The 143718-nt window shown below is 40.5% G+C and overlaps 5 protein-coding genes and 2 non-coding genes across 7 annotated transcripts; 5 read left to right on the top strand and 2 right to left on the bottom strand.

Moving 5' to 3' along the window:
* The first annotated feature begins 14118 nt into the window (after positions 1–14118).
* LOC124137017 (heat shock protein HSP 90-beta-like) lies at positions 14119–19710 on the top strand. The gene is made up of 9 exons (XM_046503093.2): positions 14119–14271; positions 15272–15791; positions 16105–16325; positions 16447–16671; positions 16949–17305; positions 17481–17628; positions 17909–18177; positions 18564–18897; positions 19294–19710. Exons 2-9 carry the CDS (start codon positions 15272–15274, stop codon positions 19404–19406), a joined length of 2187 nt encoding a protein of 728 aa, XP_046359049.1. The 5' UTR covers positions 14119–14271; the 3' UTR covers positions 19407–19710.
* A 9219-nt stretch (positions 19711–28929) lies between these two features.
* On the bottom strand, positions 28930–33948 carry LOC124137085 (kunitz-type serine protease inhibitor B-like). Its single transcript, XM_046503238.2, has 3 exons — positions 33826–33948; positions 30543–30704; positions 28930–29126 (listed from the first exon to the last, which is right to left on the bottom strand). Exons 1-3 carry the CDS (start codon positions 33902–33904, stop codon positions 28960–28962), a joined length of 408 nt encoding a protein of 135 aa, XP_046359194.2. The 5' UTR covers positions 33905–33948; the 3' UTR covers positions 28930–28959.
* A 25040-nt stretch (positions 33949–58988) lies between these two features.
* Positions 58989–68417, top strand: LOC124121405 (heat shock protein HSP 90-beta-like). The gene is made up of 9 exons (XM_046484404.2): positions 58989–59145; positions 61105–61648; positions 61889–62112; positions 62266–62490; positions 62768–63124; positions 63298–63445; positions 63726–63994; positions 64637–64970; positions 66636–68417. The coding sequence occupies exons 2-9, from the start codon at positions 61105–61107 to the stop codon at positions 66746–66748; spliced, it is 2214 nt and encodes a 737-aa protein (XP_046340360.2). The 5' UTR covers positions 58989–59145; the 3' UTR covers positions 66749–68417.
* Positions 68418–69816: 1399 nt separating this feature from the next.
* On the bottom strand, positions 69817–91557 carry LOC124121398 (uncharacterized protein T27F2.1-like). Its single transcript, XM_046484396.2, has 8 exons — positions 91465–91557; positions 86648–86886; positions 80609–80685; positions 78400–78483; positions 77940–78047; positions 77535–77642; positions 77313–77388; positions 69817–76243 (listed from the first exon to the last, which is right to left on the bottom strand). The coding sequence occupies exons 2-8, from the start codon at positions 86847–86849 to the stop codon at positions 76062–76064; spliced, it is 837 nt and encodes a 278-aa protein (XP_046340352.2). The 5' UTR covers positions 86850–86886; positions 91465–91557; the 3' UTR covers positions 69817–76061.
* A 469-nt stretch (positions 91558–92026) lies between these two features.
* LOC124121409 lies at positions 92027–92155 on the top strand. Its single transcript, XR_006859021.2, has one exon. It is a non-coding gene; the product is annotated as a U4atac minor spliceosomal RNA (small nuclear RNA).
* Positions 92156–92969: 814 nt separating this feature from the next.
* Positions 92970–93098, top strand: LOC124121406. Its single transcript, XR_006859019.2, has one exon. It is a non-coding gene; the product is annotated as a U4atac minor spliceosomal RNA (small nuclear RNA).
* A 1045-nt stretch (positions 93099–94143) lies between these two features.
* Positions 94144–130670, top strand: LOC124121402 (N-acetylated-alpha-linked acidic dipeptidase 2-like). Its single transcript, XM_048403358.1, has 25 exons — positions 94144–94452; positions 95087–95375; positions 96592–96717; positions 97498–97684; positions 98595–98685; positions 99721–99813; positions 100965–101050; positions 101695–101814; positions 102550–102635; positions 102792–102966; positions 103661–103751; positions 104787–104879; positions 106031–106116; positions 106761–106880; positions 107616–107701; positions 107858–107921; positions 108749–108816; positions 108968–109056; positions 109860–109941; positions 110512–110592; positions 111284–111378; positions 127260–127330; positions 127876–127957; positions 129645–129737; positions 130237–130670. Exons 1-25 carry the CDS (start codon positions 94223–94225, stop codon positions 130439–130441), a joined length of 2889 nt encoding a protein of 962 aa, XP_048259315.1. The 5' UTR covers positions 94144–94222; the 3' UTR covers positions 130442–130670.
* The last annotated feature ends 13048 nt before the right edge of the window (positions 130671–143718 follow it).

Genomic DNA, 143718 nt, shown 5'->3' with positions numbered 1-143718 from the left:
ATTCGAAGAACTCAGTCAATCTGTCTCCTGGTAGTGGTGGCTGACTGTGTTCATATGCATGCCTAGCTTGAGTTGGAGGAAACTATTGGAATTTTGAGGTTATTGGAGATGAGTGTACAACTCCAGAACAGTTATGATCTCTCCTTTGTGGGAACTTCTTGGGCCATAAACTTTCTTTGTTGTATCACAGATCTTCTGATCCTATTTGAAAATGGGAATTTTTTTATTTTTTTCTAGTACACTTTTGTTTCTTCTCTGGAGAGGTCACACTATTTTGTGATTGCTCAGTGATATAAGAAAAATCAACAACACAAATGATGCTCATTTTGACATTAATATTTCACCAGATCGATCAGTCTTCCTCTCAGCTGATAATGTGCCTGGTGTATGTAGAGTTATGTCCCTTGTCCTTGATACACATGATTTGATGAAGTTAACATTTTGCTTGCTTTACAATGCTCGGAATCAAAGCTCCTTGATTGACTGTCTTTTTTCTTCCCTCTGACATCTGACTTCAACAGAAATATTCCTTGACTCAACAAATATAAAAATAATGGCCTTATGTTGTGTTTGTTGGAGCAGGACTTGAAGGAAAGTTAGATGTGTCTGTCTAGACTGGGACAACTTGACAGACATTAGATATTTACAGCGTTTCAGTTGCTGTGATAACTGTACAAAGAAGTGAGCAATCACTCTTGGGTCGGGGTGACGGGTGGCCCAGTCGTCTATGGCGCCGCGATTCGCTGTGCAGAGTTGCGTCCCTTGGGCACGCCAGAAACCTATGATTCTGGTTTCGCTCCGATTATGTTTCTAGGTTTGTCAGCACCATACCCGTGCTCGTGGGTTTCACCGAAGTGGTAAACATCTGAGACCTGCATCACTTCAGGCTTTCCTCCGACTTTAAGCCGTGATATAACTTGAATACTGTTACAGATGGGGTTAAACCCAACTGTCTCACTTACTCTTGAGTCATTCAGTTGAGCTGATGGAAGATCTGAATTGCAAGTGGGCTTTCAGATTGGGAGTTTATGTGAAATGTATAATGTCATCATGAATATTAATGAGTGCTATTGCTATGAAATATTTGAAATTTGACGTGACGGTCATATTCGATACTTTATGATGAGGTTTCATGTGAACAACATTGTGATATTACCAGTTTTAGACATTTGAATTGTAATAGTTTGAGATCAATTAACAAGCACATCAGTAGACATCTTTATGCACATTTCCATATTTTACCTCCTGTGAGATGCAATGTGACTATTTTAAGGTAAACTGGATTGCTTTTCATCCCCCTGCATGTTCTTGAGACCGGAAATGTTCCAGAAACACTGACAATCATGTGTATATAAATATGACATCAGTATGCACCAATAAACAGAACTTACAACGTTTTTGGTCATTTCGCACCAAAACATGATGCATGCTTGCTGAATCAATGAAACTATAACTTATGTGATTGATTGAAGCGGAAAGGTGCGGTTTTTGTAAAAGGATTTATTACCAATAACAATTACTCATGTACGTTGATCAAGAGCTGGAAATGTGTACTCCAGGGATAATATTACTTTTCTTATGGGTTATCTCCCTTGACCTGTTGTACCACCACCACCATGCTGACACAATCTTGCCTCTGTAAATTCATTTCCATTTATCAAAGTGAGGAAGTAGATATTGTACAAGACCGTTTTCATCATTTAAATATTTCCATGTCAATCTTTCATCCAATTGAACAATTTGCTTCAGTGTTATTTTTGCTTATTATCCACTTGTGTACGGTTATAAAGACAATGAAGCAGTACTGTATCATGATTGCCTGATATCATTCAACACTGAACAAAACAATTTTGTGTGTTTCAAGTGGTCGTCTTGTTTGGAAATTGAATTTCAGTAAGGAAAAAATTGTTTCGATAAACTAGCAAAAGACACATGATCTGATATCCTGGCAGTTATATAAAGCAAATTATATTAATAATAATAAAATGTTTTTCAATTCCTTTGCAGTCAAGGGTTTTCATTTTAAGATACTTTTTGGAAACAATTTGGAGACAATTGAGCCTCAAAATGTTTTTCTTTTTCTGTTTCTTATTGATGACAATTGAGCCTTAAACATATTTCTGTTTCCCCATTGGTTTATCATTTAGTAGGACAATTTTAATTATTGGAACTTGTATCTAATTGTTTCACAACATGTATCGTATCCAAACCCCACATATTCTCCAAGGTAGATTCAGAGTGAGTTCCATATGAAATATTAATTAGGCATTGATGGCATACAAGTATGCGTTCCTAGGACTGGAAACATTCTTCGTGAAATTATGGGTGTTTTTACATTTTCTTAAGTCATGTTTACTGTGCATGGCTAACTATATTTTCATGCAAAATTTTATTCACATGCCATACTAATTAAGATAAAAATTGAGATAAGATCAAGAAACTAAGCAACATATTTTAGACTTTTGTCACAGGGTGGGTTCACATGTTACTTTTAAAGTGTCCTAACAGGTGGTTGTGTTTGCTCATCAAGCAGAACACCAAACTTTTACACATGTGTCTACTGGTGGACTGGTACCTTTGGATAGTTTGGAGCAAAAATATTATTACCTCAGTAAGAGGTAATGTCCACCATTTGAGTCTCAAAACTTACTGGCATCGTCGTCCCATGGAAGCAATCAGATCCTGAATTGTGGCCTGCGGAACGTTCACCCAATCTGCCTGCAGTGCTTGTGCCAACTGTTGGTGGTTCTTGCTGACGTGCTCGCAGTTGTTGATCCAGTGCATCCCATAAATGTCCGATTGGGTTTAAATCTGGAGACCTGGAGGGCCATGGCGGGACCTGGATGTCTGATAACGGTTCCATGGTCTTTTAATGCGGCTTTGTGCCAGGAGGTGAAACCAGGCTACAGCTGCACATGATTCTTGCGCTGGGCTTCTCAGTCGTATGTTTTCGCTGTTCACTTGCTGAAAGATTGTCATGACATGCAAATGAAAAACAAACTTTTTATAGCCCAACAAGTGATGTTGCACATGATTGTCATGTTGGTGTGCTTAGGCAACAGGTTCTCACGTGTTTGTGTTTTTGCAATTTTCCAATCTTTTCACCAAATTTCTGCAGAACCTCATTCTTTCCGCACAAATCAATCACAATCCATGCAGAAATGACCGATTCATTTTTGGTATAAATTTTGTATGGATGATCAGCAACACTGTCAGATATGTACGATTTTACTACTTTAGCGGTTCTTTTTTGCTGAGTATAGTTGTAAGAAAACAGGGAACAATCTTGGTCTTTGGAAAACTTAAAACTTAGTCTCTTATGAGACTATTTATTAATGGAGATCTCAGTATGGCTTAATGCATAGTTTCAAGATCATTTCTCCATGATTCTTGGTAAGTGGGTGAAACAATTTCCTTGATGTCATATCTCAGTTCTGTGGGGTTACGATGAGATACATGTTCATTAATAACAGGAACCAGAATCAATGTTTAGTTATATTTGGTTTATTATGCCAGTGTTTCTTTGCAATGAAGAACAGGATGGTATTTAGATATGCAGAAAAAGTCCCGAAAATAAAAGTAATTTGAGTCAGAAATTAAGAATAAAAAATTTGTTTGAAGATTTGACATAACCGAAATATTTTCATACATTTTTTAATTTGGTGAAACAGTCCATAAGACTTATAAATAGATATTATTATTAGAATATTAAAGATTATTTGTTTGCAGAACATCCAGCATTTCGGGTTTAGGACATTTAAAAAATTTTTTTATATAACTTGTGGAAAAGATCCACCCCTCATATTGGTGTTTATCTGAATTAATTTGAAACTAAAATTGAATAACTATTGATGAATGAATGAGTACACTGCATCAGCAGCCTTGAATCCTCGTTATGTTATACATAGTGGTGAACCACCTTTGCACTGTACAGATACCAATATTGTTGTGTTAAGGAAGGGCTGTGTGTGATGACAGCTGTGATCATTATGCATGATTATTGTAGCATAATATGTAGGGTAATTATGCAGGTTTATGTTACATAAATATGTCTTCTATTCAGATCTGCCATTAAGAAGACCAGATGTGGACACAAGTGGAGTGTATTTTGTACAACTTTTCCTGGTTTGAGAACAACCCGTTACATTTGTATGGCAATGCATAACATCCACTGAAAATATGGAGTTTCTAACATTCACAGTGAAATAACTGGGATATAAAAAAGACAAAATTAGAAAGTAATATGGTGTTTTGTTGTCTGTGTTTTTCTATAACATGCTCATGGCTGATTACAGGGCAATTTGCCTGCAGAGTTAGAATTTGGCAAGCCAGAAACCTAAAATTATGGATTCGATTCCATGTTTGCCCAAATTATGGTTCTAGGTTTGTTATCACCATTCCAGTGCTGGTAAAACATCTGCGACCTGCATCTCTTCAGGCTTTCCTCCAACATGATGACACCCTGATATAACTGTTAAACCAAACTCGCTCTAAAACTCTAAAGGGGGCACCGGTGGCCCAGTCGTGTAAGGTGCCGCGATTCGCTGTGCAGAGTTGCGTCCCTTGGGCACGTCAGAAACCTGTGATTGTGGGTTCGAATCCCGGTTCGCTCCGATTATGTTTCTAGGTTTGTCAGCACCGAAGTGGCAAACGTCTGAGACCTGCATCACTTCGGCCTTTCCTCCCACATTAAGCTGACACGCCCTGATATGCCTGGAATACTGTAAAAAGCGGGCGTTAAACCCCACTCACTCACTCACTCACTAAAACTCTAAAAGGAGGGGTGACCAACTGTTTTCTTGGACCAACCAGACAGGACATCCAGTACATTAGAACACAAACATTCAGAATTATCTCTGACCCCTTCCGATATAGAACCAAATTATCAGTCCAAATCTAGTTTGGCTTTCCAAGGTTTGCTTGGTGGTCAGTGCTATATTTTGCTGCAGAAAGAGCTGCAATTGGGTTGTACTTGGATCTGACAAGAAAAGCTAGCATAGCGTTCGCTCATCATGCCAGACTACTGTGTTCGATTCCCCATGTGTCAAATGGGAGAAACCCATTCTTGGTGTCCCTACCCTGTTAATGTTGGAATATTGATAAAAGCAGTGACATAGATGGATGAATATTGCACCTGGGGAGAATCTTGGTTTGTTTTGGTCAAGACCATGGAATAATATTCTTTAAAGACTAGCCTAGTTTGCTGGGGAGCTGTATTTGTAGCCGAAATCCCCCATTGGTCAACACCTTTTATCAAGCTGTTCAGATCATAAGCTGCACAGAAACCCTCCACTAAATGGCTGCAGTTATTTCAACAAGGACCCACAGTGTTATCTTCCTTTGGGATCTGAAATGTATCTGGGCTAGGACTAACTGAACCCTGTTAAGGTCGTTCCATAAATATATCTTGTCTCAAAGTCTGTCGTAAGTCTGTGTTGAAGTATGCGAGTTATCGCCAACTTCGCTTTGTGGAACGGGACCGAGGTCACGCAACGGAATCAACAGGCATATCGTTAAGAGCTAACGTGCCCTGACCAGAGAAGGTAAAAGGATCAGCAAACAGCAACCCAATGTTAGGCTCGCACGGTGATCGTAGACGTAGACCAAAATATAATACTCAATGTTTGCTAAGGATCACCACTTAAAAGGGTAATGCGTCATTTTATGTGCATCTGTTGAAATAGCCAAAGACTTTTGCGTGAAGTTGAATGTTTAATGAACGAAAAATATGTTATGTGTCACACAATGTCAACAACAAACATCTGACCAATAATTAGTCCAATCTCCCGACAAAATGAGAGCATCGGACCAAAATTGAAACGTATCAAAATTAAGAAAACAACATCACAAAACAACCCCATAGCGCTTGTGTGGTCCACATGGTGCGCTCACAGCCTGGTGCCGTCGTCTCGCGTTCCTAATAAGTGTCTGGATGCTTACCAAGGGTTGATGTTCCCACTCTTCACTAAGAGAAATGCCGAGTTCCTGTAGAGTTGCCGGAAGGACCGAGCGTCGTGAGAGGGCGATCTGCAGCTCCTTCCACATGTGTTTGATAGGATTGAGGCCTGGTGACCGGGCTGGCCACTCAATACACAGCATGGTCTCCTGCTCTAAGAAAGGCATCAACGACTCTAGCACGATCAGAGATCGGCTCTTCCAGCTCTACTGATCCCACCCAGAATCATGATGGAGCCGCATCCGTAACGGTCACGTTGGAATCCTGATCTCGGCAGAATTCTAGACACTATCTCAATTCATTAGTTAAAAGTACTGGAGCCCAGTCCTGTTCTGTCCATTTGTCCCACTAGAAAGATGCCTTCCTGTGATGTCGGGTCACTGGGATGCGAATGCATTCCCTCCATGACCAGAGACCAGCCTCGCGTAGACGATTACGCTCTGTCTGGGTGAAAAACGTTAACGCCACTGGCATTCCGCAAGTCATTTCTGTGTGTGGTGGCAGTCATGAAGTGATGACATCTTGCTGCAAAACCGGAGAAACGTTTCTTGTCGCTGTCTGGTGGAACGCTATCGACCAAATGGGTGACGCTGGGTAGCTGATCCAGATATCTTGTATCGATTCCATGCCCTGCTGGCGTACTTTGGCTGAAACCAAAGACGTTTGGAACGTGACGTGTTGACCCAGTTTCAAGCTTGGACAGACAAACAATTTTAATCCCCACCGATCTCCATTGTCAGTCTAGCTGGATAGGCTTCTATTATTCAAATAGCGTTTGATAGAACAGTTGCTGTGTATGTGTTGTTTTTGTCATTTTTCATTTTCAAACCTGACTGATCAAATACGGCTGAGAGCGCGTGATCTATCTGTAGGAATTTGCTGAAGCATTCATAAAAGATCTGAATCATTTGTTTATTTTCAGGCCAGAGCGGGTGAATTGAATGCTAAAAGCACAGTCAGACCTATTCCAGCACGGCCTGTTAGTAATCCCCATGACGTCGGGGTGCGATGACACATATTTGATATTCTTGAGAATAAAGATAAATATAATTTCACCTCAACTTTTACAAAATAAAATAATAGTTCAGTGGACATGCTGGATGTAAAGGCATCTTTTGAGGCAGTGGCCAAAAATATGTCTTAAACAAAAATCCATAACACAAGGTGCCTTGTTGACATCGCCATACGTACAGTGCCATCCAGCCTGCACTCCCAAGATTTGTTGTGGCTTTCAAACCGGAAGTAGCGAGGTGTGAAAGTAATACATGTATATTATACAATTATATTACTTTGCACATGCATCATGGTATTGGGTTGCATTACATTTCCGTTATAGTTTTAAATCTACAATATACATATACATATACAGATAAAACATATTCTCAAGCCTTTTACAAATAATTATAGACATCATGCCGTGGGCTTAGTTGTTTGTTGAAACTTGACAATGGGTACGTTCACCGGTATACAGAGGACATACGACCAATTCCAAAACATGCTTTTCTTCTTCTTGACACTTATAGTGCAAGCAGAATAAGTCTTCAAAACCTACGTTACATTTTTCTTTACGTACGTTCTTAACACCAAATGTATTGTATCGAATTCTACATTTTAACCAGGCCTTTCTGTAATTAAGTACATTAATATTTTGGACATACGATTCAAACTGAAGATCTGATTTCATGGCTGAATTAAATACAAGTGATCTATGAGAAGTGAATGCCAGTTTTCTTAAGCGCAATCAAGAATACGTTGTTTCAGGACAAAGACAACGACTTCTTCATCCTTCATCTGCTCGACCCGTGAAGATCCGGGGTAGAACAGGTCTTCAGCAACCCATGCTTGCCGTAAAAGGCGACTATGCATGTCGTAAGAGGCGACCAACGGGATCGGGTGGTCTTGGTTGGTTGATGCATGTCATCGTATATCCCAGTTGCGTAGCCGTCGATGCTCATAATGTCAATCACTGGATTGCCTGGTAAAGACACGATTATTAACAGACCGACGTCATATAGCTGGACTAAACGTCGCTATGTAAGTGCAATAATCTTAGACGCGACATCACCTCAACATCATACGAAACAGCGATCTTTGTAATTTTATAGTGGTATCTGCTACCAGTATTAAATCATCTGCAAATAATAAACAAGTTATGTTGTACATTTCCTCTGATATGAACACACCATCGTCTAACCTAGAACCAATAAAATCCACGAATTCCTTAATGACAAACTGAAAAGGGTGGAGGGCTGAGTGTACATCCTTGTCGTACACAAACCGAGCACGTAAAATACTCGGATAATGTGTTTCCGTTACCCGTACAAACTGCCGTCTTAATATGACTATACATACTCTGAATACCGCGAAAGAATTAGCGTGAATGCCGTTGTTTAATAGTAAAACATCCATTTATTTCTATTCACCATAATACATGATTTCTTAAAGTCTACGAAGGCGCAGTAGAATTTATCCTTTTAACATGTACTGTGTTTCTGTACTAATGTCTGTAAAATGAACATATTCTCATGTATCTACAATGGATATCTATGGTCACCAGGTTTAGTAACAAATGCCCCATGGATCCAGAAATGAAGTTTTTCCTGAAGCTTGCCTAGTGGGATTGTGTTGTACAAAGTTGAAAAGCACCATTTGTCAGTCATGGATCTGTCCAGGCTGCAACGTCCTTGCCTAGTGCCGCCTTCGACGTTGAAGTTCATGGGTCAAGGCTATTCCAAGGAAGGGGCAGTAGGCTCAATACCCGCGACACGGAGACGCCGTATGCATCGACTGATGCGGCGTCCTAACGCTGTTGCTGGCGTTTCCGCAATCTCACGTTCGGCTATTTCCGCCATGCCCGGGAAAGGGCCAGCGCCCTTTGTTGGCAGATTGGCTTTTCCGTCGCTGTAGTGAACCTGGTGCACAAATGCAAAGTGCGCAAGCGCCGGTCATCCTGTGTGGTCTGGTTGATCTTGCCCAGTCCTGTGTACTGCCAGTCTGCCTGTAACGTTCAAGGGGCGGTTGGGTAGCCTAGTGGTTAAAGCGTTCGCTCGTCACGCCGAAGACCCGGGTTCGATTCCCGACATGGGTACAGTGTGTGAAGCTCATTTCTGGTGATATTGCTGGAATATTGCTAAAAGCGATGGTTGTACGTGTATACAACTGAAGTTTCTTGCAATCTGGGTGTGGTGGAGCACCGATTTGCCCCATTTTCCTACGGCCCTCTGGCATGTCTTGGCAACATCAATTAATGTCTTCATGGTTTGGCAACGACCATTGCATATTATACTATTTCTAAACGTGCATTTTTACGGGTACCCTTTCCTGCACATGCATTTTTAAGGGTACCCGAAAAATATGTTTAGCGAATTTTCCCTGTTGCACAGTGTATGCATCTTGTGTTTTGTACCTTAAATATGCAGTGTTTCGGCGACTGTTTTCACCCTAGTTACGTTTTGATAACGTTTTGTAATGTTTGGGTCAAATCTAATTTTCAAGGGTACGCTTACTAGTGTCCGGCAGTTTGGTATATTATTTTGGGTCTGCGATCTGTAAACCCATAATGCATTGCAGTAATATGTTAGACCAGGTGTATTATCCCCGTCATTATGCTCACAGAAAGCCGTTACCCTCATCAGAATAAAGGTAGGATTTGGAACGAAACGGGTAAACATAGGGTTAACCCCCAAAGCCAAACGCGCATATGTATATCTCTCCGACTTTTGGGTGCGATCCTTCGGTCCTTGCGTTTATCTACGTTGCCCGGCTACATATATGGAGAACAACTCACTCGACACTTCCCTCTAAAAAATAACGTCGTCCATTTTTACGACGTCATCAAGTTGCGAGCGCATGTTCGAATCTCCTGAAATGGCGTCATGATAGAATAATGTTTTATCGTGGTATAATAGACCACGCTTCGTTCTCCATTGTTCTTTGCGATTTGTCACATAGTTTTCTTATATTCAACAATATAAGAATAGAATGACGTCAACAATGTCGTCCGGATGACGTAAACAATACAGTGATGAGCGTGAATGGATATTCTACCATGAATTTGGAATTTACTCGATTCTGATTGGTCAATCAGAGGCTATTAAATCACAATAAACCCCCTCTGATTGAAACAGCTGGGGTGCGTTGCAAAGCGCCAATCGCTTGCAAGCGATGTACAGCGATTCGCCTTACATCAGTGCGCTAACTTTACGCCGCTTGCAAGCGAAACAATCGCTGGCTGAGGTCGCTTCGTTGTCAAACCAAAATGGCGGCTGACTTTGACAGCGGAAGAAGAAATTCTTGACTGGATCAACGAGGAAATGAGTAAAGGCAGCTGACACCCCATCATCCTCGGTCGGATTCACATCTTCAAAGTAGTCATAAATCTGATCAGCTCGTCATCGAGCCTCTTCTATTACGTTCTTCATTACGTCAAGGCAACCAAGCGGTGGTTGCGCCGCCATTTTGGAAGAGTGCGCAAGCGCTTCGAACTGTTGCAGACCCCTGGGTGAGCGAGTTAGTTGCTTTCTCTAAGCGATTGGTGGCTTGCAACGCGCCCCTGGTTTGACGGCCGCTTCACCGCGGAAGCTAATATTCATAGAATAGTACTATTTTCAGTCATTGTCGGTAGGCATATTTAAATAATTATATCTACAATTACAGGTTACAAAATGCACAGATGCGGTTACTGCAATATTCAAAGGAGGTGTGGCAATACATTTCGTGCACAAAAACACGACAGAAATCAACAAAGGGAATGTATTTACGTTTTGGAGACAACAGAGAGCTTGGAATTTTGGCGCTTTTCTATATACGACTGTGACGTCATATCTTTTGCGTCACAATGAGCGATATGACGTCGTAATTGTGACGTGCGATGTAGAGCGAAAGCCTTACAAAGCTTGCTTTGTTTTTTTTAGGGATGCCCACCTCATGTTAGCTCACCAAGTTGCCGTGCTTATATGCTTTCAATGCCTGTCATATGTTCGAGTGAAGTATTACGGTGTAAACAAACTGCTTGAGTATATACAGCACCATATTTTGTTCGGTGATTCCGTAATTCAGATCGATAACCCGCTCAAAACACTGAACTCAACCCATGCCGCTTCACTCAGTATATTTGCTAACACCAAAGAGATCGCTTTTTTTTTAGTTATGGCAGAATGGATGCGCGTTCGGTTCCAAATTCAATTTAGCGGGGCTAAATCTACAGGTAACCTAGCTCTACATTGAAAACACAGTATGTTTATCTCCTAATTTGCACCATTGCACACACGATTTTATGAACTCGCGGTTATTTCTAACCTTGTGGGTATAATAAGCTCTGTGTCCTACTGTTACGAAACTACTAGGACAGAGCAGCGTGGAAAATGTTTTCTCAGTTTTGTGTCACCTCCAAGTCATCCGTAGTATCTCATCCTAACCTGGGACCCGTTCCACAAAGCGATCTTAGCGCTACGACTGTCGTAAGCCTAATAAGTATGGGATTTACGATCATCTTACCGCTAAGATCGCTTTGTGGAACCGGGCCCTTACCACAAAATATCCCAATCAAATGTTAAGTCATTTTCATTCACTATTATATAACATTACACCAGTTTACGATAAGTTAAACATTCATCATCCAGAAAAAAAAGTATGAAATAATTTCTGTGATTCCTGGTAGTCTACATAAGATCTTATATAGACTAATTGGTTATTTGGAAAAAAAAACCGGGACATCAATAAGCAGGTTATATCATTCCGGTTTCAAGTTTGTATATGTCCCTCAGCGCTAATCAGTGCAATGCATGAATTATTATGCAAACAGGAAACACGGGATCTGCTTGGATGGCGGGGGTTACAGAGCGCAGTCGGGGAGCACACAACACCCCATTGAGAATCCCAGCTACCAAGCTCATTACAATTAGACGTTGCGTAATTGTTGCCCAGGTCAGTTTTATGAGGGTACTTAGTGGAACAATATAGCTAATTAAAGCGTTCATGTTGTAATTAGATATCAGGTTCTAAGAAAGCCTAATTGAATCAGTATTTGAATGTACATTACATTAGGAATTGTTTCCATAGGAACCGACAATCGTGTTGGGTGGGACGGGTGGGGTCGGGGTGGGTTTAATTTCAAAAAGTAATCTGTAGCTCTAAAATGCTAGAATCTATACTGCCCTCATGTTTAACACGCACAAAATAAACTTATCTTTTACTGAACATGCTGGATGTGCTGTGGGTCGATTATTTGCCTCCCCCTTTCAGAGAAAACAATTGGCTGCTTTGAAGTGTAGAGACTGCAGACGTCGGACAAACACCAAGCATCTTACCCCCACACTCGCCCCAAAATATGAATTGTAGGTTCAATATGTGAATGTAAATTCCGTGTTTGTGTATGTAGTCTGTTTGATTCAACCGGTATTTCATAGACATAGTTCACAATTCCGAAAGAAAAGCTGGATGACCTCTATAATATGCTGAGGTCAACTGTTAATTTACAAATATGAAAGAAGAAAACGTGATCGCGAGTCTTGAAGCAATGGTTTGCGATTTAGTTATCTTACATGCAGTACATGGGATATCGGAAGAAGGTAGTTTAGTGTATATATGGACAAGCATGAAAATATCTGGATTAAGTTTTTATATCTGTGTGTTTGTTTGTTTTACACTTCTCTCAGCAGTATTCCAGCCATATGACGGCGGTCTGTGAGTAATCGAGTCTGGACCAGACAATCCAGTGATTGACATCATTCATGAGCATCGATCTAGGCTACTGGTATGCGATGATCGATATCCATCAACTAAGTCAGTGAGCCTGATCCCATTGGTTGGGTGTACATTACAGTTCATGCAAAGCAATATTTTGCTATAGGCCTACTAACCCGTGAAGATCCGATCGAGGTAGAAAATGTCTCCAGCAACCCATGCTTGCCGTAACAGGCGACTATGCTTGTCGTAAGAGACGACTAACTGGATGGGGTGCATGGTCAGGCTTGCTGAATTGGTTGATGCATGTCATCGATCCCAGTTGCGTGGATCGATGCTCATGATGTCAATCACTGGATTGTCTGGTCCAGACTCGATTATTTACAGCCGCCGCCGTAATATAGCTGGAATATTGCTGTGTGCGGCGTTAAACAACAAACAAACAAAACTATAGGCCTACTCTCGATCGATGGTGAATTCGTGCATAGTACAAAATGTCGACATGTATCACTTGAGGCGTTTCTTCACATGATTCGCTGACTCGCCGTGATAGAACTGAAATATCAAAACAAAGCGGCGTTAAACCTAACTCACTCATAAAAGTTTTATATTCATTGTTTCTGTAATTCCTGATTCGTTTTACCCCTACCTACTGCTTACACTATGGAGGAAGGGTTGGAGTGGTTACGCTGGGTAATGTGAAAACAAATGATACATCCTGAATAAATGTTATTTTGCACCATTTCTATACTCAACCCAACACAACATCACACATGTCATCAGATCCCTTATTTCGACAGGAAAAAATTACATTTACAAAACAAGGATGCGTATGTTTCTTGTAACGTGTTTTATTGTCCTGTCTATATTTATATCGATTCTACCAGACAACTATCAAACATGTTCGTGGATAGTTCTAAAAACAGTCCGTTGACACGTTTGAGGGTGTGTTTGGGAATATTCTTTCATATTCTTAACAGGTTACTCTACATACGCTAACATACATATTATATATATATAGCTGTCATAGAATAATATATAAACGTATATATTAATCGCGTCAATAACTAAGCAATTAAAGTGTTGTACATAAAAGTACTACTAATGACATATTTTTTCAAATCTTAAACGCGATTTCCCCGTATGGCTTTAACGTTTTGTGTAAATATTACTTTACTTAATTCTTTTATTTCAAGCAGATAATGTGTGACATCGGTTTAGGTTGAAGTTTCATGTGTAGATCCTTTCTTATGTATCACACCGGCATTACTTCGAATGCAACCAAAAAATAATATCATTTGTCTATATTTTAGCGTCAACAACAGCAGAAGTTGCAATCAGTGGGTATTCCACATTGAAAGAAGTGGTTTTCTCTGAATGCGAATGGAATATTATGTTCGCTATATCACGAAACTACAGACAGAACTCAGCCAGCAAATAAAGCGTGACGTCACATCCGCAGAATGTTCTAGAAACTCCTCGATCTGCGCGAGCTTCCGTCCAGGGTATGCGCGCGTCTATAAAACCGGACTCGTTCAATCACGCTGTAGCAGCCGACAGGGGAAGAGCACAGCGAAGAGCGTCTTAGAAATTTGTGATTTTTCTCTATCGTGCCACTGAATTAATTCAAGGTGAGTATTATTTAAGGGCAAACACATTGAATGTGATACATTCGATCTGTCTAAAGATACTCAGACAAAATTTCACAAAAAGAGCGTGATCGCAAACTTTGTTGTGTACAAGGAAGCCGGGCGTGGGGAAGCACGTGGTTTGTAAAACGATCGTTACCGACGCGATCTGATCAGACACGCTCGTCTAATACAGTGTGTTCTCTTATATTGTTCATTAGATATGATCAAAATACATGAAGTCATTTGGAAATAGGATTTTGTCAACAGTTTTCTATTGGATTCAGCCAGATCGATAATTTATGTGAGTTACGCTAAAAGTGTTCTCATCACCGGAGTGCCGAGTTAGAACGTTGATGAGCTTGCTAGAGCAGTTGCGTTGAGCTTTTACATATCTTTGTAATATTGCATAGGTAATTGCATTCATAATGCATTCTGATTGGGACAATGTGGGTTTGATCACGGTCTGTTTGTTCTCTCAGCTTCCTTTGTCTTTCTCGGCCACCGATAGCCACCTTAATTATGTTGGTTTTTTATACTCGATATGTACAAATGGATGATTCATGTAACTTTGATGATGTCAACTTGTATTGCTCTTCTCACGTTAATTTGCCAGGTAACATTTGGGTGTCTTTTATCAATTTCATTCATTACTACAATCGGACATCGTCGACACAGAATTGGCCTAAAGCACTGATCGCATTTTTTGGTTATCAAAGTGTTTAGAGAAAACCTACTGAACATGTGTAAACTGGAATCCGTTATCCACAATACCCGCTGAGTAAAGTCTTCTGGTCATCTATGGTTATTCCATAAAGTGAGGATTCGTTGGAACACTTTGAAATAATAGAACATAGTAACTGTCCATCACATGCATTACGAAGTTTCAGATATACTCTCACCATGATGTGGCTCAGTGGTCGAAATTCCCTATAAAATGCGACCCTTGCATGAGTACATATATCTTGTGCCCTTATTGAGCATTATGTCTCTTTTGTTTTAGATGCCAGAACCTCAGGAAGCCCAGATGGAAGAGGCTGAGGTTGAGACCTTTGCCTTCCAGGCAGAAATTGCCCAACTGATGAGCTTGATCATCAACACTTTCTACTCCAACAAGGAAATTTTCTTGAGAGAACTGATTTCCAACTCCTCTGATGCTTTGGACAAGATTCGTTATGAATCCCTCACAGATCCATCCAAACTGGATGCGAGCAAAGACCTGCAGATCCGAATTGTTCCAGATAAGGAGAATAAAACCCTTGTCATCCAGGACAGCGGTATTGGTATGACCAAAGCCGATCTTGTCAACAATCTTGGTACCATTGCCAAGTCTGGAACAAAGGCTTTCATGGAGGCCCTGCAGGCAGGTGCTGATATCTCTATGATTGGACAGTTTGGTGTGGGTTTCTACTCAGCCTACCTTGTTGCAGAGAGGGTGGTTGTTGAGTCGAAACATAATGATGATGAACAGTACATCTGGGAGTCGTCAGCTGGAGGGTCTTTCACCATAAAAAATTCAAATGGTAAATGCCTTTTTTTTACTATATAGTTGGACAAGATAAAAGCAGTGTTATTCAATCAATAAGAATGATTGTCAAGGGTTTGTTGTCATAAGCCAAATGTTAAGGGGGTTCAGATTCAAATATTACAGTAAAAAACTCCAGATACCCCTTTTTATTACTGGTATGCCAATCCCTTGTATGCAAGAAATATTAATGCCTATTAGTATTAAGCACTACTACTTTACTATCTTTTTGGATCATGAAAACAACATTGTTTTGTTAATGCATGTTTCTAACAGTGGGGATTGAAATGAATATGTCCTATTATTTTTAGATCCCACCCTCCCTCGTGGAACTCGGATCACCCTTTACATGAAGGAAGACCAAGTTGAATATCTCGAGGAGCGTCGTGTCAAGGAGATTGTGAAGAAGCACTCCCAGTTCATAGGTTACCCAATCAAGCTGATGGTTGAGAAGGAGAGAGACAAGGAGGTGTCTGATGATGAGGAAGAAGAAGAGAAGAAAGAGGATGAGGAGAAGAAAGAGGATGAAGAGGTGAGACCCTGAACTGTTTGACCAAGTCCACTTAGGCAAATCCATGGATGAAGTAATTGCAATATGTCTATGCCTATGTCTATTCCTATTTCATACTCAGTAATGTTGCGTTTAATTTCAGAATGAGGAGAAACCCAAGGTAGAAGATCTTGATGAAGATGAGGATGAAGACAAAAACAAGGACAAAAAGAAGAAGAAGAAGATCAAGGAAAAATACACAGAAGATGAAGAACTGAACAAGACCAAACCACTGTGGACCAGAAATGCAGATGATATCACACAGGAAGAATATGCAGAGTTCTATAAGTCATTGACAAATGATTGGGAAGACCATCTTGCTGTCAAGGTACATAGGTTATAGAGAACCGAACTGATGTAAAATATTTGTCAATACCAGAAAACAACCACTCTTGATTATACATTGAAACAGATTCCATTGGGCGTTTAAGTGGAAATAGCAGATATGAAATAATGATATGAATTATGGCAATGGTTAGTTATAACATTTACATAACCGCAAAAGGGCTTGCCAGTGACATTATTTTGAACAATTTTAGTTAAATTATAAATGATCATATTAATTTGTGGTGAGAGAAAATTAATCGTTCCCTTTGTGATTTCAGCACTTTTCAGTGGAAGGACAGCTGGAGTTCCGTGCTTTGCTGTTTCTGCCCAAGCGGGCTCCATTTGACATGTTCGAGAACAAGAAGAAGAAGAATAACATAAAGCTGTATGTGAGACGTGTGTTTATCATGGACAACTGTGAAGATCTCATTCCAGAGTACTTGAACTTTGTGCGTGGTGTTGTAGACTCTGAGGATCTTCCTCTTAACATATCCAGAGAAATGTTGCAACAGAGCAAGATTTTGAAGGTTATCCGTAAGAATCTGGTGAAGAAGTGCATGGAATTGTTTGATGACATCATGGAAGACAAGGACAACTTCAAGAAATTCTATGACCAGTTCAGCAAAAACCTCAAGGTATTCATTTAAATATACGCATTATTTTAGGTACAGTTTGCAAAAAAACATTGTATTTAATTGTCGTGTAATTGGGTTTTCAAATAATTGCTCCAACTGTAAGCTTGCAGGAGCTCCAAAATCTTGATGTGGTACATATTCAGTGGTTGCTAAAATGGTTTATCATTTGATGCAGCTTGGTATCCATGAAGACTCCACCAACAGAAAGAAGCTGTCCGAGCTGCTCAGATACTATACATCCCAGTCAGGGGATGAGGTGACCTCCCTGAAGGACTATGTGTCGCGCATGAAGGAAAACCAGAAGAGCATCTACTACATCACTGGTAAGTCAATGATATTAGTTTTTGCTAGATTTCATTCTTATCAGTATGGTGAAATAGAAATTCCTGAGTCCATAGAGTTTAAGGTTTCCTACAGTCCTGCCATGTGAGGTTTGAATGAAGTTATACATGCAGTGATTTTTCTCGGTAACATGTTAAACATTCTAAAAAAAATTTGTGATTTTATGAATGATGTGAGGTTAACAATTTTGAAAGTAATGTAGACACTCCATGTCTTTTGAGCCAGTCTGAAACCCTGTCTTTCATCTTGATCTCTTTCCAGGTGAAAGCAAGGACTCTGTTCAGAACTCTGCCTTTGTTGAGAGAGTGAAGAAGAGGGGATTTGAGGTGATCTACATGACTGACCCTATTGACGAGTACTGTGTCCAGCAGCTGAAAGAGTATGATGGGAAGACCCTGGTGTGTGTCACCAAGGAAGGCCTGGAACTGCCAGAGGATGAGGAAGAAAAGAAGAAACTTGAGGAATCCAAGGCTCAGTTTGAAGGACTGTGCAAGGTCATGAAGGAGATTCTTGACAAGAAAGTAGAAAAGGTTGGTGCTTGATTTTCTTGACCAGCTAAATCACAACTATAGTGTTTGCAAACTTTGAAAACGGATAATGTGCCTTGAGAATGCATTGAGTTTTTCACATCAGTTCCTATTTCAAATTGTTAAGAATACTGTTGAAATTTGTTTACAACTTGGAAGAAAACAATTTGTATACAATCTATTTACAGTCAATAATCATTCTTATTTCCTATCCAATGATAGCTGCTTTCCTTAATGTGCTTGAATATCTTACCAGCTGATGAAAATACCCTGGGCATTGAGTGCTTTATATCTGTATATCTCGATGTCCTATAAAATCACTGATGTGGAGCACCACACCATTGTAGATTATGTATTGTATGAAATAGTAATGATTATGTCTGTTTTAGGTTGTGGTTTCCAATCGTCTGGTTACCTCCCCTTGCTGTATTGTCACAAGTCAGTATGGGTGGTCAGCCAACATGGAGAGGATCATGAAGGCCCAGGCACTGCGAGATACCAGCACTATGGGCTACATGGCAGCCAAGAAACACTTGGAGATCAACCCTGACCACCCCATTGTCAAGACACTGAAGGAGAAAGCTGATGCTGACAAGAACGACAAGGCAGTGAAAGATCTGTGCATGCTGCTGTTTGAAACCTCTCTCCTTGCCTCCGGCTTCTCCCTGGAAGACCCAACATCACATGCCAACAGGATACACAGGATGATCAAGCTGGGTCTTGGTAAGTTCTCAATCATTTTTAGGGGTGCAGTGATATTGGAATGCTGCAATATTGGCCATGATAAGATACATACATATCTTGCTCCACTGATCATGATATGATACATATCTCGATACAACAGAATAACACAATTGCCATTTGAAATACTTGTGTTTATTTTAGATCACCGAAACTATGGTGACATGACTGTTTCTTCTTCATCTGTTACAAAAGTAACACAGAAAACTACTATGATCCCAAACAGTTGATTTGGAGGATGCAGGCAGCTTTTTCAAAGTGTAGTCTGCCATTACAGGGTTAAATGGGATAGCATGTTATATTTGGAATAGCAGGTAATTTTCTTTTATTTGGCATCACATTCTTTGTCTTTGACATGTTTAATTCTTGTATTTCCAGGAATTGATGAAGATGATATCCCAACTGAGCCTACAGCTGAATCTGGCACAGATGAGATGCCACCACTTGAAGGTGATGAAGATGATGCCTCCAGGATGGAGGAAGTTGACTGAGCTACTTTTCCTGGAAAGTAAAGACTTTTACTGTGTCAAATACTGTGAAACGTATCTCCACTTGGTGTACCGTGTACTTAAGTGGAAGTGCTATTTATTGTGATCATGAAAACATCAAAGTTTCATTACCATAAATTTCACTGATAGAGAATTATTACAGATTTCTTCAGGTTCATCTCACCACCTCAGTTGTAACTTCTACAAGATACAATTTGAACCCATTTGTATGTGTTCGAGAAAACTTTTTTCCAGCAAGATGTGTACCATCAAAACTTTTGTTGAAAAATAAAATCATTTTTCATAATTTGTGTTTATATATTCATGTGATATTAAACATACTAAATTTTGCAATGTCACTACTGATTCATTGTCATGCTTTCAGACACTTAAAAGTGTCTCCTTTATAAAATCATCCCATAATCCTAGACATTTTTGAACTTATCAATGATCTTTCTACTGGCCAATGCGACATCGACGATGTCTTTTGCTGGTTACCAAGTCATGTAGGCATATAGATAATTCAAAAGCCGCTGCTGCAGCTAAAGCAGCTCTTGACAAACCGTTATCTCCCCCACTGATGCTGTACAGTGATTTCAAACCAACCATCAAAAGTTATACTCGGGATCTCATGCAAAAGAGGTGGGACACCCAGGTAGGAAACAAACTTCACGAATTGAAACCAACAAACGGTCATACCTACTTGGGTTGTCAGTCAAGACATGACGAGGTCGTTACGAAGATGTATTAGACAGTCTGTTTACACACGAATATCTGATTAAGACAGATGAGGACGAACCTCCTAAATGTATCCCTTGTGATGAAAGGTTCACTATCAAGCATATATTGCTTGACTGTGTGGACTTTGCCATCGCAACGGATTCACATTATCAAAGCGTATATCTGAAAGATATCTTCACACATTTTAACACACATTTTATTTCAACAACTGACACAACATCAGGGAGAAAACGTCAAACCATTTGATTTAAAAAAACAACTAACACAAATCCTTGAACCTGGTGTCTTGAACTGACCATAACCAGAGATGTAGGAGATTTTCAGAGTAATAAAAAGTACACAGTAAATGAATGCAGGAAACGTATGGCACACTGGTATCATTTGCAATGTCATCTTTGCGTCAAAGAAAGAATAGTGCCCACCATTGCTGCTCACCTGGTAAGATATTATATCCACTGAGCAGTATATGACTGTATGAGGGTCTGGTGGAATGAGTTAGATCTTGCAGCTAGCAATATAACCATATGGAGTCGGCATGAAAATGATGTAATATTCTGGCACACGCAAACCAGGGGTTGATCAAACCAGCAACTGTCTAGAGCCCTTCTTTGCCAGGTCGGACCGCCTCTGTGGTCTAGTGGTAGAGCGTCCGCCCGGAGAGCGGAAGGTCCGGGGGTCGATCCCCGGCCGTGTCATACCAAAAGACGTTAAAAGATGGTACTTGTTGTTACCCTGTCTGGCGCTCGGCATTAGAGGGTAAAACAAGTACTGGTCGGCTCGGAGTCAGTATACTGTGTCTGAGTGGGGTATTCATGTTAAACTGCGGCATGGTATCTCAGTGGGCTAGCACTATAAATCGGCATCAGTCCGGACCAGTACAATCAGCCACACAAACACACACACGTACATGCACGTCGCTATATAAGTAGAATAATCTTGGACGCGACGTTAAACCCAATTTCACCTCACCTCACCTCTTTGCCAGGTCAAACTTTTACTTGCATGGTGTACTTGGGACCTAATCAGCCCCAGAGATCATTGTAACAACCAATGGGTTCTGGTGGTTGTAGTTGTGTGCAGGCATGGAAAATTGGGTGGGTGATCTGAAGTCGGAAGGGGGCACTAAAACAATAGACTGATAGACAAATGTTGATCAAACTAGAAAGTGTGTGATTCAAGTCCCATGAGACATTGAATGACTACACGTCTCCCAACATGCTCCAGTGACAGATAGGTGCCAAGAAATGCAACGTTATGTCTCTGGATGGCAAGACTTCATAGATAATTTAAGCTGAATGTTTGACATCTAAAGCAAGTAACCTTGACATAATTAGGTGGTTGGCGTTTTCCTTGCTTGAAGTGGCTAATGTGGGGTGGCTAGTTAATAAATCGGAATGGTATTTAAATCAAATTCGTTCTTTTACAAAGTCTATGGACTTTGAGACATTAGACCACATGTCAACACAAAAATATACATTATGTATCAGTGGGTTGTGATAATCACAATCACTAGATAATGATACATTAATATTTTTTAAATTATTAATGTATGTTTTTTTATTATAAAGTGTGGGTTATGTTGAAGATTACTTTTAGGTTCCAAAGCAAAGCGACTCGATATAAGTCTTAAATTAATTTTAAAACTGGATGGACAAAGGCAAACTATGGGTCATATGGCCTGATATACTGAATGAATAAGATCTCTGTATCTGACAAATTATGTCTCTGACTTTTAACAGCCTTTTAGTATTTAATTGATATTTGTGAAAGAAGAAATTAACTTCACAATAACCCGAATATTACAGTATAAACGTATAACAGTGTTTGTAATCTAAGGAGCCCAAATTGAGATGCAATGGAAAAAAGGTTGTCCTTCCATATCAAACTGTGGAGCCTTGGAGTTGTAGTTTTTTAATTATATATCTAGATATTCATGCAGCTGGGGTCCAGTACTTTCTGGTAATATGTATGTGTTACATGGAATTTTAAAATCCCTCTGATGTCTGATTACCGCTGGGAATATACATAATCCCTGATTTTACAACAGTTATTTTTAGACAAACCCCCTGAAACTAATTCATTCATAGTCATGTTAAAAGAATGATTCTCTCTTGAATCAATATAACACTGTTAAAGTGTTTATTAAAAAGAAACGGTTTGTACCCTAGTTCGGCAAGGGTGGAAACTGGACTTTTACAGTCAGTTAACTCCCTTGCCTCGGGAAGATGTGTGAAGGTTAGAGTGAAGTGAATTTTGATTTTACTTAATGTCGATCAAGATCAAGATGATTGTGAGTTCGAATCCGGGTTCGCCTGTGCTCATGGGTTTCACCAAAGCGGCATTAAGCCAAACTCACTCTTAAAATATATAAAAATATTGTTGGGGTATATTGCGCAAATTTTCTGAAGACGGGAATTGTAAAGGACAAATATGAGTGTAAATTGTTTTAAAATGCGGATATTGTAGGAGATTGTGTCTTCCTTTGTATGCCCCCGACCCCTTCCCTAAGGAACCCTCGAACAATAATGAGTGAGGGAGTGAGTTGGGTTTAACGCCGCTTTTAACAGTATTCCAGTTATATAGCGGCGTTGGAACAATATAATTTACGCCACCACACTTTGCTCATGTTATGAGGAACACAGAACCGTTGACGACGACAACAGGATAAAGGGACCGAATACGCTGTCCCTCCCCGCTTGGAGGTTTCCATTTGCAGAGGTTAGCACGTGGACAGTTTATCGATCTGTTTTTCCTTGTATCGATTTCTGACGCGTTTGATTTACGCACGTCTGATACAAGAGTTGGCCAGCCAACCCTTAACAACGCACACCAACAACCACAATGTGTCCCTCGGAATAGATTATCGAACGACATGCAATTCATATGTGCATTATGTATATACATCCATAGAGGGGCTGATCAATAGCATGTTCCATGTATGGTTGATGCATGATCGGTCTTCTTATCATCATTAAGTCGCTGCGATATATCTGGAATGTTTCTGACAACGGTGTTAAAAAATACCCTCACCTGGGTCCAGTGACAGTGTTTGGCACCATTTTGTGTAGCGTATGTCCGCCTTTTGTTAGATTTTAGTCCGAAGTAACGCAGGCAACGTTTATACCTAATTGGTGAGAAAACAGGACCATGGGTTCAGTGCTGAAGGACAAATGATCTTTATCAGGGTTAAACTGAGATTCGAACCTTCAACCAGATATCCGATGCAGTAAAGGGGAATAACTTGCACATCGAATTGCGCTCTGTAGACGACTGGATCCAAATGGATATTGGTGGTTATCAAAAGTTCATTACGGCAATCTCATAAAATCGGACCTTTTACTCCGATACGACATCTCTGTGTGAAGGATATGGTTTTTAGCTTACCGGATCCGAAGGACCAAGGTGAGGTTATGCCATATCGTGGCGTCCGTCGTCTGTACGTCAACAATTTATTCAAACGACTTCTCCTTCTAAACCACTTATTAGAAATTAACGAAATTTGACTGGTAGCACCCCTAGGTAGTGGGGATTCAAAACTGTACAAATGGTGGGCCTGAACCCCCAAGGGCTGAGGGGCGGGGCCAAATAGGGGTGATTTGGCTATATTGCTTAAGCGACTTCTTCTCTGGAACTAAGATACAGATATCAACCATATTTGGTTGGAAGCAACCCTAGGTAGTGGGGATTCAAAATTGTACAAATTGTGGGGCTGAACCCCACCCCCACCCCCGTGGACTGAGGGGAGGGGCTATAAAGGTAATTTGGCAATATTGCTTTAAACGACTTTTACTTTGGAACTAAGAGATTGACATCAACCATATTTGGTTGGAAGTATTCTCAGGTGGTGGGTTTTCACGATTGTACAAATGGAGGGGCTGACACACACACACACACACACACACACACACACACACCAGGGTCTGAGGGGCGGGGCCTAAAAGAATTTATAACACAGTTAAGATCCCCACCGTATTACCATTTGTACAATTCTGTCCGGCACTCCCAAAGGAACCTCGACCATAACATGCAAACCGATATTATCCCCGACCTATAATAAACATACATTGTATACATTTGTTTGTTTTGAAGAGAATAATACATTTATGCCAAAAGGATTCGCCCTAGGGTCCAGCCTTGCCTCTGGAAACTTAAATCCTGGATCATAACATTGAAACGGTTCAGATCTTTATGCTACATTTGTATCTAGAGAAATACACGGTCATGTTGTCAGATTTGCCATCCTCCTATTTTAAATGCTGACAGAGGTTTCTTGGGCCAAGTTGGACTGTTACACTCATCAAAGTTTTTGACAGGCCGTCAAAGTTTTGGTGGGAATTATCTTGCCAAGGTGGATGCTACTAACGAAGAACTGCTTGCTGTTGCCATATGTATGTTGTGTATTGCAATGATGAGAAGGCGGCGTCTGGGTAAGCAAAGGCATATTTGGTCCCGAGAATGACTGCTCGTTGTTGAAACAAATCAATTAATTCTTGCAACATCTCGTCAGTCCAAAATAGTTGACTCATTTTGACTTGACTCTATGCACTTCCGGTTGAAAAGGGGTAAATGTTCCTTGCAGTCTGATTGGCTAAATTAAATCAACGTCATCAAACTTTGATCAAAGTCATAAGGCATGTTACACTATCAAAAGCTTGGTCAAAATGGAGTTTTGATCAAAGTTCTTGATAGTGTAACGAGGGCTTTATATACATGTACAATGCAAATGTATATTTCGTCATGATTGCGTATATATCCAGGTGAGCGATACAGGCATTATATGGGCCTCTTGTTTTAAGGTGTATGGGTGAATATAGAAAACTCTTAATTAACATTTTTGTAGCTGAAACAAAAATCGTTTTTCAGTAACCCATCAGTTCTCCTCAGTATGCAAAGAATCAAACGGAACTTTCCTTGTATGACCGCAGATATACTACTAAGGGGCGAATCATTTAATATTAAGGGGGATGGGTTGGTGAGTTGTCGTGTTCTTTTCTTCATTTTTGGGAGCTGAAATTTTTTACTTCGTAAAATAGAGACCTTTTTACGTCACATTTCAAATACAGACCATGGGAAGAGTGTTTAAATTTAATTATTTGATCACTGTTTACTGAAACAGTAACTATGCAGATGAATGGTCGCCGCAGTTCGCTGCGCAGAGTTGCGTCCCTTGGGCACGCCAGAAACCTATGATTGTGGGGTCGAATACCGGTTTTCCCCGATTATGTTTCTAGGTTTGTCAGCCCCATACCCGTGCTCCATGGTTTCACCGAAGCGGAAAACGTCTAAGACCTGCATCAGTTTGGCCATTCCCCCCACAGGGGGCACGGGTGGCCCAGTCGTCTAAGGCGCCGCGATTTGCTGTGCAGAGTTGCGTCCCTTGGACACGCCAGAAACCTATGATTGTGGGGTCGAATACCGGTTTGCCCCGATTATGTTTCTAGGTTTGTCAGCCCCATACCCGTGCTTCAGGGTTTCACCGAAGTGGAAAACGTCTGAGACCTGCATCACTTCGACCTTTCCTCCCACATTAAACTGACGTAAGATGGTCATCCTGTCAGTCACCGAACCGTGTCCAGAAAACTGTCGGTACTAGAGCTTACAGACCACTACGAGACGTAACGCTGATACGGGAACAGCATCGGCGTGCTGGAACACAGGTAGAACAGAAACCTGTAAAGAGTCCAGGTCACAGGAGTGAACAGATTCCAGGATTTCAGTCACGGTCAGTTTTCAAGATGCTGAGCCGCTTGGAGGTAGCGACATCATGGTTTGGGGCGGCATCCACATGTAGCCAAGTCAAGACAGATCTAGTGACTTTGGAAGAAAACATCACTGGATAGCGTTATATTGACCAATCTCTCTATCTCGTCATTCTACCGTTCTTGCATCAGAGGGGCGGTCGGGTAGCCTAGTGGTGAAAGCGTTCGCTCGTCACGCCGAAGACCCGGTTCGATTCCCGACATGGGTACAATGTGTGAAGCCCATTTCTGGTGTCCCCCGCCGTGATATTGCTGGAATATTGCTAAAAGCGGCGTAAAACCATACACACACACTCACTCACACTCTTGCATCAGAATCCCCGCAAAAAACAACCCCATACAACATCTAAAAATTGACTTGGCCATCGCAATCACCAGAATTATCATCCATAGAACACTTGTGGCGAGGTGAGGTGAAATTGGGTTTAACGTCGCGTCCAAGATTATTGAACTAATATAGCGACTTGCATGCACGTGCGTGTGTGTGAGTGTGTGTGGCTGCTTGTACTAGTCCGGACTGATGCCGATTTATAGTGCCAGCCCACTGAGATACCATGCCGCAGTTTAACATGAATACCCCACACAGACACAGTATACTGACTCCGATCGGACCAGTCCTTGTTTTAGCCCCTAATGCCGAGCGCCATAGAACACTTGTGGGATAACATTGACTGACAAAGTAAGAGCACTAAACAATACGTTATCATAGGCTCTCCGAGAAGAATGGTGTCGAATCCCATTTCTTGTGATCAGTGGCGATATTCTTAAACATTCTTAGAATTTTCTTAAGAATACTCTTTACTCGCTAAAAAATCTTAGCTAAGTGTTACACTTAAGGGTGTAATCATAATGACTCTGAGAGTAAAGTAAAACTGTGAGAGTAACTCTCAGTTCGGACATTGGCCGTAACCAGGGAAATCCCTGTTCTATATTTAGAATTCCGTGCACTCTTCAGTTTTAGAGGCATGATTTTGTATCGCATGACTGTCACGTGATGTCAACACGCGGGCGTGCATCTGTCAACACTTCGCGCGATGGCTTCCGCACAAATCATTGCAGTGAAGCGCAAACCTAATTAGTCATCTGACCAGACCTTGCTCCTGGTCCAACTTGTCGATGAGCGGAAGGCTATCATCAAGGGCAAGTTTGGGCCAGGAGTACACACTGAAAGTGTTTTTCCTTGGCCTGAAAGTTCTCAGCCGATGTCATGTTGGATACAAAGCCTACATTTTTAAAAATCTGACATCTGTTACCAAACATCCTGGTTCCTGCTTGTTGTAAGATCACTCCTAATCACTGCAAGATATCACACATCCCATGGCTTTTTTTGATAATTGAAGAGAACCCTGATCACTGCAACTCTTTACAACCCGAACGATACCAATATTGACACAATGTATGAGAGCCCTGACGTAGCACAACCCTAACTATATTACTAATAAGACGTTAGGTAAGGAAGTCACCGAACACACCACACATCTGAACTATACAAATATTGAGACATGCTATTTGGGGACCTCTGACACACCACATTTCCGAATTATACAAATATGAGGACATGATCTTTAGGAAGGTCTAACACACCGCACTTCTGAATTATACAAATATTGAAACATGATGTTGAGGAACGTCTAACACACCGCACTTCTGAATTATACAAATATTGAGACATGATGTTGAGGAACGTCTAACACACCACTCTTCTGAATTATACAAATATTAAGACATGGTGTTTAGGAAGGTCTAACACACCACACTTCTGAATTATACAAATATTGAAACATGATGTTGAGGAACGTCTAACACACCACTCTTCTGAATTATACAAATATTAGGACATGATGTTGAGGAACGTCTAACACACCACTCTTCTGAATTATACAAATATTGAAACATGATGTTGAGGAACGTCTAACACACCACATTTCTGAATTATACAAATATTAGGACATGATGTTGAGGAACGTCTAACACACCACACTTCTGAATTATACAAATATTGAAACATGATGTTGAGGAACGTCTAACACACCACACATCTGAATTATACAAATATTAGGACATGATGTTGAGGAAGGTTTTAACACACCACACTTCTGAATTATACAAATATTAGGACATGATGTTGAGGAACGTCTAACACACCACACATCTGAATTATACAAATATTATGACATGATGTTGAGGAACGTCTGACACACCACACTTCTGAATTATACAAATATTGAAACATGATGTTTAGGAAGGTCTAACACACCACACATCTGAATTATACAAATATTGAAACATGATGTTGAGGAACGTCTAACTCACCACACATCTAAATTAAACAAATATTAGAACATGATGTTGAGGAACATCTAACCCACCACACTTCTGAATTATACAAATATTAGGACATGATGTTTAGGAACGTCTAACACACCACACTTCTGAATTATACAAATATTAGGACATGATGTTTAGGAACGTCTAACACACCACACATCTGAATGATACAAATATTGAAACATGATGTTTAGGAACGTCTGATCACATCTGAATAATATTCCTTGATGACATGATTTGGTTGGTTGGTTGGTTGTTTACTGCCGCACTCAGCAATATTCCAGCTATATGACGGCTGCATGCTGTTGAATGTTCATGTCATCAATCCGGGGTAGAATAGGTCTTCAGCAACCCATGCTTCACCCAAAAGGCTACTATGCTTTTCGTAAGAGGCGACTAACGGGATCGGGTGGTCAGGCTCGCTGACTTGGTTGATGCATGTCATCGATCCCAATTGTGTGAATCGATGCTCATGATGTCAATTACTGGATTGTCTGGTCCAGACTCGATTATTTACAGACCGCCGTCATACAGCCGGAATATTGCTGCGTGCGGCGTTAAACAACAAACAAACAAAGTAACGTTCCAGGATGGTGTTTTCTACATTGCCGCACCAGATACAGACGAGTTCTGAATTTGCAATCACTTAAGGGGCACCCTTTGATTTCTAATCTAGAGAGATAACAATAAGCCCAATATAGGTTGTATTGTTTTAATTGAATAACAGGCTAGATATAGCCACACGCCCTCATACAGGCCCCCCTCGTTCGGTAGTTGTTAGTGTTGCCGCCACAGCCGTGGTAGATAAACCGCTTACATCGTTGACTGCTAGCGTCGTAGTAGAAACGATTAATTTTCCCCCTGCATCGTCCAGGACTGGGCTGGTCTTGACAACCTTAAAAAAACCATAACTATATTCCATTGTTCATTAAGGTGAGTGAGTGAACAGTCTTACAGTTATATCACGGCGTGTCAACTTCACGCGAATTTGTGTGTGGCCATACCTCTATTATTACATCGTGTAATGTCCACAACAAAATATTGAACCATTACCTTACTTCTATTGTGAGGCTCGTGGTTCCGTGTGTACAAAACAACCTTAGCGCTACGACTGTCGTGAATCTATGTTAAGGTATGGGAGTGACGACAAACCCTAGCGCTAAGATCGCTTTGTACAACAGCATACTGATCTTGTCAATCAACCCTCGTAGCACTTTGTAACACAATCTACATATAGAAATGTTTCCCTGCCAACTTAATGTAATCTCATAATCTGCAATTTAAGACACTATGTTAATAAAAATGAGATTATGTAATGTAATAAACTGTAACTGAATACAAGCGACGTGTAGAATTGTTAGGTAAATAGTAGTGTATACACAATTATATAACACATCATGTAGACAGACCAGGAGGAATATTATGGAAATTGTATTTACAGGATATCACATCCGAACATACATGAGTGTGTGACTGGTTTGACGCCGCTTTGAACGTAAAACTTAAGACCCCGTTACACTATCAAACATTTTGACCAAGTTTTGGATAGTGTAACATGCCGTCAAAGACTTTGTCAAAGTTTTTGACGGGACTTTGATGGAATAGAAACCGATCCTATTTCTCGTCAAACTTTGATCAAAGTTTAATGACGTTGATTTAATTTAGCCAATCAGACTGCAAGGACGATTTACCCCTTTTCAACCCGAAGTGCATAGAGTCAAGTCAAAATGAGTCAACTATTTTGGACTGACGAGATGTTGCAAGAATTAATTGATTTGTTTCAACAACGAGCAGCCATTCTCGGGACCAAATATGCCTTTGCCTACCCCGACGCCACCTTCTCAACATGGCAATACATATAGCAAGAGCAAACAATTCTTCGTCAGTAGCATCCACCTTGGCAAGATAATTCCCACCAAAAACTTTGACGGCCTGCCAAAAACTTTGATGAGTGTAAACAGTCCAACTTGGACCAAGAAAACTTGGTTAAAGTTTTCTTTGACCAAGTTTTTTATCAAAGTTTTTGATAGTGTAACGGGGGCTTTACAGTATTTCAGTTATATCACGGCATGTCACTTGGAGGTAAGACCACAAATACCCTGGTCTTAGACGCTCACCACTTTGGTCAAACCCACGAGCACGGGTATTGGGCTGACAAACCTCAAAGCAGAGTTCGAGCGAACCGGGATTCGAACCCCTGATTAAAGGCCTGCGCAGCGAATTATGTCACCTTTTAAAACTGCCCCCATCCGCGTGCCCCCCAAACATTCATAAAAGGGAAAACGATGTTGAACAACATCCCTTGACATACCAGGTTTACAAACTTTCTCACAGGCTCCGATGTTCTTGAAGTTGTTTGCGTTCCCACCACAACCGCCGTACGTGAAGCTCTCACACTGTTTGGTCAGAGGATTATAGAAGACACGGCGGTGAAAGGCTTTACACCGTCCTCTTTCATGTTTCAGGTTGCAAACTAAAATGACAATGGGTTAGGGAAATGTATATCACACACATTCAACTACCTGACAATATCAGAATGAGACTTCAGTAAGCTAGCCATCTTACATACCATATAACACAGCTAGATAGCAACACAAGAATAGCTTTCCACATAACCTTGATATACTAAACGGCTATTGCAATATGAAGCAGCTTTCTGACTTATCATACAAACTAGTTGGGTCACATATTCACTTTGTCCAACTGACGTGGAATACATTCTATGTATTTTACCAGTGAATTCTGCCTGGCACGTGCTGCACAGCGCACAGGTCACAAATCAGGTGAAATCTCGGTCTCGGAGAGTGGTCGGATGGGTGACCGCGTTCGGCAGAGTGACTAACGCTTCATTTCTGCCCAACACTGAATCACATGTGGTGTCTTCTTAGGCAAGTGAATGTGTTCTAAATGTCCCTCTGTTCACCAAGCAGTAAAAATGGGTACCCGGTGGGATGAAATGGAAATGTGGCTGTTAACCTTCTAGAGCCTGACAAGGGTTGAATAGTCCCCAGGGAGCTGAGAATCCAAATCCAGTGCACACTGACCAGGTTAATAATGTTAGCGCTTTGTAATCATCGCGTGAATGGTGGATAGGACAATATATATATATTATTATTTCAGGCAAACGACAAAGCACACATTCTTGTTTCAGAAACTTAACTTTACTGGACATTTTATATTTTATATTCTCGTTCAGTGGTTGGATGTGGTTGATCCACCAGACACTGTCCATTATTGTCCGTATCATACCATGGTCATCAGATAAGTGGACAGTTTTGTCGATGCCTACAGTTTATACAGCAATGTACACCTGAAAATTATTTTAGAGGCAAAGAATGCATTTTATCCACCTGACGTATCTTGGTTTTTGGGACTGTTTTGCCTTGTGTGGGCGTGGTCCCATTTGCTACGTCACAATGTCCAAGATAGTGGGGGAATTAACTTGGTAGAGCTGATTACTCGGCTATCACCTTAAAACAGAGAGAAGGCTGCTGAGTCCCTTTAAGTCTTTATTCGTTGAGTGAAGTTTCATATATATAGATATATTCAAACACTATTACATTACAAGATAGATGCAGTCAGTGCCTTATCACATTAAATGTATAATTGACAACCATACATGAATTGATAGCGACTGGTATGAACGTTTCTTAACAGGGTTGTTCTAATAAATAAGGTACAAAAAGCGAATTGTCTATAGTAAAGGACTCGGAAGTATTTTATGTTATTCTAGCTAAGGTATTTCATATAGGAAACTGTTAACATTTACATTTACGGCACTCTAGCGTTATTCATGTTTTTACATAAAAATGTATTTAACATACTGTATAATTTCAATGCCGTAAATTCTTAACCAAATGATAGACCTAGCATGGCCAATATTCGTATGAGACGGTATTTACTTGAGATTACCCGCGGGTATTTACCACTATGTACTCTTTCTCATGCTATGTAATGTACGGCTTTATCTATCACTTGGCATATCAGCAGTTAATGTACCAGTGAACAAATCTACTAATATCTATATAAACACACACATACAATTAACATTTAAGTTGCTTTGCGGTATAATAAATAAAAACATAATTTATTGTTAAGGATATCCAAACATGGTAAAATATGGCGGCGTGCACAGGATATCATATGAGAATAAGGCAAGGGAAATTTGATAATGTTATCTTACCTTAAAACAGAGAGAAGGCTGCTGAGTCCCTTTACGTCTTTATTCTTGGCAGAGTGAAGTATCTGCCACTGGACTCGTATAGGGACTCAGGCCTTCTGTAGAATGCGTTAGTTACCCAATATTGAAGCTATGGTCTAAATCTGCCACATGCCTGGTGTATTAATTACAATTATTTGTAAGTTACGGAGTGCACTGACCACACAATATCCTTTATATTCCTACCTATCTGATACTAAAATGACGGTGTGTCCGGCACAACACAGCATGTTACAGCCTGGGGCGTTACCCTAGCGTGAGTTACATTGACAGCAACTGACTTATATTATCTACAGAAATATATTTAGGTTTGGCTAGTTGGAAGATAAAATATTGAGAAAAATACAAAACATATATAGGTTAATTATAGTAGTTTTAGAGTGAGTGAATATTCCAGCAATATCATGGCGAGGGACACCAGAAATGGGCTTTACACATTGTACCCATGTCGGGAATCGAACCCGGGTCTTCGGCGTGACGAGCGAACGCTTTAACCACTAGGCTCCCCGACCGCCCCAGTAGTTTTAGAACTATGACACGCCTATTGTGCCATCTAAAAGGACGCCTTTTACGGCAAGTATGGGATGCTAAAGGCCTATACTCACCCGGATGGTCACGGGTCAGCAATCAAGTAAGTCACCAAGCCTGACCACCCGAATCATGAAGACGACTCTTAAGGATTTTGTATCGAAAGCTTTTCAAATACAGCTCCAAAACCAGATTAAAAAAATAAACATATTTAACCATAAGCCTGATTTTATATTTTTGAAGAAATGTAACTTTGTGACAGGCAATTTCTACCTTTCCACAGTCTGAAGCATAACTTGTTTGATAGGCATTACTTAGAAGTTGACGGATGACAAGATAGACACCATTTTTATGGATAACAACTTCTTTAATACTGGGAAAAGCGACGTTTCGGTATAGATCCTTATACCGTTGTCAAGCAAGACTGTCTTGCTTGACAACGGTATAAGGATCTATACCGAAACGTCGCTTTTCCCAGTATTAAAGAAGTTGTTATCCATAAAAATGGTGTCTATCTAGTCTGAAGCATAATTATTATTTTCCAGAATTTTCAGGGACAATGAAAAAATTCGACAAAAAGGGTAAGCATGTTCTGCCTTACCGGTAGCATCCTTCAGGAACAAATAAGGAACCAACTGTTCTATTTGCTAGAGGGACCTGGGATTTGCGTACCAGAAAATGGTGGTGTAAAATCATTTTGGTTTTAAGCAAGGAAACTAATTGTTTCAGTGCATTTCAGGATAAGATTTAGTTTCGAAGTGACCACAAAAACTAAGAACATTATATTAAATGGTTTGTCCCCGACTCGTGGTCCCAATTCGACATCGTATTCAATGGTATAACCTACTTTCCCCGGCAGGACGTCGCTGTTGACTTGGTCCAAACAGGAGGAAAACTAACGCTAAGCACACGACAACCTTCAACATGGCGGATGCAGACTATCCTTCTCGTAAAATAGGTTGCTCATCTATTTCTTTTTATCCTTTCCACTTGTTTTAAGTCACGCCTCTCCCATTTTATTAACCAGATGGTTCCATTTCCCGACATGTGCCTTTGTATTTCAAGAGCACCCCATCTGCCTCTGCAATCAACGTATTGACACTTTTAGACCAGAACCCGTCTCCAGTATGTATGTTAATTGTTGCAACATGTAAACATTATACTGTCACCTAAGTCATATAATATCATGAGAATATTGTGTTACTTTCTTCATGGCCTAACGCCTACAAACTGCACTGGCACAAACTCAGCAGAATTTGACTATTAAATGAGACAACAATTTTACGTGATGCCGCCTCATTAAAACACGGGTTGTGCCCGATTGACAAATACACAAGCTTGAGTAATTGATGGTAAACGTCGTTGCCAGCAATATTCCAGTTTTATGACAAGGACGTGGACAGGCAAACCACAAGCAGCGCTCCACGCCGTCGGGTATTATACTCAGTAACTGTGTCTATCAGAACCAACATTGTGAACACCCAATCCTCATCATGGTCGGCAAGCACGGGGCATTGGTGACGTACAATGTATGTTTAGCCAGAATCGTGTTTTGATCTATACTGGAATGGGCAATGACATCTTTGTTAATGTGATATATGACCTTGGTCTTTCGGAGGAGGGCAGTCATTTTAATCCATGAGCCATGGGAGATCATGCATAGTCAAGGACCAACCTGTAGGTCCCGTGACCAAATCACGGAAACGAAGGTTTGACAGTGTTTTTGAGTTTCCTGATGTATACTGAACAATTTTGACTTGGGCTGCCCGGTTGAAAATCCCGGGCATTTTGGGGAAGGGTCAATAAAGGTCAATCAGGGGTCAAAATTCAAAATTGTGTCGATGGTTGGCTGCACGAAGAATTGTAATGCTTCAGCAAAGTCACATGATCCTTGGCCAATAACGCAGCATATTTCAGAATACATTGTCCAGAAATGCTTACTTGCCAATACGGTATTCACAGCCAGCACTGCCTGAACATCTGAGTGATGCTAGAGCAAACTGCTCTGTAGAATCGGACACAGATTCAGATACTAGTGATTGTGACAGTGATTCCGACTCTGCATCTGATGGGTATGACACAGAGTAGGGTGATGAACTGTGCACTAAAGTAAGGTTAGAAAAGCATTTCTGGACAATGGATTCTGAAATATGCTGCGTTATTGGCCAAGGATCATGTGACTTTGCTGAAGCATTACAATTCTTCGTGCAGCCAACCATTTTCGATTTTCAAGGTCAAGGTAACCCTTTTTACTTTTAAAAGTTGCTTGGTTGAATTTGTCATGTCAGAAAACATATTATTAGACACTAAAATCATGACTATCGGACAATGTTAACTGTGTTTGTGAATTTCACCGACTGCCAAAAGTGCGTTGACCTTTCAACGTTTTTGGCCACAGCTCCCCCATTTAAGGTCGGAAGTATAACCAACTATATATTTCTAGGTTCCTTATGACTGGACGAGTAATTTGATATGCATATCGACACGATTTTGAATTTTGACCCCTGATTGACCTTTGTTGACCCTTCCCCAAAATGCCCGGGATTTTCAACCGGGCAGCCCAAGTCAAAATTGTTCAGTATACATCAGGAAACTCAAAAACACTGTCAAACCTTCGTTTCCGTGATTTGGTCACGGGACCTACAGGTTGGTCTTCTAGTACTCGTAAACCTTCTCAATAAGACATCAAATCAATAATTAGATCTTCATTCTAAACAAACATCGGTTAATGTTGAGTGTGAGGGCCGTTATTTTGACATTTATTGAAAATTATTAGAACGGATGGACGCGCAAGAATGACAAGTCCACTTTTGTGTATTTCAAGCGTCTTACTATATTCGACGCTACACCAGGCAGACCATTGACAGGAATCCCCAAGTCTCAGGTGTGCGTGCGTGTGCGTGTGTGTGTGTGTGTGTGTGTGTGTGAAACTTATCTTCATAGAATGTTTAACACTACATGTCATTGATAATCCACTAAATTATCACAACATACATTTTATGATCTATCGGATTTTGTGGATGTTTTTAGGAATCGAAAAACGAATAATTAGCTGTGAACATCAACGTTGATACAAAGCGTATTCATTCCAGAATTTTCAAGCACACGTGCAGATTCACTGATCAACATGCTCGTGGGGTTCATTGCATGCAGGAACAGGCATTGTGGCGAGAACCATTTCTCGTGCCTACAGTCACCGATTACCATGACTATATTCAGTTATTGAAAGGAACACTGAGTGCGTCATTAGACTGTTTTGAATGTCTGTTCAAAGATAAAAAAAGATGAGCTTTTCCAAATCTAGGAAGATTTGACGATGGGCCTGGGCTGCAAATGTGGTTGCGATGTTCAAGCATCTCCTATTAATTTTAGTACTCATAATAATGATTCACTCTATTGAAATTTAATGAAACAGATGTTACACAATCTATAAACACGTTTAAAACTGACAAAGGGAAGATCCATCAACCAAACATTAAATGTGTTGGACAAGATGCTATATCATAGACACTTCGAGGCATATGCAGAGAGAGAGAGAGAGAGAGAGAGAGAGAGAGAGAGAGAGAGAGAGAGAGAGAGAGAGAGAGAGAGAGAGAGAGAGAGAGAGAGAGAGAGAGAGAGAGAGAGAGAGCATTTCGGTTATCCTCATAAGAAGATTTTAACAATCGAAACGTGATAAAAACGTGTTTTCCATACCTATTTTACAATGATGAAGATGCGATGAAGAGCATTAAACAATAAAAAATATATGTCTTGAGTTATGGACGACAGATGTTCCTCTGGAGCTACTAATATTCAGGCGTGCAATTTTCGATACTTGTACGACAGTGAGAAAATAATATTATTTGTGTAGTCGAACTATTCTCAAGTGCCTTTCGGATATTATCTTTTTGGTTTCCTTGATAACAAATTGGACGAAGGATCAAAGGTGACTTGGTTTTGAGTCTGAAGCATAACTCAAAGACTGTTCAATATTTGTCATCACAGTTTGCACAGATATGAGTGCAGCGAAGCACTGGTGCGTTTTGCTTTTTTGGAATTTAGGAATATTTATTGTTTTCCAGTTTTTTGTTTATTTAATTCAGTGTCGTTGACTCTTCAAAACATTCCTTGATGATGAAGATCAGGTGGTGCAATTGCTGAAGTACCGTTATGGTGTGGATCGTAACACGCGCCATCAACCACTGGTTTGCTGACTCAGACTCTTTCCTTACAGACCACAATGATATACAGTCAAACACCGTTGTGTCGAAGTAGAAGGGACCGACGTTAATACTTCGAGTTATACTTCTACCCACCATAAGAAGATCTGAGATCAAATTGGTCTTCGGCAACATTCATGTATCATGAGCATGTGTTTATGAATCACTATCAAATAGTAATGATACCAGGTGTTCGCGAAAAGGTGAGCGTATCCTGCCCCACCGGTGTCGCTCATCACACACACACTAAGGCAAGTCAATTGTTCACCTGAAAAAGGGAACATATGGTATTAGTCAAAATAGGCAATTTCAGACATATTTTTTGTCACTGATGCGTTAAGTTTGGAAAATATCTTCCACATGTCTACCATAAAGCTTTTTGAAAGCTTTACTGAGGCCTTGAATGTTGTGACCTTGATCAAACAACTTGTGAGCTAGAGACGTATGACGCTTTTGAAATCTTGCATGCTCGACTGTGCCTCTAACGGGATCGGGTGGTCATGCTCGCTGACTTGGTTGATGCATTTCATTGTATCCTAATTGCGTATATCGATGCTCATGGTCAGAATCGATTATCTACAAACCGCGTGGCTGGACAATCGTTGAGAGGGCGTTGAACAACAACCAAAACCAGAACTATCCGGTCGCGCTACAATCACGTGCCTCTCATTGGATGTCAGTCTACCGCATCCATAATATCCCGCCCTATTCCATTTAATACCTCGGTGTTTTAACGTTGACGCAGAGAGGCCATTTGTTATTTCAAAGCATTAATATTGAAGGTCTATGATGCTAATTTTACTACAAGGACTAAACCTTTCCATTGCAACGATGTTGTATGTTCAAGAGAACCTGAAAAAAGTCAGGCATCTGTCAATATATATGAACGCAAATCATTGTTGTGTATACATTTCACATCAAGACAGATTCTGGCAACAGAAGTGAAAGCTAGCAAAGTACTAATTCGTGCAACCTGTTTCAGTCGTGTATATTGCAAACATGAATGAAGCTAGTTTTTAATGTTTTACCCTTCCGTAAAGATATGTTTAGCCATATTATACAACTGCATCAGAAACGCATAGCAAGAGCAATTTTGTTCATGCGGGCATTGAAGTACCTTCAACATTGAGATTTTTTAATTAGTCTTTCATGTGAACAGTATTGCTAAGATCTCGTTTCACTTTGCTCGTGTTTTCTTGACATAATTTACAAATAAAACTTATGTGTGTATTGATACACATTGCAACAAATGCAAATGCAAGCGTCACTAAAATCACCAGTCAGCAGATGTCCTAGATATAGAAGGAAAACAGAATGTAAGGATCCCTCTAGAATAGTCCACATGCTCGCAATAAAACAAAGAAAACACAATGTTATGAACCGTCTGAAATACTACACATTTAACATTGCATATACAGAAACAATTAATGTCGTGAAAATTGTACACAATACTAAAACGAAAAATATACTTCAAATGACAGTAGCTCAAATGTACTGTAGCCATGCGTATTGCCACTTGTCTAATCTTATATGGGCAGAACAAAACTATCTGTCATCATTGGTGTTTGCCGAAGAATACAGTGTAATGTTGCCATCTGTCATATCAGAAAGTCCAGCGTTATCAGACGGATAACAAAGTCTAATGTACCCAATTGTAATATTACTCATTCCGGAACTACATAGACTTTAACATAATCTTATCTTGCTCAAAAGTGGTTTGATCAAGGTTACAACAGTCAAGGCCTTAGGAAAGATTTCAAAAGGCTTTTTAGTAGACGTGTGGACATTTCAAAGCTTGATGCATCAGTGACCCAAAATGCTTCCGATGCAATTCCCTATTTTGACTTGTACCATATGTTCCAGTGTTTGGTCAGGTGATTGATTGATTTGCCTTTGCACGTGTTTGTGACACGGTGGGGCAGGATACGCGAACGCCTGGTATCGTCACTATTTGATAGTGATTAATAAACACATTCATGATATAGTTGGAATCGTACTATCGACTCTGCTTTATGCAGAGATTTCTATTGGATATGGAAAGGGTTTTGTCGCTTTATTTATAGTTCTCTAAGCTTTTAACAGAGATTTTTTGTGAATATGGAAAGGGGTTATGCCGCTTTTATTTATGTAGCCAGCTGTCATATCATACAATCTCACAACTCCAGGCGGATAAGAGAGGTTAAGTAACGCCATCTATCACATAGGCGGAGAATAAGTGCAGCCAACACGCGATTACCGCCGGGGAATACGATATGATAAGTATGTGCATCTGTTTTTAGCACAGCATCTGGCAATTGTCAAAGGGAAAAAGTTTAATGAAGCCATCTGTCAATCGTAGGCTATGACTATAGTTAAATGTAGCAATCATGAAACCTGGGACAACAAAACAGGGAATAAGGTTTAATGTATCCAACTGTCATTTTACAGTATCAGAAGTATATAGAAGCCGCTGAGTATTCTGTGGGTAGGACGACGAACTTGTAGGCGGAGATGTGGCGTCGGATGGGAACCCATTACAGAAGTTTCATGGCCGCTTCCAAACAATGAGTGAGTGAGTGTGAGTGAGTTTGGTTTAACGCCACTTTTAACAGTATTCCAGTTATATCCCGGCGTGTCAGCTTAATGTGGGAGGAAAAACCGAAGTGATGCAGGTCTCAGACGTTTACCACTTCGGTGAAACCCACGAGCACGGGTATGGTGCTGACAAACCTAGAAACATAATCGGGGCGAACCGGGATTCGAACCCACGATCATAGGTTTCTGGCGTGCCCAAGGGACGCAACTCTGCACAGCGAATGGCGGCGCCTTAGACGACTGGGCCAACCGTGCAACCTCCAAAAAATGAAGAAATATCGTTATATTGCTTCATCATTAACCCTGAATGTGCTCGTCCGGGCGTCATCATACAGATGACATTACTTAAGATGAGGACACGGTGAACAAACGTTGGTTCAGAAGGTACGTGGTTCGAATTACATCATTGGTTTTCGAAAGTTTGGGGCAGCTACATATAGTTCCTTGCAATCTCAACAAAATCTGCAAATATGCATGAATAACGTGTACTCTGTATAACTATAACAAGATAGTCGATGACAAATGATTTTCCAACAAGAAGAATCAGGAAAGCTGAGGACTACCTTCAACATGGTTGATGGAGGCACTTCTTAAATTGGGTGCAGATGTTTTTCGTGTATGATTGAACACGAACGTACATCTGCTCAGTGTGGTCTTCATATATTATTTGATTGCATCAATACAATTTATGTGGCAGGCAATTTTGTTTCAACAACATAATATGCATAATTAAAAAAAATTCAAGTATTTTGGGGTACATTTTATTGTTTTTCGATAAAATCCCAGCCCCTCTCCTCAGGGAGTTTCATGTGTTGGCTTCAGTCTTGTTGTTGATCAATTCAATTACTGAACAACTAACCCCCGTCCTCCAAACTGGACCGCCTCCGTGGTCTAGTGGTAGAGCGTCCGCCCGGAGAGCGGAAGGTCCGGGGTTCGATCTCCGGCCGCGTCATACCAAAAGACGTTAAAAGATGGTACTTGTTGTTACCCTGTCTGGCGCTCGGCATTAAGAGGCTTAAACAAGGACTGGTCGGCTCGGAGTCAGTATACTGTGTCTGAGTGGGGTACTCATGTTGCGGCATGGTATCTCAGTGTGCTAGCACTATAAATCGGCATCAGTCCGGACTAGTACAAGCAGCCACACACACACGCACGCACGCACGCGTGCATGCACGTCGCTATATAAGTGCAATAATCTTGGACGCGACGTTAAACCCAATTTCACCTCACCTCCAAACTGAACACAATACCCTCATTTGTGTTCTCATTCACGGCATAACTTGTAATGATGTTATTAATGTCTTTTTACAATGCAGGTATCCTTGACATTGGTCCTGATCTGTTTTTAGGAGCAAACAATGTTGGTTGGTAACATTCCTTTGGTTGTCAGATTAAGTCATTGCAATAAACTTTTTCAACTTATATATATATATATATGTTTATGTTGTATTTTTTTCCAAGTACGGTCTTGATGCTAAATGGGTATTACACATCACAGTCAACAACTGTTTCGGTCATATCACATTGGGACAAGTGGAATAAATAACCTGTCCAAGGATACAACACACTGACTTCCATGATATGGCCTCTTGAAATGGAATATTTGAAATTATTATTTATATATAAGGATCACAGGCATACTGTCTCTCATGGTTATATGGGGGCGGTCGGGTAGCCTAGTGGTTAAAGCGTTCGCTCGTCACGCCAAAGACCCGGGTTCGATTCCCGACATGGGTACAATGTGTGAAGCCCATTTCTGGTGTCCCCTGCCGTGATATTGCTGGAATATTGCTAAAAGCGGCGTAAAACCATACTCACTCACTCACTCACTCACTCATGGTTATATGGCTTCACGAAATACTCGGTATTGATGAGGATGGTCATATTGCTGTTGAGACTTTTTATTGAGGCTGATTTTTTGTTTGAAGCAGATGGAGGCTGAGGTTTTTATTTACACAAATACTCTCTGGTACTCATATTGAAGCTTCTTATTTTAAAATACTTAATAAACGAAAGACAGTGACATTTACCTTGACTTTTGACGCGGCTTTCATGCCTATCAGTGCAAAAGAAAGACGACTTTGTGATCAAAAAGGTTTATGTTTATGTTTTTTGTCAAATTTGACCACCTAAATTAAAAATGGCTGAAATATACACGAAGCTGCTTGCGTGAAGATCCGGCGTAGAATAGGTCTTCAGCAACACATGCTTCCCGTAAAATATGACTATGCTTGTCGTAAGAGGCGACTAACGGGATCTAGTGGTCAGGACAATCTCATTAAAATCAGATCTTAGTTTTCGCTGCCGCTAAACAAAGATCTGAGGACGTTATGTCAGACCGACCTTTCGCGAACTCTGACCGACCAATGGAATTACTGACAAGAAGTCGACATTAGCCAATTAGAAGGCAGCTTTCTCTTGCTTTACGGCACTGATTTCAAATTGGCGACTACGCTTCGAAACATATTATGACAATTCTCGCTTAAAAATTTGAAACCTGAACAAAAGAACATTCTCGAATGGCTAATATATGGTCTAGATTGTATAGATTCAGTCGTTAAGCTCGTAACTATCGTTTGGAATACCCCGTTTTAAAGTGTTCGAGGCTGCATGATGAGAAATCACATTCCGACTGTCACTTTCATGATCTGGTAAGCAACGCTCTGATTGGTCGGATGAAAGGTCGTTCTGACGTGACCCCTAATGGGATGTCCTTAGATCTTTGTTTAGCGGAAGCGAAAACTAAGATCTGATTTTAGTGAGATTAGTGTTCATCATCGCTTACTTGGTTGATGCATGTAATCGTATGCCAATCGATGGATTGATCGATGCTCATGATATCAATCACTGGATTATCTGGTCCAGACTCGATTATTTACAGACCGCCGTCATATAGCTGGAATATTTCTGAGTGCGGCGTTAAACAACAAACAAACTTGTGTCCGTTATGAAGAACAACGTCCTGCATCTCAACGAATGACCCCGTGCTTGAGGGACAAGAGATGATAAATGCAGTGACTACGTGAGTGAAGGGTATTTTACTCCACTGTACAGAGCTTTACTGCTTTTACCAAAACTGTCAGTTGTGATCAAGACTAGCTCGGCCTGACCACAGGAACTCTTAGCTGTACCACGGACTTGTATATACCGTATTCAACGTAATAAGCGCCCCGTTCTAATGAGCGCCCACGGCGATATTTGCTAATATATTGGCTAGTGAACAAACCAAATTAGCACCCCTTCCGATTGATCAATGTACACAAGACTTATTTATTCGCGTATAATACGCACTTGTGTGTTACATGCACCCTTAATTATGGGCAAAAAAATTCTGTAAAAATATATCTGTCGTATATGAACATTTCAGGCTGTCAGCATAAACCACGACTTTATCTTTTAACTCTTTTTTTTTTAAACCAAAATATATTCTAATAAGAGCCCCCTATTTCTAATTTTGAGAGCGCCCTGGGCGCTTATTACTTCGAATACGGTATTGGTTATATAGGTCCGTGGCTGTACTCGGGTCAATCTCATTAAAATAAGATCTTATAAGTTATATACTCCCCGCTTTGTTTTGCGGTAGCGAGAACGATTTTAATTGTATTCAAGTATCAAAAATATAGTTTTATGGCCCATGTGTCCAACACTAAATGTTTAACATCATATTTGTATGAAACTTCGAATATAATTCCGAACAGAACTGTTCTAGCACTTTCGCGTCGTTTCGCGGTATAATGTCGATACTACTTCGAATGCGTGGAGCTATATTTAGCAATGGTAAAACCCTATGAAGCTGTAGGCTGCATTTATGCGTTTGCATGTTTTGTCGAATACAAGGTTCTTGATTTTGTGAAAAAGGAAAACAAGTTATGCAACCACGTTTTTATTCAGACATGAAGCAAGTATTCAGTGTTCGGGTTGACACAGTCTTGCTGAGATACACGTGTAATCGAATGACCTATGTGTGTCAAAATGAGCAACGAATAACATATATCCCTGAACATGGACGCTTCGCCTCAACACAACATCGCCTAGAACATTCTCTCAACTGTCGATAAAGACGTCATTATACGTCCCTTTCCCAGACCAGGCCACAGCGCTACGTTTATCGAGTGGTATACCTCTTGCAAGGGACGCGACTCTTCCCATTAATTACTTACGCTCAGTGCTACTGTCATGGCGGATCTGTTTACGCATTTGTTCACTGTCGAAGGTCGGCTTGTTGTTATATTAACGTGCAGATCGCTTACTATAACTTCCAGGAAGTCTCTTAGGTGGGTTATGGTCGGTTTTATTGTGGTTGTGTCAACAGTGCGAATGCAAAATTTGTTTGCCACCAAGTATGATTAAAATCGATATGGCTCAAGACATATCTTTTAGAATCGGAAAATACATATTATGTTATCCACGCGTGCCTCTTAGATCCTTTGGGTTAGTTGTATCAGATTTGTTTGTTTGTTGTTGTTTAACGAAGCACTCACCAATATTTCAACTAAATGACGGCGGTCTGTAAATATTGTATTGTATTGTATTGTCATTTTAGCCATTAACAATAAGCGGCACTGAACTTTTTAACCAAACCTTGTGAAATCATTTTATACCACCCGTTATTATTTCTTGTGTATCATGCACAATTTTAGACAAAATGATGTGTTGAAAGTCTCTATGTTCTAACACACATATGTTGAGTTTGTGTTCTGTTTCAAAAATAGAAAACACTACCATTTAACACTGCAAATTAGGGCTGGGACGGGTGACTCGGGTACTCGAGTCTTGTGGGTCCTGAGTAGGACTCGGGTACCCACAGGACTACCCAGACCCGTGGTTAGTCACGTAATATATTGTTTAAAGACAAAAACATACCATAGCTCAGTGGTTACACTACAAGTCGCCAATGTTCACATTATTTTCTGACGATGCAATCCTTTTGACTTGTAAATGTTTGAGTAAAGATAAAGCTTCAGTCAACTTCAGTGTACGCATGATCTGATTGTTTGATACATGTATCTGAATAGCTTTAGCCAGGGCTGCGGTAAGACAATTACCAATCTGACATTTTGTTCCCTACTCTTGAGACTTGCAGTGGGTACCCGGGTAATAGAGGATCGGGTAACCGGGTAGTAAATTTGAACTCGTCCCAGCCCTACCGCAAATATATCACAAAATAAATGCCTCGATAACTGCAAACTGTGAAAAGTTTTATTGTGGTATGGTACTTAGTTTTAAGTCTTAATTTCATTTCATCTGTGCTTTAAAACTTAAATTTACAATTAAAGCGTGTGTGACAGTGTTAATGGAATCCCTTTTACACTTCCAAATACAAGGAATAAAATCTGGTATTCAAGTTTCAGTGAATGGTACTTTTGTTAGAAATACAGTCAAATCAATTGGGTTTCTGTCACTTGCAGAACTACAACAATGGATCATAACAAGCATGACAAATATTACAGTACATCCTTAATATCAGAACTCAGCTATTTAATATATCTAGCTTGTGACAATTTTAACAGGATATTCTCGTTTCATATTTGTCAACTGAATAATGTGTTATAGTTAGCCAGTCAGGCAACCTTAAAGTTATTTTCATGAGCCCGACTTGAAATTAATGGTTTCTTAACCATAAAAGGTCGGGGATTTAATCTTTCCGAGGACATTTTCTAGTGTGACTTATAATTTGAAAACTACAGCATAGATTCTTCTCAAACTTATCAATAGGACAGGTGCTGTGTGAGGTTAGATTTCAATTTTTGTATATTCTGAAAAAAATACAGCTGTTTTTCATTGTGTTACTTATATGTTTTCTACTTAAACATTTTAAGTACTGCATGCATTCTTTTGAAATTTAGGGAACAGTTTCCATACTAAAATAGAGGAGGTGCAGTGCAAAGTGGAATTTCTCAGAAAATATACCGGTATCTTGTTTCATGTTTTGAACTTAGAAATATTTTTATACCCCTGACCTAAAAGCTAGAAAAGGGCGTCGCATCATATTTAGGACATAAACATACTGTGTTTTCAATGTAGAGCTGGGTTACCTGTAGATTTAACCATGCTAAATTGAATTTGGAACCAAAAGTGCAGCATGAGGTTTCAAATATTAAATCTCCATTCTACCATGACTAAATAAAACGCCAGCTCTTTTGTATTACAAAAGTATATTGAGTGAAGTGGCATGGGTTGAGTCCAGTATTTTGCTCATTGTGATGCAAAAGACATGCAACGTCATACAAAGATAAGCGCCAAAATGCAAGCTCTCTGTTGACCTTAAATTTTGGAATACATTCTCTTTGCAGATTTCTATCATGTTCTCTGCATGAAAATATTTGCCACACTATCTATTATTTGCACTATGTATGACTCCTACTGGACCGTCTACACATTATTATATAAAAGAAACATCCTTGTGTGTTTTCCAATATCAATTAAACGGGAGACGAAAAGTGGTCTGGGAAAGGGACAAGTACAGACTTTTCATATTGCTTGTACGTAGCGTGTGGGTAAATAATCGTCGCTACCTCCACAGCTGTTGTAATATATATAATATCTGCACTATGTATGACCAGTAGGAGTCATACATATTAAAATATATATATATATTACAAAAGCTGTGGAGGTAGTGACCATTATTTACCCACGCGCTATATACAAGCAATATGAAAAGTCTGTAGTTGTCCCTTTCCGCGACCAGTGTTCGTCTCCCGTTAAATTGATAATGTATAACACACAGGGATGTTTCTTTTACATAATAATGTGTAGAGTGGCCAGTAGGAGTCATACATAGTGCAAATAATAAAATATTACAACAGTTGTGGAGGCAGCGACGATTATTTACCCACACGCTACGTACAACCAATATGAAAAGTCTGTACTTGTCCCTTTCCCAGACCACTTTTCGTCTCCCGTTTAATTGATAATGGGAAACACACAGGGATGTTTCTTTTATCTAATAATGTGTAGTGTGGCCAGTAGGAGTCATACATAGTAAATATAATAAATATATTACAACAGCTGTGGAGGTATCGACGATTATTTACGGACACGCGATATACAAGCAACTTGAAAAGTCTGTAGCTGTCCCTTTCCGCGACCAGTGTTCGTCTCCCGTTAAATGGATAATGTATAACACACAGGGATGTTTCTTTTACATAATAATGTGTAGAGTGACCAGTAGGAGACATACATATGAAAAAAATATATATATATTACAACAGTTGTGGAGGCAGCGACGATTATTTACCCACACGCTATATACAAGCAATATGAAAAGTCTGTAGCTGTCCCTTTCCACGACCAGTGTTCGTCTCCGGTTAAATTGTTAATGGAAAACACACAGGGATGTTTCTTTTATCTAATAATGTGTAGTGTGGCCAGTAGGAGTCATACATAGTAAAAAATATATATATATTACAACAGCTGTGGAGGTATCGACGATTATTTACACACACGCGATATACAAGCAACTTGAAAAGTCTGTAGCTGTCCCTTTCCGCGACCAGTGTTCGTCTCCCGTTAAATGGATAATGGAAAACACACAGGGATGTTTCTTTTACATAATAATGTGAAGAGTGACCAGTAGGAGACATACATAGTAAAAATGATAGATATCTTACAACAGTTATGGGGGTAGCGACGATTATTTACGCACACGCTATATACAAGCAATATGAAAAGTCTGTAGCTGTCCCTTTCCGCGACCAGTGTTCGTCTCCCGTTAAATTGTTAATGGAAAACACACAGGAATGTTTCTTTTATCTAATAATGTGTAGTATGGCCAGTAGGAGTCATACATATTTAAAAAATATATATATATTACAACAGTTGTGGAGGTAGCGACGATTATTTACACACACGCTATATACAAGCAATATGAAAAGTCTGTACTTGTCCCTTTCCGCGACCACTTGTCGTCTCCCGTTTAATTGATAATGGGAAACACACAGGGATGTTTCTTTTATCTAATAATGTGTAGTGTGTCCAGTAGGAGTCATACATATTTAAAAATATATATATTACAACAGTTGTGGAGGTATCGACGATTATTTACACACCCGCGATATACAAGCAACTTGAAAAGTCTGTAGCTGTCCCTTTCCGCGACCACTGTTCGTCTCCCGTTAAATGGATAATGGAAAACACACAGGGATGTTTCTTTTACATAATAATGTGTAGAGTGACCAGTAGGAGACATACATAGTAGATATCTTACAACAGTTATGGGGGTAGCGACGATTATTTACGCACACGCTATTTACAAGCAATATGAAAAGTCTGTAGCTGTCCCTTTCCGCGACCAGTGTTCGTCCCCCGTTTAATTGATAATGGGAAACACACAGGAATGTTTCTTTTATCTAATAATGTGTAGTGTGGCCAGTAGGAGTCATACATATTAAAATATATATATATATTGCAACAGTTGTGGAGGTAGCGACAATTATTACCCACACGCTATACACAAGCAATAGGAAATGTCTGTAGCTGTCCCTTTCCACGACCAGTGTTCGTCCCCCGTTTAATTGATAATGGGAAACACACAGGAATGTTTCTTTTATCTAATAATGTGTAGTGTGGCCAGAAGGAGTCATACATATTTAAAAATATATAAATATTACAACAGCCGTGGAGGTAGCGACGATTATTTACACACACGCTATACACAAGCAATATGAAAAGTCTGTACTGGTTCCTTTCCGCGACCACTTGTCGTCTCCCGTTTAATTGATAATGGGAAACACACAGGGGTGTTTCTTTTATATAATAATGTGTAGTGTGGCCAGTAGGAGTCATACATATGGGGAATAATAAATATATTGCAACAGTTGTGGAGGCAGCGACGATTATTTACACACACGCGATATACAAGCAATAGGAAAAGTCTGTAGCTGTCCCTTTCCGCGACCACTGTTCGTCTCCCGCTAAATGGATAATAGAAAACACACAGGGATGTTTCTTTTACATAATAATGTGTAGAGTGGCCAGTAGGAGTCATAGATAGTGCAAATAATAGATATATTGCAACAGTTGTGGAGGCAGCGACGATTATTTACCCACATGCTACGTACAACCAATATGAAAAAGTCTGTACTTGTCCCTTTCCCAGACCACTTGTCGTCTCCCGTTTAATTGATAATGGGAAACACACAGGGATGTTTCTTTTATCTAATAATGTGTAGTGTGGCCAGTAGGAGTCATACATAGTAAAAAATATATATATATTACAACAGCTGTGGAGGTATCGACGATTATTTACACACACGCGATATACAAGCAACTTGAAAAGTCTGTAGCTGTCCCTTTCCGCGACCAGTGTTCGTCTCCCGTTAAATGGATAATGGAAAACACACAGGGATGTTTCTTTTACATAATAATGTGAAGAGTGACCAGTAGGAGACATACATAGTAAAAATGATAGATATCTTACAACAGTTATGGGGGTAGCGACGATTATTTACGCACACGCTATATACAAGCAATATGAAAAGTCTGTAGCTGTCCCTTTCCGCGACCAGTGTTCGTCTCCCGTTAAATTGTTAATGGAAAACACACAGGAATGTTTCTTTTATCTAATAATGTGTAGTATGGCCAGTAGGAGTCATACATATTTAAAAAATATATATATATTACAACAGTTGTGGAGGTAGCGACGATTATTTACACACACGCTATATACAAGCAATATGAAAAGTCTGTACTTGTCCCTTTCCGCGACCACTTGTCGTCTCCCGTTTGATTGATAATGGGAAACACACAGGGATGTTTCTTTTATCTAATAATGTGTAGTGTGTCCAGTAGGAGTCATACATATTTAAAAATATATATATTACAACAGTTGTGGAGGTATCGACGATTATTTACACACCCGCGATATACAAGCAACTTGAAAAGTCTGTAGCTGTCCCTTTCCGCGACCACTGTTCGTCTCCCGTTAAATGGATAATGGAAAACACACAGGGATGTTTCTTTTACATAATAATGTGTAGAGTGACCAGTAGGAGACATACATAGTAGATATCTTACAACAGTTATGGGGGTAGCGACGATTATTTACGCACACGCTATTTACAAGCAATATGAAAAGTCTGTAGCTGTCCCTTTCCGCGACCAGTGTTCGTCCCCCGTTTAATTGATAATGGGAAACACACAGGAATGTTTCTTTAATCTAATAATGTGTAGTGTGGCCAGTAGGAGTCATACATATTAAAATATATATATATATTGCAACAGTTGTGGAGGTAGCGACAATTATTACCCACACGCTATACACAAGCAATAGGAAATGTCTGTAGCTGTCCCTTTCCACGACCAGTGTTCGTCCCCCGTTTAATTGATAATGGGAAACACACAGGAATGTTTCTTTTATCTAATAATGTGTAGTGTGGCCAGAAGGAGTCATACATATTTAAAAATATATAAATATTACAACAGCCGTGGAGGTAGCGACGATTATTTACACACACGCTATACACAAGCAATATGAAAAGTCTGTACTGGTTCCTTTCCGCGACCACTTGTCGTCTCCCGTTTAATTGATAATGGGAAACACACAGGGGTGTTTCTTTTATATAATAATGTGTAGTGTGGCCAGTAGGAGTCATACATATGGGGAATAATAAATATATTGCAACAGTTGTGGAGGCAGCGACGATTATTTACACACACGCGATATACAAGCAATAGGAAAAGTCTGTAGCTGTCCCTTTCCGCGACCACTGTTCGTCTCCCGCTAAATGGATAATAGAAAACACACAGGGATGTTTCTTTTACATAATAATGTGTAGAGTGGCCAGTAGGAATCATAGATAGTGCAAATAATAGATATATTGCAACAGTTGTGGAGGCAGCGACGATTATTTACCCACATGCTACGTACAACCAATATGAAAAAGTCTGTACTTGTCCCTTTCCCAGACCACTTGTCGTCTCCCGTTTAATTGATAATGGGAAACACACAGGGATGTTTCTTTTATCTAATAATGTGTAGTGTGGCCAGTAGGAGTCATACATATTAAAAATAATATATAGACTACAGCAGTTGTTTACGTAGCGACGATTATTAAAAGTAATAATTATATTTTACTAATTGAAGGGATATTGGCAATGATTGTTACACACGCTATATTCAAGGCAATCTGAACAGTTTGTAGTTGTCTCTTTCCCAGACCAGTGTTCGTCCCCCGTTTAATGGAGGCGTCCAACGGGATCGGGTGGTCAGGCTCGTTGACTTGGTTGATGCATTTTATCGATCCCAATTGAGGCGAATTACGGGATCGGATGGTCAGGCTCGCTGACTTGGTTGATGCATAATGTCATTGATCCAAATTGCGTGGATCGATGCTCATGATATCAATCACTAGATTGTCTGTTCCAGACTCGATTATTTACAAACCGCCGTCATATAGCTGGAATATTGCTGAGTGCGGTGATAAATCACAAACAATTAAACAAACATATGATATTGAAAATACACAAGGATGTTTCCTTTATATGATAATGTGCAGTGTGACATGTCAGTGGCGTAAATATAAAAACATATTTGTATTATAATAGTTGTGGGGTAGTGGGGTAGATGTTCCCACACCTGGCAACATGAACAGTCTGTAGTTGTCCCTTTCCCAGACCAATATAATTATTTGATCACTGTGTTCCGTTCTTCGCTCAGGGTGCTGTGCGGGGTACCTTGACTTTACTGAGGGTTTATTTAGAATCACATGTGAAGTAAGGATAAGAATTTATGGATGAACAACTTCTTTATTACAATTAAGAGCGACGTTTCGGTGTAGGTTCTCACACTGTTATCAAGCAAGTGATATACAGAACGTGGTTGACAAGTATATATACAAGTAGGAAGCAATAGTTATACAGTAGAGTAGATATTGTTATACTGGAGTAGAGAAGCCTGTTATGTACACACAAGGGTAGTGATGACAATCGTCGGTGAAGTCAGTGACATAAACAAAGGATGAAGCCAGTAATATTAACAATAGGATTATGGCTGATTAGGGTCTTTGATGAGTTGATGGTACGCCGGGGGTATGTAATAGCCTTGATCACGGTTGATTGACGGCTGGAGTCTTTTGATGTTGATGGCTTCTTGTAGTTTCCTGATTTTGAAGGAATGTGCACCTCCGCACCGTCCGATAATCATGCATTATGGAGTAATGCAGGATAAGTTACAAATTTAGTAAGATTTCAATATTTTTTTACACTTGTATACTTCGTCTAAGTGCCTGCCTGGCGCACCGCTAGCATCCCACGTAAGTCTTTAGATGTTATGTTTACAGCATTCATGATGTAACCACTTCCGGGACCACGTGGCGTCTGTGGGAGTGTTGTAGCCACACACATAATGGAACAACTTCTTCTGCAGCTAGACCTCTCACAGCTTCGTCTTTCTGTCAAACAACAGAAGTAAATGCATAAAGGAATAATGCAGGATAAGTATTCAAATGTAGAAATATTTACACATCACTAAATTTGGTGATAAAACATAACCCACATCAAACATCAAACCCACACAACTCCTGCAAACTTTGACCCTTAAGCCTGTTAACTTTTTAGCCCATCCAAGTCTTTATTCACACTAATTATCCTTGTAATACTTTATTATGTATATAATTTATTTTGCTATACAAGGGCCTATTTGGTCCCGAGTACCTTAGGTTGCTTCCGTGAGCTGACAAAAATGAGAATTGGATGTTCAGTCTCAGTGACTTGGCTTATCTATCAAGACTTTACAAGAGGGTGTCACTCCCTTCCGTGCCATATACACTCTGGCACCACACAGAGTGGGCTGTGACCTTGTTATGATGGCCTCATGTCATGATAGAGGCGTGAATCATGCTTATAATGTTTAATATTGCTGACTGTGACGTTAAACAACATTCACAGAAAGGTGTGTTTGTGAAGCAAAGATGGTATTTGTACACATGCATTTTAAGGAAATAAAGAATGTTTTTATGTTTATGGTTTATGGTTTATGGTTTATGGGCTCTTTGTTATTTTCAGTAAATATGATGAAAGTTCATTTGGTTTACACACACAAAGGGAGCTACCTCTGCTTGGTAAATATACTACAATTGTTATATTTATATTAACGCCACTGACAGGTCACTCTTCAAATTTTATGTAAAAGAAACGGCCTTGTGTATTTTGTCATATAAATTAGACAGGAGGCGAACATTGGTCTGGGCAAGGGGCAGCTACAAACTGTTTATATTGCCTAATATATTGGGTTTGGGAAAATCTAGTTGTAGGGGTTGTAGGGGTAGCGGCACACGCTATATACACGGCAATATGAAGAGTCTGTAGTTGAATGTAGTTGTTTATAAAATATGGAAAATACGCAAAGCTCTTTTTCATAACAATGTGTAGGGTGGCTACAAAGAATACATTCTGAAGAACGTTGACTAGATTAAAGTGAGTCAGCATAAATGGCACTGGATTCGAATATGCCAAAGCATGTACTTTTCCACATTTTTTATCTGTGAATTCGACGATATAGGATATAGTGGTAAAGCTTATATTAAGTCGAGATTCCCCTTTGATAGAAATTATTTAAATCCGATAGTCAACAGAAAATATTGTATAAAAAAGTGAGCCAACCAGTTATAAAATATTTGTTTACCTCTCTGATGACTTACCATTTTTTGATAGCAATGTTTGTTTCTGGAAAAACGAAAAATAAGTGATCAGTGTAAATTAAAGTGGCCTGTATTCTGAAAAGAAAGTTCGGCTATCGTTTGTCAGCTATATTTGTGAGATTGCGAGAATGTGTATGAAGAATATGTATGTATATGTCCGTTCTAGTATCTAGTCAAACAGATTTTACAAACGTGCATGTATTTATTAGTTTAGGGTAGTGTGATACATTACCATGCACGATGTCTAAAGAGACTGAATCAAACCACAGATGATCTCAATCGTCACCTCACTAACAGTACAGATAAAAAAATAATGGCTTGAAATGTGTTAAAATTGAATGAGCTTGATCGAGTAAGTATATATACATATTATATATATTAGAATACTGCGTTCGTAATATTTATTCAGACAAAAATGTATGGAATGGGCGATCTTTATGTTCCAAAGGGCAATAACTCTCCTTTTGAAATGATATAAGCGACGGTCCAAACTGTCGCTTCCGGTCTGGTTCCCGGATCTATGCGCGCTGCGCCAACTACTGACATGTAGAGACGGAGCCAAGCTAAAGAGTTATCCCGTTGCACCTTCGTTCAAAAACGGTCGTTTACAACTGAATATTTTTAACTAGCACATATTTTGTAGTGATTATTAGTTTATAATATCAACATTTGTTGAGTCTTCAACTACAAGACGAATTGTCACTATGGAAGATAGCGGGAAAAACGTCATGAAAGACGGTATATTGCCACGGTATTTTCTACGTCAGAAAACAGCCAGGCATTCTGTCAGTCTGGGCTAACATATTGCATCGATGAAATAATGCAAACTCATTTTATTTATCAGCCTTTGTGTTATTTCCCACAACAATTCAAGCATTCAAATCTCAACAAATACTACCATGGACTTCAATTTAATAAAATCAGTGATATGACTACATTTGCAGCACACAGACATCTTTGACAGGGTTTACCAATGATCTATATAGTAAGTATACATCCGTGCCTTTACAAATATTTTCAGAAGAAATAACGTTCAAAATAATAAAACAACTGATTTTAAATGTTACTTTTTATATTAAAAATAAAAGTTGCATCTGAATATTTAAATTTATATTATTTTTTAGAAATAGGCCAAATGAAAATCTACCATGCATCTATTAAGCACTCAGTTACTCAGTTGCAATATACATACTAGTCATCATACTTTGAAAAAAGAGATTTACCCATATTATTCTGCCCCTTATAACATGTGTCCCACCATTAAGTGCTCTGAGTCAATCACAGGTGTTAATTCATTGATCCATAATTTCTTACAGAATTCTGATACTCATGCTCTTAAAATAGTAGTAAATTACAGAGATTTGTCCCAACAAACAACAAATCATACTGACTACCCCACAAAATGTGTATGATGCATAAATAGATGGAAATCATAGTTTTATCTTCTTGTTTTAGTAACATTATATTTATTTTAATGTTGACAAATTATTTCTCATACATACCAACACACTATCCTGATGTATCTAAGTATCCTGATTTTCATTCAACAGTATTTCAAGACACCTGTAATGTAAAGTATATTTTGTAGATATTATTATCATATAGCAAATATGAATTTAGAAAGTTTATCATCAAATCTTCTGATGGTTAAATAAATGCAAATTGAACCCCACAATCATTCCATGTAGATAAATGGATTTATTTATGTTATTTGTTTTTGCATACAACAGATTATACTTACATATGTTACAGTCAGTGTCTATAAACAGGCCCAATATGTATATTGACTGAAAATTTTAGTTAATGTGCATATTGACTGATTCACTCAGGCAAGGTATATTTTTTCTTAAATTTTCATTCATTTATTATTGCCTGAAAAATAGGACCGGATTTTTGACAGACTGGCTGAAATGAATTAGACTGCATAATTTAATCTCCTCAATTTAATTTGGATCTATTCGGATCTATCAAGATCAAAGTAACTTATGCAAGAAATTAAAAATGTTTTCACAATGAATTGAATGATTCTCCAAACATGAAAGAATACCAAAGTCCTTTTTTTTATGTTACTTATCTTTATTAGCATAATATTCAGTTCAGAAACAGATGACTGCTGAAAAGTCATGCATGTGTAATCAAAGACCAGTACACATGCACCAGTATGCCGAGATATTAAATAAAATAATAAGAGTCTTTGTGCAATGCAGATATCTGTTGGTGTGAATAGAAAAAAAATAACATTGATAATTTGTTTATGTTGGAATTTGAAACATCAATTTAGAACAAGGAAACATAAGAAGCGAGGCCTAATGAAGTTAAGAATCAGCTTTATCTGTGTTACAATCATATGATTATTGTCAATGCAAACTGGATGTAGACACTGCAGTGTTAATACAATCAACATTATAGAGATTGACAATTAGTATGAATATATGTTAGTATTAGTATGTTTTATTTTATAAAAATTGTAGTTGGTACAAATACTCTTGAATATGTATTTAACTAATATATAGGTTCCTCTGTCTGAAAATTATTTTTTTCTACTTTGTAAAATTAAAAAAAGGCCAAAATAATATATATCTTTCATTGATCATACTGGAATATAATCATGGTAGTATTTGGCAACAAACAGCTACCATTCATATACATAAAATCCTTTTATACAACATGCACTAATTAACCCTTAATATCAAAACAGATTTCAGTGATTTCCATTACTTTTGTTTTGAACATTGTATCATGATATCTAGTTGATGACAGTGCCTGTTACTCTTACAATTTCTTGAGAACATTTCTCATTGCTCTCTGTTATCAGAGAGCATATACTATTATATGGTCTCTGCTGTTATATATCTGACAAATACTTACATGTAACATGTGTTGCTGTCAATATTCACAACATTGAGGCTACGGGCAACTTTACGTTGCATAAGACCTTCACATTTCGCGTACCGCATCGCCTTATAAGGCTGTACATACTGAAATGCATGCATATGATGTAGCCTGGTCAGCGATACTACAACATAGATATAGGAACGTATACAAAATCTACTTAACTTTCATATTCATACATCAAGGACAACACTTTCAGTACCGATTGCAAAACGTCAACAAAGATCAGCTGATCTCACCGCATCGCTTCGAAAGCCTGTCTAGTGGATAACTATACAATATGATCAGTCGTGGTCATCCCTGATGTATCATTAAATCAAAGAACATTTTTTTCCGGACATGGCAATAGATAAATCATTCTTTAGGCGAAAAGATATGCTGTCCACACACAAGCGTGACCGTTGCCGTCAGAGGTGAAGGTTATACTAGTTAAATGTCTATTAGGCGTCATAGTAACATGTAGTGCTCGTATCGCGCATACCACATGCGCCGTCAGTTTAAAGGGGCACTGATCTAACGCAATTCCCCGGGACTGGTTGTTGCCTTTGTTATTGTTTTTTCCCAGTGAATACCCGGATGTATAGCAGAAATCTAGACTAGTTCGCGACCTCTGCTGCGCCATTTGTAAGCGCATTAGTCACTTTTATGGATAGTAATAAGGGCGTATGGTCACTCTGATCAACAAAATGAAATACAGTTTTCAAGATAATAAGGAAATGTAGGTATCTTAGTGAGCAGCATCGGTAATGGTGAAGGAAGTTTTGATAAGTCACTTGCTTGGTAATTTTGCGATTTTCGTTTACACTATTTTGACTTGCAACACAAAGTATATATTTCACCTGAGCATATGCTTTTTTTTATAGTGTGTATATTTTTTTACTGTCAAATGTGTAACAAATTTATTAAACGTCTAAATATTCAGTTATTTTACAAAGTGACTGAAAACATTTCCATCTGTATTATTATGACAACGAATTCCAAACATTTTGATGTTTAATGTCATCACCAAGAGACTGAAAATGTAACGTTGAAAAGTACATTTCTAAGTTGTTTGGCTTTTAATCTTACATAATAATCTGTTGTGATGTTTGTAGGCCCTTTTGATCGTCTTGATCAATCTGGACAGATTTTTTAGTCAAAATGACTGAAATATTTACACATTTTATAAATTGCCTGAGAGAATCACATTTTACAAATTGACGGTAATATATACACGCTTACAAAGGAAAAGACCTGTGACAACAACGTCTATCGTGCATTGAAGAATTTCCCAACCAAGACGTAGAGAAACAAGAACGAATCGGTTCAAATGAAGGAAAACAAAATGCAGATATCATAATTACAACCTACCAAATTTATGTGTATACGTTTTAGGCAGCTTCCTTGTTCGAGGAATGTATCCATGAATATCCACACAAAGGAACAATATCCCACTCGTCTGCAGCTGTACAAAGAAACTTATTCGATGTCACGTGTCTCAGTAACAATCAAATATTTTTAAAGATATATATCGTTCGGGATATTATAACCCGTGTTCGTTTCTCAACTGATCGCTTGGATTGTTTCAGGTGTTTTACGTAGGTGTCAAGTCTCAATGGTCGGCTGAGAAAGCCCACGTGACAACTATTTTCATAGCGTCCACGGTTCCTAAAAATTCCATTGAGTGATAGATAACAATGATCAATCAATCAACGTATTATCAGTTAACCCTTTGAACAAAGTATGTTGTTTTTACATCGGCACTTCACGCCATGATACGAGTGTATTCCCTTTGTTTTAGTAAACCTAGACATGTAAACACTCACTCTTGACATATCCACTGTGCAAGATAACAGTGATTAATCAATCAACGTATTTTCTGTTAATCCTTTGATGACTAGGAACGATCCGTTGATTTACAAAAAAAAGTAAATCAACTGATCATTCATCTCTTGCTGGGCTGCCTCGTGCATATTACATAACACACATTTCACCTCACTTCAAACCTGGATTTTGATTGAATAATTACCCGAGACACAATAAATGCCAAATGTGAACCTTTGTCAGGTAATCTGAGTGGTGCTACCACTAATTGTACCTGTAATAAATTCATTAACTGAGCATCAAGTGAATGGAGACAAATACACAAGTGTAGGGTTATACGAGAAAACGTGGATGACAACAAGGGAGTAGTAATCGTATTATCGACGCAAGCCGAAATCCGAAAATGCTTTCACTGCATGGATACTGTTTTTAGTATTAAACTATAACCATCTGGGGTATTTCCAAATGACGACATCCAATGAGCTCCCTTGTTCTTTTTGTCTGTTTGTTTAGGCTGAAGAAATGAATTAACATGCGCCCTTTGTCGAAACCTTTATAGATCACAGTTAACCAATCAGTGTTCAAAAATGTGTAAAACAAATATTGCCTCCAGCCTCCAAGTTTATTTAGCTGTCCTTGCAGACGGTACCCCAGTCTCTGGTTACGCTCAGTTGCGTTGCGTATCATCCGGGTACTCGCGGGGGGAAAACAATAACAAAGGCAACAACCAGTCCGTAAGATCAGTGCCCCTTTAAGGTTGGACCGTCCGGGTCAGCGCTCCCAGCGGGTTAGTGAAGGGAAGATAAATTGAAAAAGATCGCCCATTGTTATAATTTGACTGGGATTTGTCTATTATTAGCCGCGCATTTCGTTTTGTCGTGCGGAAGCTTAAATACAGTATAGTTGAACTACACGCGCGATTATAACAGGCATACCTCTCGATAAACGTAGCTCTGAGGCCTGGTCTGGGAAAGGGACGTATACTGACCTGACTCCACGCCGACATTCAAGCCACACTAATACCGATAGAGGGGAAGGAGGGAAGTATCTTTATTCAAAGTAAGTATACGATGAAATACCTACATAATGATAATTGGTGACAAATAACAAATATCTTTTACCGTTTAACTCTAATTATGACGTTACACTCAAGGGATTATCAAAATGCGTATACTTCTGATTAGCAGGTATACCCGAGTCACCATGAGCTGATAATAATTAAATGTTATGTTTAGCTATGAGCTGCTTTTTAGTTAAATGTCAATACTTTCATTTAAATGTCATTTTGCGAAGGGAAATGTTAGTCTTTATTTCGTCAAGAGTATGATTGATCCAGAAAGTACTGTACTACGCACGTGGCTGGATTGTTCTGGAAAGATCAGTGGGTGTGGTACAGAGAGAACCGGTCAAAGTGAAACTAGGTGTTGTGCTACGGGTATTTTTGTGGAGTAAGGGGCAGGTTTTATCAAATAATCATCTCAATTTGCTGTAATCGTGTGTGAATGCGTTCACAGAGAAATACATACATTCACCTCACTTCATTTCTCAACTGCTAACATTGGAACTTTATGTTTGATACAAGCCACATACAGTTTAGGGTCATATTGCCTGCCAGGTCCTAATATTGAATTTGAAGGTCACTGATAATGAAACATGAGAAGGATTTGTTCTCCAATAGCTAGATAAAGCAGATTGTGAAAACGGGACTGGACTTCGCCTGCAGTTGCGTTTTGTCAGACATGTCATTGATATGGTATTAAGAATATTTCTTTATTGCCCCTGGGGATGTTTTTGGCACGCTTGTTACTTATGTGACATACCTGTGAACATCCGGGTTAGAATTGGTCTTCAGCAACCCATGCTTGTGTCGACTATGCTTGTCCTAAGAGGTGACTAATGGGATCGGGTGGCCAGACTTAGTTGATGCGGGTCATCGTATCCAGACGCGATTATTTACAGACCGCCGTCATATAGTTGGAATATTTCTGAGTGTGGCGTTAAACAACAAACAAACAAACAAATTGTAGGTATGTGTTGTGCACTATCGATGTCAGTTGTATGAAATCAGTAATAAAGCACTATGAGCTACTCATCTTTCCTTGTGCAGGCATGCAAATTCTTTGCCAGTTTATGTCTGATATTCTGAAATATGTGTGTTTAGTAAATGGTGTTTTATTAGGAACATACATTGTCTCCAGCACGACCTTGTGACAGTACTTCCCTTAAACCTTTACACTGACTATTATTGAAAGGTGTCATGCTAACAACATTTGTTTGTTTGTTGTTTAATGCTGCACTCAGCAATATTCCAGCTATACAAGGGTTGCCTGTAAAAAATCGAGTCTGGACCAGTGATTGACATCATGAGCATCGATCTAAGCAATTGGGATACAATGACATTCATCAACCGAGTCATCAAGTCTGACCAGTGATCCCATAAATCGCCCCTTACGACAAGCATGGGTTGCTGAAGATCAATTCTAACCCAGATCTTCCTGGGTGTCATGCTAGCTGAAACACCAGGTGTTTAGCCATCACCAGGCAAAGTGTTGTTTAATGCTGTAGTGGTATATTGGTGACTGAGATATCCTCCTGGGCCCGGTTCCACAAAGCGATCTTAGCGGTAAGATGATCGTAACTCCCATACTTTAACATAGGCTTACGACTGTCGTAGCGCTAAGATTGCTTTGTGGAACGGGTCCCTGGGCCCCTTTCCACAAAGCAATCATAGTGCTATGACTGTTGTAAGCCTGTGTTAAACAATGGGAGTTACGATGATCTCAGGCCTAATACCGCTTTCTGGAACAGGGCCAAGGGCCCCATTCTACAGAGAAATCATAGCGTTAGGGATGTTGTTGGTCAGTGTTAGAGTATGGGAATTTGGATCAACTCAGCAGCTTTGTTTATTTGGCTCGCTGTGAAATAGTATCACCTGGATCTGATTTGTGAAGGAAGAATGAGTTGCAATGCTTCATGTAAGGAGAATCCTGTACAAGGTTTGGGGTTTTCTATTTCTAGATGCCAGAACCTCAAGAAGCAGCCCCAGGAGAACCTCAGGAAGCCCAGATGGAAGAGGCTGAGGTTGAGACCTTTGCCTTCCAGGCAGAAATTGCCCAACTGATGAGCTTGATCATCAACACTTTCTACTCCAACAAGGAAATTTTCTTGAGAGAACTGATTTCCAACTGCTCTGATGCTTTGGACAAGATACGTTATGAATCTCTCACAGACCCATCTAAACTAGATGCTTGCAAAGACCTTCATATCAGAATTGTTCCAGACAAAGAACTTAAAACAATTACAATCGAGGACAGCGGTATTGGTATGACCAAAGCTGATCTTGTCAACAATCTTGGTACCATTGCCAAGTCTGGAACAAAGGCTTTCATGGAGGCCCTGCAGGCAGGTGCTGATATCTCTATGATTGGACAGTTTGGTGTGGGTTTCTACTCCGCCTACCTTGTTGCAGACAGGGTGGTTGTCCAGACAAAACACAATGATGATGAACAGTACCTCTGGGAGTCGTCAGCTGGAGGGTCTTTCACCATAAAAAATTCAAATGGTAAGCGTTTGGAAACTGATTACTAGAAAGTTAGATGTTAATGTTACAAGAAATAACATTAAAGTATTTCCATGTCCCTAAAATTTAACTTTTAAGCTGCAAATTCATTAGTTTTTCATCCAATAATTTGTTATCAACAGTTGTGGATACATGTAGCATGTAGTCAAGTAAAGAAAGAAGGCAGTGATTTTATTTGTAAGTTAAAATGGATTTCTTATGTTTTCCCCTGTTATTGTTCAGATCCCACCCTGCAACGGGGAACCCGCATCACCCTTTACATGAAGGAAGACCAAACCGACTATCTCGAGGAGCGTCGTGTCAAGGAGGTTGTGAAGAAGCACTCCCAGTTCATAGGTTACCCAATCAAGCTGATGGTTGAGAAGGAGAGAGACAGGGAGGTGTCTGATGAGGAGGAGGAAGAAGAAAAGAAAGAGGTTGAGGAGAAGAAAGAGGATGAGGAAGAGGTGGGTCCCCTGAACTGTTTGACAAATTCAAGTAGTTGCAATAATTTTTACTAAATTCAAGGTGTTGCTGCAGATTAAATTGTTGTCTACTGTGTTGATGTCATTGCCTGTTAGGTGTATTCCTGGAGTAATTAAAGTTGCATTTAATTTCAGAATGAGGAGAAACCCAAGGTAGAAGATCTTGATGAAGATGAGGATGAAGACAAAAACAAGGACAAAAAGAAGAAGAAGAAGATCAAGGAAAAATACACAGAAGATGAAGAACTGAACAAGACCAAACCACTGTGGACCAGAAATGCAGATGATATCACACAGGAAGAATATGCAGAGTTCTATAAGTCATTGACAAATGATTGGGAAGACCATCTTGCTGTCAAGGTACATAGGTTATAGAGAACCGAACTGATGTAAACTATTTGTCAATACCAGAAAACAACCACTCTTGATTATACATTGGAACAGATTCCATTGGGCGTTTAAGTGGAAATAGCAGATATGAAATAATGATATGAATTATGGCAATGGTTAGTTATAACATTTACATAACCGCAAAAGGGCTTGCCAGTGACATTATGTTGAACAATTTTAGTTAAATTATAAATGATCATATTAATTTGTGGTGAGAGGAAATTAATTGTTCCCTTTCTGATTTCAGCACTTTTCAGTGGAAGGACAGCTGGAGTTCCGTGCTTTGCTGTTTCTGCCCAAGCGGGCTCCATTTGACATGTTCGAGAACAAGAAGAAGAAGAATAACATTAAGCTGTATGTGAGACGTGTGTTTATCATGGACAACTGTGAAGATCTCATTCCAGAGTACTTGCACTTTGTGCGTGGTGTTGTAGACTCTGAGGATCTTCCTCTCAACATATCCAGAGAAATGTTGCAACAGAGCAAGATTTTGAAGGTTATCCGTAAGAATCTGGTGAAGAAGTGCATGGAATTGTTTGATGACATCATGGAAGACAAGGACAACTTCAAGAAATTCTATGAACAGTTCAGCAAAAACCTCAAGGTATTCATTTAAATATACGCATTATTTTAGGTACAGTTGGCAAAAACATTGTATTTAATTGTCGTGTAATTGGGTTTTCAAATAAGTGCTCCAACTGTAAGCTTGCAGGAGCTCCAAAATCTCGATGTGGTACATATTCAGTGGTTGCTAAAATGGTTTATCATTTGATGCAGCTTGGTGTCCATGAAGACTCCACCAACAGAAAGAAGCTGTCCGAGCTGCTCAGATACTATACATCCCAGTCAGGGGATGAGGTGACCTCCCTGAAGGACTATGTGTCGCGCATGAAGGAAAACCAGAAGAGCATCTACTACATCACTGGTAAGTCAATGATATTAGTTTTTGCTAGATTTCATTCTTATCAGTATGGTGAAATAGAAATTCCTGAGTCCATAGAGATTAAGGTTTCATACAGTCCTGGCATGTGAGGTTTGAATGAAGTTATACATGTAGTGATTTTTCTCGTTAACATGTTAAACATTCTAAAAAATATTTGTGATTTTATGAATGATGTGAGGTTAACAATTTTGAAAGTAATGTAGACACTCCATGTCTTTTGAGCCAGTCTGAAACCCTGTCTTTCATCTTGATCTCTTTCCAGGTGAAAGCAAGGACTCTGTTCAGAACTCTGCCTTTGTTGAGAGAGTGAAGAAGAGGGGATTTGAGGTGATCTACATGACTGACCCTATTGACGAGTACTGTGTCCAGCAGCTGAAAGAGTACGATGGGAAGACCCTGGTGTGTGTCACCAAGGAAGGCCTGGAACTGCCAGAGGATGAGGAAGAAAAGAAGAAACTTGAGGAATCCAAGGCTCAGTTTGAAGGACTGTGCAAGGTCATGAAGGAGATTCTTGACAAGAAAGTAGAAAAGGTTGGTTCTTGATTTTCTTGACCATTTTGAGAGATTATACTTGCATAGTTCCTGCTCGTGTTCACATAGAAAAGACCTTGAAACAAAGAAATCTTTCAATTTTTATTCTGTCTAGGAAGTCTTGGAAACAAATTTGGTAGCAAACTACTACTATATGTTTATGCAAATAAGTAAATGATTGGGAAGTTGGACAATTTTTGTCTGGTATTATAGCTAAAATGGATAGAATTATCATTAAACTGCCCGCATGTTACCAGAGATGAGAGGGCCGCTGTAACTTATTAATGCCCTCATATTGCTTGACGACGGGCCATTATCATGCCCGTTGTTAGGTGACGTCATAGGATAGGATTGGTGACGTCACATTCAATAGTGACATCATCTGGTTTGTTCTACGACATTTCCATATTTGTAAAAGTGGGTCATTGACGTTCGTGTTAATTGCAGTAAATGTTTCTAAACCGATATTGTCACATGTCAGTACAGCTGGTCAGCCAACATGGAGGATGATTTTGCTGGACATATCATGATATTATGACCAAATTTGAATAAAACCTGCAAGACATCATAAAAAATGAAATGATCTGAAACTCCAGAGATTATGTATTGTATGAGATAGTCATGATTATTTGTCTGTTTTAGGTTGTGGTTTCCAATCGTCTGGTTACCTCCCCTTGCTGTATTGTCACAAGTCAGTATGGGTGGTCAGCCAACATGGAGAGAATCATGAAGGCCCAGGCACTGCGAGATACCAGCACTATGGGCTACATGGCAGCTAAGAAACACATGGAGATCAACCCTGACCACCCCATCGTCAAGACGCTGAAGGAGAAAGCTGATGCTGACAAGAACGACAAGGCAGTGAAAGATCTGTGCATGCTGCTGTTTGAAACCTCTCTCCTTGCCTCCGGCTTCTTCCTGGAAGACCCAACATCACATGCCAACAGGATACACAGGATGATCAAGCTGGGTCTTGGTAAGTTCTCAATCTCTATATCAGTGTGTTTAAATATAATGAGGGAGCATCACTATAGAGGTGTCCCAAGTGGGAATTCTTGAGCAAATTAGGTCTGCAGCATCCTATGCTTGGTTTTAAGAGCCGACTAATGAGGTCTGTTCCAATGTGTGACTTATCCATTGGTTTATGGAAAACAACAAATCACCACCCTTGGTATATACTGTAAATCTTGAAATTAATGCAAGTGTGAATTAAATGCGATAAAAGCGAGTTGTTTTTGCTCGCATTTACTAAACTATGTCTCCAAAATGACTATCAACAATAAGACAGCCTCATTTCACCCTTTGGATAGCGGAAATATGAACTTGAATATAAGCACAAACAACTTTTTATTCCGCATCATGGTTTATTGAGCAGTTGTAATAAGTAGGTAACAATGGTATTCAAAGAAAAGAGGTTACACAAAGGGCATCCGGTGAGTTATCACTGCTGATCAAAACTAGGCATCATTGAGTACTCCAGCAGTCCAGACAGATGCCACCCACGCATCACTGCGGCAAAGGCTGACACGATCCAGCTCGCTCCGATAGGCTTCCACACACTTAGCCTTTGTCTTGTGGCCTGCTTTCAGGTGTTGACACTGTTCATTTTCTTTTGGGAAGTGCTGTACTCAGTGCAAATAAGTGGTGCTATTTTCTGTTTGATTGGATTAAGGTAGGATTAAGGTAAGGATATGTATCATTCCACTGGGGAAGGGGCTGCATTAATATTGAGTCACATTTTTGGCCCGGGGCCAGCAGTCGCATTAATTTGGAGACGCATTAATTTCAAGATTTACTGTAATTTTTAAACCATGACACACAATCAGCCAGATAAAAAGAATGACACAACCAGCAAGGTTTAAAAATTATAGTAAATCTTGAAATTAATGCGTCTCCAAATTAATGTGACTGCTGGCCCCTGGTAAAAAATGTGACTCAATATTAATGCAGTCCCTTCCCCAGTGGAATGATACATATCCTTACCTTAATTCAACCTTAATCCAATCAGACTGTGTACTTCATTGGTTGTGCTGTTGGCCACTGGTGTGCCTTGCCTATAAGTGATTATTTAAAGACCATCATGACATTGCCATGATTGCTGTGAAATTGCTTACTGCACTATTAAACAACATTCACTGTCATGAAGTCAAAGTATTTTAAGGGTGTGTTGTAACTGTCGTTACACATTGGTCAATGCACCAACCTTTTAATGTCCTGGGATTTTGTTTGAGACAGGATATTTTTTTCAGTCAGCATTTAAAGACATCCAGATTTTGGGGGTCAAACCTGCGGACAAATTATTACTATTAAGCATTTTCCATCTTCCCGAGGACGTTAGTCCAGCCAAAATATAACTCCATAATTGCAGCCTAGTTCAGCAAAGGTGGAAACGTGACTTTTATAGTCGGTTAACTCCCTTGCCTCGGGAAGATGGCATTTTCGGACGGCCCCATGGTTAAAAATCTGTCTGTAGATGTCTCAAACTTATCCAACACAGAAGTATCTGAAATTAAATATGTTCACAATCTCAAAATATGGTTGCTGGCATGGAATAGCATTATATATTTGGAATAGCAGGTAATTGTCTTTTAATTGGCATCACATTCTTTGTCTTTGACATGTTTAATTCTTGTATTTCCAGGAATTGATGAAGATGATATCCCAACCGAACCTACAGCTGAATCTGGCACAGATGAGATGCCACCACTTGAAGGTGATGAAGATGATGCCTCCAGGATGGAGGAAGTTGACTGAGCTACGTTACAGCAGCTCCGCCATCTTTCTTATCAGAATATGTTTCATATGTTGATGTAAGCATTCTAAGCTGTCTTTGTTGTCATATTTATGTGTCAACTGTAGGAGTGAGTTTGCCATCGTTTTTATTCTTCAAGATGTATCTTTTATACATGATGCTAAAAGATGCAGTCTTGTATCTTTATGCTTTGGACCTCAGCTCTACACCAGCAGAAAATGTTCCATGCATTTAATGTTTGTTACGTTTTGGTATGACACTTTTTGACGTAAGAAAATGGAGTCCTGCACCTTCATGACTGAGTGACTCTCGAGGGTCATGTACGGTTGTGCTTTTTGATAGATATATTGTTTATTGTAGAACATATCATATATTGCATAACAATTTGCATGCTTTCGTTACTAATGCTTGTGCAGGTCAATGTGATTAATTTGAATGTGGTTCTTTCATACAGTATTACATAGTGATTGCAACATCAGTCCTTGGAAATAGTGAGTGAGTATGGTTTTACGCCGCTTTTAGCAATATTCCAGCAATATCACGGCGGTCCTTGGAAATAAATGAATAAACAAAATAAAACAAAAGCATCTACTCCCCCAGGAATACAGTACAAGTACCCACTCTGCCCAGCAGTGAATGGGTACCCGGTAGAATGAGATGGTAATGTGGCTGTTAACCTACTAGCCCCTCAAAGGCAGAATGGGTTGTATACTCCCCAGGGAGCTGAGAATCAAAATCGAGTGCACACTGATCCATTGACGGGGGTAATAATGTAAGTGCTTTGAGCATGCACCTTGTGTGTAGTGTCTAGCACAATATTTGTACACACATTATTAGTATGGCTGAAACACAAGTACCTGCTCGCCCCAGGACTACAACACCACTACCTACCTTCCCAGAGAAAAACAAACAACTATTGGTACCCACTGCCCCCCAAAACTACACCACAACATCCCACTATCACTAATGCTTGTGTCCAGGGTTGTGGCCGAGCAGTCTTCTCTATATGAGGCCATCTTCCCGAGGCAAGAGAGTTAAACGACTTTAAAAGTCCAGTTTCCACCCCTGGCTGGTATTATGGAGTTCGCGATGTAAGACCCGTTTTATCACAAAATAGATCTTGAATATCTATAAGATCGCCTTGACTTGGCGCTGCCATTTTGTTTGAATCAAATGCAAGTGATAAGAAAAGTGGAATCTGATTGGTCCATAGGAGAGGTTTAGAAGGGACGTAACTCGTAATAACCACTGGTGGCGCTACGATCGAGCCCAGGAATTCCAGCCAAGTTCGGCAAGGGTGGAAACTGGACTTTTGAAGTCAGTTAACTCTCTTGCCTTGGGAAGATGATATGAGGCATACATTCCATGTTTTTCCTCTTCAGTATATAGAGGAGTATGTCTTTATAGGATATGACACAAGCTTCACTTCAATTTCACATACCGGTAGGCCTAGTTGTATCACCATACTGCTGTGTTATGTAAATGATCAGGTAGCTTAGTGCTTTACTTTCCATTCCCATAAAATCTTCATGTATTCTACTTTTTCATATGTCTGTTGCCAATTTCATTTCAATATTTAATGTTTTGATCATATATGTCTCAGCTTGTGCTTACCTGAAGCATGTTGAAAAATGTAAAAGAACATGACAAAATAAAAGCTATGACATAACATTTGGAGATTTGTCATGATTGTGAAAGGTGAGAAGTGTAATGGCAAGTAAATACATGTCTTTCAACAAACTATGAGTGAGTGATTTGGGTTTAATGCGGCTTTGAGCAGTACTTCAGTTACATGAGAGTGTGTTAACTCATTGTGGGAGAAAAGGTTACTCAGGTCTTGGATATTTGCCACAATATTCAATGAATTTGCCACAGGTATGGTTAGTTGGTCATACAGACTCTGAAACAATTATATCCAACACAGTTCATGCAAGTCTAGATTACTGCAGTGTCAGAAAATGAAGAAAATATCTTGGTTTCCTTTTTATATATTTTATAACTATAGTTTAACTTTTTGTTCTTGTAAATTATGTTCATTTCTCAGACTAGATGTTAGTCTGGGTCACAGGTAAAGAATCAAAATCAGCAGATCCTTGCATAACTAGGGGAAGCAACTCTGCATGGCAAATTGTGGTCCTGAGACAACAGGGTGACTGCCCCAAGTTAAGAGTTAATCTTATGCAATTTTAATGTGAATAAAACACACCTGATCATGCCTGCCTTGTATTCACACAATCATCTTGGGGACACATTGAAATCTCCTTCCTCTGTTGGCTAGTGATCTAAACTAAAACCATTGACGAGCCACTAGTTTGTTTAGCTAGTTACATATCTGACACACACATTATAGGAGGTCATGTACAGTGAACCTTATAACCAGCCAACAGAATATAGGCTTCTAAATTCTTGGCATCCAGATCAGCATATTTGAAGTATGTATTTCTAAAATGAATGTAAACAGGCAGTTCCAAATGGAAAATTAATGTAAATATTTTATACACACAACATTACTGAGCATCCTGGTATGTTTACTATCAAGGGAATATTTGTTTTCTGTGTGGTGAAGTGAAATTGGGTTTAACGGTGCATTCAAGAGTATTGCAGTTATTGAGCGATGTACATCTGTGTGTTTCTGTGCATGTGTGTTTCTGCTTGTTCTAGTCTGGTTTTGTAGTGCTATTAGCACTAAGATACCATGCCACAGTTTAACATAGAGACCCCACTCAAACAGTATACTGACTCCCTGAGCCAACCAGTCCTTGTAAAGCTGAGCATGAGGCAGGATACAAGTACCATCTTTTAACACCGTCCATTAAACCACAAATGCTGTCTATTCTGTGTAGGTTTTCATTGGTTAAGATTGAATGTTCCGAATTAAGGTGGTAAAGTTTTGAAGCATCATGTTTGATTGACTCGAAAATCACATGCTTCATTTTGATTATGGCGTCAAAATTCACCTCGACAGATTGTGAGATCTTGAAGGAGGGAGGTACCAAACTGGAGTGAAAGATATGATTTCAGGCGATTGACATGCTGATAATCTTAAAAAAATAACAATAACCACAATTTGTCAAATTCACTCATTTATTGAGAACACAGTACGTCTGCCAGCACCAGGTGTGTGGGGTGGCTCAAGCAGTGTCCCTTCTCCAGGAATGACTATCACAGGTGAGAGGTCCTCACAATACCAGCCCCGGGATATAACAATACATAATACTGCTAGTTTCAGATACACCTCCAGGGCATCATCGGTACTTCTTCAATTTAACCATGATTTCAGCAGAAACATAACACAATTTCAGCATTGGACACAAAAATCGAGAAGTATTAACAAATTCAACAGAAACATGACACAAATTGAGCATCTGAGACAACTTCAGAATAAACTTGACACAGTTACAGAAGATATGATACAATTTCAGCTTCTGTGAAACAAAATCCAGTGAAACCTTGTGAAGAACAAATCCATGAAGATGTAGCCATGGCCACTTAATATGATACATAATATATTTAGGGTCCATGATGTAACATATATATTTAATAGAGATCATTTCATAATTCAAAGTCTGCATGATTAGAAAAAAAGTACATATTTTGTGTGTGTTTTTTATATAGTTTTACGTTGATCAAATTGGCACAATAATACAAGCTGATTTTGTATGCAGAATACAACTTACAACTTACTTTTCCTGAAACTGTCCCCATTCCAGATAAGTGCAGTCAGAGTTACCCACCCTTGTGCACTGAAACTGGGGATACAATGAGGAGACGCAAGTGGTTGCAAATCATAGTGAAAAGTGACATAGGGAACAGGGAACATTGTGAATGAGGTTGAGACTTTAAACCTGGCTGAAGTATAAAATCCTGGAACAGTTTGGTACTTTAAACTTGTGTGAAAACCAAACACCAGATGACAGATTATACAGTGTTCTTTGCATTCTAGTTTTGTTGTGATTCTACACATCTACCTTCATGGACTTTGCTGATTCTAATAATGGGCTGTATTCCTAGGGTACACATGTTCTAAATAATGAAAAGCACTGGAATATTTCCTGTTTACAATTAAAATATAATTACAAATAACCAACTATTCTGTATAAAGTCTGTGTACAGAAGCAACATCTAAATTGTTAATTGTAATTTTGTTTAACAAATTCACACAATTTGGGCATAAATTATTAATTCCTATAGCTTTGACTTCAATTCTAATTTCACTACAAATCATCTAACAGACATTTAAAGCTAGAGTTGCCTTAGAACACATTTTAATGGTAAATGAAATGATATCACAGAATTAAATACCAGGTCAATACAACAATCTACTCAAATACTTCAATAAAACAAATCAACATTTCATATAAACCAGGCAGACATGACTTCGGATCTCAGTAACCCTCATTACATATCTATAACAAACAGTGGCAATCAAATAATAGAATTTTTGATAAAATTACGGATAATATACCTTATTGATAACAATTGGAAATAATGATATTTTCTAATAGATGAAAGATTAATCCAAATGTGATTAAAATATCTCAAAAAGTTGAATACTAGTATTCATGCAAAACTGTTAACACGGTGAGAGATTTCCCAGCATGCCTCTAGTAAAGTGTGGATGTGGCGTACCGCTAGTCGGTAATAAGTGTGCTGATTCATTCATTTTTCCAGTCAAGGTTCTATTCAATCATCTACATTTTAGAAATACCTATCTTAGAAAAAGTGAAACACTCTTAAATACATCCTTAACCAATGAGATTCAACACACACTCCTTTCCATTTGACGAGAGAATTTAAAGACCACAGATAACAGAGAACATGCCTGCTGAAATATGTTCCAGGTTTTCAATCTTATATTGAAACTGAAGTTTTGATTGAATAATTTAGGTTCATACTTTAACTTCATAATTTACTTCATATCAATTTAATCATATCACTAGACGAGAACATACTCCATCATATTACCACGTTTAAATGTCTCAAAATACTCAACAAGCAAACAAACGAAATGCAACCCCAAAATTTGAAAACATATTCAAAGGTTTCTAGAGCTTCCTATGCATTTGGAATATGCCAGGGAAAATATACCTCAGATTTATGTATTATGTTTTATGTTTATATTGGAGACAGACTGCAGCCAGTCTCTCATAACATATGTCATTGAACATTTGAAAAGTACAGAAAATACTCTGAGGTAGGGGATCAACAATATCACAAGGTGCATTCTGTCAGTTAACATGGGTTAACACTGGTCAACCAAGGTTAACTAGGGTTAAAATGGGGTTCACCTGGGTCTGCCAGGGATTTTGAACTCGAACTCAAGCACAGAGCACTGGGCATGTGCTCAGACGTCAAAGCTGAAGAAGCCATCCTTCTGTTCAACTGCCCTCCTGTCAGCCAGATAATGGCGTACCCTGTGCATCTGCAAATCAAAATGCCTTGAAAAACAGAGTTACCCTCATACAGGAATTAGAACTTTTGAGTCAAGATGAGTCTCACATTCAAACCATCATTTCAATAGTAGTTTTCAAGAACTTCAACTCAAATCAAAATAGGTTTATTGTTAACTTTCTGCTTCTTAGCGACTGATAAAAAACCCACAAAATTTGTCTGGTTTACCAAATAAACATATACTACTGAAAAAAAGGGTTCAGGACCACTTGATTCTTTCATATTACTATTGTAAATCTGGCACGTCATGTCAGCTTGATGACAGATTAACTATAGCAACATGATAGAATCGGGTAGTCCTTAACTTTTTTCCAGTAGTATACAATAAGTGTACACATTTAACGAATCAACTTCATTAATTACATGTCACAGATTACAAGTCACCATAAAGATTTTGGCATAGGGTGTACATTCAATAAATAATCATATTCACCATTTATCACACATTTGCTCTTTTTGGCTGATTCTAATTTATTTTACATGGACAATTTGTATTTATGGCTGTTATGGTGTTACATACTGAACAAAGTATGCAGGTATGCTCGATTATCCGGTGTATCAGATCTCCATTGTATTATTATGTACATGTATACTGTGGACCTATTCGCCAGAAAAGCTTCGTTTGGAAGTGACCAACCTGCTACATCTCTCCTGTCACTAACTTACCACAGATTTTCTCATAATGCAAATGTCAATTAAAATCATGGGATCAGCAGAATGAGTCCTCAACATATTTAAAAATATTAAAAATCCTAATAGATTGGAGATGTGCTACCCTGGATCATTGAGGATGGAGGTATGTGCCTGAGAATGGCGTACCCTGTTACCACAGTTTAGTAAAATGTTTATATGTAGATTCGGGCATTAGATGTACATGTAAACAGTTTTGACACACTAGTGTTAGGCCAGAATAAATTAACCACCATATGATCATCATCCTGCCTGCCTGTCTTTAGAGTGAGTGAGTTAACATTTTACAGCGCATCAGCATTATTTTAGCCATATCGCGATGAGAACACGTTTTAATAGCTACAAAGCTGATCTTTAAAAAAACATGGCTCACTTCATATTATGTGTGATTTGTTCCCATCAGACTCCCATTTGAGGAAATAACTTTTTTCATTTATCTTTAAAGACATCCCCCCCTCCAATCTCACTTTACAGGCAAAATGGATGATAATTAAATAATTCATAATGGCCTTATTTGGTGAACATATAGACACAGACATCGGTTCTGCAGTCAGGAAAGGTAAATAGTTCATCATTCATTAAACACACTACAATACACACTGGTCTTGTAGTAAACAGCTGTAAAGTTGCATCCTAAGATAGATATGTACATATCTGATATCAAAATAGTAAAAAATCCACAGACAAGTTGTTGCCACCCTATAGTATTCAGGACCAGTTCCACAAAGCGATCTTAGCGCTATGACTGTCATAAGTCAGTGTTAAAGTATTATGAAGACACATTTGCCTTGTTTTGTGTGACACTTATACTGCAAGAAATATCATAGATGTAATATATAGTTTACAAGGATAGTCTCTCTTGAGTGTGTGTTGCTATTAACACAATAATTCCATATTAACAATAACAACATTACTAGAAACCATGGTAACAGCAAACAAATATTTGTGAAAAACTGACATCATAGTATAAAACATGAATATAGAAAACCGACGATTACCTGACCTGCTTGTTTTGGTTGTAAGATATTTTTTGCAAACTTTACAATCTGTTTAGCGCATGGTCTGTTGATGACACACATGCTTATAAGCTCATAATCAGCTGGTTCGAAATGGCCGCATTTTGGGACAAGTATTCCTATGCAGAGGCCATATACCGGTATATGGGATCTAGCTCTAACAACTGACTTACATAATAATTTGTCAGATTTGTTTATGCCTTAGTTGGTGCATCACATGACTTATGCATGTTGCTACACCACTCATAAAAATATCAATTCTAAACTTGTCATTTGACGACAAAAGCAGCATATTTGCCAGCCACCATAAAGGGCGGATCCAGCATTTTTAAAAGGGAGGGGACCAAAATATCAAACTTTTAATGTCAATTAATGTCAAAAGTCAATTTTAATGTTAAATGTCTATTACATATTATACAGTTCTAAAACATCAACCATGGATCCAGTTATCATGTGTAGCCAAGATGGTGACTCCAACTGAATTCAAATACTATACAACATACATAAGTATTGGTAACAAAGGTCACTAAAATAAAGCAATGAATTAAACATTTTTGATTAAGACATTACATGGTTTTTTTTATATTTGAAACATATAAATTTCATGTTAGATATTGTGACCTATTTTAAAAGCACTTTGAGTTTGCATTGTACATTTTATTGTACTGTAAATTCACCTTTAGGAAAACAGTATCTCAACGAGCATATGCTTTAAATAAATTATCCATGATTTATGTCGTAGAAATTTGTAAAATATAAGTCTTTCTACATGATAGAAATGTGTAAAAATAAACAATTTGAGCATGATCTTATTAACACATCATACACAAAATACAACCGATACACATCAGCAGAATGTGTATATGAATAATATTTACATTTATCATAAATCATATGAATAAAGTGATAATACACAAATAGAATAAGCATTCATTCATTCTGTATATTCATCTTCAAAATGGTATTGAATTTGGAACATTAATATACTTGCAACAAGATAACACTGATAAAATAATAAAGTTTTAAAATAATAAAATATATAATCTTCTCACTGAGTTCATGTGCATGACATCTTTTATTGAAGGCTAAAAAGAATTCCTAATTATTAATGTTAATATCAACTTTTGAAAAAAGAATAGTTATGATATAACATAAATGAATATCATAATTATAACAGGAAGCCATATCAGTGAATTTTTGATTCTCACATATTCATCATGATAATAATCCAAGAAACAAATCACCAGAAATCACGCTCACTATCAGGGATATAATTATTTACCCAAAAATATTATTTCAACTGACATCAATCAATTTAACACAATAGTCTATCACTATGACTTCCTTATAATACATCGTTGTACTATACGACTAACTTAGTAATATAAAAAATTAAGACATATCAGCTGAGAATATAACGTAAATAAATACCTTTTTGTTTGCATATGTTTTTAGCAAACAATTAAAAATACTCTGATAAGTCATTCTACACAGTCATTCAGTGTAATCTGAGCATGCACTTACTAGCTTTTAGTTTTGATTGGTTGGTATAGTTATTAAGTGTTAAGATTATATACATATATATGTACACACACACACACACATATTCACAGACCAAGGTGATAGACTATGAAAAGGAACTGGCCATCGCTATTCTGCTACCCTTGAAACACAGCACAGATATCCTACAGAAAAAGGATTTCATACATACATGCTATCCTACAGATCAAGATATCATACAGAACAGCCCTGGATATACACAGAACAGGATATCAGGTATGACATCATAGAGACGGATAGGATATCACACAGATATGACATCATACAGATCAGGATATAATACAGGTATGACATCATACAGATCAGGATATCACCCAGGTATGACATCATACAGATCAGGATATCACCCAGGTATGACATCATACAGATCAGGATATAATACAGGTATGACATCATACAGATCAGGATATCACCCAGGTATGACATCATACAGATCAGGATATCACCCAGGTATGACATCATACAGATCAGGATATAAAACAGGTATGACATCATACAGGATGAAGATAACAGGATATGAAACAGAAAAGATAACATGCAGTATAGGATATCAATCTTCAGGATATCATACAAATGTGTATATCAAAGTGTTTAAGTATCATGAGTCAAAGAAGTCATCTTTCGTCGCCAAAGGCTTCTCCTCGTTGGGTCTTCTCATGAATGCGTTGTCAAAGCTGTCGACGGTGCTAGCACTGGCTGTTGGATGGAGGTCCCTTTGCGATTTCTTCTTGGGACTTCCAAAATAATTGTGATTTTCTTCACCGTCACCTCCCCAGGAGTCTGTTAACAGGTGGAAAGGCAAGAAACTGAGTGAAGATTGTTTAATGTTTCATCAAGGCAGGAATTCAGCCATGTCATGGAGGAGACAGTAAGAATGGGCTTCAAAATTGTAAGACATTTGAACTTTCGGAGAAGATGAAGCCAAGACATGTTTCACAATTTGAATAATTTATATCTTGTGATTAAAATCAGATCTTTTCAAAGATACCGCTAAACAAAGATCTGAGGGCATCCCATTACGGGTCACGTCAGACCGACCTTGCGCGAACTTTGACCGACCAATGGAATGACCAATCAGAAGGCAGCTTTCTCGTGTTTTACGGCACTAATTTCAAATTGGCGACTACGCTTCGAAACATATTTTGACAAATTCTTGATTACAAATTTGAAACCTGAACAAAAGAACATTCTGGGATGGCTAATAGATGGTCTAGATTGTATGGATTCAGTCATTAAACCCGTAACTATCGTTTCGGAGTTTAAGTTTTCGAGGTTGCATGATTAGACATCACATTCCGACTGTCACTTTCACAATCTGGTAAGCAATGCTCTGATTGGTCGGATGAAAGGTCGTTCTGACGTGACCCCTAATGGGATGTCCTCAGATCTTTGTTTAGCGGTAGCGAGAAGTGAGGTCAGATTTTAATGAGATTGCAGTTGGTGGACTGACTGCATAGGCAGGGATGGGGATGAGCAGGATGCTCACTTTCTCTACAGCAACATGCATATGTTACAGCAACATGCATATGTTACTTCTGTCATGGAAGGCTTTGTTATCTTAAAAAGGAGTTTGCACTGGCCAGAGGCATAATTTTCAAAACATTTCAAATTCAAATAAAAATATATTCTACCAACATGTATTATTATTGATTTTAATAATAATTGTAGCTTCCAGCCCCGGTTTATCTAATCCTTAAACCGAGGATAATAAAATTGTAAACTAAGATTAAGATATTGTTCAGGTAAATACACACAGAACAACACCAAAGAGACTCTCATACTGCAAGGGAGACAACTCTGTAGGATATATTTTGCAAGGAAGACTCCTCTGCAGAGATTGTGCACCTACCATCACTTGCATTGTAGTGATCGTCTTTCTCCACGTCCAGATCAACATCAGGATTATCTTGATTCAATTTCTTTGCCTAAAATAATAAAACAAATTGGTACTTTATTAGATGAGAAGTTAATGAAAACATGTATTGTTTTCATCAAATCCTTAAACTGGGTATTAAGTTTGAGTATGAAACTAATTTAAGGGGGATCAAGGAACTTTCAGAAATATTCTCACCTTTTCTCTCGCTCGCTTTGCTCTTTCTTCTTTTAATCTCTGCCGAGTACGGACCTCCTCCAACTTGGCCAGTCTCTTCAACTCAGCCATCTTTAACTGCTCCTCGATCTGATAGACACAATCAACATGGTTATAGGTAGCGTTAAGGAAGAGGTCCTGTTTCTGATCATGTTGTTGTCATGGCAACTTTTCATATCTAACAATTTTATTCATCCGCCATTTTTGTTACGCAACGAACGCTGTCTGATGGATATAACTTGCACAAAAGACATCTTTTAAACAAAAAACACAGGACAAGTGATCACGGAGGTCAGGGAATGAGTTCAGTCGTAACATGGCGAATATAATGAAGTGACAAATATCTGTTAAATTCATCTTCCCAAACCAATGAGAAATATAACACACCTGATTTCCCTGCTGTAGCTGCTGTTGTTGTTCGAACTCTTTGGCCTTCATCAACTCCCTCCGTCGCTTTGAGGACTTCCGTGACGCGCTGACCCTCCTCTGCAACTCCTGCAACATCGGCAGCACAGTGTGACAAGCGAATGATTTAATTACTAGGCTACACCCCTCCCCTCCATGCACAACAAATCTTGTACCCAAAGCAGTTGATCCTGAGCTACAAGCGGCAGTACTCCCGGGGATCTGAGGTTAGAATAGGTCCCCAGCATCCTCAGTGACTTGCCTGATTGCGTGTCATCGTACACTCATGGCACAGGATGTTACTGATAATAACAATCACTTGATTGTCTGGCCCAGACTCAATAATGTTGCAGTTATATAGCTGGAATATTGCTGAGTGCGGCATTAAACACCAAACAAACAAACTAGTGACAATACGATGGAAAGATTGAGACAGACTTACCTTCTCCCTTTTATCCTCCGCCAACTTCTGCCTCTCGGCCAACAACTCAGGAGTCATTTTGGGAACATTCAGAGGGGCTAATTTCTGTAAACATACAATACATGGAACTACTGAGACCATGTCTCTACAACAATCCTAGTTTTCCAATTTGTAACTTTTCTTTTAGGCCTTTTACTTTATTGGTTAATTTACAACAGAACTGGCCTAAAATTTAATCTAGGTGGTAAAAAAATGTAAAAATATATTCAACTTCTAAATGGTGCAGAAATATGACAGAGGTGGACATTCAGTGGACATTCAGTGGACATCAGGTGGACTCTGTGCAGAGTTTGTTGCGTCCGATATAATAGTCATGTGACTGCCAGCATCCAATGACATGGATTTAGGGCTGTAGTGATACACTCAGAGAAAAATCTACGAGCTACCAGAAATTACAGATTATCTGTCTTGAGTGAAAAAATGTTGCAAGTTCCAATATCCGAGACTATCTCAGTTACTCTATTTTGGGAAAATTAAAAATAATTGTCACGACAATGCATACATTTGATGTTCTCTTGTAGTGCCTCTTTTCGCATACAAGGAAAAGAGTGGAACAACTGCAATGAACTAGCCAATCAGCACGAAGCCAAACTTATAATACACATGTATTACCTATGTATAAGGGTGACATGGTAAATGATGCTAACAAATTGTAGAATACTGTATTCTTGTAAGTACAGGGTGTCTCGAGTTGCTGGTCTGGTAGTTAACTCCGATGTGCGAGGCATGTTTTAATTGGCCTGCTATTCCCTTACTTTGATGATGATAGTGTTTCCTTCTCATACCCAGTGTCAAGCATATCATGTTGTGTCAATACATCTCATGCAGGGCCTCTTTCACCCGACCCTACCCGGGTACCCGCTTTAGGTCTCAAGAGATACAAAATGTCCGATTGGGAATTTTGTTTTACCACAGCACTTGCAAAACATATTTAGATGTATTAAACGATCTGGTCATGCATACACTGAAGTTGACTTAAGTTTTATCTTTATTCAACCGTATGAAAAGTCAGAAGGAATGGGTGCATTGTCATAAAAGAAATGCGAACAAGAGTGACTTGCAGTGTAACCATAGAGTTCTAGATAATTTTTGTCATTAACTATATATCACATGACTTACCACAGGTCCGGGTAGTCCTGTGGGTACCCAGGTCCTACTCAGTACCCACCCGACCTGGGTACCCGAGTTACATGCCATTATGATATTTGTATCGTGGCACAGAGTATAGTGATACCAAATATTCTGTTCATTGTTTCATCCTTGATTTAAATCTTTTGATTTCTTGGCCCATCAGAACGACACCTGTTCTTGTGAGTTGTACCAAGTGTATTTCCTTTGGACAATAAATTCTGACAAACACAGAATCCATTCACTGACAACTAGCACAGAAACTCAGAACATATATGTAAACACTGACAAAGAGACACAGACTAACAGAAACAGACAGAGCAACACAGGTGAGGTGAGGTGAGGTGAGGTGAGGTGCGGTGAGGTGAGGTGAGGTGAGGTGAAATGGGGTTTAACGTCGCTTCCAAGATTATTGCACTTATATAGCGACGTGCATACACGTGTGTGTGTCTGTGGCTGCTTGTACTAGTCCGGATTAATGCCGATTTATAGTGCTAGCTCACTGAGATACCATGCCGCAGTTTAACATGAATACCCCACTCAGACACAGTATACTGACTCCGAGCCGACCAGTCCTTGTTTTAGCCCCTTTATGCCGAGCGCCAGACAGGGTAACAACAAGATCCATCTTTTAACTTCTTTTGGTATGACGCGTCTTTTGGTATCGAACCCCAGACCTTCCACTCTCCGTGCGGACACTCTACCACTAGACCACGGAGGCGGTGACACAGCAACACAGACAGACACATAGACAGACACAGAAATAACCGAATAGACTCTTCATTTCTTAGCAATCACAATTATCTTATTTCATGGACAGTCCACTATGAAGAAAAAACTTCATTAACTCATAACATAAAATAAAAGAATAGTTTACCTCACTTTTTCTTCACAAACATGGTTGCCCAAATACAAAAATCGGTTAGAATCGGTAAACTACTGTCTCACTGAACATACTGCTGCGCTTACTGAACCTTTTTACCATGTTAACAACAGGAGTCAGTTGATCACTGGAGAATAATGGCATAACATAATAAACTACCTGTAATCTCCGTGGAGGGTTTTTCAGTAGGAGATTCTTGTCATCAAATGCCACCTCAAAGGCAACACTCTTTGGCACTGAAACATAGAGACAGCAATTTTCTTTACAACTAATTACAGGTTTGATAGAAATGTCAGGCTCTCTTGTGGGACACAGCATTTATTTTTGAACATGAGTCATCTGCATGAGTTTGTGACAAATTTTTGAACAGTTCTGTGATATGATAATCATTACTGAGATTTATCAAAGACAAGAACCAAATTGAACTTTCAAAAACAAATATTTTGTTTGTTTGTTGTTTAACTCCACAATATTACAGCTATATGAGGGTGGTCTGTAAATAATCGAGTCTGGACCAGACAATCCAGCGATTGACATCATGAGCATTGATCCGCGCAATTGGGATACGATGACATGCATCAACCAAGTCAGTGAGCCTGACCACCCGATCCCTTTAGTCGCCTCTTACGACAAGTATAGTCACCTCTTATGACAAGCATAGTCGCCTCTTACGGCAAGCAGGGTTGGCTGAAGACCTATTCTACCCAATATCTTCACGGGTCAAATATTTTGAATTAATATCAGTAGATATATTTATGAAACAAATTTACACAGACTTGTATTTTTTTAATATTCTGCACTCACCATAAAGGTGGGGTTCAAGTGGAATTCTTTTACAAACTTACACCTGGCAAACAATTAAGCATCTCTTACTATATATTCCACATAAAATAGCAATTTTAAAATTGTATTCTGTATTTATTTTCTGATCAAACACATTTGTTTTTGTTTACAAAGTGACATGCAATTATTGAAACACAGAAACAAAATTGATTATGTCATATATTTTCAATAGCTTCTTCTACGTCTTTGCATCACATGACATTACCCAGTTGGGAACTGACTAAGTCAGATTTTGTCATGTTTATAGTATTTCGTGGTTCAAAGATCACACAAAGACCCAAGCTCAATTTCAACATCTGTATAAAGTGTGTTTTGAGCGGTGAAATGCTTGTCAGTAGTGGTGTAAAACCACTCACAAAACCCTTCAAAAGAATCCTTCATTTCTTTGTTAAAATATCCAATTCCTCAGGTACTTATGTTGGCCTTTGTAATATGGGACCAATAGAGAGGAAGAGGCTCTCATACTTAGTTTTACATTTTTTCATTAACATTCCTCTGAATATAAGGAAATAAAATCCAATTTTAAACAAGCTAACATTTTTTGCCCAAGTTGCCTGTCAAGGGCACCAACTTTGGAGTTCTACATAAATCCTTGCCTCATCACCATAACAATCACAAACATATTAAGCATGGAAAATCTGCCACCCTAAAGAAACAGTGGATCAAAGGTCTCACAAACTTGATTGGCAGACTCAATCAGATACACTAAATATACATTCAAGCTAGAGACTAGACATACATTTAGTCCCACAAAAGTTATCTTATTTAAAAATATATTCTACAACAAAAAACATAAAATCCAAATGGAACCCAGAGCAGGAATAATTTCAGAGCTGGGACAATCTAGACTTGCCAAATCATTCTAGATTAGAGTTGGATTCATTATCAATCTCATTAAAATCAGATCTTAGTTTTCACTACCGCTAAACAAAAATCGGAGGACATCCCATTACGGGTCACGTCAGAACGACCTTTCGTGAATTTTGACCAACCAATGAAATGACTGACAAGAAATCGACATTAGCCAATCAGAAGGCAGCTTTCTCGAGCTTCACGAAACAAGTTTCAAACTGGCGACTACGCTTCGAAACATATTTTGATGTATTCTCGATTAAAAAGATTAAAACTGATAAGAAGAACATTCTGGAATGGCTTATAGATGGCCTAGATTGTATGGATATAATCATAAAACCCGTAACTGTTCGGAATACCCCATGTTAAATATTTCGTGGTTGCATGATTAGAAAACACATTCCGACTGTCACTTTCATGATCTTGTAAGCGACGCTTATGTCCTCAGATCTTTGTTCAGCGATAGCGAGAACTAAGATCAGATTTTAATGAGATTGATTCATTATCAATTTATTGTTTAGGGCCTGTGAGACAGTCTAGCAAGAGTCCAACCGCAGTACACCAGGTGACCACTCCCAGCGCCCCAGCATGTCATGAATTCGGTGGACAATAGCCACTTCCTGACAATAGCGCCTCAGTGATGCGTACAGCTAACATCAATACCACATCCTTGGAGACAACACTGCGTTTCCATGTAGGTGGGAACACCCTCCATTATTTATGTAGTCGTTAACAGTGTGTGATGGGGCAGCAATCCCACTACCCGTTAATTTGTCCATATGCGATCTCGATAATATGAAATCAATCATGTAATGATTTTGAGATTTATGTTTAGATTATGGAAAGTATATAGGGAAAATGAATGTTGCAGGCATTTCATTTGGAATTCTTTGATTTGGCGCAAACCTGATGGGTTTATTAACTAGATGACGTTTCTTTACAACTAATTACAGGTTTGATAGAAATGTCAGGCTCTCTTGTGGGACATGCATTTATTTTTGAACATGAGTCATCTGCATGCGTTTGTGACAAATGATGGAACAGTTCTGTGATATAATAATGATTACTGATGGATAGACAGATTGATAACCATATCTGAGTGTTATGCCCACTGTAATACATGATTATGGAAACATGGAAAGGACATTGTCATGTTGTCAAGACCAAGAAAATGTGAGATAATAAACCAAAGTGCGACATTTAGTTACCCTTTGAATAAAAGGTTTGTTTATTACTAAAGGGTGAGGCCCGTGAAGATCTGGGGTAGAATATGTCTTCAGCAATTATGCTTGTCGTAAGAAGCGCCTAACGGGATTGGGTGGTCAGGCTCGCTGACTTGATTGATGCATGTCATCGTATCCCAATTGCGTAGTTGGTGCTCATGATGTCAATCACTAGATTGTCTGGTCCAGATTTGATTACTTACAGGCCACCGTCATATAGTAGGAATATGTCTGAGTGCGGCGTTAAACAACAAACAAACTAAAGGTGACAATGAGACAACATGGCAATATGTTGCATTGTTGCAATGTCTGGCTTTGGCTAATATTAACACTTGCCCCTTGGTTTTGTAAGAACAATAAAATGACAAAGTCCCTTCCAGGCTTCCCTAGGTGAATCAGTTACCTGCATTAGATACAGTACAGTCATATATCCTGTACATAAACTGATTAAAACATTATTACATCTTCTTAAGAAGGTACTTTAAAAAACACGATTAAAGGGATAATCCTAATTTATTTGTATATGCCAGTCTGCTCAATTGTTTTCTTGTAATTAGAAAACAAGCAACCATTGTTAATCTTTGAACGTAATGACTACGGGTAATCAGAAGCATATTAAAGATCCGGGCAACTGAAAACCTTCTTCTTTTACACAGAATTACCATTTAGTATTTCCCTGACAAATCAAATAACGAACACAGGGAGTATGCACAATGAACAAAACATTCTGTTGTTCTTATTTCCGCCAACCCAATAGATATTGAGTTAAAGTACACTTTTTGAGTTACTTCAGGGGCACAGGTGGCCCAGTCGTCTAAGGCGCCGCGATTCGCTGTGCAGAGTTGTGTCCCTTGGGCACGCCAGAAACCTATGATTGTCTGTTCGAATCCCGGTTCGCCCCGATTATGTTTCTAGGTTTGTCAGCACCATACCCGTGCTCGTGGGTTTCACCGAAGTGGTAAACGTCTGAGACCTGCATCACTTCGGGCTTTCCTCCCACATTAAGCTGACACGCCGCGATATAACTGGAATACTGTTAAAAGCGGCGTTAAACCAAACTCACTCACTCAGTCATTTGAGTTACTTCATGGCGCTGTTTAAATTACCTCCCCCGTCATCTAACGTATCCTTGGCAACATCGTTCTTTCATTACCATCAAGCAAGCGTCCTCGTGCTTTAACTACAACACCTGAGGGCTAAGCTACACTTTATTACACTACACATGGGGGTAGAGCAAACTCTATTTCTTAATTAGATATAATTATGACGAGGAATATCATGGATAACAACTTCTTTATTATACATAAACAATGTTTACGGGCTATTTCAGCCCCATTAATTTTCTATGTATAATAACGAAGTTGTTATCCATGATATTCCTTGTCACATCTAATTATGGTAGTTGAAAATTATATCTTGAAATATAATCTTGACAACAACAACATCTGAATTGTTTGATCAGCATTACTTAGAAGTTGACGGATGACGAAGTAGACACAATTTATGGATGTTGTTAACAACATCGGAAGTGACAACTCTCATTAGGGCTGGGACGAGTCCATATTTACTACTCGGGTACCCACCCCCCTATTACCCGACCCTACCCGGGTACCCACTGTAGGTCTCAGGAGATGTCTCAAAATGTCCGATTGGGAACATTTTTAGCATAGCCCTGGCAAAACGTATTTAGATACACGTATTAAACAATCTGGTCATTCATGCACTGAAGTTGAATTAAGTTATATCTTTATTCAACCATATGAAAAATCAGAAGGAATAGGTGCATAGTTAGAAGGAAATGCGAACATTAGTGACTTGTAGTGTAACCATAGAGTTCTAGCCAATATATGACGTGACTAACTACGGGTCCGGGTAGTCCTGAGGGTACCCGGGTCCTACTCAGTACCCACCCGACCCAGATATCCGAGTTACCCGTCCCAGCCCAAACACTCATGTTCACTTATACTGTTACTTGGAAAACAAATACATTACAGAATGTTCAGCTGTCAAAAATGTCACGTACAAAAAAAAGCTGTTACATTTTATTGATGTTTATGAAGGTGTACAGTTTCAGTAAACATCAATATCTTAGTAACGGCAACATTTACATGTGTTACAGACAACATGAGTTCTCAAGGCACATGCACTTTTCAATACAGATCATGTGACTATAGCATGCCCCTCAGAAGTGTCAACGCCTATTTGTACAACCTCATCCTGGATGAAATATTGATGGTTGCAATGATAATAGGTGAGAAATTCGATAAATGAAATACGAAACATCCTTGTCATGACACTTCATCGGTTACTCAATGCCTATAGAGGATGCTTGGTACATAGCAACTGATGCTTGTTCACGGTACCTAGGTACAGCTCACTGACAGTTGCTACGGGATAGGAAAGTGCTACTGTATTATACAGTACCCCTCAACTTCCCCATAAACACATTGGCATGATGAAAGAGAATTTGTTCCTGAAGTGGAAAAAATATAGATGTCTAAGGCTAAAGAAAATAATAGTCTTGGTTCTCAGGCACTGCCCACATCATCATAAAGTTCACTGCATGTTTCGTGTTTTTTTTCATTTTAATTTTTTTTTGGTGCATTGTGTTTAAGTATTAGGATTTTTATATTTTTTTAAAAATGGAAATAAAAACAAAACGTGCAGCAGACTTTATGATGATGCGGGTGGTGCTTGAGAACCAGTTAGAGAGACTTGGTTTTTTTAGCCTAATTTGGGTTTTACTTCTGTTCTTATGAGGTTTTTTTATTCATTTTTGGGAGCTTATACATTTTTCACCTTTTCCCCAAGCTCTTATAAAAATTATGTGCCTAAAAAGTCTTTTATTCTGTTTTACTGAGAATCCTTCTGAAAAATATCAACTTTTAGAGCCTATCTGCCTACTTACTTTAAAATACTAAATGTGGAATCCAATCAAACAATTTTCAAGTACGAACTCATTTATCTTATGTCAATCACAAATTAATTTCTTCCTCTTAATAGAGACATAGAGGTATAGTGATTCCATGTCATTTAATGGGGCAACCAAGCAGGTTATGAGGCAGGCAAGGATGAAAATCTTGTAGGACTTTAAAACAGATGGCCTTATTTATCAGTTTTCTTCTGGAAATGACCCTTGTACCAATCTTTGTGTTACTTAGTTATAACTTGCCTCCTTGTTGGCATAGCCACAATATGATTCCTTAAAACAAAGAATTCAACTTGTCTCGCCTGACTGTAGAAAGGCATCAAAGTAACCCACTCCCAGAATCCTACATACCTGGATTATTGGATTCCACACTTTCTATGTTAGCATTGGAATCTGTAGATTTCTTCTCTTTCTTCTTCTTAGTATTTGGCTCCTTAGCTATTGGTGAAGTGTGTCCGTTTTTCACAGCGTGGTTTGGTGACTGTTTATCCACGGGGGTCATGCCATTTGTTTCGGGATTTGCGACCCCCACTGTTGATGAACCACATCCCATTTTCGTATAACACTGCCTCCTTCTTTTGATGTTTTCCCTGAAATTAAATAAATGTTAAAATGAATTTCATTTCTAATTTCACCCATCTTGACACAATTACTTTTTTCAGAAATGATAAAACATGTCATATCTCTGAACAAAACACCTGTATCTTTCCGAGATATTACCTGTGTATCTCAAAGATCTGTTTATCTCAAAGGACTGTTAGTATCAAACTTTTGTTTATCTCAAAGGTTTGTTCTGTTTATCTCGTTTTATACGTAAATCTGAATATTTCTTGTCAGGGCTCTGGTAAAACAGTTCCCAATCAGATATTTTGTACCCAGCTCTTGAGACCTACAGCTGGTACACGGGTAGGGTCAGGTGATGGGGGCCTCGGTACTCTAGTAGTACATTTGGACTTGTCCCAGCTCTAATACATACGTACACATACACACAATTTCAGGCAATGAATCCAATTATTACTTTCAGTTACACAAATATACACTGACATACAATAAGTGTAAATATTGTTACACATATATACACTGACATACAATAAGTGTAAATATTGTTACACAAATAAACACTAACATACAATAAGTGTAAATATTGTTACACAAATATACTTTAGCATATAATAAGTGTTAATGTTGTTGCACAAATATACTTTTGCATACAATAGTGAGGGAGTTGTGTAAACACCGCTTTTAACAGTTTTCCAGTCATATCACAGCGTGTCAGCTCAATGTGGGAGGAAAGCCCCAAGTTTGCATACAGTAAGTGTTAATGTTGTCATTCATTAACACAGGCAACTTGTTAACAAGATAATGTCCTGTTCTAGTTGGCCTTTCCAGGTAGGGTAGCCTAGTGGTTAGAGCGTTTGATCGTCACGCCGAAGACCCGGATCCGATTCCTGACATGGGTACAATGTGTGAAGCCCATTTCTGGTGTCCCCCGCCGTGATATTGCTGGAATATTGCTAAAAGCGGCGTAAAACCGTACTCACTCACTCACTCACTTTTCAGGTATCCTCTCTTTCTCCAGGGCTGAACCTACACTAACCCCTGAACCCTACTCGTGATTTAAAATTACCTCCACTTGAATTTCATCAGCCAATTTGATTTCCTACGATACTCAGTCAAATGTACCAATCAGAATGCAACTTAAAAACAAGCCTCCATGGATTGGAGATATCAACAACATGGCAACCAACCCCATTGATTACGAGTTTGTGAGAAATTCAACATTGTAAAACTGACTGACACGCAAAAGAAAGCCCTAAAAAATCTTTACAAAGGGAAGTATGTCTTCATGTCCATCAAAACTGTCTGCGGCAAGTCTCTTACCCATTTAGTTCTTATCTCGATGTTTGATTCTAAGTAAAATGTTAATGAAAATCCAGGACGGGTTATTGGAGATCACGAGAACCATGGGAATAAATCCTGGGGTTGGTTCAGGGTTACCGAGATGTGAGCCCTGGAGATAGAGAGGATGGCCTCTCCTTGTACAAAGGACAGGGTTGCCCTGGAGATAGAGAGGATGGCCTCTCCTTGTACAAAGGACAGGGTTGCCCTGGAGATAGAGAGGATGGCCTCTCCTTGTACAAAGGACAGGGTTGCCCTGGAGATAGAGAGGATGGCCTCTCCTTGGACAAAGGACAGGGTTGCCCTGGAGATAGAGAGGATGGCCTCTCCTTGTACAAAGGACAGGGTTGCCCTGGAGATAGAGTGGATGGCCTCTCCTTGTACAAAGGACAGGGTTGCCCTGGAGATAGAGAGGATGGCCTCTCCTTGTACAAAAGGACAGGGTTGACTGCCTGGCTAATCTCAACTTCCTCTTTCCTAGATGCTCCTTTCATTTTGTAGGAAGACAACAGGACTTGCTAATTAATTTACTTGCTAATTAGGATCCTTAATTATCTTCAGTACCCAAGGAAGTTAATACTATGTCTCATTAGTCTGTGGATTAGGAAATTATTTACATATTTTGTTTGTGATTGTGGACCACATTTAGTGTTGGAAATTATTAGCATGTAATGAGAATATATATATATATGAATGATGCAATACAACATATATTTCTTATCTTTGAAATTGTTGATAAAATCTCTGGTGATAAATATCAGTCACAAGCAAACACTGTTATTTGATCGTATATCTTACAACATCAAAGTGATTATCTGACAGCAATGTTTGACATTCACCAGCACAAACAGAAACATATTTCCTTTGTGTTTGAACAATGCTTGCTCTTTGACACTTTTAATATTCTGAAATTCAGTCCCACATATACTAGTTTGTTGTTTGACCTGTGAAGATCCGGGGTAGAATAGGTCTTCAGCAGCCCATGCTTGCTGTAAAAGGCGACTTTGCTTGTCTCAAGAGGCGCCTAACAGATCGGGTGGTCAGGCTTGCTGACTTGGTTGATGCATGTCATTGTATCCCAATTACGTGGACTGGTGCTCATGATGTCAATAACTGGATTGTCTGGTCCAGACTTGATTATTTACAGACCATCGTCAAAAAGCTGGAATATTGCTGAGTGCAGCGTTAAACAACAAAGTTTTTTGTTTAATGCTGCACTCAGCAATATTCCACAAATATGACAACGACCTGAAAATAATTAAACCTGGGCCAGACAAACAGTGACTGATATCATGAGCAATGTCCAATACAGTCAGGGTATGATGACGTGCAATCAACTAAGTCACTGAAACTGGCAGCTCTATCCATTAATTGCTCTTACGATCAAAATAGGTTGCTGGGGGGACAATTCAAACGCAAAATTGGACCTTTTGTTAAATGCATGTTCTGAATACAGCGAAACATAGCTAATCTGAATTCTGTTAGGTTGATACATCGATCCACTCAAATTTTGTTAGTGGTAACCAGAAAACAAACAGAAGTGGATATTAAAGTAGATACTTCAATTCTTATCCTGATTGCTTCCTAAATTATTCAGCATTAGAAATAAATAACTTTAATCATGTATGTGGACAAAATGTGTAGAACATTTCCTTGGTCCACGAGACCTTTTATATAGGGAAATTGATTGTATCGCCAGACAGGAATTTGTATGCTAACACTCTGGTAATGGCTTGCTGATCATCTTAGTTAAACATTCTTCACACAAAACATGTATCTCACTGACACAGTCATTCGTCACCACTCGCCCCTTTCCGTAACCTGCAAGAAGACTCATCCCCCTATCGATGAATATGACAAACCAATTAGAATGCGTGTATGATTTCAAGTTCAAGTTTCAAAGAATCCCTCAGAAATAATTTTTGATTTTACATATGTCTTGCATCTAAGAATATACCCAAGACACAGTTAAATGTGTTCAATCATACTGTATAATTCCGCAGTGTCCAGCTGTGCTTTAAATTGCATCTAAAATATCTATGATATATGGGGAAATATATGTGAACCATTAGGCAAGGAGTTGACAATTGTTTCAGGTCTGCCCGTGTGCGCTAAGACGGAACCTGGATGCAAAAATGGCCGTGAGAGGGGCACGAGTCGCTATTCGGCTTGTCCCGGAATAACAGTTGGTCACGAATGTGACACAGAGTGTTTATTTCTGCTGTCCTTACTCTTCATTACTGGCACTGACACCAACTCAGTAATGGGATAGTCTCTCTGATAATGGTGCTGACAAGAACTAAGAAATAAACAAAGTTAGACACACCCTTGTTGGATAAGTGGCAAAGTGGATAGATACATGTAGATACTTTTGGCTCAGTCCTTGGGTTACGAGAGTCGACTGTGTGTATGGTTTAAGATGACGTAGCTTATGATGCTTGGAAACCCTGATCATCACACCCTTTGTCTCACATGTTGAACTATGCTGATAATGAGTGAGAATGGTTTTATGCCGCTTTTTGCAATATTCCAGCTATATCATTGGCAGGGACACCAGAAATGAGCTTCACACATTGTATCCATGTGGGGAATCAAACCCGGGCGTTTAGAGTGACGAACGAGCACATTAAACCACTAGGCTACCCAACTGCCCCTGCTGATAATGAAGACAGCAGTTGACATGAATTTAAACTTTTTTGATATAGGTACTAGCTTCTGTTCCAAAATGTTGCTATGAAAGAATAGAGATGTCAGCTCTCCATACTACACCTTTTGAAATGTCACTTAAAAATATTATATTGATGATCACCCGGATAGAGTTAAATGAACAACCCCTGTTTAGGTTATCTAAAAATTATGATTACTACTAATTATCACTGCTACAATATGGACAGTCAACCTGTGTTAATTTTGTACAATTATGATAAAATACTCTTGATATTGAAAATCACTTTTTCATAAAATCGTAACTTTTTTTCCACCCCAGTAGTGCAGAAAAAATAAATTTCTTTGATGTGGAGTGGTCTAATTTGAAAATAAGATAACATTTAGGCAAATAAAAAATAAACACCATTTCAGATTTTTCATAATTTTGTAAAATGCATCCGCTGTTTACTTCGTGAGTAGAGACCCACGATTCGTTTCAGCAATCACTAATCTGGTTTGACATGAAAACTTTTCTAAATCACAACAAATGACTGATATGTATGTGATTTAGGGAAACAAGATTTAATACGTCTTTTGCTGAACATCATTCATTGTCTACTTACTGTTACACGCCCATATTCCTGCACAAAACCTCCAATTCACTGCTCCGCTAGTTGTTTATGAAGCAGACAAACCATTCACAAATAGGCATTCCAAACAGGTGCTTGTTTGTGACGTCACGTCACTCGGCGACATGTAAATATTGGGAGCAGTTATTGCGCATTTTTGTATTTATTAAATGTTATCAAACATAACCATAATTTGTGACCAGAGTTTGGTGAAGATGTAGTTACGATCATAATTGGATTGTGATATACTTTATCTACTCGTCGCAGCATCAATGATATGAAATAAAGATTTAAAAAATGTACCGTAAAATGATTACTCCCTACCAAAAATATATCATCATTAAAACTATATTTAAATAAATCATTGAACATTTCAATATTATTTTTCTTCTGTAATTCAAATGACATATGTCATATAAATGTGGTTATAACATGTATTTGAAACATTAGCTTTAATAAATAAATATGTTGAAATCATCGACCCAACGACTGCACACCATTTTCCTGTGCGAATGGTTAGCATTTATAAGCTCCCTGGAACATGTATACAAATTTAACTGTCCTTATCGGGGGCTGCGAGCTTGCTCAAGGATCGCTAAGTGAGAGCAAGACTGCTAACACCCGTGAAATACGTTTACCGCACCGCCTGCCTGAATAGGTGGGTCAGGGTGCAATTTTTGGGGCCTTCATGGAAGGAAACAATTATGATAAAATAATGGCAGAAATCTCTTATAACACACCGCTTACAGCCTCCCACTGAGAAAACCATTGAACATGTTACAGTATAATGTCTAGAAAGTGCGTACAACCTTTGCATTCGATTTAGATATATTCCCATCTATTACTGTTCTGCAGAACATTATCGGTTTCGTGGTTATTTTAGTAGCGCTTCATCTGATAACGCCTCCGCGGACAAGGTTGTCGGGTCGTGACTTTTGCATGGAATATATGACGTTGTCTCCCTTAGACAACTGCTCAATTTTATATTAATTGTTGTCAGTGTTAATCTGTCACGCACCATATATAATTCTGTACCATGTTCATTATTCAGTCTTGCTTGACAAGGGTATATGGATCTATACCGGAAACGTCGCTATCACAGTATAATAAAGTTGTTGTCCATAATAGTTAGGTCTACTTTGCGATCAGGACAGGTCGCTGGGGGACAATCCTAACTCAAAATGGGAACATTACTGTTAAAGAGTCCTTTTGAAAAATGCATATACGTAATGAATACAGTGAAACATTCCCAATTTGAACTTCATTACGTTGATACATGGATCCGCTCACATGTAAGTGGTAAATAATATATACACAGTTCAATTATATTTTTCTTCTTTAATTCAAATGACATGTTATATAAATGTGGTTATAATATGTATTTGAAATATTATTTTTTATCAATAAATATGTTGAAATCATTGACCCAACGACTGCACACCATTTTCCTGTGCAAATGGTTAGCATTTATAAGCTCCCTGGAACATGTTTATAATTTAACTGTCCTTATCGGGGGCTGCGAGCTTGCTCAAGGATCGCTAAGTGAGAGCAAGACTGCTGACACCCGTGAAATACGTTTTCCGCACCGCCTGCCTGAATAGGTGGGTCAGGGTGCAATTTTTGGGGCCTTCATGGAAGGAAACAATTTTGATAAAATAAAGACAGAAATCTCTTACAACGCACCGCTTACAGCCCCCACTGATAAAACCATTGAACCCAACGTAACAGTATTTTGTATGTAAACGCGCGTAACCTTCACAAATATCAATCTCACTGTTCTGCTGAACATTATCGGTTTCGTGGTTATTTTAGTAGCGCTTCATCTAAATAGCGCTTCCACAGATACGATTGTCGGATTGTCTCCCTTAGACTAGTTCACGATTTTCTCCCCGCGTGACAACGCCAACGTCGGATTTCAGAATAGAATAGGCCCCCAATATTCGACGTTTGTCGCAAATTGACTAATGACGATCCGTGGTTCTGAATGTATGTCATTGAACCCAGACGGTGCTTGTTCAACTCAACTAACATGGCCAATGGTTCGTCGAACTGGCCTAGACTTGGCTATTAACAGTAGAAGCCGCATAAATACAGATGTAATTGGTGACTGCGACGTTATAAAGTATCGTCTCTTGAAATTACCAGCTGCTCCATCTAGACAACTGCACTCCCACTGTAACTGTTATATTCACCAACCATTGTTGATTACCAGATTATGAAGTGCACTTATTTAAATGATATAGGTGAACGTTCCTATTGCTAGTGAAAAGCTTACATTTCCCAAGAATATCACATAAGTTAATTTCTTCTTGTTTCGTCATAGGGTCGTTGGCATCAAATGGGTAGATGTGTGGTTGTCGGTCATATAACTGGTGGTCCTTACGTCGTTGATCTGTTGTCGACAACGCCAGAAATTCAAGATGGCGATACGCCAGACGTATGAAATATTGCTGACTGCAGAAAACAACATTCATTTACCTACCGAATCACTAATAATAGAGGGCTAAAACACGACCACCCGAATACAACTCCAAGAAGCTAAGACGGACCGTTTCACCAAAGTGTATCTCATTGAAAGTGCATGTCATCAACTTGAGTCGTGGAAGAACTGGATGGACGTCAACTGAAGCACAGCACATCGTGAAGTGTTATTCTGATCACGTCACGGACTGCTTCAGCAATCAAGAGCGTTCATGCAGGTACAGACGCCCTGCTCTCACAGTCACCGCGACATTACCTGTCCGACGGCAACATGGCGATGGCCATCCTCTCTGGTCCACGAAGGAAGCTGATTGTGGCTGGAGTGAGCCTGCTGGCCACGTTCATCATCGGTCTGCTGATTGGTAGGTTCGCCATCTCTTCACAGGGCAATGACGCGTTTTTAAGTGGAGTGCCTCGGGCGATTGTTCAAGAAGCAGACGACACCATTCACGAGAAGCTCGCGTCCAGGATCAAGGCGGGAAATATCCGGGAAAATCTCAGGTACAACTTATCATATACGAGTACAAGTAAACAAAATATGCGGAAGAAATCATATATTATTTGAGGTCCGGGTTGGTTTGATTATGGGTCTCGCTATGATACACTTTGGGGCAGATCGGTGTTCAGTTCCCGTTTAGGCGGCCTCCGTGGTGTAGTGGATACATCATAGCTGCTGCCTGGAGAACGGAAGGTCGGTGGTTGGATCCCCGGCCGCGTCAAGCCAAAACTACCTGCTGTGACCTTATAACCAGGGAAGCGGTCGGTGGACCAGTCGTATAAAGGAGGGTGGTAATTCGATGTGTAAGGTTGCGTCCCTTAGTAGTGCCAGGATCCTGTGATCGTGGGTTCGAATCCCATACCCATCAGTTCTGCATCAGTTCGGACTTTCCTCCAACATTAAACCGTGATATAAACAAAACCATTCCGAACATACAGATGTTTTAGAAACTGCAGATGAATAAACAAATGTGAGTGAGTGAGTGAGTATGGTTTTTCGCCGCTCTTAGCAATATTCCAGCAATATCACGGCGGGGGACACCAGAAATGGGCTGCACATGGGCTACCCGACCGCCCCTATAAACAAAAGAATTCTCCTTCTATTACTGTACTTTATATTCAGCTATATTGGTTCCAGGCAGCTGACCTCCAAACCCCACCTAGCGGGGACCCCGGCCGACTACACCCAGGCCAAGGAGCTGGCTGATCTGTGGAAACAGCAAGGCTTTGATGACGTCACCATCACGCCCTATGACGTACTGATGTCCTACCCGGATCCCGAGAATCCTAACGTGGTGCGGGTTCGAGGCCAGAATGACGAGATCCTGTACGAGTCACCCTTGACGGAGGCCATTCTGACGCCCAGAGAGAACGTGCCCGGTGTCGTGCCGCCATTCAATGCCTACTCTGCGAACGGTACAGTTACGGTAAGACAGTTGTAATAGAACTGGGTCCCACGAGGCGATCTTGGCGCTGTCGTAGGCCTATGTTTGTTTATTGTTTAACGCCGCACCCAGTAATATTCCAGCTGTATAACGGCGGTCTCTAAATAATCGACCCCGGACCAGACTATCCAACCACGAACATCGTTCTACGCAACTGAGATATTATGTCATGCATCAACCAAGTCAGCGAGTCTGACCACACGATCCCGTTAGTCGCCTCCTCACGACAAGCATGTGTTACTGAAGATTAATTCCTACCCGGAATTTCACGGGTCTATTGAACGTGGTACTGAATCGGAACCTGCTTTGTTCTATGGCACACTTAGTCGCTACAGCTAAGATATCTTTCGCGAAAGGGGCGTGGTTCCACGAAGCCATCTTATGGCACGACTAGCTCAGTTCCTAAAACTTCCTATGATTGCCTGTAACCAGGGAGCACGGCGGCCCAGTCGTATAAAGGGCAGTATTTCCATGGGCAAGACTCCGTCCCTTTGTTGTACCAGGATCCTATGATCGTTAGGTCGAATCCCAGGTTCGCTCTGATTATGATCCTTGGTATGTCAGCGTCACACACGTCTAAAACCTGCATCAGCTCGGGCTTCTCTCCATCAATAAGCCGTCATTTAATTCTTCAGCATAAACCAACATCCATTTGATTTGTATTTTTCCCCAGCTGTGTCCAAAAACTATTTATTTGCTGAGCATCTTCAAACAATCTATCATTCATGTTCACTTTTAACACAAACATTTTGACGTTTGGGTATTTCCCCCAAAACCCAAAAGTATTCATATTTATCACCAATGGAACACATGATTCATTTGGGCATATTTAAAAAAAACCCAGCGCAACAGAAAAGAAATGATGCTCCCTAAAACAAAAATAATATTCTTAATTCTTAATTCTAGTACCGATGAGGTGTCTTGGAAAAGTTATAATCGCGTCGCGATCTCTTGATACAACGATCGGAAGTGGGCTTTAGGTGAACTAGATCTACATCTATCCTTAGCGTATAAAGAAGGTCGTAGTTCAAAGATCGTTAGCAGAATGTCAATCCATTGTGTCCAGTTCTACAAAACATTTTTAGCAGGATGACTGTCCTTAAGTCTATGTATGTCTTGAACTCTTATGGTCCGTCCCTTACAGAATGGATTGTGAATGTCTTTTAGCTCGGTTCAGTGACATTTGACTTATGTATAGGGGAACCTGGTGTACGTCAATTACGGCCGTGACGAAGATTTCAAGTACGTCACAGACGTCGTCAACATCAACGTCACAGGGAACATCGTCATCGCCAGGTACGGCAAGATCTACAGAGGCGATAAGGTACGTGCCTACCCATGATCAACCCTTGCGACACGAAGGTGGCCACCAGAGTGTCAACAAGGCGTGCATGAGTTACTTGAATCAAAGTTGATGGAAGAGTCAACTTGTCTATAAACTGGAACAGTTGACCAACATATTGCATACTACTGAAAAGAAGTGAAAGAGCACTTCACTCAATGTGAGTTACTGATAAGATGGGACCCGTGAAGATCCCGGGTAGAATAGGTCTTCAGCAACCCATCCTTGCCGTAACAGGCGACTAACGGGATCGGGTAGTCAGGCTCACTGTCTTGGTTGATGCATGTCATCGTATCCCATTTGCGTGGATCGATGCTCATGACATCAATCAATGGATTGTCTGGCCCAGACTTGATTATTTACAGAGCGCTGTCATATAGCTGGAATACTGCTGAGTGTGGCGTTTAACAACAAACACACAAACAAACAAACAATCATGATTAGATGGATGCAGACGGTCACGTCACTTCCAAACGAAATTATGGTAGCGAAATGCTTCACGGTATTTATCATAACAAAATGGAGACGTAGTCCTCTAGATGATTGGGGGCACGTGGTGAATAATTGGAATACTGTTCAAAGCGGTGTTAACCCAACTCACTCACTAATTCTGGATGATTAAGGATGTCCAGCCATCTCAACTCTACTTTAGAACCTACGCTAGTCGTAGCTATATACGACCACCCAATAAAACGAGCTGGAGGCCCTTGCTTGATGCGTGAAGAACCAGTTTATTCATCTGGATTTCAACTATTCTAATAGGCGAAAGCGGCCCAGAAGCATGGCGCCATCGGTTTGATGATATACACTGATCCTGCCGATTATGCAAGGGGAGGTAACTCTAGTGACGTGTACCCTCACAGCTGGTGGCTCCCACCCACGGGGGTTCAAAGAGGGACGCTGTTTGTCACTGACGGTGATCCCGAAACTCCCGGGTACCCGTCTATAGGTAAGCATTCTTTGCGAATATTAAGAGGGGATCAAACATGTGGGCGTAACCATGTGGTTAACGCGTTTGTTCCTCGCTCCTGACACATGGGCAAAACGGCGTACGATGAGAGGAACGATCACATGATCTATCTATCTATCTATCTATCCACACACACACACACACACACACACACACCCCTGGTGCGGACGTAATACATAATAAAGACAAAGTAACAATAATGTTGAAATAATGATTGTCACAGATTGTTGAAACTGTCAGCTACAAATATACATTGTTGCGATGTTTTAGAAAATGTATTTAGGTTCATAGCTGTTTGATCAAGTTTACAAAATTCAAGGCCTCAGTAGAGCTTTCAAAACCATTTGAAACTATTTAAGACGCATATGTATATCAACAACCCACAGGTGTCAAGCTGGAATACGTGTATAGGGTGTATTACATTAAGTAAACTAAGGAACAAGGGAACACACAAATTCTGTGAATTAATAAACAGGCGGCGTGTTTGGTAGTGAGGCGGGCGGGAATGAAAATCAAATACTTATTTTTTCTGGCCTTATCCAATTCGTTTTATAGGAAAGACATGCATACACGTCAGCGATAAAACAAATGGGGCTCATACATGTAAACAGATTAAAATCAGAAGCAAACCAAGGATGGGTCTAAACAGATTAATAGAAGCAAACACATTAATATTTTGTAAACGACCCTTTGACTCACTTGTGTAAATGTTGGTGGTGAGCACACGAACCATGTTGTTTATCATTCAATATCACTTGATTGGTACTTTAATAACAACCATAACTGAAATACCTGTTTCAACGTGAAATAAACTTGAATCTATACTTGGATGTACACCACGTGTGTAAATCGTTATGAAAGGTAATAAAGCGTTAACTTCATTACGTAGGGACTGCGTACCGAGTGCCGGAGTCCCAGATCAACCTGCCCGCTATCCCCGTGCACCCCATCAGCTATGGCGAGGCCAAGAACATCATGAAGTGGGTAACTCGTGTCTGTCATGGAACCAAAAGGGCGCACTAATTCCAGTTCGTTATAACCGTATAAGCATTTATACAACATATATACAGCAAGTTGCCGGGACCCCAAGAAAACCAGTTCGTTATATCAATCAGTTCGTTATAAGCGTGTTCGTTATAAACGTAGTCTACTGTATTTACTTGTATATGTCCAGGGACGTGCCATACTAATGTCAAACATCTGCATGTACATTGATCACGGACCGTGGATGTTGTCAACCTAGAGATTGCATGTATGTTTCATAAACATATATTACCAAAATAATAATAAAGAAATGAAGTCAGTCACTGAAAGCAAAGGTATATCAATGGGTATAATGGGCGGTGGTACCCTGTCTCGTAGTGGCTGTTTTAAATACCGAGGGAAAGCCTCCACAGATGTTAGAAGAATTTGGACCAAATTTGGTTTCTGGTTCTGTCTCTCACAAAATAACACGTCATGTTCAATTAAATTGGCCAGTGGGTCACAAAAATATAAAACTTCAGTTAGTTTGTTTCAGGATGATGCTCACGAGAGAATTCGAATGTTGATGGATTTTTTCAAATATATATTCAAGAGAGTTTATTACTTGGGGTAGCCTAGTGGTTAAAGCGTTCGCTCGTCAAGCCGAGGGCCCAGGTTCGATTCAAGGGTACAATGTGTGAAGCCCATTTAGGGTGTCCCCCGCCGTCATATTGCTGGGATTTTGCTAAAAGCGGCGTGAAGCCCTACTCACTCACTCTTTGTATAATGTGGGCATTTTTTAAAGACAAAAAGAAATACTGTTTGCTAGGACTGTCAAATGCCCGCTGAGCATTATGTTGTTTATATACCACTCCGCCTTTTAAAGGGATATTCAGTATCTGTCCATGAAACACAAAACTGATAATATGTCAAGTATATACATATATCTAACATATATGTTTAACCCTATCAAAAGTTGAGTAGTATAGGATATATCAGTGATTGGAAACTGTATATTGCAAGTAGCACGTTGTTCCATCGTCTGTCACTAGGTACATGAGCGGGTCAGCTGTGAGGTCGGACTGGTCAGGGGGGATGGACATCGTGTACAGATACGGACCTGGGTTCAGCAACCAGACGCTCAAGTACGGGCTTCAGAGCTATACCGTATCAACTCGTCTTTCTCACGGTCCTTGAACCATGTTATTCCCCCAATATTCCAGCCATATGGTGGTGGTCTGTAAATAATTGAGTCTGGACCAGACAATCCAGTGATTGATATCATGAGTAACGATCTACACAATTGGGATACGATGACATGCATCAACCAAGTCAGTGAGCCTGACCACCCGATCCCGTTAGTCGCCTATACAACAAGCACAGTCGCCTTTTACGGCAAGCATGGATTGCTGATGACCCGTATCTTCACGGGTCCCATGTTATCAGTAACTATGCACAGACATACTCTCACATTAAGTGCTATTTAACTTCTTTTCAGTAGTAAACATTAGCTGGTCAAACGTTCCAGTTTATAGACACATGACATATGAACGTGCAACATACACCATATATACTATACTACTCAAAAGAAGTTAAAGAACACCCGATTCGTATTACTATACTCATCACTATTTCATAGTGACCGCCTCCGTGGTATAATGGTAGAGCGTCCGCCAGGAGAGCGGAAGGTCCGGGGTTCGATCCCCAGCCGCGTCATACCAAAAGACGTTTATATATGGTACTTGTTGTTACCCTGTCTGGCGCTCGGCATTAAGGGGCTAAAACAAGGACTGGTCGGCTCGGAGTCAGTATACTGTGTCTGAGTGGGATATTCCTGTTAAACTGCGGCATGGTATCTCAGTGTGCTAGCACTATAAATCGGCATCAGTCCGGACTAGTACAAGCAGCCACACACACACACACATACACGTGCATGCACGTCACTATATAAGTGCAATAATCTTGGACGCCTCCTCACCACCTCACTATTTGATAGTGATTTATAAACACGTGAGTATGATATAGTCGGAATCGTACCATGGTTTCTGCTTTCACCAGAGATCTCTATAATTATATTAAATATTATTAAATGATCAACAAATAATATTTTTTTGTTTCAATCGCAGATTCTAAGTAGTTTGAAAAACAACATCGTGACCAAAATCAGTTAAAGAAGGTTTTATTATCACCCTACTGAAAATCTTTTGATAATGACTGATAAACGTCGTATCCGTCGATAGAAGGTAATGTTGTATAGGATCTTTCTGGGATGCACAAATGTTCATTTCGACTTCAGAGACGTGGAGATGCGTATCTCCACAAGGAATCAGAGGAACGTCACTTACAACACTATAGGCATCATTACCGGAGCCGTTGAACCAGGTGGGTGAAGCGATAGAAGGACGATTATGTGGATAGAGCGATCGAGGGGGTGAGTCAGTATAGTTTTACGCCGCTTTTAGCAATATTCCGGCAATGTCATTGGCTTCACACATTGTACCCACGTGGGGATCCAACCCGGGCCTTCGGCGTGACGCGCGTACGCTTTAACTACTACTACTCTACTACTACTACTACTACTACTACTACCATTTGCGCTAGGCTGTGCCGGTTCGCTTGCTTGGAGACAATTTGAAACCGAAGGTCATATGATCCGGGCGCGGCTAAGGGATGCAACTCTTTTCAGCGAATTGCGACGCCTTAGACACCCTGTAATATTACATAATACTGATATCTGGTTGATATGTATGTGTAAACAGTATGAAATAGTTCAGTAGACATATTGGTTGAGCTGTGTGTATGCTTGGTAGCATTCACTGTGATTGAGTGAATAAGGATTTACGAGTCTTTTAGCAATTTTCCAGCTATGTGATGGCGGCGGCCACCAAGAATGGGCTCACATATATACTCACATGGGGAGTCGAACCGGCATATTCGGCTTCACAAGCAAAATCATAACTAGTTGGCTGCTCCACCGCCCCATGACGGAATTCAAGTGGCATATATAATATAACTTCTTTTTTCAGATCGCTATGTTATTCTTGGTAACCATAGAGACGCATGGGTGTTTGGAGCAATGGACCCGTCCAGTGGTACTGCGGCCATGATGGAAGCGGCCCGAGTCATGGCGGAGATGGTCAGCAGTGGTCAGTTGGTCCTGATATACTTCTCCTGGGACCATCTGTGAATGTCGAGTTATCCATAGTGTCGATACTGCATATATCCAGACCTTACATTTACATCGCCTTAGACGATGTTTCGAGATAACGGGGTTCTGCTTCACGATGTTTCATTGTAGCAGGGATCAAGATACGTTCTGAGTCATTGGGTTATAATTCACATTGGGTATTGATAACCTTTTGGGTATTCAATATATTTTTACTCCCCTGGTCCATTGGGCATTTTTATATCAACATTTGAAAAAAATACTTCAGCTCAAAGACAAATTTTTTGATATGCATCACTTAGAAGAGGCGGGTGACAAGGTAGACACAATTTTATGGATAACAACTTCTTTAATACTATAAAAAGCGACGTTTCGGTATAGATCCTTATACCGTTGTCAAGCAAGGATCTATACCGAAACGTCGCTTTTTACAGTATTAAAGAAGTTGTTATCCATAAAATTGTGTCAACCTTGCTTAAAGACACATGTGCGTGTGCTGCTCCAAGTGGTGGTGTTGGATGTTGGGGGAGGTGGAGTAATGGGGGTATCGGGTGACGGGTTCAGACGTGCAACCCAGCAGATAGAAGATGCTCCTACACCAGGGCCCCGTTCGACAGAGCGATCGTAGCTCCAATACTTTAACATGGGCTTACGACAGTCGGAGTGCTATGATCGCTCCGTGGAACGGGTCCCTGGTCATATTTGACTCCCACAGGTGAGTGGCGCCCTCGCCGGTCCCTCGTCTTCTGCAGCTGGGGGGCAGAAGAATACGGGTCGCTGGGGTCCAGCGAGTGGGTGGAGGTATGTAGAATGATGCACGTATGTAAAGTGTAACATTTATATATATTGTAATCCTGCATGAAAGGTTCCTATTGACACGTACGAACAGTAAACGCTCAGTCTGAGTAATTGAGTCCTATGCACTGTGATACAGGTAGCTTACTGTCGGTGTTTCAGGAGTATATGAAGAACCTTGGGGCTCGAACCGTTGCCTACCTGAATGTAGACACGGCCGTGTCAGGTAAATGTGGAACTTCTGACTGTAAATTAAACGTCTATGTCTTAAGGGTACTAGTATTCATTCTATCTTTGATAATGAAACAATTTTACTCCAAATACCTGAGATTCGTTACTTCCACTAAATAATAGGGGTGAAACGACACAGCAAGGTCACGATACAATAGGTATCGCGATACATAGGTCACGATACGATAGGTATCGCGATACATAAGTCACGATACGATAGGTATCGCGATACATAGGTCACGATACGATAGGTATCGCGATACATAGGTCACGATACGATACGTATCGCGATACATAGGTCACGAAACGATACGTATCGCGATACATAGGTCACAATACGATATGGTCTTTATACGCATATTTACGTCAAATGAATTAATAAACAGGCGGCGTGTTTGGTAGTGAGGCGGGCGGGAATGAAAATCAAATACTTATTTTTTCTGGCCTTATCCAATTCGTTTTATAGGAAAGACATGCATACACGTCAGCGATAAAACAAATGGGGCTCATACATGTAAACAGATTAAAATCAGAAGCAAACCAAGGATGGGTCTAAACAGATTAATAGAAGCAAACACATTAATATTTTGTAAACGACCCTTTGACTCACTTGTGTAAATGTTGGTGGTGAGCACACGAACCATGTTGTTTATCATTCAATATCACTTGATTGGTACTTTAATAACAACCATAACTGAAATACCTGTTTCAACGTGAAATAAACTTGAATCTATACTTGGATGTACACCACGTGTGTAAATCGTTATGAAAGGTAATAAAGCGTTAACTTCATTACGTAGGGACTGCGTACCGAGTGCCGGAGTCCCAGATCAACCTGCCCGCTATCCCCGTGCACCCCATCAGCTATGGCGAGGCCAAGAACATCATGAAGTGGGTAACTCGTGTCTGTCATGGAACCAAAAGGGCGCACTAATTCCAGTTCGTTATAACCGTATAAGCATTTATACAACATATATACAGCAAGTTGCCGGGACCCCAAGAAAACCAGTTCGTTATATCAATCAGTTCGTTATAAGCGTGTTCGTTATAAACGTAGTCTACTGTATTTACTTGTATATGTCCAGGGACGTGCCATACTAATGTCAAACATCTGCATGTACATTGATCACGGACCGTGGATGTTGTCAACCTAGAGATTGCATGTATGTTTCATAAACATATATTACCAAAATAATAATAAAGAAATGAAGTCAGTCACTGAAAGCAAAGGTATATCAATGGGTATAATGGGCGGTGGTACCCTGTCTCGTAGTGGCTGTTTTAAATACCGAGGGAAAGCCTCCACAGATGTTAGAAGAATTTGGACCAAATTTGGTTTCTGGTTCTGTCTCTCACAAAATAACACGTCATGTTCAATTAAATTGGCCAGTGGGTCACAAAAATATAAAACTTCAGTTAGTTTGTTTCAGGATGATGCTCACGAGAGAATTCGAATGTTGATGGATTTTTTCAAATATATATTCAAGAGAGTTTATTACTTGGGGTAGCCTAGTGGTTAAAGCGTTCGCTCGTCAAGCCGAGGGCCCAGGTTCGATTCAAGGGTACAATGTGTGAAGCCCATTTAGGGTGTCCCCCGCCGTCATATTGCTGGGATTTTGCTAAAAGCGGCGTGAAGCCCTACTCACTCACTCTTTGTATAATGTGGGCATTTTTTAAAGACAAAAAGAAATACTGTTTGCTAGGACTGTCAAATGCCCGCTGAGCATTATGTTGTTTATATACCACTCCGCCTTTTAAAGGGATATTCAGTATCTGTCCATGAAACACAAAACTGATAATATGTCAAGTATATACATATATCTAACATATATGTTTAACCCTATCAAAAGTTGAGTAGTATAGGATATATCAGTGATTGGAAACTGTATATTGCAAGTAGCACGTTGTTCCATCGTCTGTCACTAGGTACATGAGCGGGTCAGCTGTGAGGTCGGACTGGTCAGGGGGGATGGACATCGTGTACAGATACGGACCTGGGTTCAGCAACCAGACGCTCAAGTACGGGCTTCAGAGCTATACCGTATCAACTCGTCTTTCTCACGGTCCTTGAACCATGTTATTCCCCCAATATTCCAGCCATATGGTGGTGGTCTGTAAATAATTGAGTCTGGACCAGACAATCCAGTGATTGATATCATGAGTAACGATCTACACAATTGGGATACGATGACATGCATCAACCAAGTCAGTGAGCCTGACCACCCGATCCCGTTAGTCGCCTATACAACAAGCACAGTCGCCTTTTACGGCAAGCATGGATTGCTGATGACCCGTATCTTCACGGGTCCCATGTTATCAGTAACTATGCACAGACATACTCTCACATTAAGTGCTATTTAACTTCTTTTCAGTAGTAAACATTAGCTGGTCAAACGTTCCAGTTTATAGACACATGACATATGAACGTGCAACATACACCATATATACTATACTACTCAAAAGAAGTTAAAGAACACCCGATTCGTATTACTATACTCATCACTATTTCATAGTGACCGCCTCCGTGGTATAATGGTAGAGCGTCCGCCAGGAGAGCGGAAGGTCCGGGGTTCGATCCCCAGCCGCGTCATACCAAAAGACGTTTATATATGGTACTTGTTGTTACCCTGTCTGGCGCTCGGCATTAAGGGGCTAAAACAAGGACTGGTCGGCTCGGAGTCAGTATACTGTGTCTGAGTGGGATATTCCTGTTAAACTGCGGCATGGTATCTCAGTGTGCTAGCACTATAAATCGGCATCAGTCCGGACTAGTACAAGCAGCCACACACACACACACATACACGTGCATGCACGTCACTATATAAGTGCAATAATCTTGGACGCCTCCTCACCACCTCACTATTTGATAGTGATTTATAAACACGTGAGTATGATATAGTCGGAATCGTACCATGGTTTCTGCTTTCACCAGAGATCTCTATAATTATATTAAATATTATTAAATGATCAACAAATAATATTTTTTTGTTTCAATCGCAGATTCTAAGTAGTTTGAAAAACAACATCGTGACCAAAATCAGTTAAAGAAGGTTTTATTATCACCCTACTGAAAATCTTTTGATAATGACTGATAAACGTCGTATCCGTCGATAGAAGGTAATGTTGTATAGGATCTTTCTGGGATGCACAAATGTTCATTTCGACTTCAGAGACGTGGAGATGCGTATCTCCACAAGGAATCAGAGGAACGTCACTTACAACACTATAGGCATCATTACCGGAGCCGTTGAACCAGGTGGGTGAAGCGATAGAAGGACGATTATGTGGATAGAGCGATCGAGGGGGTGAGTCAGTATAGTTTTACGCCGCTTTTAGCAATATTCCGGCAATGTCATTGGCTTCACACATTGTACCCACGTGGGGATCCAACCCGGGCCTTCGGCGTGACGCGCGTACGCTTTAACTACTACTACTCTACTACTACTACTACTACTACTACTACCATTTGCGCTAGGCTGTGCCGGTTCGCTTGCTTGGAGACAATTTGAAACCGAAGGTCATATGATCCGGGCGCGGCTAAGGGATGCAACTCTTTTCAGCGAATTGCGACGCCTTAGACACCCTGTAATATTACATAATACTGATATCTGGTTGATATGTATGTGTAAACAGTATGAAATAGTTCAGTAGACATATTGGTTGAGCTGTGTGTATGCTTGGTAGCATTCACTGTGATTGAGTGAATAAGGATTTACGAGTCTTTTAGCAATTTTCCAGCTATGTGATGGCGGCGGCCACCAAGAATGGGCTCACATATATACTCACATGGGGAGTCGAACCGGCATATTCGGCTTCACAAGCAAAATCATAACTAGTTGGCTGCTCCACCGCCCCATGACGGAATTCAAGTGGCATATATAATATAACTTCTTTTTTCAGATCGCTATGTTATTCTTGGTAACCATAGAGACGCATGGGTGTTTGGAGCAATGGACCCGTCCAGTGGTACTGCGGCCATGATGGAAGCGGCCCGAGTCATGGCGGAGATGGTCAGCAGTGGTCAGTTGGTCCTGATATACTTCTCCTGGGACCATCTGTGAATGTCGAGTTATCCATAGTGTCGATACTGCATATATCCAGACCTTACATTTACATCGCCTTAGACGATGTTTCGAGATAACGGGGTTCTGCTTCACGATGTTTCATTGTAGCAGGGATCAAGATACGTTCTGAGTCATTGGGTTATAATTCACATTGGGTATTGATAACCTTTTGGGTATTCAATATATTTTTACTCCCCTGGTCCATTGGGCATTTTTATATCAACATTTGAAAAAAATACTTCAGCTCAAAGACAAATTTTTTGATATGCATCACTTAGAAGAGGCGGGTGACAAGGTAGACACAATTTTATGGATAACAACTTCTTTAATACTATAAAAAGCGACGTTTCGGTATAGATCCTTATACCGTTGTCAAGCAAGGATCTATACCGAAACGTCGCTTTTTACAGTATTAAAGAAGCTGTTATCCATAAAATTGTGTCTACCTTGCTTAAAGACACATATGCGTGTGCTGCTCCAAGTGGTGGTGTTGGATGTTGGGGGAGGTGGAGTAATGGGGGTATCGGGTGACGGGTTCAGACGTGCAACCCAGCAGATAGAAGATGCTCCTACACCAGGGCCCCGATCGACAGAGCGATCGTAGCTCCAATACTTTAACATGGGCTTACGACAGTCGGAGTGCTATGATCGCTCCGTGGAACGGGTCCCTGGTCATATTTGACTCCCACAGGTGAGTGGCGCCCTCGCCGGTCCCTCGTCTTCTGCAGCTGGGGGGCAGAAGAATACGGGTCGCTGGGGTCCAGCGAGTGGGTGGAGGTATGTAGAATGATGCACGTATGTAAAGTGTAACATTTATATATATTGTAATCCTGCATGAAAGGTTCCTATTGACACGTACGAACAGTAAACGCTCAGTCTGTGTAATTGAGTCCTATGCACTGTGATACAGGTAGCTTACTGTCGGTGTTTCAGGAGTATATGAAGAACCTTGGGGCTCGAACCGTTGCCTACCTGAATGTAGACACGGCCGTGTCAGGTAAATGTGGAACTTCTGACTGTAAATTAAACGTCTATGTCTTAAGGGTACTAGTATTCATTCTATCTTTGATAATGAAACAATTTTACTCCAAATACCTGAGATTCGTTACTTCCACTAAATAATAGGGGTGAAACGACACAGCAAGGTCACGATACAATAGGTATCGCGATACATAGGTCACGATACGATAGGTATCGCGATACATAAGTCACGATACGATAGGTATCGCGATACATAGGTCACGATACGATAGGTATCGCGATACATAGGTCACGATACGATACGTATCGCGATACATAGGTCACGAAACGATACGTATCGCGATACATAGGTCACAATACGATATGGTCTTTATACGCATATTTACGTCAAATCGCATAGAAACTTCTTGACAATAAATATTTCAGAGGAGGTCCGAAAGGACAAGCTAGCTGTAGACACATGTTCGTAATGGCTTCTTTGAGTAGTGAACTTGAAACGTTAATTGCAAGACATTTTCCTATATCTGACTGACAAAATCGCCAGGGGTCATTAAGCGAGTAGTAAATAATTTGTTTCAGCAAATGTATGTCTTGTATCGATACAGAGAAAAACGTATCGTGTACCCTATCGTCACATGAAAACTCACGATGCACTGGTGCACCGATGTATCGCTTCACCCCTACTAAATAAGCCTCAGTATCTCAAGGTCTAATGTCATACATGGTATAAACAAAATACGTTAAAGGTCCAGCTTTCGCGTTTCCTTCTCTCTCAGATAAGTGTAATTTGATTAGATGGAGATATATAATATACCCTGGATAATCGAAGATGGGTACTTGCAGGAAATTACAGTTTGTCGATGGGAGCGACACCGTTGCTGAACAGACCCGTGTATGATGCGGCTAAACAGGTAGGTAGCTCGAAGGGTGGTCAGTATATTAATCGGATTTTATATATAATGACACCTTGTTCTGCTCTTTATATCATTATTCCTATTTTCGTTTTGTGAAATGTATTATTTATCATATGTCTGTAGACCATATTGTCTGTTCAACGTGCAGGTGCTCGGCCCACGAGGGGACAGGTCACTATATGACGAGTGGCTGAAAGTGGAACCGCGGACATTTAGTGGACAGTCCACTCAACCAAGGTGAGATGCAACCTGCATATAAAGTATGTGGAAATACATCTGAAAGTGTGTGTGTGTGTGTGTGCGCGAGCGTGTGCGTGCGTTCGTGCGTGCGTGTGTGTCTGCAGGGGTATCAGGAATACCCCTGAAAGTGTGCGTGTGTGTGAGTGTGCGCGTGCTTGCGTGTGTGTGCTTGCGTGTGTGTGTGTGTGTGTGTGTGTGTGTGTGTGTGTGTGTGTGTGTGTGTGTGTGTGTGTGTGTGTGTGTGTGTGTGTGTGTGTGTGTGTGTGTGTGTGTGTGTGTGTGTGCAGGGATAACCGAAAATACCTCTGAAAGTGTGTGGGATAGCTCGTGTGCGTGCGTGCATGCGTTTGTGCGCAGGGATATCCGGAAATACCTCTGAAAAGTATGCGTGCGTGTGTGCGCAGGGATATCCGGAAATACCTCTGAAAGTGTGTGTGTGCGTGCTTGCTTGCGTGCTTGCGTGCGTTAGTGTATGTGCGTGAGTGCATGCGTGTGCAGGGATACCCGGATATACCTCTGCATATGGCTAGTACTGACATGGGTGTCACTTAGGTCAGATACACTCAACACATCATAGCTTCCAACATCGACAGCTGATGTATGTTACCATGTGCCGAATGAGGCTGCAGCATATCACTATAGTTCCCCGAGTCGGTGCCCTTGTATCCTTGACCGGAAGGATAGAAATCAGCTGATATAGTTCAATGATGTTTACGGAGTATAACTTAGTACAACAATTAAGAATCAGTTTCTCCCAGTTTCATTGAAGATTCATAATTTTGTATTGTTTCTTCACCCAGGATAGATCCCCCCGGCTCTGGAAGCGACCATGATCCCTTTCTGCTGAAAGCTGGAATCCCGGTTGCCACCTTTGGCTTCAAGGTAATACTCCGTCAAGGTCACTGCTCTGATCCTCCACGAGACGCTGGGGATCTGCTGACCCGGAGGAGCCGGTCATGCAGTCAACCCCTGGATTGCCTTGCCTGGGCTTAATTATTACAGACGTGATATAGATGCAATATTGCTAACTGTGGCGTAAAACCACATTAAATCACTCACACGTCCTTGGTTGATACATGTCATCGATCCAAATTGCGTGGATCGATGATCATGATATCAATCACTGGATTGTCTGGTCCAGACTCTATTATTTACAGACCGCCGTCATATAGCTGGAATATTGCTGAGTGCGGCGTTAAACAACAAACCAACCAACCAACTCACACGTCAAAACGAATTAAATTCTTATACATAAAACTATAAACTACTGATGAAACGAACTCCAAAGGGACCACTACTTTTAGTTTGGTATAACCGTAGTTCGTTATAAGCATATATACAGTATATATACAGCAAATGACCAACTCGTTATATCCGTTAGTTTGTTATATGAGTGTTCGTTATAAACGAAAGTGTGGTGGTTGACAACAGACGCCATTTTGTTTGTTTCAGAGCGAGTATCCCTACCCCCTCTACCACTCTGTGTACGAGACATTCTATGCCATGGAAAAGTTCTACGATCCAGATTTTAAGGTTTGACACAGAAATAATAAATGTAAAACGCCCTGCAATATGTTTTATCGGGTCCTAATTAATAGTAGCAGCGAAGACATATTAATATAACTGCGTGTTTTGATTGATGTTTATTCAAACGTGACCCGTGAAGATCTGGGGAAGAGAAGGTCTTCAGCAACCCATGCTTGCCGTAAAAGGCGACTAACGGGATCGGGTTGTCAGGCTGATGCATGTTATCGTATCCCAATTGCAAACAAATTATTCATATGTACAGTTATCCTCTCGCGAGATTGCTTGAATATTGCTAAAAGCACACTCATTCATTGATGCCGGAATGATTATGTTTTTTGTTGTTGTTTAACGCCGCACTCAGCAATATTACAGCTATATGACAGCGGTCTGTAAATAATCGTGTCTGGACCAGACATTCCAGTGATTGATATCATGAGCATCGATCCACGCAATTTGGACAAGATGACATGCATCAACCAAGTCAGCGAGCCTGACCACCCGATCCCGTTGTTGCCTTTTATTACAAGTATAGTCGCCTCTTTCTACAAGCATAGTCGCCTCTGACGACAAGCATGGGTTGCCGAAGACCTGTCCTAGCCCGGGGAATGATAATGTAAACGCCATGTAAAATGCGAGGTCCTTAGAAGAACATCGATATAAATATGTTCCGACTAGTGGTTTTTCATTGTTTCCGCAGATCCACGCCTGCGTGACGTCACTGTGGGTGGAGCTAGCTCGCAGCCTCTCCGACTCCCTCGTCCTTCCCTACAACGTCTCCGACTACGGCGTCATGTTGGAACAGAGCAGACACGAGTTAGATAGGGAGTATGGTGCCATATTGAAAGTCAACGTAGCTAATTACTGTGAGTTGTATATAGACACAGAAAACGGCAAGATTTTAATGTATATTGACGAAAAAGATAAGGGAATAATTCATGAGAAACATATCGTTAGAAAGTTATACTTATACGTTAAAAAAATTGCTTCACGTCAGCAAAAGAAATTGGTTCATATCAGATGTATTCGGTCACATATATCTCGCATCAAACCAATATGTCTTTCTAACTGTTCCATTATTTCTTTTCGTCAGTATATGTAGGGCGGATGAGCGCCCAGTGTTTACGCCCAGCACGGAAGGAAGCACGCGTACGCAGTCGAAAAGTTGTGATCATAAATATTGACAGGGCCCCGTTTTACAAATTAAACTGAACAAAGTCAGTGTTAAAGTATGATCATCTTAGTCCTTAAGTCGTTTTGTAGAGCGGTCCATTGTGCAGACTAATAGTTTTATATTGGTTGTCATAGCCATGAAGAGTATCCCTATCGCGTCACGCAAAAGCAAGATGAGTTAAAGGTGATAACTGTTCAAAGCGTGGTCAAGCCTAACTCACTCACTCTTATACCGGTGCGATGGGGTAGTGGTCAAAGCGTTGGGTCATCACTCCGAAGGGTTCGAACCCCTACATTGTTGCAATGTATGAAACCCACTGTAAATTGATTGGCTGTAATAGTAAAAGCGGCGGGAACCTTACTCACAAAACCTCCTTGTGTTGAACAGCTGCCCTCGATGATTACATCCGGGACTTCAAGATAGTAGCAGCTGAATTTATGAACAGCCTAACAACAGTCAACAGAAATAAGTATGTAAACCTACACGTTTTACAATGTGTTCAATGCTATTTTTGTTAGTTGCAGGTTTACAGGGTGAGAATAAGTCTTCAGCAACCAATGCTTGCCATAAAAGGCGACTATGCTTGTCGTAAGAGGCGACTAACAAGATGGGGTGGTCAGGCTCGCTCACTTGGTTGATGCATGTCATCGTATCCCAATTGCAAAGATCGATGCTCATGATATCAATCACTGGATTGTCTGGTCCAGACTCGATTATGTAAAGGTGGAATATTGCTGAGTTTCGCGTTAAACAACAAACAAACAAACAAAAGTTGCAAGTTCAAGTCGACAGTTTTGCTGTGATGGAACACCTCTTTTTACTGTACTCTTGGCAAACACAATGGCCGAAGGCCCGATCATCCTATCTCGCTTCCTCGTGCTGCGCCCAGTTTACATCATTATGAACAATTACATCTGCACGTATCTTAATTTTGTTAAACTGGTTGTATGTCTCAGCCCCTTGGCGGTTCGTGCTGTCAACGACCAGATGATGCAGCTGGAGAGAGTCTTCACTGACCCTGCAGGTCTACCCGGAAGGGCCCATCACAAGTACGTTGTTCCAGAAGACGGAACCTAGTTAATCATTCATTCAAACAATTTCCGGAAGAGAATCAGTCAGGGCTTGCAGATGCTTGAGTAACGAAGGGGTTCCACAGAGAGGTCCTGTGATCCTGTATACGTCTATGTCAGAGAAACCTCGTGGAGATTCCTGGTTAGACTAGAGGTCGACTGGTCGCCTAGTCGTCTGAGACGAGTTAATAGTCAGTGAATTGGTTGATAATCTGTCATCGAACCCTTGCGTTGCTCATAATATCAATCACAAGATTGTCGGGTCCAGTGTCCATTTCTAACACGCGATAACGACAAGAAAGGATAAGACCACAGCGATAACGATAAAGATAATGATAGCAATAATGTGTAAAAACATGGCTTTAGCACAAACTATAATGTGGTCCCACCACAACGATAAATATATCGATATTTCTGTCGGTATCGTTTGAACTGACTCAAAATGGATTTGTCACTGCTGGAACTACCAATCAGCTCACGTTTTACATCAAAGAAGATTGACATGTCCATAAGTCACGTGCTACGCCAAACTAAAATCGACATGTACGTATAGCTACATCGGAATTCACAGAGGCTTAGAAGTGTACCCAAACATAAAACGTGTTTTTTTCACTCTTCCAGACACGTGGTCTTGGCCCCGAACATGTACAACGCCTACGCAGCTTCCAGCTTCCCTGGATTGGTCGACCTTCTGAGCCAGATAGGTGCATCACGTGATCACGACAGCCAATGGAAACCTATAAAAAAGAATTTCTCCATTCTTCTTTTCATCATCCATTCAGCTACTTCGTCACTGAAAGATGTCAGCCGTTTTGTATTTAAATAAATCTCCACACTTAGGACTCTCCTCAGCAGCCAACCTGTGACGAAAGGATCCAAATGATTCTATTAAGTACTGCATGTTGGAAGGATTAGGAAAAAATAGGATTGAAGGGTCACATGTTACCAAAAATAACTTGATCTACATATATACATAATGGCAAGTGCGTGAGCATGGCTTTAATGCCGCTTTGAACAATATATATTAATTCGACCACGGCATGTCAGCTTAGGGTGAGAGGAAGAAGCCACGTGATGATGATTCTTGCACGTTTGTCATCCTGGTGAAACCAGTCATTATAATCAGTGCGAATCTGGGATTCGAACCCACGATTAGCAGATCCTGCACAACGAGTTATAGAGCACTATGACGAGGGCAGACTGAGAAGTAAGGGAAGGTGATATGGGGCGGAATAGCGAGCATACCAGATACTCAAATTTGTGTCATTTGTTTATTGTGTAACAAGTTTGTGTAGAGCATTTTGTTTTCGAACCCAAGAGTAAATAGTATACGTTCAACTTAGTATGTGTTCATTTTTCCTTCAATCCGTGTGTATACTTACCCTCCACCAGTGTATGTTCGTGTGTGTGTGTCCGTGTGTGTATTCGTGTGTGTGTGTGCGTGCGTGCGTGCGTGCGTGAGTGCGTGCGTGTGTGTAGCAACCCCGAATACGTTCTCCATTTTTAAATTTAAAAATATTCGACTGTACACTCAAATTTCAAGTACTTTTGTTGAGATTTGTTGACTTCGCCAATAAAAGGATTGATTTAAAGTGGTTTTGTCTCTTTAATCCGAGTCTGAGAACTGATATTTTTATATTAAGAATTGAACTGGATAATAAAGATTATAATAAGCTTCGCACAATCATATGAACGTGAGATACCATAAACGTTCGAAGAACATGACATGAAGACAAGCTAAATAAGATAAAATTTTACCATCCTGAAGGAATGTTTTTCTTACAAGATAAGAATCTCAGCAGTGAAACAAACAAAAAACATGATTTTAATACAACACATTATATATACTTATCACAAAGTATTTGATAGCATTCTAAACAATAGGCAGGTAATTAATTCCGTACGTGAAATTCAAACAAACCACACTACAATACTCTTTGATCGGCACCGAAATACAGTCGTCTTGGAGAGAAGCGTGAAAATACCGCTCGAAAGGCGCCTTTAAGAGGATGTGGGTCGTTCCAAGTTCATGGTATGCTGAATCACGGCGGATAAGTTGCCCTTCATTTGCATAAATTTGTATACATGAACAAGTGTCGACTTCGGATTTACTTTATATTACTGATGGTTGTTATGTCTCTTCTATCATTTTCATGTTCAAAGTAATTTAAGTAAAACATGAACATCTAATGTTTCACAATTTTTTTTCTTTTTCGGCTCAAGACAGAAAACATTTGTGGTTATTTCGACAAAGGATTTACATTGACATTGGTATTTACGTTTGAATAAACATCCTTCTGAAACCTAATTTAGATATTTATTTCTTCAGACATTTTTGCATATGCTTTACGATCTGAATAAACTTTTCCAATAAAGATTTTACACCTGTTCTAACAATATCTGTGAACGAGGTCATGTCGCAAAGTATGCAGAGCATTCATTTGTATTCAAATATGTGGACGTCTTTAAACTAGTTTCCATGGTTAATACATTCCTAACCACGTTAGTAGCGCCAACGGTAATTGCGAAACTTCAGTCAAAACAGGGACGCTTTTTCTGGCTTGGAGGTTAGACAAGAACAAGACTGCATACCGTGATCTGCCGTAGCAACATGGCGATAGCCATCCTCTCTGGTCAACGAAGGAAGCTGATTGTGGCTGGGGTGAGCCTGCTGGCCACGTTCATCGTCGGTCTGCTGATTGGTAGGTTCGCCATCTCTTCACAGGGCAATGACGCGTTTTCAAGTGGAGTGCCTCGGGCGATTATTCAAGAAGCAGACGACACCATTCACGAGAAGCTCGCGTCCAGGATCAAGGCGGAAAATATCCGGGAAAATCTCAGGTATGGTTGCTAAGTGTGTATCAGTGGGGATTCCAATACATAACAGGTCTCCCGTGGTCCATGGGAGTTCGGTGTTTGGGTGGTTACAATGTGAGGCAGACGTCTTGTGTGGCTTCATGCATGGACTGCTGACCATGCAGTTTGCAATGTTCCAGCCATATGACTGCGGACTGTGAATAATCGCGTCTGGACCAAACAATCCAGTGATTCCACCTTAAGCATCCATCTACGCAGTTGGGGACTCGATGACATCCATCATCCGAGTCAGCGAGCCTGACCACCCGATACCGTTAGTCGTCTCTTACGACAAGCCTGGGTTGCTGAAGACCAATTCTAACCCGGATCTTCACGGGGGGCACAAATATTGATGATCAAGGCTTAAAACATCATCTGCTCGCGCACTAACCTCAATGAGAACCACAGACAGAATGCTACTCCACAGTGAGTGAGTGAGTGAATATGGTTTCACGCCGCTTTTAGCAACATTCCAGCAATATCACGGGGGGGGGGGGGGGGGGGGGGGCACCACAAATTGGCTTCACACATTGTACCCACGTCGGGAATCGAACCCGGGTCTTCGGCGTGACGAACGAACGCTTTAACCACTAACCGGCTCCTACACCTCAGCAATACCCCAGGTTCATGTTGCAACACGATCCGTGGAACACTAGAAAAATGTCCTACATACATGACAATCGATAACTTAACATGCAGTCCCCGAAATAAGTTGCTTGTTTCGCTTAATCACACTATAAAGGAACTCACAAGTCTCTTACTATAGAGCCTAAAAGAGGATGGTAACGACAGTACATTTATACAACCATGTTTGATGGGGACTACAAATGAAACAAACATAAAATGGTTATTCGATGGTGATGACTGTTATACGGGTATCACAGTTGTGTTTGGACCTTAAGTTTGTAGTTTTTAGGCGATTATTTTCAGCCTTGTAACATTTTGATATACATTTTCATCATATAATGGGTACGTTTCTGGGCAGGATAAAACCTACGGATAAAAACGATATCCGTTGGGGTCATATGCGGATAGAGATGCAAATATCAAAGATCAAGTAGGGACTACTTTCAGTGTTTATAAACAAATATGGCGTCGCCCTTGTCATTCGGCAAAAGAGTCAGAATTAACCATCGGGAATCTGGATAAACTACAGAGATAATTGCTATCAGTATCAAAAGAACAGTCTAATATACTTAAAATCAGTGTCTAAATGTGACGTAGCTAAGGCATTTTATAAGTTTTGGCAACTTTGGAGAATGACATTATATGATAAAGAGATAATCACGCTTGTGTGATGGTAAATATCCTGTATTAGGAATAAACACTATGTATTTAGCTCGCCAAGTCTCGCTAAATACAATGTTTATTCCTAATGCAGCATTCCAGTTATATCACAATGTGTCTGCTTAATGTGGGAGGAGAGCCCGAAGTGATGCACGTCTGACGTTTACCACTTTGGTCAAACCCACAAACACGAGTATGGCGCTGATTAACCTAGAAACAGTATCTGCGCGAAGCGTGATTCGAACCCACAATGGTGTGCGAAAGAGATGCAATACTGCACAATAAATTGCGGTGCCTTAGACGACTGGGCTATCCGTGCCCCTAACACACCAGAAACCATTATACATATGGTGCCTTGATACATAAGCTTTTTGTTTCATATTTACGTTCATGTTTTCTATTACTGAATCACGGTTTTATTGATATCGTTCAAAGACAGTTGACCTCCAAACCCCACCTAGCGGGGACCCCGGCCGACTACACCCAGGCTAAGGAGCTGGCTGATCTGTGGAAACAGCAAGGCTTTGATGACGTCACCATCACGCCCTATGACGTACTGCTGTCCTACCCAGATTCCGCGAGACCCAACGTTGTCCGCCTGCGAGGGCAGAACGACGAGTTGCTGTATGAGTCCCCGAAGAAGGAAGCCATTTTGACGCCGAGGGAGGACGTCCCGGACGTGGTGCCACCGTTCAATGCTTACTCGGCTCCAGGAATCGTTAAGGTAGAGTGAGTGAGTGAGACGGGTTTTACGCCACGTTTTGCAATTTACCAGCAATATCACGATGGCTCATACCAGAAATGGGCATCACGCACTATACACACTTGGGAACAGACCCCTTTAACGTAGGCGTGATGAGCTAACGCTTTAACCACTCGGCCATCACAGCGCCCCTTTAAGATAGTGAAGTCATGGTCGTTTGAAACTTTAATTGACCGATACAATTTTAGTTAATTTTGATAATATTACGCGGAGACAACAGTGCTGTGGTTTAATTACTGTTAAGAAGAACCTGCCAAAACACTTTATTGGTGTTAATTCATTTTACTTTTTACCTGGTGCACCCTCATCCTAGTTGGCACAGGGCTGGCTCGTCACACTGATTCCCTACATGGTCATGTGACGCCGATTGTATGGGTTTCCTGTCAGGATATGGCTGGAAAAATGCAAATGGTGGCAAATACGTTCGCTTTTAAACGTTAATTCTTTGAGTGAGTGAGTGAATTGGGTTAACGCCGCTTTTAACATTATTCCAGTCATATCGCGGCATGTCAGCTTAATGTGGGAGGAAAGCCCGAAGTGATGCAGGTCTCAGACATTTACCGCTTCGGTGAAACCCACGAGCACGGGTATAGTGCTGACAAACCTAGAAGCATAATTGGGGCGAACCGGGATTCGAACCGACAATCATAGGTTTCTGGCGTGCCCAAGGGACGCAACTCTGCACAGCGAATCGCGCCGCCTTAGACGACTGGGCCACCCGTGCCCCCGTTAATTCTTTGAATACTGAATATATGACGCACCGGGCATTGTCGGCAAATGAGGCCAAATGTAATGCTTTCTCACCCCGTGTTCCATGTTTCGACCAGGGGCAGCTAGTGTACGTCAACTATGGCCGTGACGACGACTTCAAATATCTCACCGAAACTGCGTTGGTCAACGTCACGGGCAAGATCGCCATCGCACGGTACGGCAAGATCTTCAGAGGCGATAAGGTAGGTGTAACCTAGGTGATATGTTCCATGTTAAACTGCCGCATGGTATCTAAGTGCATTAGCACTATAAGACTGACATCTGTCCGGACTACAAGTAAAAGCAGACACACACCACACAACCATACACATGCACGTCGTTATATAAGAGCAATAATCTTGAATGTGACGTTTAACCCCATTTTACAATGTTTTACAAAACACGCACCAATATTGCACAGATCACTTGCTTTTCACGTACAGTAAACTACGGTTATAACGAACACGCTTATAACGAACTAACGGATAGAACGAACTAACTTTTTAGTCCCGACTATATGTTGTAGCTATGCTGTATATATGCTTATAACGAATTACCGTTATAACGAACTAAAATAAGTAGTCCCTTTGAGTTCGTTATAACCGTAGTTTACTGTATTTTCATACAAACTTGTAATTGTATGTTTAATTTGAGAAAGCATTTGGGAAAATATTTAAAAGAGAATCTCAATCTATTTGTTATAGAATTTAACGTTCCGCTATCTATCAAGTCGTTTTTTTATTAAATTATTACAAAATTGGCGTCTTGGTTCCCCAAAGGCCAAAGCAGCAGAAAAGTACGGCGCCATTGGCCTCATCATATACTCCGACCCTGATGACTGTGCTAAGGGGAGTAACTCTAGTGACGTGTACCCTAACAGTTGGTGGCTGCCTCCTACGGGGGCTCAGAGAGGTTCCATCTTTGTGACTGATGGCGATCCGGAAACTCCCGGGTACCCGTCAATAAGTAAGCTATTACGTGTGCAGTATGTGTGTTTCAGGGCTTTTTACACCAAAACTACTACTACTTACTCGTTTATTAGTACAGCTACTCACACTTATCGGTGATAACCAACTTGAAATGTTTATGCTAATTACGTCGTGATGTGACTGGAATACTGTTCTAAGCGGCGCCAGACTGAACTCACTCACGTTGATTAAAGAGAGACAACTCTCCACATGCCCTAGCCCATTTTAAGTCCAGGAATTATAACTAGGTCAAAACAGATTTTTTGGGTGAGATTGGTCTTAGGTCTGTATTATGATATGGGCACACGCTCAGACACCCTCTTTTGAACACCAAATGGACTATGTTGTAGACAACCCTCGAGAGAGGATTTTGTTATTGGCCCCCTCCGTTTTAGAAATGCTGGATCCGCCCTTGCCCCCATCCGTATAATTGACCAGAAATAAGTGTCAGATTTGAAAGAAACTCAAATTTTTCGCTCCCCTTTCCCCCCTCCCAATCTCTCCAATCATTAAGTTGGCACACCGTGAAAATGATGATACTGTCAAAATCGGCCTTAATCCAAGCGACTCTCTCTTTCAGGCACAGCTTACCGAGTCCCGCAGTCGGAGATAACCCTTCTGCCCAAGATCCCAGTGCATCCCATCAGCTACGGAGAGGCAGAGCAGCTCATGAAGTAATACACTTTCCATATTTCACACAACCGTACAACCATGGATATACAAAACGCAAACAGAATGTTCTTTCACAAGAATTATTTTGAGATTTGAATTCTAAATGTATTTCTACTCCTTGACTCGACATGTTTTCAGGTTTATGTCTGGGCCGCCGGTACTGGCAGCATGGCGGGGAGGTATGAACATAGACTACAGACTTGGCCCGGGCTTCTGGAACTCAACTTTAAAGTGAGTGAGAATAGGCAAGAATGAGCTTCACGCATTCTATCACTGTGGGTTAACCACCATGGTCCCCTTTAAACAAAGTGGCCTTACCGCAACGATTGTCGTATGTCTATGCTAAAGTGAGGTGAGGTGATCTGGGGTTTAACGTCGGGTCCAAGGTTATTGCACTTATATAGCGACGTACATGTGTGTGGGTGTGAGTATGGGTGTGGGTGTGGCTGCTTGTACTAGTCCGGGCTGATGCCAATCTATGGTGCTAGCTAACTGAGATACAATGCCGCGGTTTGACATGAATAGGTGAGGTGAGGTGAAATGGGGTTTAACGTCGCGTCCAAGATTATTGCACTTATATAGCGACGTGCATGTACGTGTGTGTGTTTGTGTGGCTGCTTGTACTAGTCCGGACTGATGCCGATTTATAGTGCTAGCTCACTGAGATACCATGCCGCAGTTTAACATGAATACCCCACTCAGACACAGTATACTGACTCCGAGCCGACCAGTCCTTGTTTTAGCCCCTTAATGCCGAGCGCCAGACAGGGTAACAACAAGTACCATCTTTTAACGTCTTTTGGTATGACGCGGCCGGGGATCGAACCCCGGACCTTCCGCTCTCCGGGCGGACGCTCTACCACAGGACCACGGAGGCGGTCTTGACATGAATACCCCACTCTGACACAGTATACTTACTCCGAGCCGACCAGCCTTTGATTTAGCCCCTTAAGCCGAGCGCCATTCAGTGTAACAACAAGTACTATCTTTTAACGGCTTTTGGTATGACGCGGTCTGGGATCGAATCTCGGACCTTCCGCTCTCCGGGCGGACGCTGTACCACGAGACCACGGAGGCGTCCTGTGTTAAACATGGGAGTCGCGATCGTCTTAGCGCAAAGTCTGCTTTGGGTGCCGCGTCCTGGGTGTTTTTCAGCGTTACGAGTGAACCAGTTGACTACCCCTGCATCAAACTATAACGCTAGCATGGTCCATAGTGTAAAGTGAATATTATGATACTGCTATTGATTGTAAAAAGGATACATACATGTCCAGATACTAATCACAAGTTGAACTATTTCAAACCGTGGAAGATTGAGAGTGTATGATGTGTTGTGCAGGATAATGTATGTTGAAACTCCCCCAGGGAAGCTGAGATGGCGATCTCCACGAGCAACCAGAGACGGACGATCCACAACACTATCGGCGTGATCCGGGGGAGCCTGGAGCCGGGTAGGAACAACTTCACTGTGACGCGGTAACGTGTGTGATGTGTTCGGTATATCAGGCAGGTGAGCTGCCATTGTTGTTATCGAACTCAGCGTTGAGCACGGTCAAAAGCGTACTTGAGATCAAGTTGAGCACGAAAACGTACTCAGATTATTTATAACCTCCGTTTATTGAGTCTGAGTTTTGAGTTGAGCACGAAACCGGATTTGAGCATGAAATCGTACTCAGGGAAGTTTTATAACCTCGGGGCCTGGCCGGCCAACGGGAGTTGATACACAGCCAAACGTTCGACAGCATGACGTACCTAAACTGACGTGACGTGACTTGGTGCAGGCTAGCAACGTGGTGTACCCTGACGTGGAATAGTAGAGGCTAGCAAAGTGATGTACCCTGACGTGAGTTACTACAACGTGATGTACCCTGACGTGAGTAAGTAGAGGCTAACAACGTGATGTACCCTGACGTGAGTTAGTAGAGGCTAACAACGTGATGTACCCTGACGTGAAATAGTAGAGGCAAAGAACGTGATGTACCCTGACGTGAGTTACTACAACGTGATGTACCCTGACGTGAGTAAGTAGAGGCTAACAACGTGATGTACCCTGACGTGAGTTAGTAGAGGCTAACAACGTGATGTACCCTGACGTGAAATAGTAGAGGCAAAGAACGTGATGTACCCTGACGTGAGTTACTACAACGTGATGTACCCTGACGTGAGTAAGTAGAGGCTAACAACGTGATGTACCCTGACGTGAGTTAGTAGAGGCTAACAACGTAATGCCTGACGTGAGTTTGTAGAGGCTAACAACGTGATGTACCCTGACGCGAGTTAGTAGAGGCTAACAACGTAATGTACCCTGACGTGACGTGACTTGGTGCAGACTAAAACGTGATGTACCCTGACGTGAGTTACTTGAAGCTAACAACGTGATGTACCTTGACGTGAGTTGGTAGAGGCTAACAACGTGATGTACCCTGACGTGAGTTAGTAGAGGCTAACAACGTCATGTACCCTGACGTGAGTTAGTAGAGGCTAACAACGTCATGTACCCTGAGGTGACTGGACGAGGCTTACTATGACTCAGTCTAACTCAATAAAAAGAGGGGGAAAAATCATGTCCCAAAGGAAAATATGACATAGAAACTCAACTTTATCGAATCTTGTTATGTGCAGTACATACAAACTTTCAAAACATTGATTTCAGACCGTTACGTCATTCTTGGCAACCATAGAGACGCATGGGTGTTTGGAGCAATGGACCCGTCCAGTGGGTCCGCGGTCATGATGGAAGCGGCCAGGGTCGTGGCGCAGATGGCGAGCAGTGGTCAGTGCACAGCGGCTGGTTCACGCGCTTCTACATTAAACGCAATTTTCATTGACTGAGAGAATGGATAATGTTTTATGCATTCATAATTACTACATCACAGCTGAACTGACTGGTGGGTGCGACATGCACTCGATGGGGCATAGGCTGTCAAATATACTGAAAATACTGTCAAACCTTGTGTTAAATCATGTGCTATCAGTATTTGTTCCCCAGGTGAATGGCGTCCCCGCCGGTCCCTGGTGTTCTGTAGCTGGGGGGCAGAAGAGTACGGACTGCTGGGCTCCAACGAATGGGTGGAGGTACTGTACTGGCAAAAATTTCTACCCATTAATTATAACAGTAAACATTACGGTGCGGTCGTATGGAATCGGCAACGATATCGCCTGATCAGTTTCGGCCTAAACTAGTTTATGTGGACTCGGACCCCCGAGTCTTTCACATTACTATAGGTAATCTGTCATGAATTATTTGTGTGTGTAGACTGGGCTCTGGGTGTCATAGTTCGATTCAAGTCATTCAGTATCTGAAATGGGTTTAAGCGTGGTTAAAGCTTTTGCTCGTCACGCCCAAGGCCCAGGCTCGATTACCCACATGAGTACAGTGTGTGAAGCCCATTTTCCGGTGACCCCTGCCGTAATATTGCTGGAATATTGCTGAAAGCGGCCTAAAAACATACTCCGCCACTCTTTGTATGATATGGGCCATCCCCAGTATCTGAAATTTCCGAAATAATGTCCAGCAGTAAATGAGTACTCTAATCTAAAGGCGGGGGTAAAACCCAACGAACGCACTTACTGACACACGAACTCAATCACCCCTAAGCACAAACATAACGTTAATTGCATTGTACAGTCCTGTATAAGCACATTATCAGAGCTGTGTGACGTAGTTGTCAGAAACATTTACTCATTAATGTTTGTATTCCAGGAGTACGTGAAGACACTGGGGGCGAGGACGGTCGCCTACCTCAACGTTGATACAGCCGTCAGTGGTAGGGAGGGACATTGCAAGTTGGTCTAGTTCGGCCGATACAGTGAAACCTTAATAATCCGGACTTCTTACAGTTGTCCAGATAAACGGGTTTCCATACTAAGATTCGTGTGTGTAATAAGTCCGTTTCGAGCTTACATGATACGATAGTTGTGGTTTCCAGGGTAACGGGATTCAGAGTACTTGTTTCCAGGGTAACGGGATTCAGACTACTTGTCTCAACTTGTTGTCTCTTTGTACTGGTAATTAGAAAACATGAAGTAGAACTAACGTATTATGTGTCAACTTGTCACCCCAAACGCGGTGTTTACTCTCACTATTCTATGAAGGAAATCACACCATCTCCTTTGCGGCGACACCTTTGATGTACCGGGCCGTTTATGCAGCAGCGAAAAAGGTGAGTAATGCACACAAGGTGATATTGTCCCTATGCCTTATCAAAACTAAGGTACCCCGTCGGGATTCTTGCTTAGAATTGGTCCCCTACTGGTGGAATAAGGCGCCCAAATGGAAGGCTCAGTGACCTGCTTGACGACGTGTCCACGGCGTGGAGCGTTGCTCACAATATCTGTCATATCACCAGGTTGGCTGATCCAGGGACCCGTTCCACAAAGCGAGTGTAGCGCTAAGACGATCGTGACTCCCATACTCGTAACTCACATACATAGACTTACGACAGTCGTAGAGCTACGAACGCTTTGTGGAACGGGATCCAGGGGTCTGCGTTAAGGTGATCGTAACTCCCATACTTTAACATAAACTTACGACAGTCGTAACTCTACGACCGCTTTGTGAACCGGGGCAAATACTCGATTATTTACAGGCCGCCGCAATATACCTTGAATATTGCTGAGTGAGTGAGTGAGTATTATTTTATGCCGCTTTTAGCAATATTCGAGCAATATCACGGCGGGGAACCCCAGAAATGGGCTTCACACATTGTAGAATATTGCAGAATGCAGAGGTAAATAAAAAGAGAAGAAAAAAAGTAAAGCGTGATTAGTAGTCATTTTACACACGCCCGTGGGGATTCTGTGGCAGAACATGTCCTCAATACCTCATCTTTGTCCGAAGGGCGTTTGACCTGATTGCCTGTGGTCGTGGGCCGACGTGGATGTGTGCTCATGCAGTCAACCCCTGGTTTAGCTGGTTCAGCTTCATGTGATATAGCTGGAACCGTTGACTGGGCAATAAACAGCATCCACTTAAACTCAATACACACATTCTCAATAAGCGTCCTCTATGCCTCTTTGATATCAGCTTATGTGTTTCTAATGTAGATAAAGGACCCTCGGACGGACGGGTCAGTTTATGATCGCTGGCTGACCGCGACCCCCTGGACGACGAGTGGTGTGGCACGTGATGTACCAATGTAAATACACATACTAATAATTATAATCTGCATGATGTTTCGAAATATACTGATTTCATTGGCTATCCATGTCATTTATGTGTCAAATCGGTTTAATTCAAACTGATAAAAATACATTTTGACGATAATAGTTTTGAAATCAGGCGTCTCTTCTGACATGTATTTTGATTTCTTTACTTAACGAATATTTCCAACAGGATCAGTAAACTTGGGTCAGGTACTGACTACGCCCCGTTCGTGCAGAAGGCCGGGATCCCCTCATCCGGGATGGTCTACACATATGATAAGGTGAGCTATGACATTTAGGCAATGTAACCTTAACAACCCTTGCCTTGTAACAGCCGTCTAACTGAGGATTGTGTGGTCACAATGTACGACGTGGCTAATCGTGTGTCACCCCTTCGAGCACTGACTGGTGTGTCTGGTTTCCAGTCATCGTTTACATGCGCTGTCATAGAGACCGAATAAAGCGGCGTTAAAAAAACATGTGTGGTGAGGTGAAATGGGGTTTAACGCCGCGTCCATGACTATTGCACTTTTATGGCGACGTGCATCCACATGCGTGTTTGTGTGTGGCTGGCTGTACTAGTCCGGACTGATGCCGATTGTATAGTCCTATCCCACTGAGATACCATGCCGCAGTTTAACATGAATACCCCACTCAGACCCGGTATTCTGACTACGAGCCGTTCAGTCCTTGTTCTGGCCCCTTAATGCCTAGCGCCAGGCAGGGTTACAACAAGTACCATTTTTTAACGTCTTTTGGTATGACGCGGACGGGTATCGAACCCCGGACCTTCCGCTCTGCGGGCAGACGCTCTACCACTAGACCACGAAGGCGGTCATGAATAAGTCGGCTAATTGAGGGTTGTGTGTCTTCCCTTGTGATACAATATTGGTTTGCTTGTTCAGAATATGTTGCATGCGCTGTTATAGAGACTGAATACTGCGGCGTTAAATAACATTTACCCACTCGCTTCCTTATACAGTTAATGATAGTTGGAATGACGTCTCCGTTGATGTTGACCTCTATTTCCAGACGATCCTCTCCTCATACCCCCTCTACCATTCCGTGTACGAGACATTCTACGCCATGGAGAAGTTCTACGATCCGGAGTTTAAGGTAAACTAGGACATCAACAATTTCAAAAATGGTATGCGGGTCATATGAGAATGACGTGTGAACGATTTTCAACATCCTCTGTATCTCCGGGGCTAGCGTTTCTGTAAGCCTACACAATGCCCTTGACCCATCCTCGTGGTTCTCACAATGACATATATTTCTAATTTATATATGGAGAGGTTGTTGACTAATGCCCCTTGAAGATCCGTGTTAGAATAGGTCCTCGGCGACCATGCTTGTCGTAAGACGTGATTAACGGGTTCATGTGGTCAGACTCGCTGGCCTGGTCAATGCACGTCATTGTATTTCAATCGCGTAGATCGATGCTCATGATGTCAATCACAGGATTGTCAGTTCAAGACTCGATTAATTACAGACCGCCCTCATGTTGTTGGAATATTGCTGAGTGCGGCGTTAAACAAAACTCATCTGACAAATAGTCTAAAACTAAACTCACTCACTCAGTCGCCATAATGAAAGGTGATCAACGCCAGGGTTGCGCATTTCACACACAGCGGGCGTTGGATTAACCATTTGGATAAAGCTTTCGGTCGTCACGCCGAAAACTGTGGTTCTATCCGAAGCCAAAATGTTGGTTATCCTCTCGTGATATTGCTGGTATTCGTTAAAGCGGCGAAAAATTCAACATATTGACTCATTGATGCCGGAATTATGTTATGTGCCACGTAAAATGCTTTATCGGATATTTTTGCACGGTAGCTGTGGGAAGCTCATTCATATAAATGGGTTCCGACTGGTGGTTTTTCTTTGGCTTCGCAGATCCACGCCTGTGTGACGTCACTGTGGGTGGAGCTAGCTCGCAGCCTCTCCGACTCCCTCGTCCTTCCCTACAACGTCTCCGACTACGGCGTCATGTTGGAACAGAGCAGGAAAGAACTGGACAATAACCACGGGGCGTTGCTTAGACCGAGAATAGCCAACTATTGTGGGTAGCAGATTATATCACGTCGTTAATCACGATGATGAGATTTCGATACATGCATTTCAAATGGGCTTCACACACTGTACCCATGTCGGGAATCGAACCCGGGTCTTCGGCGTTACGAGCGAACGCTTTAACCACTAGGCTACCCGACCGCCCCAGTTTTGAAATGACATCAGCAGTGTGTCACAAACCGTTTTCTGTTTGGTTCATGCTGGGATCCGCAGGGCGTGGGTTCAAATCCTAGATTCAGACTGATGGTGATACATGGCCCGTCACTATACCGATGATATATATACAATATGTGATAATAGCGCAGCAATTAGGTTTGGCACAGTTGCGTCCCTTACACTTGCCAGGATCCGCATATATTTGGCTCGAATCCCAGATTAGCCCCGATATAATTGTTTCTGATCACCCTATCAGTGCTCGTGGGTTTCACTTCAGCGGAAAAGGTCTACGACCTGCCCCGTATAATTATGTACGTAACTGATTCATCCTATGCATTTCCTTTCAATCTAATTGTCGTTTATTACATTTGAATACAGCTGCTTTGAGAACAAACATTGAAGACTTCCAAACTGTTGCTGATGACTTCATGAAACAAATGACAACGATCAACAAGAAGGAGTGAGTTCCATTAGTGCAAAATACATACACACACCCTTACAACACCCAACGGTGGGACCCGAGAAGACCCGGGGTAGAATAGGTCTTCAGCAACCCATGCTTGCCGTAAATGACGACTATGCTTGTCGTAAAAGGCGAGTAACGGGATCGGGTGGTCAGGCTTGCTGACTTGGTTGATGCTTGTCATCGTATCCCAACTGCGTGGATCGATGCTCATGATGTTAATCACTGAATTCTGTGGTCCAGACTCGATTATTTACAGACCGCCGTCATATAGCTGGAATATTGCTGAGTGCGGCGTTAAACAACAAACCAACCAACCAACCCAGCGGTGGTGCAGGATACCTCACCTTTTCTCGAACACCTGGTACCATCAATATTAGATGGTGATTCATAAACACATTCTCATAATATAGTCGGAATCGTACAGTCAACTGGCAGAGATTTATGAACATGAAAAGGGTTTAGTCGCTTTAATTCTAATTGTTGGCTGGTGAGGTTTGGGTGCTTGCGATATTATACCTGTCTGATAATATGGTTGTCATTGTGCCGGACTGCGTGGCCGGTGTTCCTGTTATCAACCACTAGTTGGTCCCAGATTCAATTACTTCAAGGCCGCTGAATGCGACATAAAATAGCATTTACACATTCTACTTTCCTCAAATGACCTATTTACAGATGTGGGAAATATCTGTGAATAGTCACCTATCTTTTTACGATACTACTCAACATTTGTTAAGGATATCTTTATGTTCCTATGACACGTAACCCATTCCTCCAACCATGTACTATGTGTACTTGTGAATTATCCCGGTATCCTTAACAAAGGTTGAGACCGTTAGGATTCAGAACAGGCCTCCAGAACCACATGCTTCTGTAACACCCGGGGGCACGGGTGGTCCAGTCGTCAGAGGCGCCGCGATTCGCTGTGCAGAGTTGCGTCCCTTGGGCACGCCAGAAACCTATGATTGTGGGTTCGAATCACGGTTCGCCCCGATTATGTTTCTAGGTTTGTCAGCACCATACCCGTACTCGTGTGTTTCACCGAAGTGGTAAACGTCTGAGACCTGCACCACTTCGGCCTTCCTCCCACATTAAGCCGACACGCCGTGATATAACTGGAATACTGGTAAAAGCGGCGTTAAACCCAACTCACTCACTCACTCTGTAACACCAGACCAAGGAGGACCTGGGTGATTGTACGTCGTCGCATTCGACGGCGTTTAACGTTGCTCTTGCTGTCAACAACTGTTTTGCTGGTCCTGACACGATTATTGTCAGATCGCCGTGATATAACTGGAATATAGCTGACTGCGGCCTATACCACAATGTTCTCCTATCACTATTCACCATCAAGCGTTAGTTTTATATATATTAGTAACTGAAGTTATTATACATAGTATAACAAACAGATAAGTCAGTTTGGTTCACTTAGTATCTAATGTTTCGCTATAACACGGATATTTATTCATTCCCGTGTGCATAAAATGCATTCAGCAAGAACCTTTCGTGAGATCTGCTGCAACATTGATCATCCTCCGCTAAAGAAACACAATTCCCACAAGCGCTCAGTGTAGCGCTAGCGCATCATACCCAGGGATCCAGGCTGAATTTCAACCGATTTTATGAAGATGGTCATTGAAATAGCCCGAATTTTGTCCAAATCCTAAATGCTCTTATTTCGCAGCCCCCTGGCTGTACGCAAGGTCAATGACCAGATGATGCAGCTGGAGCGAGCCTTTATTGACCCCGCGGGACTTCCGGGAAGATCCTACTTCCGGTATGTGCTCAGTCGGCATATAATGGAAATGTGTTGCGTATCGAGGTGAAACGGATGGAACTATGTTTTGATAAGCTTTTTCAATGTACGATTTGTGCGTCTCAGAACCATAGGTCAGCGACCTTATACCTTGACAAAATTGATACAATGAAACTTCCCTATCTGAAATGTCATAATCTCGTTATATCGTCTATACTTCATGGTTCGGTATCTTGTCTCGAACTATCCATATGTCAACATATTTTCGATGTTCTGAAGAACTTCGAGCATACAAGTTTTCACATTCTTTGGTCGTGAGAATCCTTGTTATTTACAAGACATGTGCTAATCAAAAGAAGTTAAAGAACACCCACAATTGGAAGGATGTGTGTCGTAATACCTACCAGACATGACATATACACTATAGTTATATGAAAACATCGGTCATTCTTTAACTTCATTTTGGTGATTTATGTCCATCCTGAGAACTGAAAGTGTTACAACGCTATGCATATTTCAGACACGTGTTCCTGGCACCAAGTAAGCTAAACATCTACGAGGGATCAAGTTTTCCTGGCCTAGCAGACCTGATTTTCGAGTTGGAGACATCACGTGATCAAGATGACCAATGGGAACGTATCAAACACCATTTTTCGGTTCTCCTTTTCGTCATCCAATCAGCAGCTTCGACACTCAAAGATGTGTCACATTTCGTAAAAACTTAATATGTCATAGGCATGCCTAAATGTACCTGTATGTCTCTACATCGTTATCACGCTTACCTGAGGACCAAGACATCCGGCCATGGCAGCCTATATCCGATTGCATGTTTCCTGTACATGAAATGTCAGAGTAAATGTTCTGTATGGCGACAGATGGTTCAAATGAAATGTATAGAGCCTTGACTGGACAAAACCAGCCTGGATTCCAAAGATAAAATGATTGATAACCTTGGGTGTGTTTAATTTTTTGTCACCGCTATGCTCTGAATACATTTTAGACCCATGTTCTTCGACATTTCCAAACGATGTGTAAATCTAAAAAAACAGTCCGTTCATTTAAATATTTATAGTCCTGTTAGACATTTTATTACAATGATATAGAGACTACAGTCTGGAGGTTTAGCAAGAAAGACGACATCACAACACGCAATACAATGGTAAATTGATTCCAGAAATGAATGTGTTTGGGGATACACGACATTAAACAAACATACATGATTCCTGTTTGGCGGTCAAATGCAACTTCATCTCTCAACAGAAGATTACACCCGCCATGCTTCCGTAACATTGGTCTGAACATGGAGACAACAATGAAATATTAATCAGAAAGAATTCTGAATAATTTTTAAATCTCGGTTTTTAATTAAAACATGCCGGCATCTCAAGTGTCAGTCCAAAATGCGTATCTAAACTGCAAAGAAGCAACATAGCGTATCATTAATAAAATACAGTAAACTACGGTTATAACGAACTCAAAGGGACTACTAATTTCAGTTCGTTATAACCGTAATTCGTTATAAGCATGTATACAGCATAACTACAGCATATAGTCGGGACTAAAAGGTTAGTTCGATATATCCGTTAGTTCGTTATAAGCGTGTTCGTTATAACCGTAGTTTACTGTATATCGTTCCTTCATTTCGTTAACAAATAACACTGCTGATTCATAAGATTTACATTAGACCTTCGTTATTCCGGATTTTGCCGCGTCCTCATTGAAATCGCCCGGTTTATCGACATTGGTATTTCAAGTTTCATGAATCAGGTACCGAGCATATGTGTAGAAATTCCCAGCAGTAACAATCCGGATATTTAAAGTGGCCTGACTCACTAGGTTCAACTGTACATACGACAGAGCTTTAAGAGTTTACTATCCAAATGTTCATATAAAGCAGTGGAAGTGAAACAGATTACAATGCGAAGAATGTTATGTTTTTTTATACAATACAATTTATAGCGATCACGTACAGATTGGACGACTGTGTGTGCCAAGACTTTAACTCCGATTGGCAGGTATATCCTTTGGTTTTATCATACAAAAAAGGAATTTGGCACAATACCGGAAATCCGGGTAACACAAGATGAATAGAAGGAACTTGAAGCATGTGTAAGTATAATGAATAATACTTGCACCTGCTCTAAACGTTACGACAAGAGTGTCGTTGCTATCATCATGCGACTCGTCAACAAAGCTCGAGGCGACCACAAGAAGATATGACGTCATGTAAATCACCGAAATCGTCATCAACCCTTGTGCACAATGGAGATACTTGCTGGTGCGTTGGTTGGATGAGCCCCCTGAAGATACTGCCCTGTGTAACTTACAGATGTACATGCAGATTGACGAATAGCAAAATAATACAGTCCCCAGTGGCAGAATGACAAGAAGCAGGAGGAGAATAACTACCAGCCATGGTTGGCACTTAGCTGTGTGTTTAAACAGAGTCGTAATCTTGCCACTGTGGGTCGATCCCAGGAGCAAGAGTGATGAAAATAGCGTGTTAACGCACCATGAGATGACAATTAATAGAACTATATTCCGCAGGGTAACAACTCTGGTATACACCGTGGGCTTGCGTATGGCGACGTACAATATGGCGGCAACGAAAGCAAGGGTTTGAAACGACTCGCATTTTAAGAGAACATAGATAACGATGTTGCTCTGGAGGATGTTCCAGATCATCTCGCCGTTGATGAGGTTTTGGCAAGACATTATAACGTACATGACCCCTAAGGCCAGGTCACAGAAGGCCTGGTTGACGAGCAACATGCCAGTAGGTTCTGCCCGCATACGAGACTTCAGTAACACCACAAGAATTAAAACACTGTTCACTATCGAGATGACGTCCAGGCTGATGTATACATAGAAAAGCTCAGGGGACGTTGCAGTTACGTTGGCCATGATGTAGACAAGAGTCTAAACTGTTCGCAATGGTACTGGTTGTCCGTGAAGGAGAACTTTATCCACGAGAGCGGGTGGTGAGTGTTTCATAACATCATCCTGCGCTCTTATAGTTGATTATGGTTACCCGTGACTAAAGACGTGATTCACTGAGCGCATGTGGTGCGTGTTTTACAACACTATCCTGGCATTGCTTTGTTGACGATGGTCCCTCTTGTCCACGAAAGAGGACTCCGTTTTATCACCAAATTAAGTGGTGTGTGTTTTAGAACACTATCCTTACACTGCTGTGTTCTCAGTCGCACTGGTTGCTGTGAAAGAGGACTCCGTTTTGTCACCGAGAGCAGAGACCATAAAATATAACTGAGCTGGTGGCGGATGTACCATTGGCGTCGTCAAACTGGGCTGGTGGAGGCTGTACCATTGGCGTGGTCACACTGAGCTGCATGTGGTGGTTGCACCATTGGCGTGGTCAAACTAAGCTGGTGGAGGCTGTACCATTCGGGTGGTCACACTGAGCTGCATGTGGTGGTTGCACCATTGGCGTGGTCAAACTGAGCTGGTGGAGGCTGTACCATTCGGGTGGTCACACTGAGCTGCATGTGGTGGTTGCACCATTGGCGTGGTCAAACTAAGCTGGTGGCGGATGTACCATTGGCGTGGTCAAACTGAGCTGGTGGAGGCTGTACCATTAGGGTGGTCACACTGAGCTGCATGTGGTGGCTGTACCATTGGCGTGGTCAAACTGAGCTGGTGGCGGATGTACCATTGGCGTGGTCAAACTGAGCTGGTGGAGGCTGTACCATTAGGGTGGTCACACTGAGCTGCATGTGGTGGCTGTACCATTGGCGTGGTCAAACTGAACTAGAGGTGGTGATGGTCTCTGACGAGACTTTGTGGTAACGCAATCCCGGCTCTGCTAGGTTCCCGATGGTCCAGGTTGCCGTGAAAACAAAACTTCGTTTTATCACCGAGTGCACGTGGCATCTGTTTTACAACACACCACCCTAACACTGCTTTGATCGCAATGATACTGGTTGCCTGTGATACAGGAATTCGTATGATCACCGAGAACATGCGATGTATATTCTACATTATCCTGACACGGCAAGTAATTGTTGCATTAGCGTGGTATTAGTTTTACATTAGCAAACGAGTACAACAAAGGAACAAACGTTTCCAGAGCCTATCACCCACAGAAGCTGTTAATGCTGTGTTTGTCAATAATACATGGTTTGTTAATCCGCAGGCGAACCCTTTGAGTCGAAATGTAATGTATTGCAATGTAAACAACAAAGAGTGCTCACTCCACTTCATTAGTTTTTTTCATAATGGGTTGATGTAGCATCCTTACAATCCGTTATAGCTAGTTCCGCTGTTGAAAGCTGTTTTCGGAGTAAAGGTAAACAAACACCCACACGCTTTACCCGATGATAATTTGCCACTGATTGCTGGACAGTTATTTCTCAAAGTACTTTAGACTATCAACGGTCGGACCGCCTCCGTGGTCTAATGGTAGAGCGTCCGCCCGGAGAGCGGAAGGTCCGGGGTTCGATCCCAAGCCGCGTCGTACCAAAAGACGTTAAAAGATGGTACTTGTTGTTACCCTGTCTGGCGCTCGGCATTAAGGGGCTAAAACAAGGACTGGTCGGCTTGGAGTCAGTATACTGTGTCTGAGTGGGGTATTCATGTTAAACTGCGGCATGGTATCTCAGTGTGCTAGCACTATAAATCGGCATCAGTCCGGACTAGTACAAGCAGCCACACACACATACACGTGCATGCACGTCGCTATATAAGTGCAATAATCTTGGACGCGACGTTAAACCCCATTTCACCTCACCTCACCTATCAACGCTGGGATATGGCTGGTTTATCTTTGGCTGGATATGTGTTTCTGAATTGCAACGAAACCTTGAGAACCACGAGGCAGTTAACCCTATTCGCGACACAACAAGGTGAGGTGAAATGTCCATGTTATGGTGTAGTGCTAGCCAACTGAGATACAATACCGTGGTTTTACATAAATACCCAATGCAGACACAGTATGCTGACTCCGAGCCGACCAGTCCTTGTTCAGTCCCTGCCGAGCCCCAGACACCGTAACAACAAGTACCAGCTATTGACGACTCTTGGTATGACGCGGCCGGGCATTGAACCCTGTGCATTCCGCTGTCCGGGACGGACGCCCTACCACTAGACCACGCAGGCGGTATGCAGCTGTTAAGGCTGTTTAGTGTCGATACGGACTCTATCGCGACAATGTTGTTGATTGTCGATTAAACGACAGTGTGTGAGTGAGGTTTTACGCCGCTCTTGCCAATATTTCAGCAATAGCACGGCGCGGGACATTAGATATGGGCTTCACATATTGCACCCATAGATGTGAGGAATCGAAACCGGGCCGTCAGCGTGACGAGCGAACGCTTTAACCACCAGGATACCCAACCGCCCCTTAAACGATATAGCGACATATTGGAGTTCGTTTTGACCAGGTTTCCCTGTATATGGAGTGAGTGAGTGAGTGAGTTGGGTTTATGCTGATTTGAACAGTATTTCAGTTAGGACGAGACGTGTCAACTTGATATAACAGTAACGGCCATGGTTCGCAGGTCATAGATGTTTAACTCTTTCGTGAAACCCAAGAGCACAAGTATGTGCTAACAAACCAAGGTTCATAATCGGGTCGAATCATGGATTCAAACCCATGATCATCGGAACACGGCTAGGGGAGGCAACTCCGTGACCTTAGACGAATGACTTTAAAGTGTCTGTTTCCAACAACGTTTCGCCAGTTGCCTCTACCGACTAATGCGGGGCACGGGTGGCCAAGTAGTCCCAGGATCAGCTATTCGCCATGCAGAGTTGCGCCCCTTGGCCATTATCACAGCGACAGACATGAATCCCAGATTTACATGTGCCTTGGTCAAAACTACGTCCGTTCAAGGCAGCGTTTTACTCACTCACTCACTCACTCACTCACTCACTCCATGATAATTGAGGTCTTAATGTTTCAGAAATACAAGTTCAGATCAATATTCATGCATTGTGAGGTACAAATATGTAACACGAACCTAAAATAAAGGTCAGAAAACAACTGCCACCGAGGTTGATTCTATCGCAGGATATATCAAGAGCAAATAGACTAATCCAATGTTATAAGCTGCTCGGGCGAAAGAAAGTGTACCCCTGAAAATTGGTCTTGTCCAAAGTTTTGCACGTGTTAGCAAAACGTCACTAGGCTGAAAACAGTCGCAAACTTAAGGTACAGAACGCAACTACATGTATAATACCCCTATCAAATTCATCCCCATCGAATAACCATTTCTTGTTTGTTTCATGTTTAACATTGGGGTATACTTTCTTTTGCCCAGCAGTTTATTGCATTGTCTTGACAGGAGCGATTTGGAATTGACAGAATTCTTTCAGACTCAGACGTGTTTTCCCTTTGATTGGACAGACACGGCCATACCTTGTTTTATCATCTTGTACACAACTAAAACCTCAAAAATATTAGAATCTGTACTTTACTGAGAAAGTGTTATCCCTAATAGAACATTTGACCACTCTCTAAAAGGCATTGAGTATTCAGAACTAAAACCTGGTTAAATCAACTTATAAAGTCAATTCAACGTTTAGACGTTCTTGGTTTGGTGTTTAACGCCGCACTCAGCAATAATCCAGCTATATGAAGGCCTTTAGACGTTCTAACCCAATCGAAAGGGGCGTTGGGGTAGCCTAGTGATTAAAGCATTCGCTCGTCACGCCGAAGACACGGGTTCGATTTCCCACATGGGTACAATGTGTGAAGCCCATGTCTGGTGTCCCCCGCCCCGTGATATTGCTGGAATATTGATAAAATCGGCGTTACACCATACTCACTCACTCACCCACCCACCCACCCACCCACACATCCACCCACCTACCCACTCACACACCCACACCTACCCACTCACTCACCCACCTACCCACTCCCTCACCCACCCACCCACTCAATCACTCACTCACTCACTCTAACTCAATGGTCCCCGCAGCTTTATTATCATCACCATGGTTTAACACGAACATTCGAAGTACTGATAACTCGAGGGTTCCCTGGATCCCGAATTACAGTTTCTCTGTATATCAAAGCCGGGTAAATTGCAGCGTTATACCAAAATATTACTAAATGAAATAATACTAATAGCTGAAATGATTAAGTAATACTGCATAGTTGAAAAATTCCTATCTAGATACTTTGTGTATAAAGAAAATTGCACGATCAATAAACATTACTTATGAAACGAAGTGTTTTTGATAATTGATATCATCTTACGCTATCCACGCGCGCTCACAATGAACAGGTACCATGATATAATGTTTAATTTTGCTATTAATAATTTATCAATTTCATTCTGAAGTCACGTTACATCGATATCAGATCATCTTTAAAGCATAAAAAAATCAAAGAATACTAATCAGTGTACTAATCCCCAATTTTCCGTAATGGATTTACACTGAAACAAAGACAATTAATTACTGGCGACGTCCGTCGGGCCTTAAAAAGGGGTGACGTCACTTTTCTGTGTTTTAAGGTCAGCATTCACTAACAAGAAATTGCAGGACATGTCCCGATTTTGTTGGATTAGGAGAATGAAATGCATTTCTAATGTTTAAGATCTATCACCTTTCCTCTCTCTGACAAATGTGTCAATTACCGAAGGGGATGCTGGCACGAATCATTGTACTAAATCGGCAACCGACATCACGACAACCTCAATACTTTAACAATCATCGATCGAGGAACTTTTTACATTTGACCAGGGACGCATCCTCAGGAATTCGTCGAGCGAGCAACGTTACATTCAAAGGAATGCTGTGTAAAAAAAAAGTCGAATTTGTCCGCGGAAAATTGAGCCTCGTCAGTTGCAATTATGTGTTAATTGTGAATGACACATTACCTCTGTCTAAATATGACCAGCGAGGGAGGGTCGTAACAAAGGGAGACAATCTCGAAGACAAATAGGCGAAGCTCGTGGTCATTTGAAGGACAATAGAAATTTCGGTCCCCAATGTCATAAGATCCCATCGTGACAAAAGCCCGTGACTCATCACAACTGTTAGTCACGGGTTTAGATGCTCAAGAGACTAGAGGTACAAAATCACTGAATACAATTTGCAGAAAAATAAACAAAGAAAGGTTTCTGAAGAATAAAAGAGTTTGTTTTTCCTAGCCGTGGGGAGTATTTTGTACGCGGTTTAAGACATCGGAGTATAAGCGAGTCTCGCCTCTGGGTTTTAACTCCAGGATCGCTTTCCTTCCTTCAGAAGTTCATGTTGCACATCAAACAAAGCAATAATTAAGCACTGCCAGTGTGGTAATTAACGACGATAATTAACTTGCGTGAGTTTGCAAATTCTCCAGTTTTGAAATAACAGTTCGTTTAGGGGCACGATATATTTTTCAGTTGAGTTTGGTGTGTTTCAAACAAACTACTATGGCATAGCTACTACCTTTCATCTAATATCCAATCGATTAAAAAAAAAAATCAGCATATCTTGATGAAAGATTCCTCAATTCGTATTCGACTAAAAGTGAGAGAATATGGGTTTACGACGACACTTTTAGCCATATTACAGCAATATGGGGGGTGGGGGTGGAGGGGTGGGGGTGCAGCCCGAAATGTGCATCATTCACTGTACCCATGTGGAGAATCGAACCCGGGTCTTCGGCGTGACGAGCGAACGCCGACCTAGGAATAAAATTATAGATACATGAAAGAATGCACACATAAATGCATAGATGAAAAATATAACTGTATACAGTAAAAGCCTTCAACTCGGAATAATCGAACCATTCTACAATAGAATGTAGAGTAGTCCGTAGTTCGAGATAAAGGGAGTGTACAGTATGGATAAGGGTTCTGTGTGGACCATAAAGTCACATAATCTTAACGGTATATCGAGTAAATAGAGTTTGATTTAACAAGGTCAAACTGTACACATAAATAAATACTATTAACCAGTTGACGTAAACGTCTTCAGCAATATTGCCTAAATAATACGCCGGTACATAAATTATATTCTTACAACCCAATATACATACATGTCGGGATACTTTCTTTACAACTATTCCTATGTATTCATCTACTTGTGATTAATTAATAATTATTTCCACATTTCAAATGCCAACTTTCGGCCGCAAAAGTTACGACATTTGTTTATTTCCCGCGTACAGTTATGACATGGAGATATGTTAAACTGTTGGAACGCGTTCAAAAGGTTGACCTTTACGGTGAATATAGTTTCACTATACTGTCCAAAGCAAACTGCCGTAAATTTCCTTCTTAATTAAAACCCACAATCAAATTCCATCGGAAATATTCAAACATCATAAAGCGTAGAGGAGGGTCGCTCGTCAGAACGACCATATACGGAGATCACGCAAAAGAACAAATAGAATCCATTTTGTTTTACCGTTTAAAAACCAATTCGCCTTTGAATGAATCCTCTTTTTAATCAGAGTTCAAATGATTCTTCCTAATCCAACCAAGTCTTTCAATAATTCCCCATTGAAATTTGGCCAGGTCATCGGTCGCATAAGCAACTTCAAAGAATTTAACATGCCGTCGCGATAGAGTTATGATGTAATCTCGACTCGTCGCAATCCTGATCTCTTAAGCGTAAAATTTTTCAACAAAGCAGAGCATAAATTGTTTTTCTTCAAAGTTGAATGTTCTTTAGTCATAGCGGAACAACTGATGATTATTTCTAAACAAAGGGACTCCCCCTATTGTTTCAAAGCCGGCCCCTTTATATGAGGAGTGGGTTGAAGAGGGGGAGGGGGATGTCCCTCCACAAGCGACGTCGGATGATTAATCGGGTCATGCATGGAGTTATGCGATTTGGGGTGAATTAGGACTTCACTACAACGACTGACAACTCCGAATAAAACAGGGTCCACAACTACAATCAGAGATATGCTAGGGGGTTGGGATGAGTCATTAATGCTGGAATCCAGTTATTAATCATCAGGACTTCACAATGACCTCTGCAAACTCTCACCAACTTGACCAGAATTTTTGTTCTTGAAGACATTTTCTAAATTTTGAAATATCGATTTGTGGAGAACTTTGTTATATTTTGCAGACTTGTGCCCATGAAATGTCAGTGTCATGTTTCAACAGAAACATGATATGTCTCTTTTGATCGATGGTAAATAGGAAATGTCATGAAATCGAAAAATTCGTTTGAAAATGTTTTAAGTTAGTATCATGAATTGATTATAAATACTGTCGCGGGCTTAATCTGTATGAAATACTTCATATTTTATTGAATTCAGTGTTCAGAAGTCGGGTAAAAAATGTAGTTCTACCTATTGTTGCGGATAAAAGTTATACTCACTTTTGTTATTCGCCTTAATGAATTTAACATACATGTCATCATCACTAATTATATTGAAACTTACACGACAAACGACAATACAATAAGCGACGATGCGGATTCGGGTTACACTGAAACACAGGGAACGATGAAAGAAGCGTCGCATATGGTAAAATCTCACAGAAGTGAGCAGTTTTGGAGTTATCTCCCTTATGCTACAGAAGACATTGAAATAAGGCGGTGCTCGGGTATGTTGTCCGCTTTCTGACCCAAACTGGAATGTTGCCATTGTTTTATGCACGGTATTGACGGTAAGCCTATGCTACATGATTCGATAACTTATTTTAAAGAAATTGAATAATTCTAAATCGTGATGGTATTTGAGGCGTTTAGTCCGAAACTCGAATGGTTAAAGTCAATCATATGATTGAGATTACTAAAACAAAGTACAATTATTTAATTATGAAATAAAGACCAGAGTTAGAAATGAATTTGCAACTCACGAACCCTAACATGTTTCAAATATTGTAAATTTGTGCCCACTTAAGCAAATTTGTATTGATTTTCAAAGATAAGGTGTCCAAGATACCAAGCAGTTGCAGTTAGGTATTGTGCGAAAGATTGTTTTTTTAATTTAAAAACAAAACAAAACTCACAGAGGTCTTCTTTGAGTGCTGACTAAGCGCAAGTACAGTTCTTTTTTTAATGTTATATCGCTAACTTAAGAAAATTTCACTTGAAAATCAAACACATGATAAAATCAACTGAGAGCTAGTTTTTCTTGCTAATCAGTTTATATTACATTCATGACAGTCATAGAAGACGTCTCTACATTCCAAATGTCTGAGTTACGACACTGCTAAAAGTAGTGTTTTATCATATGTTTTACATATATTTCAATACATGTATCAAGTACAATGTCATTCTTTTTTCAGAAATGAAATAAAATATATCGAAATCCCCAAATATCATTGAAATAAATCAATTAAAGGACTTTATGATAATACCACATACATAATACATAATTTTAAATATTTTAAGCACCGGTAGAATGAAGATGACAGGAATCGCGATTTACATCATAAACGTTCAATACCTTCGTCACAATGTCTCGCTCGTAACAAATACACAACATTTACTGTCAAGACATCTGTCATAAACTTTCTGTTCGTCTGACGGTTAGCGGATTACGAATCACATCTGACAAGCAGCGTCACACAACGGACACGTCTGGTGCTGAGTAAGATGCGACGTCAAAAGAACAAAAGCGTTGTCCTGAGCTTCGGCGACAAATCTCAGCAGTCACGTGACCATCGTCCAGTGCAGTGGTGTCCGTCGTTCCAGCTCAAGAGTGACTCACATTTGTATGATTGCATTAATCAAGCTAATACCGTAATCGCTTTCTGTCTTCGGTTGACCTTCGCTTACGTCGTACAAGTCACGTGACCTCCACACGGCGATAAACACAGCACATGACACTATGGAGATTGTCACGTGATCTGCGTCAACCGGGAGTCGTTCATGAACCTTTATCTGAAAGAAGTTTATTGGATAGAAACTATCTGATGTTATTCAATTATCTGTCAGAAGGGAAAACATTGTTCTAATGTGTTTTTTCGCAATACGAATCGTTAATTACAGTTTGCAGGCGTAGCCTGTAAGATTTATTTGGGATATACAGAACTATGAAATGTTTAGAAGTTCAAGCGGAGTGTTTGAGAGGGATTCAGGTATTTTATATTGAAATGACGACACCTTATAAACAAACGCAACCAAATCGGCTGTTAATGTAACAAAATACAAAAATCCATACTGCATACTTTTTGTCGACGTGAATAACTGTTCTATTAATAGATAGTGCATGAAAAGTACAATGAAAGTAATTCGATGAAATGATTTCAATTGCGAATCAGGGAACTATGATTATGAATCATGTTCAAATAATACACTATAACGCATATACACACGGCATGTGTAACATCTGCTGCCAATATATTGATATAGGATATAAGTCATACCCTGACAGTCTGGACGATCATGCTTGTTGAGAGGTTATCATACCCATTATTCAATCAGATGATAAATTTGGGGACCTGGTTTATCCGGACTGCTTGAACGAAAACACCCATCTAGATTATCGAGGTCCCATTGAATCACTGTTGCTTATCTATAATTGATATACAGCGAGGCCTTGTTGAGTCGAACTCCCGTTTACTCGATATATCGTTAAGAGTGAATGAGTATGGTTTTAGCTTTTTAGCAATATTCCAGCATTATCACGGCGAAATCGAACCCGGCCCGCGTGACGCGCTAACGTTTAACCACTAAGCTACCCCACCGCCCACATCCTGTAACCATGAACCTTATCTTTCCGTAAGGATCCGTATCAGCACCATGGTCTGTTATCGACACTCCATTTGTCCCGAACTGCTGATAACTCGATATAATTCCGATACGGGGACTTCGAGATAAACGAAGTTTCACTGTATGGTGTTTTTGTAGATTACATATGACATGTAGCGTCGTACAATACCTACACGACTTTACAGACATGCGTATTCCGCTGGTACCAGGAAACCTCGTTACTATGGTCACGTTCCCCTTTGATATCGTCCGGATTAACGAGTTTCCGGATTAATGGGTTATGGAAAGGGTAAAATACTTTTGAAAATATCAAAATGTCCCAAGCAAGATAAATCGCAAGACAACCCTTCTAATTAATGGGGTCCGGACTAATGAGGTTTCATTGTATACGTTGTGCTGGGCATATGCTAAACTGACATCTAGTCTCTGAAATGAACATATTTTACAGAAAAAAAACCAGTTAAATTATCTTAATGAAATATAACTAAAAGGAGCCCAAGGATGCTCTTCGTTTTCAACTGCAGTCATCTAGACTTGCCAACTATTATAAACTTGCGTGAGCTGTGTTGGATATATTTGTGTGAGGGTCTGTTTGACAGACCAGGCATATGCATAAAATGCAATAGGTCCGGAATACATTAGGTCTGTGTGAGACTGATTTCATTTGCATAGAGAACTACTATCGGAATTGTACAACATGTTCGTTGTAGACAAAATCTGTATCAGACAAAGTTCGGTTTTGCGAATTTACATTGTACATACCGTTGTTCTTTATTTATATATAATCTGTCATACAGACCCCGCCCGTGAAGATACGGCTTAGAATAGGTCTTCAGCGATCCATGCTTGCGGTAAAGGCGATTTTGCTTGTTATAAGAGGCGACTAACGAGATCGGTTGGTCAGGCTCGCTGACTTGTTTGATGCATGCCATCGTATCCTGAGTAGATCGATGCTTATGATGCCAATCACTGGATTGTCTGGTCCAGACTCGATTATTTACATACCGCCGTCATATAGCTGGAATATTTCCCAGTGCGGCGTTAAACAACAAACAAACAAACAAAATCCTACAGACCCTGAATCAAATATATCAAATACAGCCCCAGTCTTGAATCTTTGTCAAGTCTAGATTACAGCAGTTTCTGAAAATGAAGAAAGTCTCTTGGCTCCTTTTTATTATATTTATTGAGATAATTTGAGTACAGTTTTTCCTATAAACTATGTTCATTTCAGTGACAAGATGTTAGTCTAATCGAAGGGGTAAAGGTCTAAGACCTGCCTCACTCAGGGACATTAACAAATACGCGAACAAATAACTGAAATACTGTTCAAAACGGTGTAAAACCCAATTCACTCACTCATCCACTAAAA

Source organism: Haliotis rufescens, unplaced genomic scaffold (assembly GCF_023055435.1).
Source record: "Haliotis rufescens isolate VD_foot unplaced genomic scaffold, xgHalRufe1.0.p SCAF_3, whole genome shotgun sequence".
NCBI classification, from domain to species: domain Eukaryota; kingdom Metazoa; phylum Mollusca; class Gastropoda; order Lepetellida; family Haliotidae; genus Haliotis; species Haliotis rufescens.
The sequence above is the reverse complement of the archived record's forward strand: the minus strand, read 5'-3'. Positions and strand labels throughout refer to the sequence as shown.

What these genes read in the sequence shown, in the direction of transcription:
- LOC124137017 (XM_046503093.2), top strand. Translation starts at nt 15,272, where the DNA reads ATGCCAGAACCTCAGGAAGCCCAGATGGAAGAGGCTGAGGTTGAGACC. An exon ending in AGTTCAGCAAAAACCTCAAG is followed by an intron (nt 17,306 to 17,480) that starts GTATTCATTTAA and finishes CATTTGATGCAG; the next exon opens with CTTGGTATCCATGAAGACTC. An exon ending in GAGCATCTACTACATCACTG is followed by an intron (nt 17,629 to 17,908) that starts GTAAGTCAATGA and finishes ATCTCTTTCCAG; the next exon opens with GTGAAAGCAAGGACTCTGTT.
- LOC124137085 (XM_046503238.2), bottom strand. Translation starts at nt 33,904, where the DNA reads ATGTTGAAGGTTGTCGTGTGCTTAGCGTTAGTTTTCCTCCTGTTTGGA. An exon ending in GCGACGTCCTGCCGGGGAAA is followed by an intron (nt 30,705 to 33,825) that starts GTAGGTTATACC and finishes TTGTCATTTTAG; the next exon opens with TTTGCAACCTGAAACATGAA. An exon ending in TGAGAAAGTTTGTAAACCTG is followed by an intron (nt 29,127 to 30,542) that starts GTATGTCAAGGG and finishes GGTTTTTTTAAG; the next exon opens with GTTGTCAAGACCAGCCCAGT.
- LOC124121405 (XM_046484404.2), top strand. Translation starts at nt 61,105, where the DNA reads ATGCCAGAACCTCAAGAAGCAGCCCCAGGAGAACCTCAGGAAGCCCAG. An exon ending in AGAAAGAGGATGAGGAAGAG is followed by an intron (nt 62,113 to 62,265) that starts GTGGGTCCCCTG and finishes ATTTAATTTCAG; the next exon opens with AATGAGGAGAAACCCAAGGT. An exon ending in GATGATCAAGCTGGGTCTTG is followed by an intron (nt 64,971 to 66,635) that starts GTAAGTTCTCAA and finishes TTGTATTTCCAG; the next exon opens with GAATTGATGAAGATGATATC.
- LOC124121398 (XM_046484396.2), bottom strand. Translation starts at nt 86,849, where the DNA reads ATGGGATGTGGTTCATCAACAGTGGGGGTCGCAAATCCCGAAACAAAT. An exon ending in ACCCTCCACGGAGATTACAG is followed by an intron (nt 78,484 to 80,608) that starts GTAGTTTATTAT and finishes GTATGTTTACAG; the next exon opens with AAATTAGCCCCTCTGAATGT. An exon ending in TCACTACAATGCAAGTGATG is followed by an intron (nt 76,244 to 77,312) that starts GTAGGTGCACAA and finishes ACCTGTTAACAG; the next exon opens with ACTCCTGGGGAGGTGACGGT.
- LOC124121402 (XM_048403358.1), top strand. Translation starts at nt 94,223, where the DNA reads ATGGCGATGGCCATCCTCTCTGGTCCACGAAGGAAGCTGATTGTGGCT. An exon ending in TTCAGCAACCAGACGCTCAA is followed by an intron (nt 104,880 to 106,030) that starts GTACGGGCTTCA and finishes TTTCGACTTCAG; the next exon opens with AGACGTGGAGATGCGTATCT. An exon ending in GGTCCAGCGAGTGGGTGGAG is followed by an intron (nt 107,702 to 107,857) that starts GTATGTAGAATG and finishes TCGGTGTTTCAG; the next exon opens with GAGTATATGAAGAACCTTGG.